Source organism: Styela clava, chromosome 9 (assembly GCF_964204865.1).
Source record: "Styela clava chromosome 9, kaStyClav1.hap1.2, whole genome shotgun sequence".
Classification (NCBI taxonomy): domain Eukaryota; kingdom Metazoa; phylum Chordata; class Ascidiacea; order Stolidobranchia; family Styelidae; genus Styela; species Styela clava.
Genome location: NC_135258.1, coordinates 10,326,199 through 10,440,603, shown reverse-complemented (window position 1 = coordinate 10,440,603; position 114,405 = coordinate 10,326,199). Strand labels below are relative to the sequence as shown.

Here is a 114,405-nt window from a genome sequence, read left to right as displayed (position 1 = left end):
ATTTGTAAAAAAAATTATTAAACTCCCCCAACTAACTCTAAAGCATGATAATTAGACGAAAACAAGAAACAATAAAATAATGGGGAAAAAAGGCACTTCAATAATAATAAGCATGAATATCATATACACTAAAAATAGACGAGAAAAAATAGTGAAATATAACGTACAATAAATAGGCGAAGCAGAAAAGAAAGGCAAGACTATAGACTTTGAAAATGGAAAGAGGTCGGTACTGCCATATTTTCATGATTTCGTAAGACACGATACACGGGTGAAACAATAAAACTGGTATGAAAAGCGGCACTTTGTTTTTGTGCATAAGGGCGACAATGCAAGCACGACAAATAAGCAAGAAAAGAGTACTTCAATATTTCTCGTTTATAATTTCTCGATTACGTAACCTGTCATTCATCAGGTCATAAGTCTTTTGTCGCACGACCAGCAATAATTTTTATTTAACCGCTGTCGCTATCGGACGACAGAGATACAATCTGCACATTTTTGGTCTGGCTTGCTGTGCCCAATTTGGCGGCAGCTGGTGCCATTCCTGGTGCGATTCGTGCCATTAAACTTTTCGCACTTTCATTTAGGCTACTTTCGGCCCCTTTTTGGCTCGGTGCTTTGGGTTGAGCCGTAGTGGGCTGCTCAATGGGACTTCTTGCGCGTGCTTTTTGTTGCGCATTTCCCGATTTGCCTCGCCCATATGCAGGAGCACCTCTTGCTCAGGCTTGGCTACGAGTGACCCGTGGGGTGAAATACGAACGCCCGGGCCCTTCTCTTGAACGATTGCCGTTTCGGTCATCAGAGCGGGTACGGCGATGGATTGGTGATCTTTGACTTTCATGATCTCTAGAATCGCTTGTACGCCTTTCGGAAGTAGATGAATGTTCATCAAGAAGCTTTCTTTTCAATCTTCGACCGGCCAAGCTTTTGACTCCACTACCAGTCCGAGTCAGAGTCTTGCCATATGCAAATACAATAGCCAAGATTAGTCCTATTAAAATTACAGTACTAAGAAACTTATTGCCTATACCACTAAAAAAAGATATCAATATGTTCGTAATATGTTTTGCTAGCATTTTCAAGGGGAGTGCAGGATTTGCACTAGTGGTTTCACTTTCGTCATTAAAAGAATTCGCATAATCAATCAGACTTCTGGTAAATGCAGAATTCTGATTTATAGACATTAACATAGAATCAATATCATTGGTACTGGATAAGTCGTTTTCAAAGAACTTAGATAATGAAGTAAGATAATTTATATCATAAGGAGTTATTTTTTTCGTTGTAAGATACGGATGGATTTTTTTGGGTTTGGAGGTCATGTTTTGCAGGATCCCCTTTTGGTACCTATAATACGTGCTATTTATTTTAAACGTAACAAACTCTAGAAGTTCGGTACTGTAAAAATGAATTCCTGGAATAAGTCTTCCAGAGCCTAAAAGTTGGCCCATCACGGTGTTATTAGATATATCAGTATAATTAACCAGAGGACGTGTAGAATATAGGTTGTTAGGTAATTTTAGGCTGTTTAAAATGGTCGCTTTTATAGGTTGACACCAGAGGGCCCCCATTACGTCTCCTCTGTTTACTGCAAACAAGTTGTTTGTCCCCAGAATTTCATTTAAAACGTCAGAAGGGTATGTTTTCGCCAAGATTTTATAGATTTTAGATAATAGTTGTTCAGCGTTACATTCGAGTTTAAAAATTTGGCTTTATAATTTCATTGACAACTCGGTTTGAGAGTCAGCGACATTTTGTATCATCAATGTCAGAGCTGTCGAAATGTCGGGATGATCTGCAAATTTGCGGATCATGTCGACTTTCTCTAAGAAACTACAATTATTAGCTTGAACCAAAAGTTCGTTTTCTAGACAGAAGATACTGCCAAAGCATCTGGTCGTCAACTCATTACATTTTGAAAATGAATGAAAAGTCATATGTAATTCGTCCAATTCTACAGCAAACACTTGGTTAGTGTTGTTTATATGCAGGGTTAGCGAGGAATTTATTTCTTCCATTTTATTCGGGCACATTTCAAATTTTGAATCGTCAAATAAAAGTGTATAACTGCCAATTTGACAGGCAGATTGATTCACAGAGCAATTTGCGCTGTCAGCTAGTGGAAATATATTTTTCGAATTTAAATGGTCGTACATTACATAGGAGTATATTAGAGCAATGTTTTCGGTTGCTCCCGAAGCAGCCGTAGGCCATTTATAATTTATGACCGGCTTATTCTCTGTTTCCCACAAATTATTAGTTTTCTGAACAAATTTACCAAACTGATTTGATTCGCGGGTTTCAAACCAGTTTCGGCAATTTTGTTTGGCGGTTGGTACGCCAGGTATTATTTTAGTATAATGAGTTTTAGCCCCCAAAAAATAAAAAATGGCTTCGCCATTCCGTTATGCTTGTTTGACAAGCTCGAATTTGAATTTTGGTATGCAATTTTGGTGCATGATAAATTTTAGCTTGACATTTAACCATATGATCGGATATATCGTACTCTTGATTTATTTTGTCGTTCTGGCAATGATACCCAGAAATTTCCATTGTTCGAAGACTTAAACAGGGTAGACTGCAAAAAATTATCAGCAGTAAGAAGAAACAGAAATACCTAAAGTCTGCAATATGTTCTGTTCCAACAACTTCCCCATGTTTCACGTAGACTATAAGTAGTTTTCTGTCATAATTATCGGTCCGGGAGATTACTTTATCATCGTCCTTTACACTTCGGTTTCTTCGATCTGGCACATTGCCGCCTGACCGTACCGGATTGGAGGACGTACTGTCCGGCCATACCTGGTCTTGTTCTGATCCTCTTTGGTTTTCTCTGTCTCCTCTCTCGTCGGATTCGTAACCACTGAAAAATTTGATTCATTATTATAATCTGTAGTAACAATCTTTTTTACCGGTGAATTTTCTATTTTAGAAGGAAAATCATTTTGTTTAGTAGAAGAAAGTTCTTCTGTATCTGTATCAAAAATTCTAATTTCGGCTGGTTTTAATTGATTAATGGAAACTTTTTCAATTCCTCTGTTTTTCTTTATAGTAAAACAAGTTTTATTCCGAAATATAACCTCATATGGCCCTTGATAATTGGGTTGCAAAGATTTCTTTACGTGATCTATTCGTTGAAATACGTGACTACATGTAAATAACTTTGGTGGAATATATACATTACTCATTATTTTCTTCCTCGTTGGAAGAGCTTCAAAAGTTCCAAAAAAACGTTTTAATTTAGAAGCATAACTGTATGTGTCAAGATTCTGACTTATATTAGAACTTTCCACTAAGTCTCCTGGGAGTCTTAGTGTTCTACCATATGCAAGCTCAGCCAATGTCTATCGTCTATTTCGTTTCCAATTAAATTAGGTTCAGAAATGTTCAATTTTTGGAGTCCGAATTGTGGGTCATTTCCTTTGGTCACTTCTGGAGTTAGATGTGTTAACTGATAAGGATTTACACCTAATTTCTCTGTTTTACGAGTTTTACTTCGCGTAAACATTTTTTGTAAATTTGGCATTTATCTTATACGGTACAATATACAATATAAACTGGCCCACACTAAGCAATAACAGGTACAAGGTTCAATAAGTATAATACAAGAAAAATTTTAACAATACAAAATTGCACTACCAAACTATCTATATAATAAATAAAAAGACTTACGATTGTTGGCGATGATCCATGGTAATAAATCCCAAGATTCGGGGTCACGACGTGAAGCGTAAATTTTGTTTCCTGACTACTAATTAACTAGTTATGTATTAATCTGACTCCAAACAGAATATAGTATAGGTTACGTGTTCAGTTGAGTTTGAGATCTCTGTTAATTTGATATAACAGCCAAGGATCAGAAAGGTTTACCTGTACAATTTTATTTCTTTCGACAATATATTACAATAATTTAAATCAGCATAAACAAATTACACTTCTAAACTATTATTAATAATTTAACTATCAGTCTCTTAAGGTTGCTGTTAGCTGTATATTTTGTTTGATGAGATCATATTTGTAAGGTTTCACACTTCAACCAGTCTTTGCTCGATACCTCTAGCAAAATCCATGTAAAATAGGGGTGATTCATCATATCACATGAGAATTATGCACTTGCGTGCAATATTTGGGTCGAATTCTTTTGCTAGAACTCACTAGAATTTATAATATTTTTTCTTGGGATTCTTGTGGTGTCCTGTCTGTGGGTGACACCGTAGAAGCTCAAATTCTTGTCTCGCTTTCTTCGGCAGCCATTTTTAGTCAGTAGCCACGTAATAAACGATCCGGGGCAAATATTTCTTTAGTTTGACTAGGTTTTCCCATGCCTTTCCCAGTTTCTTCTTTAGCTTGTCATAGCAGACGATTTCTCGTCCGCTGAGGCGGGTCCCTTCTATTCCAGGATGCCCATCCACTTGTGTTACGGGGGAATTCCTCAGACTGTTCGCCAGTCGTTCATCATCAACATTCTTAGGAAAGTAAGGGTTCGAGTGTAACGATTCGTCTTCTCGTTCTATGACAAAAGAGGGCACGAACCCCTAATCTGTTGAGTGTATGTTATACACATTCACCGGTGGAGGTTTGATGACATTACAGCATGGGTCGAAGATCTCGAATATCTCCCGCTTCTGCCGGTCGCTTTAACCGCTTGCTGATCCAAAACTCCAAATTCCAGAACTCTTGCAATTCCTTTGCTACATCGCCCCACGCTTGCTGCCTTGCATTATCATCCTGGGGAATTCGGGTAATCTAGCCCGGAGATTACGGAACAGTCTAAGTCTTCCCTTATTTCGTCCTTCAGTTGTTTATCTAGTTGGCGCAGTGCCTATGTATTTCAAACAAGGGTTTCTTTCTCAAACTGTTTGCAAAGTCATTGATCACTTTCTCATTATTCGCGATCCCGAAGGAGTTCGACACAGTCAATAGCTCCATTATGGCGCTGTTGCGAAATCACTTTTTGGCGCTCCGTAACTCGCGTTGCATTTGGGCAAAAAGTTTTTGTTTCTCCAACAAGTCTTGGCGGAGTTTCTATTCCGCCTCGCTGACATTTTTCTTTCTCCTTCGGGTTTGTTTAATTAGGCTCATTCTTTTCCTTCTCCCTGAAAAGACCCGTCCTCCCTTTTTTGAACCAATTTAACACTATTTCTATAAATGTATTTGAAAGTATCACATATAAACATGCGATACGTGGTCTCTTGATTGGAGTCTTCCACGTGAGGACTGGTATTCTGGACTGATTCTTCGGTGACGCGTCAGTAGCCTTATTCATAACTAATACTTATTGAATTAGTTAAGTAGGTTGAGAAACGACTAAGGGCTACTTGAAGTTTGCGTTTCCCCGAAATGCTGCGTTTCCCCGAAATGCTGCCTTTCCATGGCCATCTTCTTGACGTGTGCAGTTTTTGTCCTGTCCCTTTTGCATAGATACAACAACAACCTTCTAATGTTCACCGTCCCGTCGATGAAGGTCTTTGCTATTGTATGTCGATCTTTGCCGACACTAACTCGAGTCTCAGAGCGACCCGAGTCTGCCTATCTTATTTACTTCAAGAACTTTCAAAGAAACTATTGAAGCTAATATTTTTTTCATTCTAGCGTAATATTTTGGATACTGATTTTATTTTTTTGAAAATGCCATTATGTTGTTGAATTTAATTCACGCAATTCTAACAATTTCAATATGGAACTCCGTGCACAAGAAAAACCCGAGCAAAGCCTCATCCCACTGCCAACACTGCCAAATCATCGGCATTTCGTTTTCTACTATAAAAATGTAATCCTATCCCAAACCAAATCTGAGAGGCAATTATATTAGTTGTACAAATACCAAATAGCTCGGTTCAGAGCATGTTAGCGTAAAATTGGATAAGCAAGTATATGTGAACTACATAGGCAGATTAATATGTGCGGGGGTTCAAAAAAGTCCGCGGAGTTATTAAAAGCCGACATGGCCGTACTTTGCGCCCTTTAACATTGCTACAAAAGATTATATATCTCGGCTTCGAACCGTGTTTGGTCTAACAGCGTATTCTTGCTGAACTCACACAGATTTTTATTTTCCACGTAAGATTGAAAGCTTCGGCAAAGCCTCGTTAAGATTGAAGATATGAAGCATTGCCAAAAATGACGGATTTCGGGAAAATTCATCCTTATCACGTTTTTAAAAATTCCACAAATGTACAAACTGAAACCCGTATTCTTTATTTTTACGATTTGGCAGAAATCATTTCGTTAGTTTCTTCACATAGTTGATAGAACAACTTTTCATATTGTTATCATTAATTATACGAAAAAAATTGCTCCATCTTTTTTTTTATCTGACAGTTTGCTATAACAGTTGGAAGAAAGTTAAATTTCACACAGGACGTAGCTCATTAAATCTGCGTAGTTGTAAATGAATTGATTTGGGTTTGTTGAAACCTTCTCAATCTCGATATACATGTTTGTGTAAGCAGAATTTTCATTGACTGGATACCCTCTGTACCATTTAAAACCACGTGGCAATGTCACAGTTTTGTTGCGAAAACGAAGAACCTGATTCTAAAGGAATGAAATTGAACAATATGAAGTGTTTAAATATTTGAACACATTGATTTATTTCAACAATTATGGAATTTGTCATCTTTTTCATCGCTATATTGCCATCTTATGTCACAAAGATAACGAGAAATGTGATTATAAAAAAATGTTAATAAATATTGGGTATTTGAGTATTATAAAATTTGGGAGCTCCAGAAGTATGTGTACCAAGATGGCGCACAACTTGAACATAGTATTGTACCATGTTGGGGTTCGGGTTGTGCGTCATTTTGGTACACATACTTCGGGAGCGCCAAAATTTGTATTTAACAATTTTTATGGATTCTCTCAACTTTCAACTTATTCGCATCATTTTTCGAAGATCTGGGTTAGTGTCATTGTTTACCCGCCTATGCTCACTATCTCAATCAGTATTAGACAAATGAAACAAACAGTCGATCAGGAATGATAACGGATCCACCAATCTCTCTGTACCCGAGTAAAGTCTTATGCAGAGTCTAATCTGGAGCGAAAATCTAAAGAATCCGACAAAAATTACCAACTGCTAGATATTATGACACTACTACATTGTTCTTTTTAAAGTAAGCGATATGTGCAGTTAGGAGCATTACTGACAATACTTTTATATTTAACTTACAATAGGGTCGTATGTCATGCCGAGATGAAATCTTTTCCATGAATACCCGCCCATCTTGTTGTCACGAATGAATGTCATTATCTTGTTCATATGATCTTGGTTGTATATATTCGCCAGTTCCCCTCTTAGTTGCGGACATTTGTAGATCGCTGATGCTTTAAGAACCTGTTCAGACACCAACGGTATGAATATTCTTCCGTCATAGCGCACGATATCTATAATTTAAATAATTAGCAATTGTTGAATCATATGAATTGTTATAAATGTGTCGTCGTGTATTTGCATATCTGATTACAGTTTGCAGTTTAATAAAAATATATCGGTTGTCGATGATGGCTTCTAGATTTTGGCCTTTGTTGGTTGACATCGATATTTGCAAATTTGGTCAAACCTTATGGATTGATTAGGTATTAACAATAAAATGGCGAGGGAACTACGAGCAATTTTGATAGATCCCATTTAGATGTGAAAATGATTTAGAATCATACCATGACCAGCAAATCACACATGGTGTAATAAATTGAGTGGGCAATGCTAAATCGAAAATATTCTTGTACTTCCGAGCAGTGTTATTTCTTTACGTGGCAGTGGAAGCTTTTTTAGATTGGAAAGTGTATAGATACGTTGTATAAAAAAAATATACAGCTTGTTTAATGGGGTCTAGTATAGTTTAGTAACACAAATACTTCCAGTGGGCGTAACATAACGACATTTTGCATATGTTATTCATAACCCCCACCATCCAAAAATTACGTGACTACGACGTAACCATCACGTCATATGGCTTGCCAAAGTATAATAACGATCGCCCGAAATGGCATCTGCGCCGCCGATATCGAAGGCCGGCGATCTCCCTCCTATGGTGATCGTTGTGACGAGAAAACGAGAGAAATAGCTTGCTCGATTTCGGGTGATCGTCTGCGCGTTTTGGACGACCATCCGCATACTTGGGTATTATTACGCCACTGTGACGTCCAAATGACGTAATTTTTCGGTGACGTAGTCAGGTGGGGGTCAGGATTGACATATTCAAAAATTGTTGAGCTAGGCCAACTAGAAGTGCATGTGGTACTAAACTATACCAGACCCGCTTAATGTTCCATATGCATATAAAATATCCATATATATATATATATAAAGTCTGACAAATCGAAACTAAACCTGAAGATTTATTAAACAAAACAGACCTTGTTCAGTAAATCCAGACGGAATCATTTGGACAGCTGGCTCAGATGTAGTTTGGACGGATGGCTCAGATGTAGTTTGCACAGATGGCTCAAATGTAGTTTGCGGAATCACAGCATCTTCGGGAGTTGTCAAAGACAATTTTGCACGACTAGTCGAAGCGGGCACTGTGGAAGACGTAACGCTGTTTGCAGAATAAAAGAACGCTTCGCCAGTTGTCGAAGGATACTTTGCATGGGTAGTTAGAGTGGTGACTGAAAAGGTCTTTATGCTGTCGAATTCTGTGTTAAAATGTATTTTAAAAACGAGGTTGTAAAACTGATATGCACTTCTGAATTTTCGTAAGGAGTCGACAATTTAAAATCTAAAATCCTCTGTTTTACACAATCATTAACGAACGACTTATTCAGCGTCTCTAAATATTATTTCATATTATGACTAAAAAAAATATATTTATAATAATAATCGACTGCTTTAAACAGGGTTGTCCAACAGGTGGCCCGGTTGCATCAGGTGCAACAGTTGGGTATAGAGCACGCGAGGATAAAAATGTTGCACACTCCCAGCCTAGAACAACCAAAAATGAAATAAGAAGAGTTTGTTTACCTTGTGACTTGGTAGTTTTTTCACATCTGTGGCAGAGGTGTATATTGCGTTGTTTTTTGTTGTCCTTGCTGTAGTGGTTTTCAGTTTTCCTTCTAGGAGGGTTATCATGCTGGCCAACTGGTTGATTTACTCTATGAATAAATGAAAATTGTTTAATCATCCAACTATTTACCAGTCCGTTGCTAGTTGATCAACCATTTTTTGGTCGAAATAATTTAGTTCCAAAATATTTTTTAGAAAAATATGATGAACTAAATATATTTTTTCTCAATTTTAGAATTTCATTTAAAAAGATTTTATTGTTAAAGTTTCCGATTCGACAAAACCATATTCAATTATATAGATATATAAAATAAAAATGTTAAGATTTGAAATATTTTGTTACGAAAAGGATAGGGTAACCAAAAGTGGGAGACTGCAATTCTGGGGGATATATTTCTTACGCAACAGTTGTAGTGCCTAGTTTGATAAAACTGGAAACTTAATATGAAGAAATATAAAATAATCAATTTCGATTGGGCTCACAGTTAAATTGTTAACTTGTTCTTTATGTTACGAACCTTCGAAAGCTTTTTTTCTGTTTCTCAATTCTTCATTCTTAAAAAAAGGATTATAAAATGAGAAATAAAAATGACTTATCTGTAACCTCGTGAATTTGTGAAAAAATTAAAATTTATGTGACAACATAAGGCCGTTTTGTGGCGCGCATAATGTTTAGAATATTTTTAAATTAAAAAAAAAGTGTAGTAAATGATCCATATATTATGAATGTCGCCAGTCATAATTTTTTTTTAAAACAAATAAATCTGTGATATGAAGCTGCCATGAATATCTTACCATTTCGCATGCCCGAAATACTTTCCACTCAGGTATATTGTTACAAAGCATTGGTGCCCAACATTTCTCTCCTGTTGAAGAAATATATATAGTTAGATAAAACAACGACACCTCAAGAACATTGTTTGCCTTACAAAGTAACAAGTTATTTAAATACAAATTGTAGTATTTTTTTTTGCTCAATCATCAATACACATTAAACCCCAGAGCAAATCAAGACAGATATAGTTGACGATTTTAATCGATTGATCTTGTATATCCACAAACTAGAGACTAACTTTCACAGCTTGTCCAAAGCTTTGTTCAGAACTTTTGTGTGAATTATTTTACCTGACAAAACTGTCAGTAGCCTATCTAAGGGCCTATAGTACACCTATTAAAGAGCCTGTTTGCGCCAGTGCAAACACAAACTCATTGGCTGCATATCGTAACTTATTCTGCAATGATTACTGGAAGAGATGACAAAGCTAACTTCCTAATATCATGATAAAAGTGAAAACAATTACAAAGAGATAAATAGGAATGGCATGATATCATTCAACGAAATTGCAAGTAGCTTAAAAGATCTTGTTAGATCATAGTCTAACTTTTGCTATTTATACCAGCTTAATTAATTAACAATATGCTATTTCGTTGAAAAAAAAAGATTTTATTTTTATTTAAAACCTTGATACCGATTCGTTAAATCATGTTAGTGGCAACGCCCACTATCAAAAATAAAAGACTTGCAGTACAATACACAATATTCTAGCAATCCAAAATAAAAATCATTCACGTTATAATTGAAATATTACTAACCTTTAATTAATGAAAAAGCTTCGATAATCAGGAGGAGTCTGGATAAAAAAAACTCGAAGAGGAATTTCCATTTTGAATTCTTTGAAGACTATGCCGACCATTCTTTGCTTGAAAGCAGATCCTTATACGGTTTGCAATAGAGTGATAAAAAACACTATTTGCAACGCATCATATTCTACGCGAGCTTACTCACAGCTCATAGCAAGAGAAGAGAATTATGTTTCTCTTTTTTTTTAGAAAAAAAAAATGAAAAAATGCTTTCCGTCACTAATAGGGTGAATTTAGTAGGCGCATCTCTCTTTCTATCCTCATAAAACAGCACGTTGATTGGTGCTTCAATTCCGCACGTACTATGTATCAGGGAAATTATAATATAGGTTTGGCACAATATGTAGAGTATTCTCGCTACCCTGAATAGTTTCGACAATTTGTAACAGCTAGCCCATTGTAATATATTATGAGAAATTGAAGCAATGTAGGCCTACAGGAAAATTAAAATCGAGATGGAAAAACTGTACGGTATATTTAATTTTCTAACTAAATCGCCCTTCCCTCGTTACGAAATGCGCAGGTGTAACAATAACACCGACGAAGTTTAGCACATAGCATGTATACGTTTTAATTTGGTAAGGGTGTTCAAGTCTTAAAAACATAAATTAACACGGATTAAAATAAGTAAACCTGGTTAACACATAAAAGAAATGACTTCATGACAAATTGCAACGAGACCTCATGAACACCCTGTAAGTCCATTAACACGATCCTCTGTAAACCTTAGCAAGATGGGACATAGCGACATAGACCGGTATTCTCGTATAAATTCACCCCAGAGAGGATTTCCACGAAGGAAAGGCAATAGAAGCGAATGCGGCTATTGCTTAGCCTTACAGTAATAAAGGCACCAGGCAAACGGCGGGAGATTTAACGCAGTCACAAGAGCAAAAAACAACCTGTTTTCCCCATGTGAGCGCCTTTTCAAACATAAACTGTCGCTTCGAATTTATGATTGATGGGGAAAAATCTAATTGTTGACATGGGACATACTAAATGGCTTGGCGGGTCGGGTTGTATGACTAGCACTAGAGTTTTATTTGTCGTTTTGAAAGTTTCTAATATATATATTCATGTATATTCAGTGGGTATACATATCCTTGGTTTAAGATTCCATCCTTGCCGCGGAACCCGGGTTGTAAAAATGTGAGAAGTTTATATAATATCAGATATATATATATTGATTTATGCTTGCATAGAGGCACTTTCAGTGCAGATATCCAGAACGTTTTATAAAAAGTGCATCGAGTGTTTGTATGGTTGAAATTTTACATTTTGATAGTACTTATGAAACAAACAGTCATGAGGGCTTCCTCTAAAATTTTAAATCCCTAGTTTCTACGCACACTTCCGTTATATTGTTCACGTATGAAAGCGTGCACGTCGTATTGCATCATTTTTCAAAACTGCGAATTTCCGAAAGACATTTATGATTACTAAACGACTTTACAAAAATTCAAAAAGATTGAACAAAGTTCATAGAGAACAATCACTAGGTCATATCAGGACCGAACATGGCCTCGGTTGTGCACTGATTTCGGACGCTTTGAAATGATTGTTAAAACACGATCATTGATCCAGTGTTTCCAAGACCGGTGGACCCCTCTTGACCTACGACTTTTTTTCCTAATGAGTTATGGATGGAATATGTTTCGTATTGTGTGTGAACGCTCAGCGAACAGTCCAAGTCATCGATTCTATTTTTTCATCAATTTGGGTGTCTATTGCAAAAAAAACTTGATATATATATATTTACATATCTTTAAAGTATTTTACAATTGATTCGATTCAAAAGATATTCGTTTTGATTTTGACATCATCAGCTATTCGGAAATGACAGGCCCTATTTGCAACATATTGGTGACGTGACACGAAAACTTTTGAGAATTTGGCTTTTTCTCGTTTACACAAGACAATATATATGCGAGTGTATGATTCTAGCTCATGTTCAATCAAACGTTAACTCATCAGAGTTTATTACTTCACGGAATAGGAATCGTACTGTCTTGACTCAACAGTTTAAATATAGAATTTGGTATCGAATAAGGCAGTTGTTCCCAACCTTTTACGATTTCTCACTTCGCCTATTTTGCATCCCTCAATTTCTCCCCAACTATATATATATATATTTGTTATTCAATCTTTAATAGATCAATAGCTGACTATATGTGCTACCTCCCACTTTGGTACTTTTTGAGTAGTGTATGTGTGTATTACAACAATACTAGACTATTTTAATAAAACTGCATCGAAAACAAATTATTACGTTTGTAGTTCCGCACTAAAAACGTAATAAAAAAAAATCGAGAATTTTGAACGTGGTCTAACATTGAAGATGGAGGGATATCTGGGTAAAGGGATTTTCACATCGCTGTTTCCTGATTTGATGAAATTCTGAAATCAGCAAGCAAAATTTTGATGTGATCGACGCATAATCGCCAACTATGAAGTATTGAAATTCATTAAGACGGCCTTATCGTATTGCCTATATGGATCTTTGATTTAAAATTCCATCCCCGCCACTAAACCCAGGATGTAAAATGTGAAAAGTCTATACCAAATCAGAGATATATTTATTTCTGCTGGGGTAGAGCCACGTTCGGTGCGAAACAAACATGGAGACTTCCTCTAAAATTCAAACTCCCAATTTGATTAGCACACTTCCGTTATATCATTCATATATATATATATGATTTCATACACGTCGAATTGTGTCATTTTTCAAAACTGCGAATTTCCGAAAGAATTTTATTATCACTAAACGACTTTACAGAATTTCAAAAAATTGATTAAGTTCATGCAAAACAATCACTAGGTCATATCAGGACCAAACATGGCCTTGTTTGTGCACTCATTTCGAACTGTGAAATGACTACCAAACATGATCTTCAATACAGTGTTTCCCAGGCCAGTGGGGCACGTCGTGACATACGACTCTTTTTTCCTAATGAGGTATTGATGAAATAAGTTTCGTATTGTGTGTGAACGCTCAGCGAAGCGTTGTGCGTTTATTTTCAGGACATGGAACCCCCGCTATTTATTCCGGGTATTTTTGCAATTCAAACGTAAAAAATGCATATTATTATTTTTCCGCAGTAAGGATGTCGACGCCCAATTAAATATTTCGAAAGTCCGAGGAAATGATATTCACTTAGGCTACCCACAAAAATTTTGGTGCGTCAATGGTGATAATAAAAGTCAAAATTTCCTACAGAAACCCAAAAAACATTGAATCTACTGCGTTCCTAACAGTTTGTTAAAGAAGGTCTGTATAGTCACAGGTCTTGTTGCCAAAGTTAGGTTTTTCTATGAGTTAAAAGAAATGATTGATTGTCTTAATCTTTTGAAACGCAAAGTCCGGAGTCTAAATTTTTCTCAAGATGTAGTCGCGAGTCGTTTGTGAACTTTTTCGAGTACACAGCCCTGATCAGAATACAAACACAGTTTTGCAAAAATAAATCTATCATTTATTATGAATAAATGGGCAAGCAACTTAAACAGTAGAAAGCGATCTTAAACAGGTAAACGAACAGATACAGTGAAGGAAGCATTACAAACTAAAATCCTAATATATTTCTTATATTCATTGAACAAGAAGGATTGGATCATTACCGCATACAACAAACATAAAACGGCGCTCCTGATTTATGTGCAATAAAATGGCGCAGCCTGACCCCTATGACCCTGGTACATATACTATGTTCAGGTTGTGCGCCATCTTGGTACACATACTTCCGGAGCTCCCAAAAAACTACTAGAAACTACAAGCAAAACGTTTACATGTAATCTCAATGTGCAAATCGATTTATTGATAGTAGTTAATAAATTGCTTATTTCCATTTAAATCCTATAAAGATGAAGTTTTCTTTGAACTTGAAAATGAGGAAGAGTCGCCAGTGAAAGCACGGAATCTATATTCTAATTGCTGATCGCGAGACATCTTTTCCTCTAAGAGTTCCCGTTGTAGTTCTCGGCCCTGGGTACAGGATAAATATATAATCTGAATTATGAATTGTTTATAATTTATAGTCTCGGAATTGGATAGGATTTACATATTTACCCCGAAGAGAGGAAAACCGATGAGTGGCTTAATCATATGACACCTCTCGTCTGGTTACCAGTCCATGTCGGTATGGGATTATAGGGCCAGATACATGAACTCTGATGAGTGGCTTAATCATATGACATCTCTCGTCTGGTTACCAGTCCATGTCGGTATGGGATTATAGGGCCAGATACATGAACTTGATGGTGGAGGAAGCCGTAATCGAACAGTGGTAACGTGAATTACCTTACGACAGCGAGGAGTCCAGCAATACCCTTGCATACAATTGGAACCTGCGGATCCCACACAGGGTAACCAGATATGTGATGGCGAGCGTATTCCTAATGCTTTTCACGCCGCAACAAACCGCCAAACAAACAGTTGTTTCTTGAAAAGTGGGGTAACCTTCCATTAAAACTAAACTCGTTGCATGGAATATTGGGTGCTAGCAATGCCGTCGTCATTACATCACTGATTACTCAACCTGGATTTCCGGAAAAATGGGATTATGAGTGAGGAAATTGCTGTACTCCTTGTAGTGGCTCATACAATTGTAAACCGGTAAATAACAGTTTTTAGAATGAGCCGTTTCAGATAGAGGAGGATATTGGAATATTTGAGTAGGATTCTTACATTTTACATAAATATGGTCAAGTTGGATGTGTGAAGACATTTTTATAGCTAAACATACATCAAATATAATTGAAACAATAAAATCATTAACAGCTACAAATGCACCCAAATCAAGCAAAAACCATATTAGTATCAAGATCATCAAAAAACCATCAGCCACATAAACTAACCGGTTTCAATATATTATCATTCTTTTGATTTCTGGTTCGAAGTTGTGATGTATGTTGTCGTATTCTTGCCTGAACTTCGCTGTCCATTCGTTCCCTTTGTGTAACAAATTATTATCAAAAGAGTTACATGATAAAATGTGACACTAACATGGAAAAATTAATCAATTCTTTTATCTGAAAAATTTGTTCTTGTTTACTGAAATTGTGTTTTTTTTCTCTAGATTTCCTCCCTATGAGTATGATTAAAAACTTAATTTTGTCAACATTTTGTTTTTTGAGCACTTATTTTGGACTTCCTGGAGTATGCACACCAAGATGGCGCACAACCTGAACTCAGGTTGTGTACCAGGTTAGGGTTCAGGTTGTGCGATATCTTGGTGCGCATACTTCAGGAGTACCCTTATTTCATATGCCACTTGTCACATTTAACCTAAATCTATTTGACAAACTAGTGAAACATTCATGTTTTACTTTCCTTCTCAATATAGGATAATGACCAATGTAAATGTTGTCTCCACTCCAACTAGCAGCCAGATTAAGAGTAGAGCTTTCAGATCAGATAAGTTTATTGTCATGTTCTGAGTAAAATTTAACATATATGTTTAAAATTCTGGAAATGCCCAATGATACTCATACCTGACAAAAACTATACAAATGTTTTCTTTTGCTTTTAAAAACACTAAGAAGAGATCTAATGAAATGAGAATGACAGTTTCGTGTGACAGAAGCTACCCAATAGTAAACACTCAGGCTAAGGTGGTAGGCATGAAGTGACAACTAAAACCTAAGATCTCCTGTCTGTGAACCCAACATCAACTGTACACTAAGCACTAGACAAACCACTGTACTTTTCTCAATAAATCAATGAAATCATAGTAAGCCAAAATACGAACTGATTTTGTTTGATGGATGGCTTCACATAAACATTTTTCTTGCTGGTGAAAACTTGCTGCCCTAACTGCACTTCTGATTTATTTGTTTCCTCATTTTTCTTTTCAGTGGAATTGTTGATTTCGAGTATATTATGCGTCATCTTTGTTATCATTTTTATTTCATTGTCAACTTCGTTTTCAGCTATCTCTTTCATTAGTTTTTGCTTGGAAACTTTGCTTGATCTTGCTCAAATCAAAATATAAGAATGTATGAAAATGTAATCTCAAATTACACATTAGATCAGATATAGATATAAAAACTTAATAATGGATAAATTATCATTTTCTGTTTTTTCAGGTGTTGCTCTGCTTTTCCTTCTTCCTTCTTCTAATACTATTTATAGTTAGGTCAAGATAAAACTTCACTCACAAAACCACTCTATTCACTCATTGACGAAACACATAATTCGGCTCGAATTATGCTTCATTACTACACCTTCCTACGGTCTGCGACTTCACAGACCTCACTCACTATGAAATTGTTAAAAGAAATAATATTTATGGAAATTTCTCTTCTTACTTTGGTTTTGCATTTTTTGGTTCAACTCTGTCAACTTTTTCTTCTACAGCATCAAAATGGATTCTTCGTTCTTCCTCAGTAACAGGTCTAGCTTCCATTGGAGGGGTGTCAATTCCATAAGGTGGAACAGCATGACTGATTTCTGAAGAACAAGAGTCACTCGTATATAAATTTAACTATAATGAACCATTTTAATCACACGATATATGATATCAATAATACCACCATTTAAAGTACACATTGGAAAGCTTTTTAGTGGTAATGTTCCAATATTATTTAAGAAATATATGTTTTTGTTATTTTATGATAAGCAATAACTTATCGCGAATCACATGAACATGTGTAGGATAGGATATCAAGTTAGGTCTTCATATTTATATCAGGGGAAACCATATGCTGACAAAACAATATGATTGCTTAATCATACAGGGAACCATGGCATCTCGTCTAGTAATCATTTCATGTCAGGTATGGAAATAATTAACTACCGGGTACCGGTAGGTATTTATTTTATGTTAGGTTGTTAGTGGAGGAAGCCGTAACCGGTGAAGTGGTAGAAATCGCTCTATATTCTACTAAATTTGTCAATGCATAATCAAAAAAATAAACAATAGGAAACTAAACATACCCGTTCTAGATCTTGGTAGCAATATAGTTTGCAATTTTTTGGCTTCTTGTCTCCATTCATCAAGTACCATGCTATTTCTGAATAATATTAATATACAAGTTAATACATTCCTGTCACTAAGAATGCACGGGTATGGAGGATCGATCCACTTTCTGGGCAATAAAAACTGAACATTATTAAAAAAGGTGAAGATTTGTATTTCTAAAAAAATTTTGGCAATTCTATAAATAATGAATGACTCACTTTTTTCTTTGTTGGGACAATGCTAGTTTATTTTGATATTCCATTTTATCCGTTTTTGGAGATGAGCTGGAACCATTGACAAGACTGATGTTGTTCACTCTAACACTGCCACCCCTGTGAATATAGAACAAAGATTCTATTAGACGTTGTCAACGGGTTAGGAAATTATATTTTACAGAACAGAAATTAGTATTTGAAACAAAAACAGATTAAAAGAGAATTGTTCAACCAGAGAAAGAATCAAATAAAATGTTGCATAAATATTGAATTTATCACAGAACATATTTAGGGCTGGATAAAATTTCATTCTTACAATGAGTTATCAAATCTCTTATCTCTCCACGGAGTTCGAGTGTGCTTGTTCCTTGAATTTGGTCGATGAAACATTGCTGGTACTAGTGTCGGACCTTGAAGCATCGCTTCATGCTGAATACACAAAGTATAATATGTTAGTACTTGACTTTGGCAAAGTGTTTCAAGTGGATCTTGATCCACTTGACATAAAAGAAGTGAATTAACTGATGTAGAGTAGTGTTGATTGATATCAAGGGAAATATTTTCTGTTTCGAATAAGAGTTAAATATCAAGTATGCATTTTTTGTAATTATGGTGAATAACAGGGATGTGCAACCTTTAATACAGAAGGGCCAGATACAAATAACCGAGTGAAACTGTGGGCCGCAACTTCATTTAACATAGGCTTTCTAATAGTTGCAGGCACAAAAATAGGTATAGGCTTTGCAACGCAAACCAAACCTAATCAAAAACTCGTCTTGCAAGCCACATATCATTCAAAATTGGCACTTTTCCATGGGCCACACATTTTTTCCTTGTGGACCGCATTTGGCCGGTAGGCCGCAGGTTACACAGCCCTGGTGTATACTATAAAATTTAAATTTGTCTATTGTGTATATATCAACACAATAACAGACACATAGTAAACATTATATCACTACAAAAGACTATTATGCCGGAGTGCTGATACTACAGAAACAATTCTTTAATTCGAACCATCACTAATTACCACAACAGTTGATCAAGTTACTTCTGATAAAGGATTTGTATTGATACAATGACCAACATCGTTACATAACAATAGAAAGAAGCAATTTGAGCAACTGTACCATTATTTGAAGCTGTTTTGATGTTGTGTAGGAAATTGTCTTCAAAACAAAATGCTATACGAATAACCTATAGCAATTTCTTGCACTTCAAAGCGTCATATCTAAATTCTTCACAAAAATACTGTACTGAGAACTGAGAGTCTGAGTGTCATTCTTAAATTTTTAGTTATACCCAATTACCTCTCTTCGTTTTTCTTCCATGTATGGCGAATTAATATTAATCTTTTCATTGCCATCTTCTGGATAGTAATCATTATCATTTTCATAATCCCATTCATTTTCTTCATCCATATCTGTATTGAACATAATGCTGAATTTTGGTACTAGAAATGTGCTACTAGAAATATGCTTTCGAACCAAGACTTGCAAAATTATAACTCTGGTTATGTTTGGTAAAAAAGGACGTTAGCTTTGTAAAATGCACTAAAAAGTTACCACCACAAGACAATATGATGATCTATATAGGAGATATTTTAGCAAAAGCTAATTTAGTCGGTAATTCTGATATAAAGAAAAATGCAATTATTAAATGATAACTAAAGAAATCAAATACTGGAAACCTTTGGTTCAGATTCAAAGTCATAAAAAAATCGTAAAATTATGATTCACTTTACCCTCCATATTTCCAACATTATTCAATTCCTCAAGCAGAAAGGACAATATAACTTGTACACCTTGTTCTACAATTTCAGGTGGAGGCAATATCAGAGGATTTCCACAAAGAGAAAGACCTAAAAATAAGATGATTAATAACTTGAATATTTGGAATACGAAAGTAGGATGTACGAAAAAGGGGTAAAATCTATTTCAAGTACTGTTTATAACATAGCGTAAAAGGCTATTGCTTTTTTTACTACTTTATTACTTTTAATATCCTTCGGCCGCAAGATTTCATCAAAGTTTTTTTTATAAAATTGAGCCATTCTATCAAAAATTTCATGAGGGGATGGGTCGCCTCCAGGCAAATTAATTAGAAGACAGAATTCAACAGTCTTAAATTATAGGGATATGAATTCTCTAATGAATTGTAGGATTCGTTCGGGGTTTCCAGTCCACTTTTGAGCATTATAAACAATTGAGACTCGCTACTCAAAATGAAACTTGGATTGACCTTATTAATACCCTTACCAAATTAGTGATGAATGACTATGCATACCCTACCCTAGTATAGAAGCAAATACATTAAAAATAATTACCTGTGATCGTTTGTACATTTCCAAGTTCAAGTGGTAGATGTGTAATTTGATTTCTTTCAAGCAGAACGTTTTTAAGGTTCCTAAAAATAAAAATTTATAGGGACATTAACTCAATTCTATAGATAAAAATTTATATGATACTGAACATTCCGAATGCCCTGCTCAATAGAATTTATAGGTAGGCAGCATGGTTTCCATTGAGATTTGGAGTCTGTAACCTGATCTTTTTCAAAGTTCCTCTCACCAATTTCTACAATTAAAGATTACAAATATCATCACAAGATTTGATATCACAATGATTTTGCAGAAAAGTAAAAAGATGCAAAATTTCCTCACCGATGGTTTCCAATACTTGATGGTAAATCTGCCAGTTTATTATCTCGTAAATCGAGCCATGTTAATCTAGGTAAACTTTCAAAGAAGTCATCTGGTAGTTCTTCTAGCAGATTACTTTCCAAATAAAGTTGCTGTAAAAGAACAAAACGGTTTATTATAAAAAATTGGAGAAACCAAAAGTCCAATGTCAGAATTCCTCAACGAGGAAGTAAGGTAACTGAATTATACATTTAATATTTTACTGTGTTCTTGCTACGACATCTTTGCTTATTCACACATACCTCCACAAATGCATAAGGATTAAGTCATATGAAAACAATATGTCACGTACATAATTTGATTTTTGAACAAAACATCATTTGTTTTTCAACCTGAATTTATAATTAAGAGCAGAAATACATAGTGCACACTAATCTGGCAGTGTGATTAATTTTCAATGTACAAAATCACACGCAGGATTTTTTACTTTATACGAAATCTGCATAAAACAGTATAAGGCAGTACTGCAGTAAGGAGACGTAAGAATCGACAATGGCATCTTATATGTTTACTAACCTCCGAAACTGTATGAGACACCTCATGATAAAACTTTGAGAAGAGACCTACGGTAAATTATTAGAACTTTCCGACTTGCACACCTACCTGTATGTTGGGAAGCATATACAATTCCTCCGGGACAAACATCATTGAGCGTGCTGCAAGGTCCAGAAATGAATTTGAAGCATTATGATTTCGAATAATTTTTAAAATTTCTTCTTCTTTTTTAAGTTGCGCTTTTTCTGCCTGTGATATTTCCTCTACTTCTTTCATCTTGCAAGTTTAACAATCTAATATCAGATATGATTAGAAAATCTTCAATTCAACAACAATTCAAATGAAAGCAAGTTTTTTTTTAATCAAAATTGAATAATAAATAGACTCGTCTACTTTTTGTTTGGTGAATTTTGATGTTTTAGTTTGTTTCGTGTATCCAATACAATAGTGGGTTACTTATGTGAATCAAGAAATATTTGTAGCTGACAGGTTACTCAATTTGTAATACCATTATAGGCTACGGTACGTACCGTAACGCTACAGTTTTTGTATGGCGGAAGCTAATTCTATTACAGCTGCGAATTCTACAAATTTTCGAATAACTAGATTGGTAAATGGTCATACAGCATTATTTTGAACAAAAATATTAAAACAGTAAAAAGACCTCAAGTAAATCATGAGCATTGCAACATTCTGCCCTCATTGAACAGACTGACTGACAGTAGTGCAGTAGTGACAGAGTGTTCCGCCCTCCTCAAATGACAAAACGTGCCTAAAAAGAAATATATCCCAGGTCTAGTCTATGTTTCCAAAGAACCTAATCAGTATTACAAACTACCGCAAAGACCCATAGGATACGGTACACAATCATCGATCAGAGATTGACGAAGACGGCAGAAAGATAAACATGTCTGCATTGTGCAACGGCTTCACGTTGCTACGGCATCTGATGTTTACATTGTAGGCTCACTCGAGCATGAACGTCTGAACGTAGAAAGTTTGCTGTGGTGCGACAGCATTCATTTTTAGTTTCAGTGTTTCAGAGTAATTGCTAAGCCCCATTCACATCAATGCAGCGATGCAATGTGTTTTAACTTGCGTTAGATCTGTAAGAATGTGTAAACTGAAATACAGTGACATTAACAAATCTCGAAAAACGCAGTGCGTCTGAGCAAAAATTGACAGCTAATTCGGTGCGCTGACGTAGTACGGCAACCAGTAACTTGAATACGGTAGCTAAAAATTAATGCAGTTGCTTGGAGGAAACTTGAATGATCCTTACTGGTTTAAAATTACCCATGGATTTTTCGACGAATGATATCAAACAAATTAAATTATCAGAAAAGTATTAAAGTATTTGCTGACTCATTTTCTGTCTTTATATTTTCTTTTCATAATTTAATATTTTCACAATCCATTATGAAACCTTGATTACAGTGTACACAAAATGATCAGGAGCCTTGGACGTATTGCATACTGACCAACACAATTCAATGTTCAAATTATTCACTGCATTGTATTACTATAAGAATCTGAGATAATGTCTTTTGTTTTCATGTAACATTGTGTTGGGGAAATAAATCTCTCTCTTCATGGCCAATGCAATTTATAAAAATAAAATAAAAAGGAAATATTACCAATACTAATTTTGACTGGATTTTTGTCATTTTTCAAGTGTTTTTCACTATGTTAGATCACCCGAGGCGATCAATATTAATGCAGCTACTTCTGGAATTAGTTAAGCAATCCATGGTATTAGCATTTTGTTTGCAAACAAGTTCGTTTCATAAAAGGAATGGCGTGCGGCTGTTTTCGGTGGATAGTACTCTTTGTTTTATCTGTTAGGTGTTCAACCTCGCTGACAATGTGCAAATCAAAGTAAGTAGTTTCATTTTTGCCTGGAAGTTTTGAAATTTCAATCTGACTATAAGCAAGATTTCAGGCATTGCATTTCCAAATGTCTAAAATGAGATGAAGCCCATTTTCATGAGTTTAGATCATCGACTGCAATAAAATATTATATCTGTACATATCTTGAACTACGCTGTCTCTTCGGGCAGGAATTATATAAACATAACACATGAGTATGCGCGTAGATGAAATATGAAAATTTATTTTTGGAGATAAGGTCATTAATAATCGTTTATTCAAATAAGCCTATTCATCTGACAGCCGGGCAATCATGTTGTTATGTACTCCTCATCTTGTAGTAGCCGATTCCACACAATCGATTCTTCTTTTACCAAAAAATGCATGAGATATTCATGTCAAATTCAGTTGACATTGATCAAGTGTGTAATTTGTCTCGCATGTTATTTTGCTTTCAACACTTATATATGTGTGATTGCCCATTGCGTATATGTAACTAATTTGTTTGTTTGTTTTTCTTTCCATGGAAATTTAATGTTGTTTTTGGACACACCTAAAATTTGTTAAAACATATCTGAAGCATTTTTATTCATGTTTATTAATATTGGGTGGTAACTAACTCCGATGCCCGCATGGTCGGATCGTTGCCACCCAGTCTGTATCGAGAACTATTTTGCTTTCTATTAATTGTGTTTTTGTTATGAATAGGTTTTCTGTTGGACAAAACAAACGAACTTTCTCTCTCTCTCGCATAACGTTCAAATTAAATACACATAAGAACTTCTAGTGTTGTTGTCTTTGGGCTTTTATTTTATAAATTCTTCTTGGTCGAGTGCTATTTTAGCAACAACCTGCAAAATACCATCGGACTCCACAAGATATAAATATCAATAGCTCAAATATAAAATAGCTCCATGATTTCTGTTTTATTTCCTAGAATTTGTGCTGACGGGAAAACAATATTTTTGAGTGGAGTGAATCAAGCTTGGGAAAATTATGGAAAAGATTTCGGAAATAAAAATTTCAAGAAGGCGAAATCTCGATTGACATCTGTGCTTTCAGATATACATAAAGCTGGAGGAAATTCCATTCGTATGTAAAAGTTATATTGATATATATATATGTCAATTTTCATCACTTCGACGCGATTTTGCTAATTTGTTGCTGGAAGCTAAATTTTATTCATAGGGACAACAATGAATTGCAATCTAAATCCTGATATAATGATAGTTTTTTATTCGACATATGCCAGCGATTTTTATCTTTCTTGCATTTCCGTTAGTCTTTATTTCATTGCATACATATGGTGTTACCACTATTTTAGGTATCTTTCTTCACACGGATGCTTCGAGCACTCCTCAATTCACAACAACTGGATTTGTAACTGCCGCGGATTCCAATAACAATCACATAGATAGTGAGATGAAAGAATATTTGGATGAAGCAAAGAAGCATAAAATATATGTGTTTTTTGTTTTGTGGAATTTTGCTGTTTTTAACTCAGTTCATTGTGAGTTTTTTTTTTATGTGTTATTCATCTTCTGATCTTCAATTTCACAAGTTTTAGTCAATTTCACGGGGTTATCATGAGAAATGACCGTCCGTACGCGCCCATAATAACGCTGATTACATAGGGTCGTATCTCAAGGAGAATACGTTTGCGCGAGAGTATTGCTGATCTCATTGTTGTCGACGGGTAGGTAGTTACGTAAACACTGGTTTGTTCCAACTTCCTTCGTTATCTGTGCGGATAAATTTGGGGAAAATAAGTGCTCAATTATTCAAATACCTGGCCTGGTTGGCTGTGGTTCCTCATATTCATATATAGTATATATATATAACGTCTTATAGGCTTTCTCTCCTCCAGATATATATATATACTATTGAACATCCTACTATACGCAGCTGTAGCTAACAGGTGGCGTTTGAATATAAATCAAAATAATATCAGTGAAAATATATGTATATATATTATATATAGAGAGATGGATTTGATATCGAAGCATAACAATATTGAATAGGTATTCTGTTATATTTACAGCCAAAAAGATTTCCGGTCTCGTGACCGACGAAAAGAAACTCAGATCGTATATTGATAAAGCTCTTATTCCAATTGTGAAGGGATTGAAAGGACATGAAGCACTTGGAGGATATGATATTGCTAATGAGCCAGAAGGGGCTATTTTAGTGAGAATGATTTTGTTTTGCACTTTAGCAATAATAATTTTCAATAAATGTTTACGAACTTGGTTGGAGAAAACATTGTTGAAAAGTCACAACAATAAAGGCATTTCATCTTTACAAAATTTTTGTTTGAAAAGAAAGATATATAAAGTTTTCATAATGTTCTATATAACATTCTTTCAGGCAAATCAATATCATAGAAATCCGTGTTTCAACACGAAACGTCTCAAGAATACAGGGGTTGGATGGTGGCAGAAAACGCAAAGACGTGCACCATTGTTTTCGATGCAACAAATGTTACGGTTTTTGAATTGGCAAGCTCATGCGATAAAAACGTAAGTTTGCACAATGCTGTGTTTATAATGTTTTCATTTTGTTTTACTTGGAATAATTTTTTTTAGGCATGATCGGACTGCATTGGTGACAGTTGGTGCTTGGAGTCAGAAAACAGTACATGAGCTAACACCTGATAGCTACAATTATTATTCGGATAAATGTTTAATAGCGTCTGGTGGTTTGTTGAAATATCGGGGAAAACTGGATTTCTACCAAATGCATACTTATACGTCGAAACGCTCTTATGACGATAAATCGCCCATGGAGGTAAGATATGCTGAAAATTTTCATTTTATGCATTTTCCCGATAAACTGCTATATATATATAAAGTAACTGCATCATCGGAGGAAAATAATTACCTTGGAATTCAGCGATTCAAACTTAACATTTGAAAAATGAAAGTTTGAATTTACGTTGATGCATTTAACTTCTTGCGTTTGTGAATAGCTAAAAGCTTAATTGGTAAAGTGTAAATCTATTTACTTGTCGTTGTTTTAATGACTTCACAAAAATTATCATCGATTTCTTGATCAAAACTCTAGGCTAATTACTGTGAAATTATCTGTTTGGATAACTAAACGATCAAATTCCAGATTTGTGCCGCCACACATAATTTGGATAAACCTATTGTGATCGGAGAATTCAGTGAATCCGGGGCTGACGGCAGAAAAATTGAGAAACTTTTTAAACATGCTTATTATGGAGAATATGCTGGTTGCTGGAGTTGGCATGCTAAGGTAACATATAATGGATCCATTAAATAAGCATCGTCGTAAATTATCGCTTTTTACATTTGCTAAACCTTCGATTTAAATTCAATATATATACAAATATTTTATTCTGAAAGGGAATATTCATTTTATGATAAAATACTTGTTATTATAACATGTGTCCATATGAAAGCATAAATTCAAAAATTTATCAATTCAACTTTATTTGCGCGCCTGTATCGTTGCTAAAACTAATATATAAACTCATTTTTTAAATTTGAGTTGGGTTCCGATATTTTCAAATCCGCTTGCACGTTTCCTTCCTTCTGACAACAATACTCATTCATATGTGTGTACAACCTAACCAAATTTGAGCCATTCACTTATGTTTTATTTGAAAGGGAACTGGAAAGCACAGCGACAGTTTCACTGTCCAAAAAAGAGGTCTGATGTCAATCTCTGGTTTATCCTCAAACAAGTACACAACGGGGCTGACATGTAATTTGGGCTGGATTTCAAAGTGGATTGCGAAAATTGGGTGATAAATCCCCTAGAGTTCAATTATATGCTTTATTATCAATAAAGACAATGATAGAATTACTTGGTGATTATATTAATATTCGTGCAGCATTTATCCTCTAAGATTGACTACAAAATTTTATTTGTTGGATCTCCGCTATAGGGGAGACTCTTATTATCGGTCGTTCTGTTGGATCTCCGCTATAGGAAACTCTTATTATCGGTCGTTCTGTTGGATCTCCGCTTCTAGGAGACCCTTATTATCAGTCGTTCTGTCTGTCTGGATGTAGTGTCTTAACGGCTGGACCAATCTGGATGAAATTTTCCATGTCGGTTATTCTGTTACCCTAGTATTATGCGCTTCGTAGAAAGTCCGAATATGGGTTTCGTTTCCATGGTAACAACGAAAAACGCGCCGATCGTTATGAAATTTCAAATTTTTTTTTTCACAATTTATCGCTGTTTTCTCGCTAACCAAGTCGAAAATTTAAATTCCAAGAACGCTACCTTCCGCATAGCAAAATAATCTTTCAAATAAGTTATCTTTGGTCTCGATACTCCCTAAACTGGAGGAGCCTTAGGGATTTTAGTGAAGATTATTTTTTAATTTTCAACCACAATATACCAGACACGCGAGTAAGACTACGAAACGCGCAGCGTTCAAAATAAACTCAGCGGAACGCGCAGCTTTCAAAATGAACTGGCATTTTTAGTAATGTCTCCTATTATTATCACAGAGATATATTTTCAGTTCAGTGATTATTATCCGTTAGTAAACTGAAATGACGCGGGCCTCAAGCAATGTCCTGCCACAGATGCATAAATCCAATGTAAAATATTTCCACTCCAAGTATAGATACGTATGCAATCTAAAAATTGATTATTATTTTGTCATTGGAACACTTTTCTAATCACATTTCCAATGATGTGTTTGCATCAATTAAATCATTATAAAAATTGAACATCATTTAGATCAGTGGTTCCCAAACTTTTTCAAAAAAATTGTCTGACGGACCCCTTGCAATTTTGTTTTTGTTTCGCGGCCCTGTGCACTAATTGACTAAAATAGAACATTATCAAAGAAAGACAGAAAGATATCACATAAAACAAGATCACAACAAAAATAAATGCTCCACACGGTGTAGCGCAAAACATATCTTCACCTGCGTTTATCACGATAAAATTACATACGATTATCTCAATTTTAATTTTAGAAGACATTTTGAAATTGATAATACAGAGTTGAGAACGTAAAAATATATGCCTAGCGTTACCGTGTGTCAAAGACTAAATTTGACATCTAAAAACTAAAACGTAGTGCCTTTCTGACTGCGCTATATTTAACGCTATCCACCTTTCAAAACAAAAGCGTAAATCAGCATTTAGAAACGGAGTGGCATACTTTATCAACTACCTACTGTAATTCTCTCCTATAACAACAAGCATGCAAAAAGGCAGCGCCATCTACACCTCCAAGTGCAGTTTTAAGTATTTAGCGGGATTTCCAAGCATATGTAGCAAGATGTCGTACGACCTGAACCCTAACCGGTACACAATACCATGTTCAGGTTGTGCGCCATCTTGGTGCACATATATTACATCTGGAGCTCCGGGTAAACCACGGCGACTGACTTTTTAGCTGCCCCAAACCGGTACCACGGCAGCAAATTAAAAAATCATGTCGGGTAAAATTTTGATGCCGTAATCAAGGCATGTCGGATGTATTGGCAGGGCTGCCCCTGTTGGTGACAAACAATGAGTAGGTTGGTACTTTTTTTGGTATATTAAACAAAAATACGGCGCATGACTTTGTTAATATGCCGATAATACTGATTACTAAATTATAGCGCCATTAAACCATGGCATGAGACGCCGCGGTTTGTTCGTGGCAGGAGCTGCCATAACTTTGTGACGTCACAATCGGGAAAGCCTAATCGAAACAAAAAGTGAAGAATCAGTGTCCTCAGCAGAGATTGTATGTAAAGCATCATAATGCGATAAATGTGTCTTTCCAAATTTAAGCAGTTAATTTTTGCATTATCAAACTTTGAGCCATCCAACAGATTTCTTTCGCGGACCCTCGAAAAGTACTTCACGGACCCCAAAAGGTCCGCGGACCCTAGTTTGGGAACCACTGATTTAGATTGTAAATCAGCCTGGGCAGATGTGGCATCTTACATCTTGCTACGTTGGATTGAAGTGAGATACAAGTAAAGCATTCATATTTAGCAAGGTTGTATTTCAAGAATGTTAAACTTTTTAAGAAATACGCAGGTAAACAGAAAATATTTAACATAAAATTGTCGACCTGAATTTCATGTGGCGGAGTTGCCTGATCCACTCAACTCAAACTCAACATCAGTAATGCGACACTTTCAAACGTAACGAGAAGTAAAAACGAGAATATCGGTCAGAGACCGAAGATTTATCGATCGAAAGTTAGGGGATCGTCACTAATTAATTGATAACTCGCTAATTAGTGTACACGACATAATTCATCCAAAATCAATAGGCTCGTCCAACCCGTGGCCCGCGGGCCATAAGTGGCCCGCGGAATCATTTCGGGTGGCCCGCGCTGAATTTTCAGAATTGAATAAAAAAATTGGGTAAAACTATTTTTTGAGTGATGTAGTATACAAAGACATGATACAAACAATTTATTTATTTCCCTGAAATGCGCTCTATCGATATATAAAGGTCCCATAGTCGTTTACACAGTTGTTCTTTTACTCCTCTATATGATGTTATCGCAAAATAAACGAAGGCATTCTCAGAAAGTTTGTTAAGGAATGTATAATATGTATAGTTCGGGTTGCCAATGATTTACGACCTGGAAATAAAAGAAGTGCTTGCAAAAATAGCCTGTCAAGACAGACCATAACTCGTCGTGTTGAAGAGCTTGGGAACTCTTTTGCGGAAACTTTAATTGCAAAAGCGGGAAAATTTCCATCGTATTCTTTGGCGCCTGACGAAAGCACTGACATCAAGTTTACTGCTCAGTCGGCGACTTGGCGATCTTCTTGCGGGGAGTTAATGATGATATGAAATTACCGTAGAGCTCGCAGCCAGTGTCCCTGTTAAGGGTACGACTAGTGGCATTGGTTTGTTAAGAACTGTGATAAAAGTGATCAAGCGTCTTGGCTTGTCTTTGGCGAAACTTTCTGGAATAACCACTGATGGCGCCCCATCAATGGTTGGAAAACAACAACTTTTATTGTTCTAATTATTGTGAAAGTTTGATGTGCGGGTATTGTTTGTTTTTTCATTAACCTGTAGTCAGTGTAGCAAAACTAGAACATAACTACCATGTTAAGTGGTCATTGTAGCAAAACTAGAACAACTACCATGTTAAGTGGCCCGCGCAATTATTAGTGAACCACATGTGGCCCTTCGGCCAAAAAGGTCCCTGGCCTAGAATAAGTATACTCGATCAAAACTCGGCAAATTGAACATTTTCGTTTCCTCGAGTTTGGCAGGGTAAGCTTAGTTATTGGAGGTATACCAAATAACGTTTATTTCATTGGGTTAGTTACCTATATAAAGTTCGTGAGTTACCCAGCCTGTCAGTACAAAATCAATTACTTCAATATGCTACCTGTTTGCTTCTAATGGTTTCATCATCGATGCAGGAAACACCCCCATTGAGTAAATCATCAAACTGAAAGACATAATGGCTGTGAATGAAACAATTGTTATTGTGGGCAAAAGGACAACAACGCTATAAGTTTCCTTGCATGTTATTACTTATCGATCTTAAGATCGGTAAGTATGTTGATATTGATATTTGAATCTGCTCCAAATTTTGCATGTGCATTTATCATAGCTCGGACCAGAAGCCTATGAATTTTGGATGAATTATGTCGCATAATTAGCGAGTTATTAATTAATTAGTGATGTGACACGCGGTGTCACTAAGAAGTCATGAATCGAAACCGCAGTTTCGATCGATAAGTAATAACCAAGAATAATGGAAATATCCAACCAATGAATGAATAGTTGTCTTGGGACCTGCAGTAAAGATATAAAGTATTGATATGTCATAACAGAAAACTTATAAATATGCTTATAAAATGTTTGATAACAATCTGGAGCAGTGATTCCCAAAGTGGGCGATTTTTGGACACTGTAATTAAACTGAAACTCTTAGGAGGACAAGGTGATCATTGACTTATTTTGTTTAAATTTCCGAAAAACAACTAAAAACTAACAAATATAATTCTAAATCGCGAAAATGAGGTAATGTTCAGTGTTCACGACCACGCCGGAAAGTCTGTCTGAGTGAGGAATGTGTATGAGTAGATGCGAAAGGGGCATTGTTACGTTTATTTTTGCATCTTGCTGATTGGCCAATGTCACGAAGTAAACATGGACGTCTATGCCAGGGGAAACATCCAAACGGCGGTACTCCTGAAGTATGCGCCCCAAGATGTCGCATAACCTGAACCCTAACCTGGTACACAATCTGAGTTCAGATTGGTGCGCATACTTCAGGAGGTCCACAGAATTTATCGTGAGACACGTTTAGACTAAATTTTATTATATCCTAAGAATTATATTGAACAGCTACTCGTTTAACGAGCCTACAGTTTAATTATAATTAGACAAATGGAAACACGCAAAAAAGTTGATGCTGAGTGCAGGGGTTCAATAGCGCAGTAAATATTCGATTCGTCACCGCTTAATTTTTGTAAGAATGTATCTTCTTTAAAGAAAATCTTTATCAAAATTTCACAAACCATGCGAAAATATTCGATGTTTGGAAGTACATATTTGTGCGAACAATAAATTTCGAAAATGAACATTACGAAGAACTAGGATTAGTGATGCCTATTTAGAAAATGTTCCAATCTTGACGTCGTAAAGCCACATTGAATGTCATTGTAATAATTTTTATTAAGACGACTTAGTTGAGTTCACGAATTGTCGCAGTTTTCGCACGATGTTCCGCTTTTAACTTTCAAAAAATATATGCGATCCGCAAAAGAATAGCAATCCTAAATTTTGTCCCGCGAGCGACGTAAAATTTGCCGACCCCCTGGCCATCCGAGTCCACGAATCCAAAACAAATGGCTAATTAATTCTATGGACTAATGATCGGACTGGAGAACGTGGTAGTATGTGGAATCGGGGATAAATTTTACCGAAGGCCGTTTTATATCATGTATTTTGGTGATGGTCATCAGGCTGTAGGGATAAATGAGATGTCCGAAAATCATTATTATAAGTTTTGGATATTTAATTTTGTTTTGATTATTTTAATCAGAATTGGGGTGAATTTAGGGAGGTAAATTCGAGAGTACACGGCGGTTTTTGAGGAAGTAGAACCCTGAATTCTTTCATTTCCGACCTCTGATATGGCGAAAGAGGCGTTTTCAGACGTGCAGCTATTATTACTAAAACCAAGTAAGTAACGAGGGTAATTTTAGATATAATAAAAAACTCGCTGAAGAACATCAAGCACATCTATCTCATTAAAAAACACCATAAACTATGATTTGTCTCCTTATTTGGTCTGTAATATATTCGTTTCAGACTTTCAATTTTTTGCAGTGCCGGGGGAGATGAAGTTGTATAAACTACTATAGGGAGGGTACAAAAAGTTTGAGAACCACTGATCTAGAGTACTTGTCAAAATTGGAAACGAAGAGTACATGCCGGTCGTTTTACTAAATCGTTGCTGTTGTTATTAGTCTTGCTGTAAGGGAAATTAACAAAGGAAGAAGTCACCAAAAGTCATTTTAAAGTCAACTCTGAGTTTTATGGAACCCAATATTTCACCCAAAATGTTCCTGTTTTATCAAACAAAATATTTACCTGATAACAAAGGTATCTGGGAAAATGGCATTCAAAATAAAGTAATTTCATTACAAATAAGGCTCTCATATAGGTAGTTATTCGATCTTTGTCTCCCTATATTTAAGCATTGCTCTCTTTCTGTGTTGTAATTATTCGAACTTGAAAGCCTAATACTTTTTTCTTCCACAGCGTATATACATAAGAACGTCCAAGCAGTTAATCATTGCAATAGTAGTTGTCACAGTGCACATATATACAAAAAAAGATGCGGTAACAGCGCACATAGCATTCGAATCGCTGAAAGCCACCGCACATAGAATTGCCTCATGTTTCAATCCATGTGATTAAACAGTTTGAACCGACAAACCAGATTCAAGCTTCAGTGAAACGATAGATGCCAGAATTTGAGCGAATATTGTCGCCATTCCCAACGTTCCAGCGAGTGATGCATGTAAGTAAAAGGTTCTAGAAATGTAGAAAGTGGACGATTACTAGATGGAGGTTAAGATGATGCTATATTTCGCTAAACCTTCCTTTAATAGTGCCTTAAAACATCTCAGAATATTCAAACAATAATGTTATTTCTGCTAGATTTTGTTCATAATTATATTTATGACGTGAATGTGGCAACAATACCTGAAAGTACGTTGATCGATAACTCGTTGTGTGTCTTCATCTAATAAATCATGAGTTAGCACTGCAAACGTAGTTAAGTGATCACATATACAAATTGAAACTTCAGGAGTGGACCACACAACATCAAGTCTGCAACCACCTTCATTATACAGCCATCTTCCCTTCCTTTCGTCAAGATATACACAGGTTGGAGTCTTTGCTCGTCTAAAAGATTTAACACATTAATGTAAAGCCGACATTTTTCCAATTAAGTAATACTTTTTATATCATAGTTTATTTTGCAGTACACTAAACGAAAATTCCGATATTGTAGAAACTACTTTTATAACCAAAATTCTCGTTTAGCGTAGGAATGAATTTACAACAAGACCGATGGCTTAGGATTCCGGTTGTAAAAAGCCGTAATACAGTCAAATTCATAGACATAATTCATTCACTATATAGAACAAAAGTACGTTGAAATACCAATGACAATTATTTAAAACTGGCTGTTCGAGGCTGTTGAAGAGCTACGTGTTTGCTTTCCTTAATTAACAGCCAAAATAGATGATTCGTGCTCATTCGTGTTTCTGCATGTAGCTGCAATATATCATCAGCAACAGACAAATGCTTTCCTTTCGTGTCCTCTTCTAATATTTGCAAAATTTCACTGGATATTGCTGAAAAGCCCGTGCTTGTACCGACGTTCGCTTCCTCAATTTTATCAACGATTTTCTAAAATAATGCGCATATAATGTTACTGTGATTTAGGTATGTATGATTTTATGATGAGTTTCATAAAATTTTACGTTGTTTTTTAAGAATTATGGTTATTTACTTTTTGATTTCAATTTACATTTTTCAAGCCACGTTATATTTATTCTTTATTTTAAAATTAACAACTCAATCTTCACTTTAACTTTCTCGGTTGCACATCCAGTCAAGTCTTCGTCTTGCCATATTTGATTCTGGCTGCAAAGATGAAATGCAGTTCCACTTGTACCAGCAGGGCATGATGCGTTCCGGGTAACTCCCGCAAACGTCCATTGCCAGACAACACTACTTTTCTCTGTTTCTGGTTTACAATGTCGTAGGGCGTTGGAGAATTTAAATACCTGAAAATTATTAATATTGATAAACCAATGCTGCACGAATGGGACTTGGATGTGATTTTGTAGCAGCAACTGCGTGTGGTTAATTACTTTATTCTTACGAAATTGCTTGATACTGTCATTAAATTATTAGGAACAGCAATAAGAGGTTGTCAGCATTTCACACGATAATTCAATTCGTTTATTACTCCAGACCGCTGTGGTCCATATAAAAACAACACAACAGATAAACATAAGCAAAACAAAAATAACACAATAAATACATAAAATAACTGATATGATAATCAGATTCACAGTAAGTCTCAAAAAAGAGTTATAATATAGCAATTCAAGAGACCAAAAGTGAGGTATAGAATCTAAGGTAGCCCGTAACAAATAGTATCTGGGAATCAAATAATGATTGTAATAGAATGTTATTGGAGTTCCTGCATCTCGTCATGAACAACCACAGATTTTTTCTATAGAGTGCTTCGAAAGAGGGAATGTTCCCAGATACCATTTTGTGACGGACACTCTCAGATCTAGAGACACAGTGAATTACGCGATAAGCATTGTTATATGAAATTTGAAAAACAGCAATGAAAAACAGCAATAAGAGGTTGTCGGCATTTCACACGATAATAGTATATATTTAAAATACGATATTGAGCGACCTTTGTTGTAAATTTTATCAGTTGAGGCGGATTTTTATGTGAAAGTTGGTACGAAAAGCAGACAAAGTTGTTCTATTTGAGGGGGGGTGAAATTATTTCCTTCAATATTTGCTGGCTATTCTAAATCTCATGGGTGACTGCCATGGACACTGTATGAATTTCACACTGATACAGAATTTATAAATAGACTGCAACGTTTAGTTTGAGGAACCAATAGCGTACCCAGCAGCCCAAAATTTTGCGGGGCCAATTTTTTTTTGTATAATGACTTAAATAATACGTGCCTTTTGATTCGAACAAAGCCAGTGGCCACTGACATTTAAAAATATTTTGAAGAATCGCTCTACAGACGTACTTTGCTGTCGAAATTATCTAAGCTTTAAGCGTCTAAGGCAGGGGTGGCCAACTTATGGCGCATGCGCCAAACGTGGCGCATTGCATGATTAGAGGTGGCGCATTGCATCCTTAACCCTTTTCATGCCAAAATTGTTATTTGCACTTGGCTTCTCCACGCCAAGCCGTTTTTTTGCGATTTACATGGTGACTTTTGATTGTACCTAAAATCTATTCTCCACTTACGGCTTGTTGGAATTAGGAACAACAGGCGATTATTGACGTTAGCTTTTGGACGGACTTTATGACATTCATTCTAGACTTTTAGCAAAAATTAGTAAAATTTACTATTTTTTTCCTACTGAAGTAAAAGTAAATAGAAAATCGTCATTTATCAGCTTGAAACATGGATTTTCCATTGCCCAGACTTCCCAAATATCTCCCAATAACCATTGAACAATCAGTTGAATTGCCCAAGCCTAAAAAATTTCTTATGAATCAACCCACAACATGCTGAAAATGACCCCTAAATTCCACCTTTTTCATCCAAACTTCAAATGACCGTTGTCAACAAAAGCGAAGCGTAAAATCGCTTGCTGTGACGCAAGTACTAATCTCGAAGAAGCCTGGAGTAAAATCACGCGACGCTGGGCCAAACAGCTGATTAGCAAAGGCCAATTAGAATCGAGGGTAGAGTAGAGTAGAGGAGATATTGATACTAAAGAACTGAGAAAATTTGCCCAGGGTTTTATATGTCGTTTCGGAACGACATATAGATGTGAACAAACATTTTCTGCCATGGAACTAATTAGAAGCAAAGCGAGGTCAGGACTTACAGATTTAAATTTGAAGAATGCACTGCTCCTCTCAGTAACAAACTTAACTCCAAGAATAAAAAAACTGGCGAAAGTAAAACAGCAGCAAAAGTCTCATAAAGGCGGTACTTGAATAAAATTGATCAGTTTTATTTATTATACTTCCTTGCTTAATTTCTATTCATGTGAAGTTGTAAATTGTAAAAACTACATATACGTGTGTATATATGTGTGTGTAATATAAATTTATATAATTTCAACAAGAAGCGGACATTAGGCGTGGGAATACAACAGATTTACGGCGCATCTGAAACATTTTGTTTAAAACGTGGCGCATGGTATGTGAAAGGTTGGCCACCCCTGGTCTAAGGCATATAAACGCAAATTTTCATCTATATATTGTTTGGTTCATTTGGTCTGAGGATTATTGATAAAGGGCCAGGAAACGTCCGGTTTTCAGTTAATCGTTCCAGAATAGAGTGAAAGGATGTTGGGAAAGGATGGTTAACCGCCGCGTGACGTTTGACGTAATAATTATAACTTCAGCTTGTTACGTCACAATAGTTATAAAGCACTTTCGCGTGTTCTTATCCCGGTATCGCTCAAAATTATTCACGAATCGAGATAGTTTCATGATTCCTATGCTGCAAAAGATAGGCAGCGTGGTTCGGGCATGTGGAAATATTTTAGAAAACCCGATTCCGTTGTTAAAAGGCATTTATGTGACAAATTTTTAGTGTTCGATGTGCAAATTCTACTTCGAGATATATATCATATAGAAAAACGGCATCAACTGCACACTTGTTGTATGACATTGAATATCCGATTTTGCAATGAATTCGTGAACAATATATTTCGAAATCGACCGAAAACTGATTCTGAATTTATCATTGTAAATTTTCATTATCAGCAACCTTGGTACTTATTTTTCACATTTATTGATTCCTTACCCACACAGTTAGTAATATTTGTTTGAATTAAACGCCGCAAGAGATAAATTTGCGATGACGTAATCATATTTGACGATATTGTACGGTATGAAGATGATTTTTACCTGAGATGTCAGTTAACGGTTAAAATAAATCATAACCGTTAACCATCTGAAATCGGTTAACCGGTTAACTATTCCCAGCCCTACTTATTACAAATGCCGCAAAATCGCATTTAAAAAAATGTTCTATCCAATTAAAGAGTCCAGCTGCACACTAACACAAATGTATTTCTGTAACGTTTCGTCTGACCAGAGTCAGACTTCCTCAGACAAGCAGTTTACAACAATGGCAAGAAATAAATTTGGTAAATGAATTTGAAATATCAAATCAAGTATAACGTAACAATGCATAAACATTTAATTTGAATTTAGCCGTAGAAGTAATGATGGGAAGATTAGAACCACAAATATCAGTGGAGCTAATTTCAGATGTAATTAAAAAAAAAAAAAAGTTTTATTATTGCATTTACGAAAATGATGGGTAACTAAATGTAATTAAAATTATGGGCACTAGGAGAACCACGAGGAAGTAAACCAACATTTAAACATAAATCAAGGCTTAGTTTGGTGAGGACCAATTTCAAAATTAAAAAAGGTTAAAAGTTATTGCTGAATTTTGATCTTAAATAGCGTTAAAATATAATAATAATTCATAATAATAAATGAATGAATTAACCATCTAGCATATTTCGAGTAGGACAAAAAAAAAAAAAAAATTAAAAAACTATCGCAAGCACATAAATCCAAGGTTTTGAATTATAATTAAACTTGGGACACTTGAAAATAATAGTAAAATAAAACGCCAATCAAGGGGCGAGTAATAATATAAACTTAAGAAAAAGGGTGATTGTTAAATTTGAATATTATATGACGTTGAAATGAAAATTATTATTAAATACTAATTCTAAGATGAGTCTACAGTCTATTTCTCCCGTGAATTGAGTCCTTGGGGTTCCAATGTTCCGAATTTGTTGATGTAGTATGCTTCTACTGTTTGGCGATAGCCCTGGTCTCTGAATAGTTTTTTTATTCCAGTTACTGAAAAGTCACTTATTGAATGTCCCAGTTTGTTGAAGTGTTCTACCACTACTAAATCATATTTCCTTTTCGTAATACTTCTCAGATGTTCTGTTATACGATATTTTAACGACCTTCCGGTCTCGCCGATATACTGCATCCCACATTTCTTACAGTTTATTAGATAAATAACATTTTTTGATTTACAACTTATTCTTTCGTTAATGTTTATATGGACTCCCGTCACGTTCCCGGTACTTATTTTTGTTTCTTCGGAATATTTACACGTGGTGCATGCTTTTCTATTACATTTATAAAAACCAGATTGTACTTTCTGTGATATTACTGGTTGTAGTTTAGCTCTAACCAGTCTATCGCGTAATGTAGGGCACTTTCTATATGCAATTTTCGGAGGTTGAGGGAAAATCTCTTTTAGTCGTGCATTGTTGTCAAGAATATATTGGTAGTCCGAAAATATTTTTCTAAAGTGCGGTTGGTTTGGGTGGTAGTTGGTAATAAATGGCAATAGTTGCTGACCTTGTTTTGTACTTTTCGGTGTTAAAAGGTAATCTCTGTTCATTTCTTTTACCAATTTTATTGTTTTGTTAATAGAAGTCTCTTCGTAATTTCGTTGCATGAGATAGCGTTTCATAATTCCTGCATGCTTGTCGAAAAATTCGACATTTGAGCACGATCTTCTTATTCTTATGAAGAGTCCCTTTGGAATGTTTGCAGTAATATGTTTGGGGTGGCATGAGGAGGGTAAAAGATATTGGTGAGAGTCCGTGTCTTTAGTGTAAATTTCCGTTTCCAATTTGTTGTCCATGATATAGACTTTTACGTCTAAAAATGTAATGTTTTCCGTTGAATATTCGAATGTGAACTTGATAGAAGGGTGTATTGAATTCGCATGGTTTATAAAAGATATAAGCTCGGTTTCGCCGTGTGTCCAGATCAGAAAACAGTCATCGATGTATCTATAGTAGTATTGTGGCCTAATCTTGGCTGTTTCTAGAATCTCAGACTCTAAGTCTGCCATAAATATGTTTGCATATTTGGGAGCCATCTTAGTTCCCATCGCTGTCCCATTGATTTGGAGATAATGCTTTCCGTCAAATACAAAATTATTATTATCAAGAACCATATTAACTGCTTCTTTAATATATGGAATTTCCCGTTTTTCTGTGGTATATTTACTGAGATACTTCTCCACCGCTAAGATGCCATCTTTATGTGGAATATTTGTATACAAGGAAGTCACGTCCATGGTTACTAAATAAGATCCTGGCGGAATATTGTCAATTTTTTTCAGAATATTCAGAAAATTCATACTGTCTCTGACATATGATGGTATTACCTCTTTGCACATGAGGTTAGTTAATTTGTAATCTATGAAAGCTGATAATTTTTCCGTTGCAGTTCCGTTTGTTGATATGATTGGCCGACTGGGGTGATTTTTCTTATGCACTTTTGGTTGTAAACGTAAACGACCTGGTTTAGGTCTTTTTGGAGTTATCCCTTTGAATAGTATGTCATCAATAATGTCGGCTTCCCTCATATTATGACGTAATTTGGTTACTTTGTTGCCAATTTGTATAGATATGTCTTTTGGAATGCACTTGTATACCAAGTTATCCGATAGATGCCGCATACCTTCTGTGATGTAGTCAGTTCGGGAGAGTATGCAAGTTCCCCCGCCTTTGTCCGCAGGTACTATGATGATATCCCTTGCTGCTCTTTGTTCTAGTTTCCTCAAGGCCTCGACTTCGTCTTTTTTGAGATTGGAAAATGTACGTTTCTTTGATGTCGTTTTCTGGATTTCCCGTTTTAGAGTGTTAGCGAAGTGATCTAAGTCAGAATTTCTCCCAGTAGGCGGTGTCCATCTACTTGGAACACGTAAGGATTTCGGATATGTTTCAGCTACTTCGCTGATGGTTTGACTGGAGAATGGATCAAAAAAGTATTCTCTCAAGCGGTAGTTGCGAATTGTTTTATTAATGTCTGTTTGCAGTTGAAAGTTATCGAATCTGTCGGGAGTAGGACTGAAGCCAAGGCCTTTTTTTAAGACTTTTCGTTGTGACTCAGTTAGATGGACATTGGACAGATTGTACAAAGTTGAGGTCACTGTCGCGATCTCTCCTTTGTTTCGTCTTTTTCTCTTTCTATTGAAACGTCTATTCCTCTTTCGTTTGGTTTTAGTCAAGTTTGGCTGGGTTGATTCCACTGACTTTATATTTATTTCGTTTGATTTAGTTAGGTTTCCGTTTGTTATGACTGTATTTCTCATTTTTCTCATCCTTGTTCTTTTAAGTTTGGCCGTTAGATTTGTTCTAGAAATATCTATCATAAGTCGGATGGCATTCCAGATATCTGCTTTCATTTTTGCTCTTAGTTTATTTTCTATTTCTAACCTGGTATTAGTTATCTCATTTAAACTTGAACGACATTCCGAGCTTGCTTCGTCAATTGTTTTGAAAATTCTTTATGTAAATTTTGCCATTTGGTCAAGTTTTTCAGCGGGGTGGCACAAGTTTTTGGAGTGAATTCGAGTCCTTTCGGACATTTCCCAGTTACAACAAATTGCTCTAGGTTTAGCTTGTGGTGATGGAGTCGGGCTTCTTTCAGTGTAATTTTTCTCAAGTTGTTGAATTCTTTCTTGTGGTATTTGTATATTTCTTTCTTGCAATCGTTGTCAAGTCCTGAGTTAGAAGGATCCATTAAGGATACAGAAGTCCCACGAATACAATAACATAATTTTGAGTTGGGTTGCGCGAGACTAACTTCCTATCTTTTCTCTATGCCTTTATGCTAGTGGATCCGTATGCGTATACTGCAAGGATACTGTAGCTGGAATAAACATGACTATTCTATCCAATTAAAGAGTCCAGCTGCACACTAACACAAATGTATTTCTGTAACGTTTCGTCTGACCAGAGTCAGACTTCCTCAGACAAGCAGTTTACAACAATGGCAAGAAATAAATTTGGTAAATGAATTTGAAATATCAAATCAAGTATGACGTAACAATGCATAAACATTTAATTTGAATTTAGCCGTAGAAGTAATGATGGGAAGATTAGAACCACAAATATCAGTGGAGCTAATTTCAGATGTAATTAAAAAATAAAAAAAATGTTTTATTATTGCATTTACGAAAATGATGGGTAACTAAATGTAATTAAAATTATGGGCACTAGGAGAACCACGAGGAAGTAAACCAACATTTAAACATAAATCAAGGCTTAGTTTGGTGAGGACCATTTTCAAAATTAAAAAGGTTAAAAGTTATTGCTGAATTTTGATCTTAAATAGCGTTAAAATATAATAATAATTCATAATAATAAATGAATGAATTAACCATCTAGCATATTTCGAGTAGGACAAAAAAAAAAAATTAAAAAACTATCGCAAGCACATAAATCCAAGGTTTTGAATTATAATTAAACTTGGGACACTTGAAAATAATAGTAAAATAAAACGCCAATCAAGGGGCGAGTAATAATATAAACTTAAGAAAAAGGGTGATTGTTAAATTTGAATATTATATGACGTTGAAATGAAAATTATTAATAAATACTAATTCTTAGATGAGTCTACAGTCTATTTCTCCCGTGAATTGAGTCCTTGGGGTTCCAATGTTCCGAATTTGTTGATGTAGTATGCTTCTACTGTTTGGCGATAGCCCTGGTCTCTGAATAGTTTTTTTATTCCAGTTACTGAAAAGTCACTTATTGAATGTCCCAGTTTGTTGAAGTGTTCTCCCACTACTAAATCATATTTCCTTCCTCGTAATACTTCTCAGATGTTCTGTTATACAATATTTTAACGACCTTCCGGTCTCGCCGATATACTGCATCCCACATTTCTTACAGTTTATTAGATAAATAACATTTTTTGATTTACAACTTATTCTTTCGTTAATGTTTATATGGACTCCCGTCACGTTCCCGGTACTTATTTTTGTTTCTTCGGAATATTTACACGTGGTGCATGCTTTTCTATTACATTTATAAAAACCAGATTGTACTTTCTGTGATATTACTGGTTGTAGTTTAGCTCTAACCAGTCTATCGCGTAATGTAGGGCACTTTCTATATGCAATTTTCGGAGGTTGAGGGAAAATCTCTTTTAGTCGTGCATTGTTGTCAAGAATATATTGGTAGTCCGAAAATATTTTTCTATAGTGCGGTTGGTTTGGGTGGTAGTTGGTAATAAATGGCAATAGTTGCTGACCTTGTTTTGTACTTTTCGGTGTTAAAAGGGAGTCTCTGTTCATTTCTTTTACCAATTTTATTGTTTTGTCAATAGAAGTCTCTTCGTAATTTCGTTGCATGAGATAGCGTTTCATAATTCCTGCATGCTTGTCGAAAAATTCGACATTTGAGCACAATCTTCTTATTCTTATGAAGAGTCCCTTTGGAATGTTTGCAGTAATATGTTTGGGGTGGCATGAGGAGGGTAAAAGATATTGGTGAGAGTCCGTGTCTTTAGTGTAAATTTCCGTTTCCAATTTGTTGTCCATGATATGGACTTTTACGTCTAAAAATGTAATGTTTTCCGTTGAATATTCGAATGTGAACTTGATAGAAGGGTGTATTGAATTCGCATGGTTTATAAAAGATATAAGCTCGGTTTCGCCGTGTGTCCAGATCAGAAAACAGTCATCGATGTATCTATAGTAGTATTGTGGCCTAATCTTGGCTGTTTCTAGAATCTCAGACTCTAAGTCTGCCATAAATATGTTTGCATATTTGGGAGCCATCTTAGTTCCCATCGCTGTCCCATTGATTTGGAGATAATGCTTTTCGTCAAATACAAAATTATTATTATCAAGAATAGTCATGTTTATTCCAGCTACAGTATCCTTGCAGTATACGCATACGGATCCACTAGCATAAAGGCATAGAGAAAAGATAGGAAGTTAGTCTCGCGCAACCCAACTCAAATTTAAAAAAATGTTAACTTATTTTTCTGAGCATGAACTCTCAGTGTGAATTATAATAATTATATGACGCAGCACTGTAACTTGCGCGTTCATTTTTTCCGTGATATTCGGTGAACCCTGCTGCTCTGTTTTATCATAATATTGAGCGTCCGATGTTGTCGATTCTTCTCAGTTGAAGCGATTTTTTTTTTTTTTTGCTGGCTATTTTAAATCTCATGGGTGACTTCCATGGGCAATGTATGAAACTTGCACGGATAAAGAATTGATAAATAGAATGCAACCTTTCGTTTGAGAAACGTCGGTATTGTCTGTTGTTATATACTCGTATATATTTATTTACCTGTTACGTGAACCGCATTATAGCAGCCTCCTCACTGTCATGCAAATATAATTATATGACGCAGCGCTGTAACTTCCGCATTCATTTTTCCTGGATGTGTGTTGAACTCTGCTGGTCTGTTATTGTTTTATCAGAATAGTGAGCGTACTTTGTCGAAACTTTTCAGTCGGGGTGGATTTTTATGTGAAAGTTTGTTGAAACGAAAAACGACGAGTTGTTCTATTTTAAGGGTGTTGCATTTATTTTTCCCATTATAAATCTCATTGACTTCCATGGACTCTGTATGAATCTTACATTGATAACGAATATATATATAGGATGCGACCTTTCGTTTGAGGAATCAAGAGCGTACCTATTCCCAAATTTTTAGAAAGCAAATTTTGTTTATTGACGCTCACTCGTGCCGTTTGCTCCGAACAAATCCAGATAGAAGTAGCCACTGATATCTAACAATAGCTTGAAGAATCGCTCTATAAAGGTACCCTCTGTCTAAGTTATCTGAGGCATATGAATGCGCATTTTTATCTATCTCGTATGGTTCATTTGATGAAAAGATTATTCATAGCATGCAAGGAAACGTCCGGTTTTTAGTAAATTGTTCAAGGATAAAGCAAAGTGATGTTGGAAAAGACGTATGAATTTATGTCCTACTGCAAATGCCGCAAAATTGCATTTAAAAAAGTGTGAAAAGCGTAGCCTCCCCTGTCTACGCCTATGTGAGGAACGGCTGTATTGTCTGTTGTTATATATTTAATGTCTGTTACGTGAATGGCATTATAGCTGCCTATTCGCTGTTATTCAAATATAATTGTATGACGCAGCACTGTAGCTTTCGCGTTATATGGGAACCATAATGTTCTGTTTTATCAAAAGCCTAATATCCAAATAAATGTTATGTAGATACCTTCCACTTGGGCATTTTTGCCTCACATATTCGTTTATTTCTATGTGACATCCAGTTTTGCTTCCTTCGCAATCTTTTCCACCAAAGGCAGGTTTTGCATTATTGCCCCACTGAAAACCATATTATTTGGCAAAATACCACACAATTAATGCATACTTATATTATGAACTACAGGATGAATGCTGCATATTGGTGCAATCTTAACAACATAATTTCAAATGATTTTATCAGAAAATGTTACTAAATGACGAAATAGATGAGTTGCGAAAGTAATTGTATTTCGTTAGATTGGGATAGTTCTTTTTAGAGTTCCTCTTATTCAATCTAATTTCAGCGAGAATTTAAAAAAATCGCAGTAAAATTACGATTTAAAAACAAGCGATGCAGCATAATTCTACATATTCAATTTTTCCAGCGTGAACCATCGCCTACTGGACCTATTTCGGGTTTCAAGTAACAATTTTAAGTAGTTTTTTCATTTATAATATCAATATATCATCTATGGGGCAATCTCTTGCCCCACACGTATCGCTTTTTGGTAAACGTCATCGTTCCAGATACATGTTCTAACTCTTTCCCGCATTGTCGTAGTTCCACAAGTCTTGCTACAGGCAGTGAAGCGACCCCAGGGTCCCCAATGAAAGTCGTCCTCGCGTGGATCTGACGCAATACATAGTTTATTTTTCGTCTTCTATGATAAATGTGTTATGTTTAATATAACATTGTACATGCATTAATAAGGTTTACATAGATTTTTCGACTTGCGCGCGACGAATTAATTATACGAATAGGCCTTTTTGGAAATTTACTTCAAGTACAGAATATGTTTCAATTGGAAAGAGTTTTGTCATTTTTTTCCTAGGGAGGGAAATGGCTATGACGGTACATATAGAGAGGTATCGTTTACCGGGCGGTGTACTAAATTTATTTATGAGTTGGTCAATACTGGAATTGAAAACAACCGAAACCGCACGGTAAAGTTCGAATTTAGACAATAAATGACCATAAGCTATCCCAATTGTGATTCTCGCCCAGGTTAATTTAATAGCTTAAAAACACAAACTCAAGGATGTAACCGTCCGTAATGAAACCCCATACCATAACCCTGAAACCATGCAGAGCTATTAGCGGTAGGAAGCGTAATCCAAACATTTACAATCAAGAATAAACATAAAAAACACCTGGCAAGCGAAGTGCGTGTTAGTGTGTCAAGCTTAAAAAAAGGGAATAATATTTGTCAGCCCGAAGGTTAAATATGACGTTCATTGTTTCTGTATACAGTATAACAAAGGAACACTGTATTCACGAAGAAAGCAAATATATAAGGATATGAATAATTATAGAAGCACATTGCCACGTAGGCATGAGGCCTATGATATCATATGCGCACGTATTTGCTTCTTTCGTAATATTTCTTTGTTATTTGGGTTTGCGATCAGCGTTGTCACTTTATTAAACGGACACAATAAAAGTTGACATTCATCGTTTAGACATGTGAGAACCATTCGGATTGAGCAACACGCAACAACTGTGTCCGCTTATTGAAGTTGACAGAATGCAAGAGCAAAGGCTGCTGTATTGAAAAGTATGGGAACTGGAAGCTGTCATCCGATACCTGGTTTCACTACGATCAAATCTTACACTGCTTTAGTAGCGCTCGAGCAGAAATATTTTTCGTGTATATCATTTATCAATTAAATAATACATTTAAATTACCTAATTAAACTGCCACACTTTGAAATATTTGTGAAGCAAGTTAACAAGATTATCAGAATAAACAAGAATATTATTTCTAGATTATTGATATAAAGGCTCTTGTTACTTTGTGACGAAATAGACGTAACTTAGAATGAATGAGACAGTATTTAACGACCCAGTTCATGGTACAATATCTCTTCGTCCTGAATTGGTGAAAATCATCAACACTCCGCAGTTCCAAAGACTGCGAAATATCAAAGAGTTGAGTGGAAAATACTTCGTTTATCCCGGTGCATCACACAGTCGTTTTGAGCACAGCATTGGTACCGCATATTTAGCGGGAAAATTGGTTCGTCATCTCAAGGAGAATCAAGATCTTGAAATTGACGACAGAGATGTTCTGTGTGTTGAAATAGCTGGACTCTGCCATGATCTTGGTCACGGTCCTTTTTCACACTTGTTCGATGGAATGTTCATGAAAAAGTTGAAAAAAAGAGAATCAGAAGAGGAAAGAGTAGAGAATGAGAAATATCTTCCCCACAAAGATATTTCTTGCAAAATGTTGAATCTTTTGCTCGATGGAATAGAAGAGAAAATTGTGTCAGAGGAAGAGCGCCAATTTATCAAAGAAATGATTGCGGGGAGTGGCAAAGGGTGTACTTCCGATCGTTGCTTCCTCTACGAAATTATATCAAATAAGACCAACGGAGTCGATGTTGATAAGTGGGATTATTTTGCAAGAGATTGTCATCACTTGGGTATTCCGAATGGATTCAACCACAATCGTTTTTTACAGTTTATGCGAGTGTTACCAGTTGAAAAGGATGACCAATATAAAGAAGAAGGAAAGCATATTTGTGTACATGAGGAGGAATGTTTCAATTTGTATGAAATGTTTCGCACACGATGTTCTCTACACCGAAGAGCATATCAGCACAAAACTGGGAATGCAATTGACCATATGATCAGTGATGCCCTGGTAGAAGCCGACAAACACATCTTGATTCGCGGCGGCAAAGTCAAAGACTCGAAGTTATCGGGACCAAATGCTACATTTCTGAAAGTCGATGAAGATGGTTTTTATCTTCGCACTATATCCCAATGTGTTAATGATCCTGTAGCATATACAAAGCTAGATAGAATTTTTCAGCAAATTCTACAATCAGACCGTGATGATCTAAAAAAAGCTCGTGAAATTTTCGAAAGAATATCCAGGGGAGATCTATATAGATGTATTGGAGACGAACAACTTAAAGAAGGGCAAATTGACACTGATGAAATCAAGAAAAAAATAGTCGGTTACAGCAAGGACATAGAGATGGATGATTTAGAAGTTAGTTTGGTTAAACTTAACTACGGCGATGGTGCAAATAATCCAGTAGACAAGTATCGATTTTATTTAGAAAAGGAACAGTCAAAGGCGAAGAAAATTGAGCGCGACGAGTTTTCTAACATGTCGCCGGCTAAATTTGAAGAAAAAAGAGTTCAGGTTTTCTGCAAGGATCCGAACAAAGTAGACGAAGCCGAAAAATGCTTTGAGAGATGGAAGAATGGACTCACGATGGATGAGACGGTATTTAACGACCCAGTTCATGGTACAATATCTCTTCGTCCTGAATTGGTGAAAATCATCAACACTCCGCAGTTCCAAAGACTGCGAAATATCAAACAGTTGAGTGGAAAATACTTCGTTTATCCCGGTGCATCACACAATCGTTTTGAGCACAGCATTGGTACTGCATATTTAGCGGGGAAATTGGTCCGTCATCTCCGAAATAAACAGAAATATCTTAGAATTACCGACAGAGATGTTCTGTGTGTTGAAATAGCTGGACTCTGCCATGATCTTGGTCACGGTCCTTTTTCACACTTGTTCGATAGAATGTTCATGAAAAAGTTGAAAAAAAGAAAATTGGATGATAAAAGAGTAGAGAATGGGAAATATCTTTCCCACGAAGATATTTCTTGCAAAATGTTGGATCTTTTGCTCGATGGAATAGAAGAGAAAATTGTGTCAAAGGAAGAGCGTCAATTTATCAAAAAAATGATTATGGGAAGTGGCGAAGGTTGTCCTTCCGACCGTGGGTTCCTCTACGAAATTATTTCAAACAAAATCAATGGAGTCGATGTTGATAAGTGGGATTATTTTGCCAGAGATTGTCATCACTTGGGTATTCCGAATGGATTCGACCACAAGCGTTTTTTACAGTTTATGCGAGTGTTACCAGTTGGTCAGGATGAAGAAAAGCATATTTGTGTACATGAAAAAGAATGTTTCAATTTGTATGAAATGTTTCACACACGATGTTCTCTACACCGAAGAGCATATCAGCACAAATCCGGGAATGCAATTGACCATATGATCAGTGATGCCCTGGTAGAAGCCGACAGACACATCCTATTTCGTGGAAAAAAAGCTGACCCACAAAACGTTGATTGGAATGAGGCGCATAAACTTGAGAATGGATGCCTTAAATTACCAGACCCCGATTCCCCAAACAGAAATTTTCTGAAGGACGGGAATGATGTGTTTCATCTTCGCACTATATCTCAATGCGTTGAGGATCCTGTAGCATATACGAAGCTAGATGATGGAATTTTTCAACAAATTCTACATTCTGACGGTGAACATCTAAAAAAAGCTCGGGAAATTCTCGAAAGAATATTCAGGAGAGATATATATAAATGTATTGGAGACGAGCAACTTAAAGAAGGGCAAGATGTCAGGGTGAAAGAGCATGAAATCAAGAAACAAATAGTCGGTGACAGCAACATCATAGGGGTGGATGATTTAGAAGTTAGTTTGGTTGTACTGAACTACGGCGATGATGATAATAATCCAGTAGCAAAGTATCGGTTCTATTCGAAAAGTGAACCGTCGAAGGCGAAGGAAATTAAGCCCTGCGAGTTTTCTAACATGCTGCCGGCGAAATTTGAGGAAAGAAGAATCCAGGTTTTCTGCAAGAATCCAGGTTTTAAGGGAGAAAAAGCAATTGAAGCCAAAAAACGCTTTGAGGCTTGGAAAAAAAAAAATTTTTAAATCCTCTCAAGTCTTACAGCAATTCGTGTGTGTATGAGACCAAACCAATTTTTATACTGACCTTAATTGACAACTGTGAATCGTTACAGTGAATGTTTATAAAGATTGCACTTATGAATTAGATTTACATTAGATTTTTAAGATATAAATACGTTTGAATTTCTTTTCAATGATAAGAAATTGATTTACTCCCGTATAGAATATTAGCTACAGATTTCCATTGTATATATATTGTTTTAGTTTTTGATGCTCTTAGTATTATTATTGATTAATTTTCGTGCAAGATTGACATCTACTCAAGTTCTTATGTTACAATATTAACAAGCTTAAATGTTATATTACATGCTATATCAATTAAATATATGTATATTATATTAAATCAAATAAATATATATCATAGCAAATTTATGTAAATCATGCGTATTTTGAGATGGTGTTATTTATACTGGGACAATCAGTATGACAGGAAAGCTAGCGTATTCATTGTTGATGTGTGTAGCAATTAACATAATGATATCAAATATGCTCGAAATCAAATAAATAGGCTTTTATGTCTTATCGAGGGTTATCTTCAATTCCATAGAGTGGGCTTCATACAAAACGCATGAATGTTATGTGAAGGCTGGTCCATAAAATTTTTTTGAGCGTTCGTTTGTCCGACTTGACACGATTTTGACCTGCCAATTTATTAGTTATGCTTGGAAATGTGTTTCCAAAGTAGGCAGTGTGGTAAAATAGACTTTAAAAGATTCTCAAACAAAATATTTGCCACGTCTTCAGTAAGATAGCTTCCAACAATGGCATGCCTACAAATCATTGAAGGCGGAAACTGTTGAAATTGTTTTGTTTGATGCAGACAATGTAGGCTTGTTTATCATAGCAGACTGATAAATTTTGTAAATCAGGATAACAACTACGATACAAGATATTTGTGATACAGATATTTGAACTGATATTCCTTCCTACCAAAATCAAATGACTTTTTTAATGATGGACGTTTGAATTGCTTCGTGAGTTATGGTGATCGGATCGGATACTATACGATATGAATTTGATTTGTACGGTTTCTAGATAGCTTTTGTTTTGCTGTTATGAGGATATCGAAAAAAATATTGCTACATCACAAAAACATTGTATCTTTTGGAGTATAAATATATAATATATATGGCTCATATTTCATATGTCATTTTTAATAACAATGACGCTCAACTAGAATGCTCGTTTTATGTTTCACGCGTATTCTGGTAAACACTAGTCATTGTGATGTCACACACCTGTCTGTCACGAATACCTTGATTTTTGTATGCCAGCATGTCATTTTTAATAACAATGACGCTCAACTAGAATGCTCGTTTTATGTTTCACGCGTATTCTTAATAACAATGACGCTCAACTAGAATGCTCGTTTTATGTTTCACGCGTATTCTGGTAAACACTAGTCATTGTGATGTCACACACCTGTCTGTCACGAATACCTTGATTTTTGTATGCCAGCGTGGGTCGGTTTTTAATATTTTCATTGTTATTGTTCGTAGTGTAATCAAACAGATGAAGATATGGGAAAATTTAGAATTTTAATAGGTATCAAATGTTGCAAAGCTGGTGCCCATTGTTTGTTACAGGAAATTTGTTGGTTGCTCGTAACCGTATGGTTAGGCTAAACCGTAAATATATGGCTAAACTAGTTAGAATTTGAAGAAGGGCTGAGTTTAAGCGAGTGCTTGCACTGTTGGCTCCTATATCTCTAGATTGGTACACACGTGGCCATGAGCTTATACTGAATGATACCGATGTTATATAGCGATGTTGTGAGTATGTTTCACCAGAAATTTCTAAAAAAAAGTTTTAAGCGTTTTCATATTCAGCATATTAACCAAAACCAATAATATACTAGTTTTCTTTATCTGACGTTTGTGTGTGAAATGTCTATTCAGGGAAGTAAAGCTAAAAATAAGAAAATCCTTTTTAAAGTGGAATGGCTAAATACAACAGTGAAGTGTTCGACACTAATTTGCAACCTTGATACCGGTATGCATAAGCTAAAACAACTGCTAAACTTTGCGAAATTTATTGCTATTCCACGTCAAGGAATGTGATAATCCACAAAGTTTGTCGGGAAGTGGCACCTGTTAGTGATTTGGAAAAAGAAAATCATGGGAGGGAATAAGAAGATGATTATTTAAAACGCCATTTGAATAATAAAAAGCACATTGACGCACTAGATGCATTAACGATTAAGCGAAACGTGGAAGCAAGAGGAGGTTGTTCGAACTTTTTTTTTTTTCGAACCGCAATACCGCCCGCTGAAGAAAGTGAAGTTTTGAAAACCCCATCAAGTGAAATGAAGCCTCACATAGATAGTGTTCCACCACGTTTTAAGCTGAATTCATCAATATTGTCCCGCAAATTAATAAATAGTCGCATATCAACATACACTAAATTGCCACATTCAAGCAAAAATTATGGCTTCGAATTTTTGATAAGCATAGACTTTGTCGCCAGGGAAAAAAAACATTCGGAGCATAAGACAAGCAAAATTTCATACTCTGATTTTGATAAAAAAGCAATGATATTTCAACAACAAAAATGTCGAGATTGTACATCAAATATTGTACTTTGGATGATTGTCGCTTGATTCAGCAATAAACACAACAAACACGGACAAAATGTATAAACCTTGGAAAGGCACGAAAACAAAAAAAGCTATTTGAGTTAAACGTGTGCTTTGTTCGCATTCCGATGATATATAATAGGCTACTATTACTACATTTCACAAAGTTTGCAAATAATTTAGGATTCTGCTCAGCCCTAAAATAGTCTTGCTCAGTAAAAACAATATTTGCGCAGTGTGAAATTTTCTTAGAGGGAACACTGCAGGCGCGCCAACGATTTTTGATGACAAAGAATTAATAACAGGCGAAAGTCACTGGATCCTTGTTACAGGGTATTGTATCACTCTCATCACCAACACAATCTATTCCGCCATATTGTGGGACAGGATTTCTACATAACCTCATTCTCTTCTGTTTAACGGTTCCACAGGCTACATCACAAGGAAACAGTTTTAACCCAGGCCGTCCAATTACCGATGATAGAGCATGGTTGGTGTCCGCATTGTCTAATCTAGGTCTGTAACAGACGGAATGTAAAAATATCGCACATGGTGTTTGTCGCGATTTTTTTCCGGAAAATATTCATCTTGACCACAATTTGGGTTTACATTGCATATAGCAGTGTAGTAGTAGTAGTATGAAATGAGGAAGGATGTTTGCTGTGGACTACAATATTTTCCCGACTATTGAATGCTATAGTGTTCCTTCATTAACCTGCTTAGAACAAGGTCAAATAACAGGCGATTTCCTTTTAGGAACCCCATGCTTGCGTGGGGTTTGACCACATACAAAATTGACAAGATGATTTCCTGGCTTGCGACTCTGGCTAATGTACTCAAAAATCAAATTCTTTTTGCGATTGCTCAGTATTTTGTATGTATGTGATAAAGTTGTAAATTGTATCCTCATTTAGCTCTTATGAGAAAAAATTCAATCACTTATGAATACTTGAAATATGCAAAAATTGGGGAACACGATAATGAGTGCTAAATATTGACTTAAGGAATATAAGAACCATAAGTACGTACAATAGTCTACAAAAATGAAACATGTGGACGTTAGGAATTTTTTTCGTAAACGTTTACCAACTAACTGATCCCAACCGGGAAATAGTTTATTATTCGTTGGCGATTGACCCGAAAGCATGAAATTCCTACGTTACCACTTAATTGCAGTGTAAGACCTAAAGCACACAACAATAGATGCCAAATTTCATAATGTGCATTGTACCTTCCATAAATTTTCTTCCATAAGCTGGCAAAGGGTTGCTGCATGTTCCCTTGTAAGTCTGAAATCCGCCTCCACCACAAGATTTATCACACTGTTGTAAAAGTGAACAACAGTAATGAAAGTCATTAGGTCATAAAGGAAACAATAAATATGGTTTAGAATTTATTAGCCAAATATTTGTATTATTTTGTACCAATTCCATGAGCTTCTAAACCTAATAATGTACAAGCTAATTTATTCAGTAAAGTAGTCTCAGATTTCAGATACATATATGGCTGCTACTATGTGACAAAAGGGATTTTGTCGGTATATTTCGATTTTCAAGGGTAATTGTGATTATGGCTATGGCTACCTACAGAAATGGTGTATATTTCACCGGACCATAAGATGACCATTCTGACCACTGTCCGTCGATAGCACAACTTTCCAATTTACAGAATCTTGTTTCCGTTTCTTTATCTCTCATTTTTATGTCATCAACGGGACAAACATAATCAGCATCTGAGTCAGGGTTCTGGCAGTGTCTTTGCCTCGTCTGAGTTACATTTTCACCACATGTCTTCGGACACTGAATGAAAACATTTACGAAAATAGGCATTACAGCGATGGAAAGGGACGATGTAATCGGCACCAAAGTAACAAAATTCGCTCAACCTGTAAATATGACGTCCAATCTGATGTTTGGTCCATACTATTATTGATGCTGATTCGTTGGCAATCTTCTTTTTCCTCGCTGACGTGACATAGATAACATATCTGGTCGCTTCTTTTAGATTGGTAATAGTTGCCCGGGGCTCAGAAAAAACTGCCCACTTTTCTTGTATCCATGGTGTTTTAGCAAGTGATACCGTTATCTTGTAATATAATAAAAGATTAAATTGCAAGATAAAACAACAATTCAGGCTATTTTCTCAAAATATATTTGGTAAACTTCATTTAAAACTTATAAATATAAATATGGTTAAATTATGAGGCTTTTCTGGTAATTTTCCGCTGCTGTTTTGTTTTAGTTGAACACATTTTTCTGAATTAAGCTAATGATAGTCTTATCAGGATTTTTATATCTAAGGTGATTATAATAATTTTGATTAACGTAATAATTTTAATTAACCTAATAATTTTGGTCTGATGGTTGTTGAGATATTGAAGTAAAAATGAGTATTACCTGAAACAAATCAACTTCTTCTAATCTACTTGGAATTTCCCAGGAGAACTGTAACGCGTTCTCAGTAGCAGCAACTAAACGAAAATTATTGACCGTTGTTAGATCCGCGGGATTGCTGAAATTTGTAGTAAGCGTGTATTCAATGTCGCCATTTTGATTGATGTGCTGGATTATTGCTTCATAGATACAACCTACACAATAAAAGAGAATAAAAAACACTCAAATTCAAATCATCGTTGTTAAGTTGTAAAATGAAAAACAGAGTTCACAGATATTAGTGATCATATGTACGGTAAATAAAATTTAATATCAATCAACTAATTTACCTGTTTTTAACTTATCAATCGTTTGAGTAAGTGTTTTATCGAAACAGCGTATTGAATCTGTGCATCGTATAACATTCGCTATTTGGAGAAATATTGAAGTTGTAAAATAACAGTTCGATTGTAAAATAGGAACGTTATCTAGAGCAGAAAAAGCTTTCATTTCCACTTGATATTTGTAACAAAGTATGTCCACATCCCAATCCAAGGCAACAGATGATGAAGAAATTCTAAGAATATTTTAATATATATATTAATTTTAAATGCATCATGTAAATCAAGATGCCGAAAAGGAAAAAAAAACGTCGCAGCAAAATATGTAGAGAATTCGTAAAATAAGAGGCATTTCAAAGAGATGACTGGGTAACAACTATGTGAAACGTATAGGCAAAGATGATCAACTGTGGATTATATTATTTCTAAGCTTAGATATAGTATATGTCGTAGATATAGTATATTGCTTTTTTAAATAGTATCTATTGTTGGCGCACGCGTGTATTTATATATAATGATGTATAGGAGTGTCTTCCATGAAAGCAATATTTTTTCTGTTCATTCACTTTCTTGGGGCTTTCTATTATTTTACACCGAATCTTGAAGCTTTCAAAAAACTACGCTAAGTCACGAATTTTTCGTAGATCGCCTTTTTCGTAACAGCGTAACGTTACTGTCTTCGTGCCAATGTATTGTTATGAGGAATATGAAATGATTTGTTTTCTTATTGTGCACTTACGTTACGTTTGTAACAGGGCCTGATGTTGTCGTAAACTGGATATTGAGATGATGTTCTAGATTTGATTCCGCCCATAGATTGACATGAGAATAAACATAGCAAGTGTAGTTTTCGACCGAAAATAAATTTTTCATATTTATGATTTTCGTTCCGTTGTTTTCCAGTTGCATAAGTGGAAATTCGGGAGTGGCTGATTTTACTGGCGATTCTTGACAACAAAAATTACTTAAAATACTTCTTGTAAAACGATATTCATTCTTATAAATTAGTTTACTGCAAGTTCGTCAAAAAAACGTGACCTTTGCTATTAAATAATAAAATATTTTAAGACATAGAAATTGAATGGAGTATATTTAATCATGTGGGATTCAGTATTTCGTATAGAGATTTATATGGAATGGATTTCGAATTTCTGACTGATTAAACAGCAAGGGAAAATAACAAATTAACAGAAGAAAATATTAGTATTGCACGCAGAACACAAAACTTTATGAAGTATTACAAACTAGTGCTCTCTATGTGAACCCCAGGTAGGTATGTGCAAACTGAAATGTGACAAAAGTGACGGTAACAAATCTCGAAAAACGTGGTTTGTTTAGGCAAAAAATTGACCGCTACTTCGTTGCGCTGAAGCAGTAGGGCAACATATTACGATAACTTGAATATCTAAAGAATAATGCAGTGGCCTGAAGAAAACTTGAATGATCCCTACTTGTTTAAAATTACCCAACATTTATGGATCCTGCGACATATTATATCAAACAAATAAATCCATTATGAAACTTTGATCACAGTGTAATGTAAACAAAATGGTCAGGAATCTCGAAGGTCTTTCATACTGACCAACACAATTGAATGTTTAAATTATTCACTACATTGTATTTCTAAAGTCTGTGATATTGCCTTTTTTTACCATTGTTTTGTAGAAATAAACATCTCTCTAGTCATGGTCACTTCACTTTTTGAATTTAGCTAATTTGTTGCTGGAAGCTAAATTTTGTTCACAGGACAAACAAAGGATTGCAATATAAATCCTGATTATGATATGGGACAGTTTATTCGACATATGCAATTTTCATCTATCCCGCATTTCCGTTAGTCGGTTTTTAAACTCTTTATTTTACTGCATACATATGGTGTTACCACTATTTTAGGTATCTTTTTTCATACGGATGCATTGAGCACTCCTCAATTCACAACAACTGGATTTGTAACTACCGCGGATTCCAATAACAATCACATAGTTAGTGAGATGAAAGAGTATTTGGATGAAGCATAAAATATATGTGTTTTGTGGAATTTTGCTGTTTTAACTCAGTTCATTGTGAAATTTTTGATGTGTTAATTCAATTGCATCAGTTTTAGTTAAGTTCACGGGGTTATAATGAGAAATTACCGTCCGTACGCTTCCTACCCACCATAATAACGCTGATTACCTTGGGTCTAATCTCAAGAAGAGTGAGTTTGTGCGAGATTATTGCTCATCTTATTCCTGTCGAAGGGTAGTTTGCCTAAACACTGCCTTGTCCGACTTTCTACGTTATCTGCGCCGATACATCTGGGAAAAGTAAGTACTCAATTATTCCAATACCAGACCTGGTTGGCAACTGTACGAGTGGACGTGGTTCGCCCCATTCACATATCAACTTTTTCTCTCCATATACTACTAAACATCTTAATATAAGTAGCTGTAGCTAAAATGTGGCGTTTAAATATAGATTCGAAATAATATTGGTAAAAATTTATGTATATTATATATAGAATGAGATGGATTTGATATCGAAGCATTACAATATTAAATAGGTATATATTCTGTTATACTTATAGCCAAAAGGATTTTCGGACTCGTGACCGACGAAAAGAAACTCAGATCGTACATTGATAAAGCTTTTATTCCAAGTGTGAATGGATTGAAAGGACATGTAGCCCTCGGAAGATCTGATATTGCTAATGAACCACAAGGGTGAGAATGTCAAATGATATAGTTTTTGTTTTGTAGTTTAGCCGTAAATTTATACTGCTACGTATTAGCAATATTATTTATTTAAAAAATCTTACGAACTTGGTTTAAGAAATCTTTCTTGAAAGGTCACAACAAAATTTGTGTTTAAAAAGGAAGATTGATTCCGAGAACCCTGCGATTTCACATCTCAAGGATTCGCTATATATATATACAAGGTATACGTTTGACTAGACCAAATCCAACAACGTCTTCTTACACAGCTTCGTATGGCAAGTTGCGATACATTATATATAAAGGTTTCATAATGTCATATATAACGTTCATTCAGGCAAATCAATTTAATAGAAATCCGTGTTTTAATACAAAACGTCTCAAAAATACAGGGGTTGGATGGAAAACGCGAATACGTGCACCATTGTTTTCTATGCAACAAATATTGCGATTTTTGAATTGGCAAGCTCATACAATAGAAACGTAAGTTAATAATGTTTTTAATCCACTTTTCATGGAATAATTTTATGTAGGCATGATGGGACTGCATTGGTGACAGTTGGTGCTTGGAGCCAGAAAACGTTACACAACCCAACACCGGATAGCTACAATTATTATTCAGATAAATGTTAAATAGCGACTGGTGGTTTGTTGAAATATCGTAGTAAATGGATTTCTACCAAATGAATACTTATACGTCGAAACGCTCTTATGACGATAAATCGCCCATGGAGGTAAGATATATTGGAAATTTTCATTTAAGCATCTCCCCGATGAACTGATATTTATAAATAAAGCAACTGCATCACTGTAAGAAAATATTTACCATGGAATTGAGCGATACAAACTCACCATTTTAAAAATCAAAAGTAGTATGAATTTACAATGTTGTATTTAACTTCTTGATAAAGTGTAAATCTGGATCTGATGTAATTGCTGGAGTTGGCATGTTAATGTAACAAATAATGGATCCATCAAATAAGCATCGTCGTAAATGATCGCTTTTTACATTTGCAAAACCTCCATTTTGAATTCAATATATAAATATTTTATTCTGAACGGGAATATTTATATTATAATAAAATACTTGTACTTTTAACATGTGTCTAAATGGATGCCTATTTTCGCCTAAATTCAAATATTAATTAATCAATTCAACTTCACTTGCGCGCCTGTATCGTTGCTAAAACTAATATATTAACTCATTTTTTAAATCCGATATTTCCAAATCCGCTTTCACGTTTCCTTCCTTCTGACGACAATACTCTTTATTCATATGTGTGTACAACCTAACTAAATTTGAGCCATTCACTTGTGTTTTATTTGAAAGGGAACTGGGAAGCACAGCGACAGTTTCACTGTCCAAAAGAGAGGTCTGATGTCAATCACTGGTTTATCCTCAAACAAGTACGCAAAAGAACATGTAATTTGGGCTGGGTTTCAAAAATAATTGCGAAATTGGGTGATATATCGCCTAGAGTTCAATTATATGCTTGTATCAATAAAAACAATGATAGAATTACTTGGTGATTAAATTAATATTCGTGCAGCATTTATCCTGTAAGATTGACTTCAAACTTTATAAGATGTTGCTGTTTTATTAGTTTTGTATACAATTGTATGTGTATGTATGTGAACGATTTTATCAAAAAGAAACACGCCTCTAAATAATTGTATATAAAACTCATATACAAGTATATATTCATGTTTGAGTGTTCAAATGAAATATTACTACTACAACGAGTGATGAGTTTTGCTTATATACATGATAACAATTCTTTCGATATAACAAAATCTAAATAGGTCAGTCATCATGGAATATACTTTGGAGGTTGCGCCATCACTTTTTCTTTCACTGGTTTAGCACCAAACTTCTTGTAATAGTATGTCCTGAATTCCAAATCCATCCATAGATGCATAAATCCAATGTAAAATATTTCCACTCCAAGTATGGATACGTATGCAATCTAAAAATTGATTATTATTTTGTCGTTGAAACGCTTTTCTAAATCACATTTTCAATGATGTGTTTGCATCAATTAAATCATTATCAAAATTAAACATCATTTAGATTGTAAATCAGCCTGGGCAGATGTGGCACCTTACATCTTGCTACGTTGGATTGTGGTGAAATACAAGTGAAGACACACATTCATATTTAGCAAGGTTGTACTTCAAGAATGTTAAACTTTTTAATAATTACGCAGTTAAACAGAAAATATTAAACATAAAATTGTCGACCTGAATTTCCTGTGGCGGAGTTGCCTGATCCACAAAACTCCACATCAGTAATGCGACACTTGCAAAGGTAACGAGAAGTAAAAACACTATACTCCAAAGTCTACGTTCAATTCTAAAAAAAGAGCGTCCGTTCAATATTTGGACAAAGATAAAATCGCCCGAAACTTTTACCAGTATCAACTGAATTCCCTTTTTAATATAACTTTTTTTTGTGTGTGTTTGTGTTCATGAATATGAGCTAATTTGTTTCAAACAAGCAAATAAATAAAACCCGATTGAGTATGGGATAGAATTATTATTCTCGATCGAAACTTAGCAAATTGAATATTTTCGTCTCCTCGAGTTTGGCGGGGTAAACTTAGTCATTGGAAGTATACCAATATAACGGTTATTTCATTTACGTAGTTACCCAGCCCGTCGGTGCAAAATAAATTATCTTAATATTAATACCTGTTTGCTTCTAATGGTTTTATCATCGATGCAGAAAACACCCTCGTTGAGTAAATCAATAAACTCAATGACATAATGGCTGTGAATGAAACAATTGTTATTGCGGGCAAAAGGACAACAACACTATAAGTTTCCTTGCATGTTATTGTTGCATCTTGTGAGGAAGATATTCCATACGTGACAAGTATCATAATAACCAAGAATAAAGGGAAGATCCAACCAATGAACGAATAGTTGTCTTGGGACCTGCAGTAAAGATATAAAGTATTGATATGTCATAACAGGAAGCTTATGAATATGCTAGTATCTAATGTAGAGTACTTATCAAAATTGGAAACGAAGAGTACCTGCCAGTCGTTTTACTAAATCGTTGCTGTTGTTTGTAAGGGATATTAACAAAGGAAGAAGTCATCAAAAGTCTATTAATTTTAAAGTCAACTCTGGGTTTAATGGAACCCAATATTTCACCCAAAATGTTTCTGTTTTATCAAACAAAATATTTGGCTGATAACAAAGGTATCTGGGATAATGGCATTTAAAATAAGGTAATTTCATTACAAATAAGGCTCTCATATAAGTAGTTATTTGATCTTTGTGTTCATATATTCAAGCATTGCTCTGTTTTTGTGTTGTGATCATTCAAACTTGAAAGCCTAATACCTTTTTCTTCCACAGCGTATATCCATAAGAACGTCCAGGCAGTTAATCATTGCAATAGTAGTTGTCACAGTGCACATATATACAAAAAAAGATGCGGTAACAGCGCACATAGCATTCGAATCGCTGAAAGTCACCGCACATAGAATTGCCCCATGTTTCAATCCATGTGATAAAACAGTATGAACCGGCAATCCAGATTCAAGTTTCAGTGAAACGATAGCTGCCAAAATAAGAGCGAATATTGCCGCCATTCCCATCGTTCCAGCAAGCGATGCATGTAAGTAAAAGGTTCTATAAATGTAGAAAGGTTAACGATTATTAGATGAAGGTTAGAAGGTTTTTAGGAGGTCATTTTGGTAAACCTCTTCTTAACAGATCATTGAAAACTATGATGTTATTTCTAACGTATTTTGTATAATCCGGCATAATCATATTATCGTATCATTTGTTGAAAATGAATAAATGAACGTCGATGAGGTACCAATACCTGAAGTTACGTTGATCGATAGCTCGTTGTGTGTCTTCATCTAATAAATCATGAGTTAGCACTGCAAACGTAGTTAAGTGATCACATATACAAATTGAAAGTTCAGGAGTGGACCACACTACATCAAGTCTGCAACCACCTTCATTATACAGCCATCTTCCCTTCCTTTCGTCAAGATATACACAGATCGGATTCTTTGCTCGCCTGGAAGATTTAACACATTATTGTAAAGCCTTCATTATTCCAATGTTCTTTTTAGGTAAGATTTGGAAAATACTTTTTATATCATTTTTTTTTGCAGAACACTAAACGAAATTCCCGATATTGTAAGCACTACTTGAATAACAAATATTCTCGTTCAATTTCAGAGTAGGAATGAATTTACAACTGAACCGATGGCTTATCAGTCGAGTTGTAAAATGCCGAAATACAGTCAAATTCATTCACTACATAGAACAAAAGTACGTTAAAATTCCGATGATAATTTTTTAAAACTGGCTGTTCGTAGCCGTTGAAGGGTTACGTGTTTGCCTTTCCTAATTCACAGCCAAAATAGAGGATTCGTGCTGATCTATACAAGCTCATATTAATTGATTACACCAGTGTTCCGCAAAACACCGGTTGAAAATCACCGATGTTAAGCATACATATTCCATTTACTATTTATAAACAAATTTGTCATAGATTTCAGCAACCTATATCCAGATCTATAGCGGTAGCTAAAACCAATAAATCTAGTCCCAAAACATTGTATAGTTGCTTATATGATAATAATGACATCAATCGAACAAATTTTAAATCATTATTAATTGAATATTTAGTTTTTTCTTCTTGCCGTGCATTAATATGCTAACCATATCAAGCTCTAACATAAAAGAAATCAGTGACAATTACAATGCTTTTTACCTGTTATGCACAAACTCAATTCGGACTTGTATCTTTTGTTCCGTTATATTTTCCATTCCTTTGTATCTGACCATTGCGCCAATAAGGGGCCCATTTATATTTCTACGGCCAAATGCCCTTCCTGTTACTTGAGTGATATTTTCATTAAGATTATGTATAAACTTTGACATTGTATTGTATTTAACAAACATTAGCTTCGCGAGTGAAAATTCTCCATTGAGTTGCCAAACTCTTGAGTCGAGCACTACACTGATTGTGCTCTTTTCCATTCTAAAAAGAGATGAAATCGCAATGGTAAGTAACATAATATTATGCCCGCAAATGGCATCTTGTATTTAATACTTTCCTTAACAACCAACCCTTTAGACACAAGAAATAGGGTTTCAATTGATTATACTTGAATGATGAAAAAGTAGAAACCTATTCTTACTCATATTCGGGTGTATTTTCCAGTGGAAATGTAAACAACCTTGCTTCGTTATTTGGCCGGACGGTTTTGAGGAATAGATTGAAATCCTGATTCAAATTATTTTTGTAAATTACAGAAGTATCTGATTCAATAACATCTTGTCCATATAAACTCGTGTTTTCGATTAAAGTCAGAAAGTTCTGTAACATGTAGAAGAAAATGTTTCGAGTTTAAGATATGACGAACTTCATTTGAGAATTACTTTCTGTTCTGGTTTATCTTGTGTGAAATGAAAAATCTATGTGCAATCACAGTAGAATGTTAAATAAGTGGCTCATGAGATTTTATTTTGTACAAGCTTTAGGTAAAATATTATTTACAATATTAGTCGGGACTAGGGGAATCATTCAACGAGTGAACGCCATATATATAATACACACATTGAATCACATAGGATCATTGACGAAAACAAGTCATCAAATGTAGTCAACAATGCATACATTGAGGAAAGTGTAAATAAAAATACCATCATTGCATTAATTGCAATCAAGTATGCATTTAGCAGTTTGAAAGTGAAATATTTATCAAAATTATAAACCCAATGTAATCATTCATCGACATACTAACTGAACACTTTTTAAAAAACATTTTTGTAATTGCAATCCTTTACAAACATTTAATAAATCTAATGCCGTTGATCCATTCAAGCTCATCCAGATATTCTGATATTTTAGATTTGTTATCTTTTCCACCGATGTTGTTATTGTGTCAACATATTCTAATTTTGCAGCTCTCGATAAGTCGGAGAATGTTGAAGGTTTCCAATCTAACAGTTTGTTAAGCATACCTAATAATATGTGATTATAGGGTTATGAGGATACAATAAATTACAAATTACTCCAATTACAAATATAACACATCAAATAGAAGTAATTTCAAAAAAAAAAATTCACCATGTAGCTGCAATATATCACCAGCAACAGACAAATGCTTTCCTTTAGTATCCCCTTCTAATATTTGCAAAATTTCAGTGGATATTGCTGAAAAGCCCGTGCTTGTACCGACGTTCGCTTCCTCAATTTTATCAACGATTTTCTAAAATATTGCGCTCATAATGTTACTGTGGTTTTGGTATGATTTTATGATGAGTTTCATAAAATTCTACGCTTTTTTAGGAATAATCGTTATTTACTTCTTGATTTCAATTTCCATTTTTTAAGTCACGTTATATTTATTCTTTAATTTAAAATTAACAACACAATTTCTACTTTAACTTTCTCGCTTGTACATGCAGTCAAGTCTTCCTCTTGCCATATTTGATTCTGGCTGCAAAGACGAAATGCAGTTCCACTTGTACCAGCAGGGCATGATGCGTTCTGGGTAACTCCCGCAAACGTCCATGGCCAGACAACACTACTTTTCCCTGTTTCTGGTTTACAATGTCGTAAGGTCGTTGGAGAATTCAGATACCTGAAAACATTAATATTCTAAGACCAATGCTGCACGAAAGGGACTCAGATGTATTTTTTAGCAGTAACTGCCTGTGGTTAATTACTTTCTTTTGACGAAATTGCATTTCCACTAATGCCTTTTGCTTGGAACAAAGCCAGATAAATATGGCCATTGATCAATATCTTAAAGAATCGCTCTACAGACGTACTTTGCTGTCGAAGTTATCCATGGCATATAAACGCAAATTTTCATTTTCTCGTTTGGTTATTTAATCTAAGTAGCAGAAGGGTGATGGAAAAGGCTGTGAATTTATGTCTTACTACAAATGCCGCAAAATTGCATATGAAAATATGTTAATTTTTTTTTAAGCATGGCCTCTCAGTGTGAATTATAATAATTATATGACGCAGCACTGTAGCTTCCGCATTCATTTTTCCGGGTTGTTCGGTTTGGATCAGAAAATTGAGCGTCTGATGTTATCGATTCTTCTCAGTTGGGTCGGATTTTTTTCTTGTGAAAGTTAGTAGGAAGAAACGACAAGTTGATCTATTTGAGGGGGGGGGGATAACCTTCCCCAATATTTGCTGAATATTTCAAATCTCATGGGTGACTTCCATGGGCGCTGTATGAATCTTGCACTGATAAAGAATTGATAAATAGAATGCAAACTTTTGTTTGAGGAAGGCCGGTATTGTCTGTTGTTATATATTTATTTACCTGTTACGTGAACCGCATTATAGCAGTCCCTTCACTGTCATTTAAAAAATATAATTATATGACACAGCGCTGTAACTTCCGCGTTTCCGGGTTGGGTGTTGAATTCTGCTGGTCTGGTTTATCAGAATATTGAGCGTCCGATGTTGTCGATTCTACTCAGTTGGGACGGATATTTTTCTTGTGAAAGTCCGTATAAAAAAACGACAAGTTGTTCTATTTTAAGGGTGTTGAATTTATCTTCTCCGTTTCAAATCCTATTGGTGACTTCCATGGGCTCTAGAACGGCTGTATTGTCTCTTGATATATATTTAATGTCTGTTACGTGAACTGCATTATAGCTGCCTATTCGCTGTTATTCAAATATAATTATACGACACAGCACTGTAGCCTTCGCGTTATTTCCGGGTTGTATGGTGAAGCCTACTGGTCTGGCCTCATATCCAAATAAAGGTACGCCCGAAGTATGTGAACCAAGATGGCGGACACCGGAACGTAGTATGTGTACAAGGTTAGGATTAGGCCATAATTTTATTCCACTTTCCCTTTTTTCAGTTCTATTACGAGTTCGGGTGCTAGTGAACTCCGTAATATTTGTACCTGACATTATGGCCTAACCCTAACCTGGTACACATACTACGTTCCGGTGTCCGGCATCTTGGTTCACATACTTCAGGAGTTCCCAACAATTAAATGTTATATAGATACCTTCCACTTGGACAGCCTTGCCTCACACATTCTTTTTTTTCCATCTGAGATCCAGTTTTGCTTCCTTCGCAATCTTTTCCACCAAAAGCAGGTTTTGGATTATTGCATAAACGCATTCGGAGTTGAACGCCTTTTTCACAACTGACAGAACATGGTCCCCAAGTAGACCATTCCCCCCAAGATCCTGAAAATCATATTATTTGGCAAACTACTACACAAATATTACATTTGATTTGGTTAAATCATGCATACTTATATTATGAACTACTGGATGAAGGCTGTATATAGGCACAATTCTAACAATATAAGTTCAAATGATTTTATCAATGAATCCCACAAAATAGATGAACTGGTAAAGTAATTTTATTCTCGTTAGATTGAGATAGTTCTTTTTAAAGTTCTTTTTATTAAATCTGATTTTACCAAAAAAATAAAAAGACCTTAGAAAAAGTACGATTTAAAAACAAACAGCATAATTCTACATATTTAATTTGTCTTGCGTGAACCATCGCCTCCTTGACCTACTTCAGGTTTCAAGTAACAATTGTTGAGTTTTTATATTCTGTGTTCAAAATAACTTTTAAATTTATATTATCAATATATATACCATCTATGGGGCATTCTCTTGCCCCACACATTAATTTTTGAATCTTCTGATCATTACACGGTCTTGCTTTTTGGTAAACGTCGTCGTTCCAGACACATGTTCTAACTCTTTCCCGCATTGTTGTAGTTCCACAAGTCTTGCTACAGGCAGTGAAGTGACCCCAAGGTCCCCAATGAAAGTCGTCCTCGCATGGATCTGACGCTATACATAGCTTATTCTCTGTCTCCTGTGATAAATGTATTATGTTAGATTGAATATTGCACATGCATTAGGGTTTACATAGATTTTCCGATTTGCGCGCGGCCAATTAATTATACGAATGGACTTTTTGGTAATTTACGTCAGTCGTCAAGTACACGTTTTGTCCCTGGGAAGGTAACGGCTATAACAAGGACATATTATAGAGAGGTATAGTTTACCACGCCGAGTAGTAAAATTAATTTATCAGTTAGTCAATACTGCACTTGGATGGGGAAGAAAACCGAAACGGACGGCCAGATCCGACAATAAAGGGCCCTAGGCTATCCCAATTGTGACCTCACCTAAGTACATTGAATAATGACTTGAATTTGAATACACTTCAAAAAACTCAAGGCCGTGATGGGAAACGCCATGCTACCAAAGGTGAACATTTGGGTTAAGTATTATTTCCTGATTACAAAAATTACCAAACATCAGTTTTATAAAACCTTTAAACGACATTCTGAAACAATGCTTTACAATAAAAAAAAATCAGGAATATTTCAAAATGAATTATAGGCTTTAGTATACCTTGCCCATTGCGTAACCTGAAACCCACGCCGAGAAATTAGCGGTGTGTAATCCAAACATTTACATTTAGGAATGACACGTAGGCATTATGCCTATGTAATCATATATGCGCACATATTTACTTTTCTCGTAAAATTTCTCTGTTCTTTGGGATCGCGATCAGCGTTGTCACTTTAAACAGATATAATAAAAGTTGACATTCTTTGTTTAGACATGTCAGAACCATTTGGATTGAGCAACAGGTAACAACTGTGTCCGCTTATTGAAGTTGACAGAATGCAAGAGCATAGACTGCTGTATTGAAAAGTATGGGAACTGGGAGCTGTCATCCGATACCTGGTTTCAGTCCACAATGATCAAATCTTACACTGCTTTAGTAGCGCTCGAGCAGAAATATTTTTCGTGTATATCATTTATCAATTAAATAATACATTTAAATTACCTAATTAAACTGCCACACTTTGAAATATTTGTGAAGCAAGTTAACAAGATTATCAGAATAAACAAAAATATTATTTCTAGATTATTAATACAAAGGCTCTTGTTAATTGTTCAAATTACTTTGTGACGAAATAGACGTAACTTAGAATGAATGTGACAGTATTTAACGACCCAGTACATGGTACAATATCACTTCGTCCTGAATTGGTGAAAATCATCAACACTCCGCAGTTCCAAAGACTGCGAAATATCAAACAGTTGAGTGGAAAATACTTCGTTTATCCCGGTGCATCACACAATCGTTTTGAGCACAGCATTGGTACCGCATATTTAGCGGGAAAATTGGTCCGTCATCTCAAGGAGAATCAAGATCTTGGAATTGACGACAGAGATGTTCTGTGTGTTGAAATAGCTGGACTCTGCCATGATCTTGGTCACGGTCCTTTTTCACACTTGTTCGATGGAATGTTCATGAAAAAGTTGAAAAAAAGAGAATCAGAAGAGGAAAGGGTAGAGAATGAGAAATATCTTCCCCACGAAGATATTTCTTGCAAAATGTTGGATCTTTTGCTCGATGGAATAGAAGAGAAAATTGTGTCAGAGGAAGAGCGCCAATTTATCAAAGAAATGATTGCGGGGAGTGGCAAAGGGTGTACTTCCGATCGTTGGTTCCTCTACGAAATTATATCAAATAAAAGCAACGGTGTCGATGTTGATAAGTGGGATTATTTTGCCAGAGATTGTTATCACTTGGGTATTCCGAATGGATTCGACCACAAGCGTTTTTTACAGTTTATGCGAGTGTTACCAGTTGGTCAAGATGAAGAAAAGCATATTTGTGTACATGAAAAGGAATGTTTCAATTTGTATGAAATGTTCCACACACGATGTTCTCTACACCGAAGAGCATATCAGCACAAAGCCGGGAATGCAATTGACCATATGATCAGTGATGCCCTGGTAGAAGCCGACAGACAAATCTTGATTCGTGGCAGCAAAGTGAAAGACTCGGAGTTATCGAAACCAAATGCCACATTTCTGAAGGTCGATGAAGAAGGATTTTATCTTTGCAGTATATCTCAATGTGTTATTGATCCGGTAGCATATACAAAGCTAGATGATGGGACTTTTCAGCAAATTCTACATTCAGATTGTGAAAATCTGAAAAAAGCTCGTGAAATTCTCGAAAGAATATTCAGGAGAGATCTATATAGATGTATTGGAGACGAACAACTAAAAGAAGGGCAAATTGACACTGATGAAATCAGGAAAAAAATAGTCGGTTACAGCAAGGACATAGAGATAAATGATTTAGAAGTTAGTTTGGTTAAACTTAACTATGGCGATGGTAAAAATAATCCAGTAGAGAAGTATCGGTTTTATTCAAAAACAGAACCGTCGAAGGCGAAGAAAATTAAGCGCGACGAGTTTTCTAACATGTTGCCGGCGAAATTTGAGGAAAAAAGAATTCAGGTTTTCTGCAAGGATCCAAACAAAGTAGACGAAGCCAAAAAATGCTTTGAGGCATGGAACAATGAATGTAATAAAATATAAAGATTTCACTTGTAAATTGGATTTACATTAGAGTTTTAGAATGAAATATAGTTATATTTCTTTACTATCATCTGCAACAAATTTGAAGATTATTTATATGCAAAATTGACATCGACTTAATTTCCTGTTCTACAGTATTAACTATTAACAATTTCAAATGTTGTATTACATGCTAAATTAATTGAATATATTGTATTATTATAACATATATTACATTAAATAAATATATATCATAGCAAATTTGGGTTAATCGTTCATTTTTGAGATGATGTTACACTGGGCCAATTTGTACAGGATGATCAAACCAGTTGTAGACGAATGTTTATTAAAATTTTTAAAATATAAATGTAAATAAATAACTTGTCTTGCAGAATATAGCAGTATAAAGATAAATAACAGAATTCATTGTTATTTTTCGATATATCCCCCCTTTGCCTCCACCACATGCCTCGATCTGATTGGAACTTGACTGTATGAAGTACGTAGGGTTTCTTCTGAAATTTTGTCCCAACAAATCATTAATTTATGCCTTAGAGCAGTGGTTCCCAAACTTTTTAGAGTTGGGACCCACTATTTATTACCACAGCTTATGGCGACCCATTTAACCTTTATGACATAACACTGAACACAGCAATGGCTAATCATCGTAAAACTACCGTGTTTCCTCGAAAATAAGACCTGGTCTGAAAATAAGACCTAAACCCGCTAAACGGTGTTTATGGCGCTACCAGTTCTTGTCTTTTAGTGGTCGCTCTTGCCCGTTACTGTCCACCTAAAACGAGATGGGCATGTTTTTGCCATTTTGCGCGTTACTTCGCAATACATCTTATCATAACCACTAATTTATCCGAAACCTCGGACGAATAAACTTTGATAAGTTCTAGTCGCTATCACGAACGCTCACTTATTTCCCGATTTATTAACGCAGACACATTGTGACGTAACACGCAAAACGGCGAGAACATGACGGTTCCGATTTTGGAGGGGCGAGAGCGATCTTTAAAAAAAAGGATTGGTAGCGCTATAAACGCTGTTCAGCGAATATAAAAGATAATTTCGCAATAATTCAAAGCTGCTTGCGTACCACTAGTAGTACGCGTACCTCAGGTTGAGACCAACTGCTTTAAAAGCATAGATTGATGACTTGTTTGTACAAAATTCCAGAAGAAATCATACGTGCCTCGTGCAGTCAAGTTCCAAACAGATTGAGTCGTGTAGTATGGTTGGATTATCCCGATAACGGTTATCCGGTTAACGGGGAGTTATTTTACTATCTGATATCCGGACATTATTGTGACGGTTAACCGGATAATAGAGCAGTATTAATATTGCATATGCGCATTAGTGATTTTTATATTTTTTGTTAAGTGGTGACTGACATCTTCCAGAGCATACAATAGTAACTTTTATTCACACTACTCTGCCTATATTTAAAGTTTAAACCATCTGCGGAATGCTGGAGTTACCTTCACTATTACATCACAAAACACGCAGAACAAATGTGATTATTGTGTTTGGGTTAAAGAAGAGCTCATTCACTTTATAAGTTAGATTGAAAACTGGGGGTTCAGTATAAGCAAGGCTAACTTAAACAAATTCAGTTGAAAAGCACTGAATGCGTCGTTGTGAGTTTGTTGCTTTTTGGTCGGGTGTGGCTTTTAGTTGTTGCGTGTATTGAAGGCATTTTGTGTTGGAATAAGCCAGTTTGAATTTCGAGGACTTATTTCACAATTCTTCGGATTCCATGTAATCTGTGTAGCATTACAAAATTTTTGGTACTCGAACGCATGTAACATACATGTTTTCAAATTTTTCTATTGCGCAAAATATTCAATTTGTGGCCGATTAGAGCATTTTAAAATTTCTTTCCATAATAACCGTGTTCAACGTATCTCGCGATTGTGTCGACTTACGTTAAAATGAAAGTACTTCTACTTTAAAATGCGCATTTTGCAGATATGAAAATACGTGGTAAGCTGCACGAATAAATCCAGTTTTAATTCGTATTTTTGAAATCTTGCAAATTTGAGCTATTCATAATAGAACTGTGCGGTGGTTTTTGGTCAATTCACCGCAAAAATCTTGTGAAATCGGTTTTCTAAAGTCAGCAGTAACTATCCGGTCAACCGGACTGTTAAAATACGGAATACCCGGATATATCCGTTATCCGGATAGTGAATATTATAGGTATCCGAACTAACCCTATCGTGTTGTGAAGGCAAAGGGAGGATAGATCGAGAAAAAAAATATGAATGCTATTATGCATTTTATTTCTGCATAATAATTTTTTTCATATATATTGTAGACATTTTAATAAACATTTGTATGCATTTGGTCTGATCAGCCTGTACAAGTTGCAGGTAACTCCGGAAAGCTAGCGTATTCATTATTATGTGTGTAGCAATTAACAAAACAGTATCAAATATGCTCCGATTCACAGGCCTATATGCTTTTTGCGGAAGTTGTTGAATCTGGTATAAGTCTTTGCAAAGACTGTGCTTATTACGAAACGCAAGGATGTTATGTGAACGCTGGTCAATAAATTTTTCTAAGCGTTCGTTGGTCTAACTTGGCACGATCTGTTAATTTATTATTTTTATGCTTGAAAATAAATGTGTTTTCTGAGTAGGCAATGCGATAAAAGAGCCTTTTTAAAGATTCTTGAACGAAATATTTGTCGCGTATTCCGAGCGATGGCTTTCAACAATGACAGGTATTCAAATTATTAACGATGGAAACCGTTTAATTAGTTTCATACAATGTATACTTATTTATCATAGTGGACTGGTATATTTTGTAAAGCAGAATTACGCTTTCATTGAAAAGAACTGCAATGAGTGATATTTTATATATTCCACTAAAATCAAATGGCATTTTTAATAATGGATGTTTGACTCGTTTCGTGAGTTATGGTTATCAGATTTGTGTACTGCACGATATAATTTTGATCAAATTTGATTTGTAGGGATAGCTAGATAGTTTTTGTTTTTCTATTATGAGAATATCGAAAAAAGTTATTCCTACATGACAAAACCATTGTACCGTTTGGAGTATAAATATATAGTACATATATTTTTTTTTAATTTGCATAAAAAAGCATTACTTCCATGTCTTCAGATCCTGCGCAATTATGCCCTGTAGATGAAATTTTGCATTCCCTTGTTCTGCTTGAGTTTGACAATCCACAAAAGTTTAAACAAATACTCCAGCTACTCCATGACTGCCATTCGCCCGGTACTGGACACTGTAAATAGGTAAAATAACAAGTATCATATCATGCTTTATAACGGCATTTGATTAAATTGATTCCTGGAAAGCCCACAAACATTTAAAAATATATATTTTTCAACTGTTTAAATTAAATTGGAAGATTATATTACAGCGAATGTTATGATTTTTATATGACGTATTAATAAGTCTCCCGCTACAAACAATGTGCTGCACAAGCAGCCACTGCTGGGAATATTGTTTTTCATGAACGGAATCTTCCCAGTTTGACACAGTTTATTACATCCTGAAAGGCCTTTAGCTTGAACCCTAACTTTTAACCTGCGATGCCACCACAGTTACCCTCAACGTTTTAACTACTAGGAGGTCACGCCAACGAATTTTGATGACAAAGAATTAATAACAGGCGAAACTCACTGGATCCGTGTTACAGGGTATTGTATCACTCTCATCACCAACACAATCCATTCCGCCATATTGTGGGACAGGATTTCTACATAACCTCATTCTCTTCTGTTTACCGGTTCCACAGGTCACATCACAAGAAAATATTTTCACCCAGGCCGTCCAATTACCGTTGATAGGGCATGGTTGGTGTCCGCATTGTCTAATCTCGGTCTGCAATAGACGGAATGTGAAAATATCGCACACAATGTTTGTAGCGCCTTTGTTTTTTTGAAATATTCATTTTGATCAAGGTTTGGCTTAAAGATCCATATAGCAGTGACTTTGCAGAGTAGCATGAAATGAGGAAGGACGGTTTCTGTGAACTACAGTATTTTCCCGACTTCCCGTGTTCCTTAATTAAACTGCTTATAGAACAAGGTCAAATAACAGGCGATTTCGTTTTATGAACCCCGCGCTTGCGAGCGGGTTTGACCACATACAAAATTGACAAGATGATTTCCTGGCTTGCGACTCTGGCTAATGTACTCAAAAATAAAATTCATTTTGCAATTGAGTTATTCATTATGAATTGCATCCCCATTTAGCTGGTACAAGATCAAATTCAATCTATTGTGCATACTTAAAATATGCGGAAATTGGCAACACGATATTGAGTGTTACATATTGACTTAAGAAAGGGTTAGATTAGAACTCTTCCTATAAGTAAGATAAATATTGCAAAAAATAAAACATGCGGACGATAGGAATTGTTTTCGTGAACATTTATTTTTACCAACTAATGTTACTTGACTTGACCATAAATATGAAATTCCTACGTTAGAACATAATTGCAGCGTTAGACCTAAAGTACACAAGAGTAAATGCAAAATTTTATAATGTGCCTTGTACCTTCCATAAACTTCCGCAATTACAATATTTTCCTTCACGAGCTGGCGCAGGATTGCTGCATGTTCTGTTACGACTCTAAAATCCGCCCCCACCACAAGATTTATCACACTGTTGTAAAAGTGTACATCACTACTAACGTTTATATCATACAGTAATGAAAGTCATTAAGACCTAAAGCAGGGGTGGCCAACCTATGGCGCATGCGCCAAACGTGGCGCATTGCATGATTAGAGGTGGCGCATTGCATCTTTAACCCTTTTCATGCCAAAATTGTTAATTGCACTTGGCTTCTCCACGCCAAGCCGTTTTTTTTTGCGATTTACATGGTGACTTTTGATTGTACCTAAAACCTATTCTTCTTACTCCACTTCGCCCACTTACGGCTTGTTGGAATTAGAAACAACAGGCGATTATCGACGTTAGCTTTTGGATGGACTTTATGACATTCATTCTAGACTTTTAGCAAAAATTAGTAAAATTTACTATTTTTTCCCTACTGAAGTAAAAAGTTCAGAACTTCTGGAAAAATAGAAAATCGTCATTTATCAGCTTGAAACATGGATTTTCCATTGCCCAGACTTCCCAAATATCTCCCAGTAACCATTGAACAACCTTTTTTCAACCAACCAACAAATTTCTTATAAATCAACCCACAACATGCTGAAAATGACCCCTAAATACCACCTTTTCCATCCAAATTTCAAATGACCGTTGTCAACAAAAGCGAAGCGTAAAATCGCTTGCTGTGACGCAAGTACTAATCTCGAAGAAGCCCCTGGAGTAAAATCACGCTACGCTAGGCCAAACAGCTGATTAGCAAGGGCCAATTAGAATCGAGGGTAGAGTGGAGTAGAGATTGATACTAAGGGCCTGTTGTCACAATATTACGCCTAACTTTACTTCTTAATCGTACCTCACATAAAAGAACACCGTGAATGTGCTGCTGGTAATGGCAATTTGGCAATATACAAAGAAAAAATCAAGTTATTGCAAGAGTTATTTGAAAGTCGTTTTCATGATATTTCAAAAGAAGAAGACTCTATACTTGCTTTTATAAACCCATTTTCACTTAGTGAACTAACCATAATGAAGTTGCCAAGCAATATACAATTGGAACTAATTGACTTGAAAACTCATCCATTATTGAAAATTCAATTTGATGAGCTTTCTTCAGTCCCAAGTGCATCTGACATGATCAAGTTCTGGCAATCGTTACCCCGTGAAAATTTTCCAGAACTGAGAAAATTTGTCCAGGGTTTTATATGTCGTTTCGGAACGACATATACTGTACTGTAGATGTGAACAAACATTTTCTGCCATGAAACTAATTAAAAGCAAAGCGAGGTCAAGACTTACAGATTTAAATTTGAAGAATGCACTGCTCCTCTCAGTAACAAACTTAACTCCAAGAATAAAAAAACTGGCGAAAGTAAAACAGCAGCAAAAGTCTCATAAAGGCGGTACTTGAAATTGATCAGTTTTATTCATTATACTTCCTTGCTTAATTTCTATTCATGTGAAGTTGTAAATTGTAAAAACTACATATACGTGTGTATATATGTGTGTGTATCATAGATTTATATAATTTCAACAAGAAGCGGACATTAGGCGTGGGAATACAAGAGATTTACGGCGCATCTGAAACATTATGTTTAAAACGTGGCGCATGGTATGTGAAAGGTTGGCCACCCCTGATTAAAGTAAACAATAATTATGGTATTAAAATTTATTACCCAAATATTTGTATTCATTCCATGAGCTTCCAAACCTAATAATGTACAACCTAATTTAGGCAATAGAGTACTCGCAAATTTTAGTTACATATCATATGGCTGGTACTATGTGGCTAAAAGGTTCTTGTCGGTATATTTTGATTTCAAGGGTATTTGTGATTAATTTTCATTCGTAAATTATTTGCTTATCATGATATTGTATGTATGGCTATCTACAGAAATGGTGTATATTTTACCGGACCATAAGATGACCATTCTGACCACTGTCCATCAATAGCACAACTTTCCAATTTACAGAATCTTGTTTCCGTTTCTTTATCTCTCATTTCTATGTCGTCAACGGGACAAAAATCATCAGTATCTAAGTCAGGATTCTGGCAGTGTCTTTGCCTCGTCTGAGTTACATTTTCACCACATGTCGTCGGACACTGAAGAAAAACATTTAGGAAAATAGGTATTACAGCGATGGAAAGGGACGATGTAATCGGCACCAAAGTGACACTTTCGCTCAAGCTGTAAATATGACGTCCAATCTGACCAGGTAACTAACGAAGACACGTTTCGTCGTTTGGTCCATACTATTATTGATGCTGATTCGTTGGCAATCTGCCTTTTCCTCGCTGACGTGACATTGATAACATATCAGGTCGCTTATTTTAGATCGGTAATAGTTGCCCGGAGCTCAGAAAAATCTGCCAACTTTTTTTGTACCCATGGTGTTTTGGCAAGGGATACCGTTATCTTGCAATATAATTAAAGATTAAATTGCAAAATAAAATAAAAATTTAGGCTATTTTCTCAAAATATATTTAGTAAACCTAATTTAAAACTTATAAATATGGCTAAATTATGAGGCTTTTCTGGTGTTTTCATCTCGCTTTATATATGGAATAATTTTATGTAGGCATGATGGGACTGCATTGGTGACGGTTGGTGCTTGGAGTCAGAAAACGGTACACAACCTAAAACCGGATAGCTACAATTATTATTCAGATAAATGTTAAATAGCGACTGGTGGTTTGTTGAAATATCGTGGAAAATGGATTTCTACCAAATGAATACTTATACGTCGAAACGCTCTTATGACGATGATTCGCCCATGGAGGTAAGATATGCTGGAAATTTTCATTTAAGCATCTCCCCGATGAACTCATATGTATAAATAAAGCAACTGCATCACTGTAAGGAAACAATTATCATGGAATTGAACGATACAAACTCAACATTTGAAAAATAAAAGTACTATGAAATTAACTTCTTGATAAAGTGTAAAATCTGGATCTGCTGGAGTTGGCATGTTAAGGTAACAAATAATGGATCCATCAAATGAGCATCGTCGTAAATTATCGCTTTTTACATTTGCAAAACCTCCAGTTTGAATTCAAGATATAAATATTTTATTCTGGAAGGGAATATTTATTTTATGATAAAATACTTGTACTTTTAACATGTGTCCAGATGAATGCCAATTTCCGCCTAAATTCAAAAATTAATTAATCAATTCACCTTCACTTGCGCACCTGCATCGTTGCTAAAACTAATCTATATATAAACCCATTTTTTAAATCCGATATTTTTAAATCCGCTTTCACGTTTCTTCCTTCTGACGACAATACTCTTTATTCATATGTATGTACAACCTAACCAAATTTGAGCCATTCACTTATGTTTTATTTGAAAGGGAACTGGAAGCACAGCGACAGTTTCACTATCCAAAAGAGAGGTCTGATTTCAATCACTGGTTAATCCTCAAAGAAGTACGCAAAAGGACATGTAATTTGGACTGGATTTCAAAGTGAATTGCGATATTTGGGTGATATATCGCCTAGAGTTCAATTAAAAACAATGATAGAATTACTTGGTGATTATATTAATATTCGTGCAGCATTTATTCTGTAAGATTGACTACAAACTTTATAAGATGTTGCTGTTTTATTAGTTTTGTATACAATTGTATGTGCATTGTGTATGTATATGAACAATTTTATCAAAAAGAAACACGCCTCTAAATGATTGTATATAACACTCATATACAAGTATTCATATTTGAGTGTTCAAATGAAAAACTACCTCACGCAGTGATGAGTTTTGCTTATATACATGATAACAATTCTTTCGATATAACAAAATATAAATAGTTCAGTCATCATGGAATATACATTGGAGGTTGCGCCATCACTTTTTCTTTCACTGGTTTAGCACCAATCTTCTTGTAATAGTATGTTCTGAATTCTGAATCCATCCACAGATGCATAAATCCAATGTAAAATATTTCGATTGCAAGAATGGATACGTATGCAATCTAAAAATTGATTATTATTTTGTCATTGAAACGCTTTTCTAAATCACATTTTCAATGATGTGCATCAATTAAATCATTATCAAAATTAAACATCATTTAGATTGTAAATCAGCCTGGGCAGATGTGGCACCTTACATCTTGCTACGTTGGATTGTGGTGAAATACAAGTGAAGACACACATTCATATTTAGCAAGGTTGTACTTCAAGAATGTTAAACTTTTTAATAATTACGCAGTTAAACAGAAAATATTAAACATAAAATTGTCGACCTGAATTTCCTGTGGCGGAGTTGCCTGATCCACAAAACTCCACATCAGTAATGCGACACTTGCAAAGGTAACGAGAAGTAAAAACACTATACTCCAAAGTCTACGTTCAATTCTAAAAAAAGAGCGTCCGTTCAATATTTGGACAAAGATAAAATCGCCCGAAACTTTTACCAGTATCAACTGAATTCCCTTTTTAATATAACTTTTTTTTGTGTGTGTTTGTGTTCATGAATATGAGCTAATTTGTTTCAAACAAGCAAATAAATAAAACCCGATTGAGTATGGGATAGAATTATTATTCTCGATCGAAACTTAGCAAATTGAATATTTTCGTCTCCTCGAGTTTGGCGGGGTAAACTTAGTCATTGGAAGTATACCAATATAACGGTTATTTCATTTACGTAGTTACCCAGCCCGTCGGTGCAAAATAAATTATCTTAATATTAATACCTGTTTGCTTCTAATGGTTTTATCATCGATGCAGAAAACACCCTCGTTGAGTAAATCAATAAACTCAATGACATAATGGCTGTGAATGAAACAATTGTTATTGCGGGCAAAAGGACAACAACACTATAAGTTTCCTTGCATGTTATTGTTGCATCTTGTGAGGAAGATATTCCATACGTGACAAGTATCATAATAACCAAGAATAAAGGGAAGATCCAACCAATGAACGAATAGTTGTCTTGGGACCTGCAGTAAAGATATAAAGTATTGATATGTCATAACAGGAAGCTTATGAATATGCTAGTATCTAATGTAGAGTACTTATCAAAATTGGAAACGAAGAGTACCTGCCAGTCGTTTTACTAAATCGTTGCTGTTGTTTGTAAGGGATATTAACAAAGGAAGAAGTCATCAAAGTCTATTAATTTTAAAGTCAACTCTGGGTTTAATGGAACCCAATATTTCACCCAAAATGTTTCTGTTTTATCAAACAAAATATTTGGCTGATAACAAAGGTATCTGGGATAATGGCATTTAAAATAAGGTAATTTCATTACAAATAAGGCTCTCATATAAGTAGTTATTTGATCTTTGTGTTCATATATTCAAGCATTGCTCTGTTTTTGTGTTGTGATCATTCAAACTTGAAAGCCTAATACCTTTTTCTTCCACAGCGTATATCCATAAGAACGTCCAGGCAGTTAATCATTGCAATAGTAGTTGTCACAGTGCACATATATACAAAAAAAGATGCGGTAACAGCGCACATAGCATTCGAATCGCTGAAAGTCACCGCACATAGAATTGCCCCATGTTTCAATCCATGTGATAAAACAGTATGAACCGGCAATCCAGATTCAAGTTTCAGTGAAACGATAGCTGCCAAAATAAGAGCGAATATTGCCGCCATTCCCATCGTTCCAGCAAGCGATGCATGTAAGTAAAAGGTTCTAGAAATGTAGAAAGGTTAACGATTATTAGATGAAGGTTAGAAGGTTTTTAGGAGGTCATTTTGGTAAACCTCTTCTTAACAGATCATTGAAAACTATGATGTTATTTCTAACGTATTTTGTATAATCCGGCATAATCATATTATCGTATCATTTGTTGAAAATGAATAAATGAACGTCGATGAGGTACCAATACCTGAAGTTACGTTGATCGATAGCTCGTTGTGTGTCTTCATCTAATAAATCATGAGTTAGCACTGCAAACGTAGTTAAGTGATCACATATACAAATTGAAAGTTCAGGAGTGGACCACACTACATCAAGTCTGCAACCACCTTCATTATACAGCCATCTTCCCTTCCTTTCGTCAAGATATACACAGATCGGATTCTTTACTCGCCTGGAAGATTTAACACATTATTGTAAAGCCTTCATTATTCCAATGTTCTTTTTAGGTAAGATTTGGAAAATTCTTTTTATATCATTTTTTTTTGCAGAACACTAAACGAAATTCCCGATATTGTAAGAACTACTTGAATAACAAATATTCTCGTTCAATTTTAGCGTAGGAATGAATTTACAACTGAACCGATGGCTTATGAGTCGAGTTGTAAAATGCCGTAATACAGTCAAATTCCTCCACTACATAGAACAAAAGTACGTTAAAATTCCGATGATAATTTTTTAAAACTGGCTGTTCGTAGCCGTTGAAGGGTTACGTGTTTGCCTTTCCTAATTCACAGCCAAAATAGAGGATTCGTGCTGATCTATACAAGCTCATATTAATTGATTACACCAGTGTTCCGCAAAACACCGGTTGAAAATCACCGATGTTAAGCATACATATTCCATTTACTATTTATAAACAAATTTGTCATAGATTTCAGCAACCTATATCCAGATCTATAGCGTAGCTAAAACCAATAAATCTAGTCCCAAAACATTGTATAGTTGCTTATATGATAATAATGACATCAATCGAACAAATTTTAAATCATTATTAATTGAATATTTAGTTTTTTCTTCTTGCCGTGCATTAATATGCTAACCATATCAAGCTCTAACATAAAAGAAATCAATGACAATTACAATGCTTTTTACCTGTTATGCACAAACTCAATTCGGACTTGTATCTTTTGTTCCGTTATATTTTCCATTCCTTTGTATCTGACCATTGCGCCAATAAGGGGCCCATTTATATTTCTACCGCCAAATGCCCTTCCTGTTACTTGAGTGATATTTTCATTAAGATTATGTATAAACTTTGACATTGTATTGTATTTAACAAACATTAGCTTCGCGAGTGAAAATTCTCCATTAAGTTGCCAAACTCTTGAGTCGAGCACTACACTGATTGTGCTCTTTTCCATTCTAAAAAGAGATGAAATCGCAATGGTAAGTAACATAATATTATGCCCGCAAATGGCATCTTGTATTTAATACTTTCCTTAACAACCAACCCTTTAGACACAAGAAATAGGGTTTCAATTGATTATACTTGAATGATGAAAAAGTAGAAACCTATTCTTACTCATATTCGGGTGTATTTTCCAGTGGAAATGTAAACAACCTTGCTTCGTTATTTGGCCGGACGGTTTTGAGGAATAGATTGAAATCCTGATTCAAATTATTTTTGTAAATTACAGAAGTATCTGATTCAATAACATCTTGTCCATATAAACTCGTGTTTTCGATTAAAGTCAGAAAGTTCTGTAACATGTAGAAGAAAATGTTTCGAGTTTAAGATATGACGAACTTCATTTGAGAATTACTTTCTGTTCTGGTTTATCTTGTGTGAAATGAAAAATCTATGTGCAATCACAGTAGAATGTTAAATAAGTGGCTCATGAGATTTTATTTTGTACAAGCTTTAGGTAAAATATTATTTACAATATTAGTCGGGACTAGGGGAATCATTCAACGAGTGAACGCCATATATATAATACACACATTGAATCACATAGGATCATTGACGAAAACAAGTCATCAAATGTAGTCAACAATGCATACATTGAGGAAAGTGTAAATAAAAATACCATCATTGCATTAATTGCAATCAAGTATGCATTTAGCAGTTTGAAAGTGAAATATTTATCAAAATTATAAACCCAATGTAATCATTCATCGACATACTAACTGAACACTTTTTAAAAAACATTTTTGTAATTGTAATCCTTTACAAACTTTTAATAAATCTAATGCCGTTGATCCATTCAAGCTCATCCAGATATTCTGATATTTTAGATTTGTTATCTTTTCCACCGATGTTGTTATTGTGTCAACATATTCTAATTTTGCAGCTCTCGATAAGTCGGAGAATGTTGAAGGTTTCCAATCTAACAGTTTGTTAAGCATACCTAATAATATGTGATTATAGGGTTATGAGGATACAATAAATTACAAATTACTCCAATTACAAATATAACACATCAAATAGAAGTAATTTCAAAAAAAAAAATTCACCATGTAGCTGCAATATATCACCAGCAACAGACAAATGCTTTCCTTTAGTATCCCCTTCTAATATTTGCAAAATTTCAGTGGATATTGCTGAAAAGCCCGTGCTTGTACCGACGTTCGCTTCCTCAATTTTATCAACGATTTTCTAAAATATTGCGCTCATAATGTTACTGTGGTTTAGGTATGATTTTATGATGAGTTTCATAAAATTCTACGCTTTTTTAGGAATAATCGTTATTTACTTCTTGATTTCAATTTCCATTTTTTAAGTCACGTTATATTTATTCTTTAATTTAAAATTAACAACACAATTTCTACTTTAACTTTCTCGCTTGTACATGCAGTCAAGTCTTCCTCTTGCCATATTTGATTCTGGCTGCAAAGACGAAATGCAGTTCCACTTGTACCAGCAGGGCATGATGCGTTCTGGGTAACTCCCGCAAACGTCCATGGCCAGACAACCCTACTTTTCCCTGTTTCTGGTTTACAATGTCGTAAGGTCGTTGGAGAATTCAGATACCTGAAAACATTAATATTCTAAGACCAATGCTGCACGAAAGGGACTCAGATGTATTTTTTAGCAGTAACTGCCTGTGGTTAATTACTTTCTTTTGACGAAATTGCATTTCCACTAATGCCTTTTGCTTGGAACAAAGCCAGATAAATATGGCCATTGATCAATATCTTAAAGAATCGCTCTACAGACGTACTTTGCTGTCGAAGTTATCCATGGCATATAAACGCAAATTTTCATTTTCTCGTTTGGTTATTTAATCTAAGTAGCAGAAGGGTGATGGAAAAGGCTGTGAATTTATGTCTTACTACAAATGCCGCAAAATTGCATATGAAAATATGTTAATTTTTTTTAAGCATGGCCTCTCAGTGTGAATTATAATAATTATATGACGCAGCACTGTAGCTTCCGCATTCATTTTTCCGGGTTGCTCGGTTTGGATCAGAAAATTGAGCGTCTGATGTTATCGATTCTTCTCAGTTGGGTCGGATTTTTTTCTTGTGAAAGTTAGTAGGAAGAAACGACAAGTTGATCTATTTGAGGGGGGGGGGGATAACCTTCCCCAATATTTGCTGGATATTTCAAATCTCATGGGTGACTTCCATGGGCGCTGTATGAATCTTGCACTGATAAAGAATTGATAAATAGAATGCAAACTTTTGTTTGAGGAAGGCCGGTATTGTCTGTTGTTATATATTTATTTACCTGTTACGTGAACCGCATTATAGCAGTCCCTTCACTGTCATTTAAAAAATATAATTATATGACACAGCGCTGTAACTTCCGCGTTTCCGGGTTGGGTGTTGAATTCTGCTGGTCTGGTTTATCAGAATATTGAGCGTCCGATGTTGTCGATTCTACTCAGTTGGGACGGATATTTTTCTTGTGAAAGTCCGTATAAAAAAACGACAAGTTGTTCTATTTTAAGGGTGTTGAATTTATTTTCTCCGTTTCAAATCCTATTGGTGACTTCCATGGGCTCTAGAACGGCTGTATTGTCTCTTGATATATATTTAATGTCTGTTACGTGAACTGCATTATAGCTGCCTATTCGCTGTTATTCAAATATAATTATACGACACAGCACTGTAGCCTCCGCGTTATTTCCGGGTTGTATGGTGAAGCCTACTGGTCTGGCCTCATATCCAAATAAAGGTACGCCCGAAGTATGTGAACCAAGATGGCGGACACCGGAACGTAGTATGTGTACCAGGTTAGGATTAGGCCATAATTTTATTCCACTTTCCCTTTTTTCAGTTCTATTACGAGTTCGGGTGCTAGTGAACTCCGTAATATTTGTACCTGACATTATGGCCTAACCCTAACCTGGTACACATACTACGTTCCGGTGTCCGGCATCTTGGTTCACATACTTCAGGAGTTCCCAACAATTAAATGTTATATAGATACCTTCCACTTGGACAGCCTTGCCTCACACATTCTTTTTTTTCCATCTGAGATCCAGTTTTGCTTCCTTCGCAATCTTTTCCACCAAAAGCAGGTTTTGGATTATTGCATAAACGCATTCGGAGTTGAACGCCTTTTTCACAACTGACAGAACATGGTCCCCAAGTAGACCATTCCCCCCAAGATCCTGAAAATCATATTATTTGGCAAACTACTACACAAATATTACATTTGATTTGGTTAAATAATGCATACTTATATTATGAACTACTGGATGAAGGCTGTATATAGGCACAATTCTAACAATATAAGTTCAAATGATTTTATCAATGAATCCCACAAAATAGATGAACTGGTAAAGTAATTTTATTCTCGTTAGATTGAGATAGTTCTTTTTAAAGTTCTTTTTATTAAATCTGATTTTACCAAAAAAATAAAAAGACCTTAGAAAAAGTACGATTTAAAAACAAACAGCATAATTCTACATATTTAATTTGTCTTGCGTGAACCATCGCCTCCTTGACCTACTTCGGGTTTCAAGTAACAATTGTTGAGTTTTTATATTCTGTGTTCAAAATAACTTTTCAATTTATATTATCAATATATATACCATCTATGGGGCATTCTCTTGCCCCACACATTAATTTTTGAATCTTCTGATCATTACACGGTCTTGCTTTTTGGTAAACGTCGTCGTTCCAGACACATGTTCTAACTCTTTCCCGCATTGTTGTAGTTCCACAAGTCTTGCTACAGGCAGTGAAGTGACCCCAAGGTCCCCAATGAAAGTCGTCCTCGCATGGATCTGACGCTATACATAGCTTATTCTCTGTCTCCTGTGATAAATGTATTATGTTAGATTGAATATTGCACATGCATTAGGGTTTACATAGATTTTCCGATTTGCGCGCGGCCAATTAATTATACGAATGGACTTTTTGGTAATTTACGTCAGTCGTCAAGTACACGTTTTGTCCCTGGGAAGGTAACGGCTATAACAAGGACATATTATAGAGAGGTATAGTTTACCACGCCGAGTAGTAAAATTAATTTATCAGTTAGTCAATACTGCACTTGGATGGGGAAGAAAACCGAAACGGACGGCCAGATCCGACAATAAAGGGCCCTAGGCTATCCCAATTGTGACCTCACCTAAGTACATTGAATAATGACTTGAATTTGAATACACTTCAAAAAACTCAAGGCCGTGATGGGAAACGCCATGCTACCAAAGGTGAACATTTGGGTTAAGTATTATTTCCTGATTACAAAAATTACCAAACATCAGTTTTATAAAACCTTTAAACGACATTCTGAAACAATGCTTTACAATAAAAAAAAATCAGGAATATTTCAAAATGAATTATAGGCTTTAGTATACCTTGCCCATTGCGTAACCTGAAACCCACGCCGAGAAATTAGCGGTGTGTAATCCAAACATTTACATTTAGGAATGACACGTAGGCATTATGCCTATGTAATCATATATGCGCACATATTTACTTTTCTCGTAAAATTTCTCTGTTCTTTGGGATCGCGATCAGCGTTGTCACTTTAAACAGATATAATAAAAGTTGACATTCTTTGTTTAGACATGTCAGAACCATTTGGATTGAGCAACAGGTAACAACTGTGTCTGCTTATTGAAGTTGACAGAATGCAAGAGCATAGACTGCTGTATTGAAAAGTATGGGAACTGGGAGCTGTCATCCGATACCTGGTTTCAGTCCACAATGATCAAATCTTACACTGCTTTAGTAGCGCTCGAGCAGAAATATTTTTCGTGTATATCATTTATCAATTAAATAATACATTTAAATTACCTAATTAAACTGCCACACTTTGAAATATTTGTGAAGCAAGTTAACAAGATTATCAGAATAAACAAAAATATTATTTCTAGATTATTAATACAAAGGCTCTTGTTAATTGTTCAAATTACTTTGTGACGAAATAGACGTAACTTAGAATGAATGTGACAGTATTTAACGACCCAGTACATGGTACAATATCACTTCGTCCTGAATTGGTGAAAATCATCAACACTCCGCAGTTCCAAAGACTGCGAAATATCAAACAGTTGAGTGGAAAATACTTCGTTTATCCCGGTGCATCACACAATCGTTTTGAGCACAGCATTGGTACCGCATATTTAGCGGGAAAATTGGTCCGTCATCTCAAGGAGAATCAAGATCTTGGAATTGACGACAGAGATGTTCTGTGTGTTGAAATAGCTGGACTGTGCCATGATCTTGGTCACGGTCCTTTTTCACACTTGTTCGATGGAATGTTCATGAAAAAGTTGAAAAAAAGAGAATCAGAAGAGGAAAGGGTAGAGAATGAGAAATATCTTCCCCACGAAGATATTTCTTGCAAAATGTTGGATCTTTTGCTCGATGGAATAGAAGAGAAAATTGTGTCAGAGGAAGAGCGCCAATTTATCAAAGAAATGATTGCGGGGAGTGGCAAAGGGTGTACTTCCGATCGTTGGTTCCTCTACGAAATTATATCAAATAAAAGCAACGGTGTCGATGTTGATAAGTGGGATTATTTTGCCAGAGATTGTTATCACTTGGGTATTCCGAATGGATTCGACCACAAGCGTTTTTTACAGTTTATGCGAGTGTTACCAGTTGGTCAAGATGAAGAAAAGCATATTTGTGTACATGAAAAGGAATGTTTCAATTTGTATGAAATGTTCCACACACGATGTTCTCTACACCGAAGAGCATATCAGCACAAAGCCGGGAATGCAATTGACCATATGATCAGTGATGCCCTGGTAGAAGCCGACAGACAAATCTTGATTCGTGGCAGCAAAGTGAAAGACTCGGAGTTATCGAAACCAAATGCCACATTTCTGAAGGTCGATGAAGAAGGATTTTATCTTTGCACTATATCTCAATGTGTTATTGATCCGGTAGCATATACAAAGCTAGATGATGGGACTTTTCAGCAAATTCTACATTCAGATTGTGAAAATCTGAAAAAAGCTCGTGAAATTCTCGAAAGAATATTCAGGAGAGATCTATATAGATGTATTGGAGACGAACAACTTAAAGAAGGGCAAATTGACACTGATGAAATCAAGAAAAAAATAGTCGGTTACAGCAAGGACATAGAGATAAATGATTTAGAAGTTAGTTTGGTTAAGCTTAACTATGGCGATGGTGAAAATAATCCAGTAGAGAAGTATCGGTTTTATTCAAAAACAGAACCGTCGAAGGCGAAGAAAATTAAGCGCGACGAGTTTTCTAACATGTTGCCGGCGAAATTTGAGGAAAAAAGAATTCAGGTTTTCTGCAAGGATCCAAACAAAGTAGACGAAGCCAAAAAATGCTTTGAGGCATGGAACAATGAATGTAATAAAATATAAAGATTTCACTTGTAAATTGGATTTACATTAGAGTTTTAGAATGAAATATAGTCATATTTTTTTACTATCATCTGCAACAAATTTGAAGATTATTTATATGCAAGATTGACATCGACTCAATTTCCTGTTCTACAGTATTAATATTAACAATTTTAAATGTTGTATTACATGCTAAATTAATTAAATATATTGTATTATTATAACATATATTACATTAAATAAATATATATCATAGCAAATTTAGGTTAATCGTTCATTTTTGAGATGATGTTACACTGGGACAATCTGTACAGGATGATCAAACCAGTTGTAGACGAATGTTTATTAAAATTTTTAAAATATAAATGTAAATAAATAACTTGTCTTGCAGAAAATAGCAGTATAAAGATAAATAACAGATTCATTGTTATTTTTCGATATATCCCCCCTTTGCCTTCACCACATGCCTCGATCTTTTTTTTTGTCTCAACTTTTGTCCCAGCAAATCATTATTCTATACCTTAGAGCAGTGGTTCCCAAACTTTTTAGAGTTGGGACCCACTATTTATTACCACAGCTTATGCGACCCATTTAACCTTTATGACATAACACTGAACACAGCAATGGCTAATCATCGTAAAACTACCGTGTTTCCTCGAAAATAAGACCTGGTCTGAAAATAAGACCTAAACCCGCTAAACGGTGTTTATGGCGCTACCAGTTCTTGTCTTTTAGTGGTCGCTCTTGCCCGTTACTGTCCACCTAAAACGAGATGGGCATGTTTTTGCCATTTTGCGCGTTACTTCGCAATACATCTTATCATAACCACTAATTTATCCGAAACCTCGGACGAATAAACTTTGATCAGTTCAATGAGCATATATACTTATTTGTATATATGCTCATTGATCAGTCCTAGTCGCTATCACGAACGCTCACTTATTTCCCGATTTATTAACGCAGACACATTGTGACGTAACACGCAAAACGGAGAGAACATGACTGTTCCGATTTTGGAGGGGCGAGAGCGATCTTTATAAAAAAGGATTGGTAGCGCTATAAACGCTGTTCAGCGAATATAAAAGATAATTTCGCAATAATTCAAAGCGGCTTGCGTACCACTAGTGGTACGCGTACCTCAGGTTGAGACCAACTGCTTTAAAAGCATAGATTGATGACTTGTTTGTACAAAATTCCAGAAGAAATCATACGTGCCTCGTGCAGTCAAGTTCCAAACAGATTGAGTCGTGTAGTATGGTTGGATTATCCCGATAACGGTTATCCGGTTAACGGAGAGTTATTTTACTATCTGATATCCGGACATTATTGTGACGGTTAACCGGATAATAGAGCAGTATTAATATTGCATATGCGCATTAGTGATTTTTATATTTTTTGTTAAGTGGTGACTGACATCTTCCAGAGCATACAATAGTAACTTTTATTCACACCACTCTGCCTATATTTAAAGTTCAAACCATCTGCGGAATGCTAGAGTTACCTTCACTATTACATCACAAAACACGCAGAACAAATGTGATTATTGTGTTTGGGTTAAAGAAGACCTCATTCACTTTATAAGTTAGATTGAAAACTGGGGGTTCAGTATTAGCAAGACTAACTTAAACAAATTCAGTTGAAAAGCACTGAATGCGTCGTTGTGAGGTTGTTGCTTTTTGGTCGGGTGTGGCTTTTAGTTGTTGCGTGTATTGAAGGCATTTTGTGTTGGAATAAGCCAGTTTGAATTTCGAGGACTTATTTCACAATTCTTCGGATTCCATGTAATCTGTGTAGCATTACAAAATTTTTAGTACTCGAACGCATGTAATATACATGTTTTCAAATTTTTCTATTGCGCAAAATATTCAATTTGTGGCCGATTAGAGCATTTTAAAATTTCTTTCCATAATAACCGTGTTCAACGTATCTCGCGATTGCGTCGACTTACGTTAAAATGAAAGTACTTCTACTTTAAAATGCGCATTTTGCAGATATGAAAATACGTGGTAAGCTGCTCGAATAAATCCAGTTTTAATTCGTATTTTTGAAATCTTTCAAATTTGAGCTATTCATAATAGAACTGTGCGGTGGTTTTTGGTCAATTCACCGCAAAAATCGGTTCTCTAAAGTCAGCAGTAACTATCCGGTCAACCGGACTGTTAAAATACGGAATACCCGGATATATCCGTTATCCGGATAGTGAAATTTATAGGTATCCGAACTAACCCTATCGTGTTGTGAAGGCAAAGGGAGGATATATCGAGAAAAAAAATATGAATGCTATTATGCATTTTATTTCTGCATAATAATTTTTTTCATATATATTGTAGACATTTTAATAAACATTTGTCTGCATTTGGTCTGATCAGCCTGTACAAGTTGCAGGTAACTCCGGAAAGCTAGCGTATTCGTTATTATGTGTGTAGCAATTAACAAAGCAGTATCAAATATGCTTCGATCCACAGGCCTATATGCTTTTTGCGGAAGTTGTTGAATCTGGTATATCTCTGCAAACACTGTGCTTAATACGAAACGCAAGGATGTTATGTGAACGCTGGTCAAGAAAATTTCTCTAAGTCTAAGGGTTCGTTGGTCCAACTTGGCACGATCTGTTAATTTATTATTTTTATGCTTGAAAATAAATGTGTTTACTGAGTAGGCAATGCGATAAAAGAGCCTTTTTAAAGATTCTTAAACGAAATATTTGTCGCGTATTCCGAGCGATGGCTTTCAACAATGACAGGTATTCAAATTATTAACGATGGAAACCGTTTAATTAGTTTCATACAATGTATACTTATTTATCATGGTAGACTGGTACATTTTGTAAAGCAGAATTACGCTTTCATTGAAAAGAACTGCGATGAGTGATATTTTATACTGATATTATTCCACTAAAACCAAATGACATTTTTAATAATGGATGTTTGACTCGATTCATGAGTTATGGTGATCAGATTTGTGTACTGCACGATATAATTTTGATCAAATTTGATTTGTAGGGATAGCTAGATAGCTTTTGTTTTTCTGTTATGAGAATATCGAAAAAAGTTATTCCTACATGACAAAACCATTGTACCGTTTGGAGTATAAATATATAGTACATATATATATTTTTAATTTAAATAAAAAAGCATTACTTTCATGTCTTCAGATCCTGCGCAATTATGCCCTGTAGATGAAATTTTGCATTCCCTTGTTCTGCTTGAGTTTGACAATCCACAAAAATTTAAACAAATACTCCAGCTACTCCATGACTGCCATTCGCCCGGTACTGGACACTGTAAATGGGTAAAATAGGAAGTTTCATATTATGCTTATATAACATGTCGGCATTTGGTTAAATTGATTCCTGGAAAGCCCACAGATAATTACAAATATATATGCTCTGCACAAGCGGCCACTGCTGGGAATAGAGCTACTATAGTTTTTGCATGAACGGAATCTTTTCAGTTTGGCATTGTCCCAATTTATTATATCCTAGAAGGTTTATTACATACTTGAATCTGAACCTGAACTTTTGATCCTAAAAGGTGTTGAACTTTTAACCCGCGATGTCATCATAGTTAGACCCAACACTTTAACTTCTAGGAAGCCACGCCAACGATTTTTGATGACAAAGAATTAATAACAGGCGAAACTCACTGGATCCGTGTTACAGGGTATTGTATCACTCTCATCACCAACACAATCCATTCCGCCATATTGTGGGACAGGATTTCTACATAACCTCATTCTCTTCTGTTTACCGGTTCCACAGGTCACATCACAAGAAAATATTTTCACCCAGGCCGTCCAATTACCGTTGATAGGGCATGGTTGGTGTCCGCATTGTCTAATCTCGGTCTGCAATAGACGGAATGTGAAAATATCGCACACAATGTTTGTAGCGCCTTTGTTTTTTAAAAATATTCATTTTGATCAAGGTTTGGCTTAAAGATCCATATAGCAGTGACTTTGTAGAGTAGCATGAAATGAGGAAGGACGGTTGCTGTGGACTACAGTGTTTTCCCGTGTTCCTTAATTAAACTGCTTATAGAACAAGGACAAATAACAGGCGATTTCCTTTTATGAACCCCGCGCTTGCGAGCGGGTTTGGCCACATACAAAATTGACAAGATGATTTCCTGGCTTGCGACTCTAGCTAATGTACTCAAAAATAAAATTCATTTTGCAATTGAATTATTCATTATGAATTGCATCCCCATTTAGCTGCTACAAGAATAAATTCAATCTATTGTGCATACTTAAAATATGCGGAAATTGGCAACACGATATTGAGTGTTACATATTGACCTAAGACAGGGTTAAATTAAAACCGTTCTCATAAGTAAGATAAATATTTCCAAAAATAAAACATGCGGACGATAGGAATTGTTTTCGTAAACATTTATCTTTACCAACTAATGTTACTTGACTTGGCCATAAATATGAAATTCCTATACGTTAGAACATAATTGCAGCGTTAGACCTAAAGTACACAAGAGTAAATGAAAAATTTTATGTGCCTTGTACCTTCCATAAACTTCCGCCATTACAATATTTTCCGTCATGAGCTGGCGCAGGATTGCTGCATGTTCTGTTACGAGTCTGAAATCCGCCCTCACCACAAGATTTATCACACTGTTGTAAAAATGGACAACTCTGCCAACGTTTATATCATACAGTAATGAAAGTCATTAAGACTTAAAGTAAACAATAATTATGGTATTAAAATTTATTACCCTAATATTTGTATTCATTCCATGAGCTTCCAAACCTAATAATGTACAACCTAATTTTGGCAATAGAGTACTCGCAAATTTTAGTTACATATTATATGGCTGGTACTATGTGACTAAAAGGTTCTTGTCGGTATATTTTGATTTCAAGGGTATTTGTGATTAATTTTCATCCGTAAATTATTTGCTTATCATGATATTGTATGTATGGCTATCTACAGAAATGGTGTATATTTTACCGGACCATAATATGACCATTCTGACCACTGTCCATCAATAGCACAACTTTCCAATTTACAGAATCTTGTTTCCGTTTCTTTATCTCTCATTTCTATGTCGTCAACGGGACAAAAATCATCAGTATCTAAGTCAGGATTCTGGCAGTATCGTTGCCTCGTCTGAGTTACATTTTCACCACAGGTCTTTGGACACTGAAGAAAAACATTTCGGAAAATAGGTATTACAGCGATGGATAGGGATAATGGATTCGGCACCAAAGTGACAAAATTTGCTCAACCTGTGAATATGACGTCCAGTCTGACCAGGTAAATAACGACGACACGTTTCGTCGTTTGGTCCATACTATTAATGATGCCGATTCATTGGCAATCTCCTTTTTCCTCGCCGATGTGACATTGATAACATATCTGGTCGCTTCTTTTAGATCGGTAATAGTTGCCCGGGGCTCAGAAAAAACTGCCCACTTTTCTTGTATCCATGGTGTTTTAGCAAGTGATACCGTTATCTTGTGATATAATTAAAGAATATAGAATTGAAAAAAAAAAAAATACGGTACTCCTGAAGTATGCGCACCAAGATGTCGCATAATCTGAACCCTAACCTGGTACACAACCTTAGTTCAGGTTGTGCGCCATCTTGGTGCGCATACTTTAGTGGTTCCAAAAATACTATATAAAAAATAAACTATATTCAATGAAGTTAATTTAAAACTAATAACTATGAATATGGCGAAATTATAAGGATTTACTGGTAATTTTCAGCGGCTATTTTGATTTGGTCGACCACATAAGCTAATTTAGCCTTACCAAGATGTTTATATTGTCTAACTCTAATAGGTGAATAAAAAAGTTTTAATTAATGTAATAATTTTGGTCAGATTGTTGTTTGGATATTGAAGTAAAAATAAGCAATATCTACCTGAAACAAATCAACTTCTTCTAATCTACTTGGATTTTCCCACGAGAACTGTAACGCGTTCTCAGTAGCAGCAACTAAACGAAAATTATTGACCGTTGTTAGATCCGCGGGATTGCTGAAATTTGTAGTGAGCGTGTATTCAATGTCGCCATTTTCATTGATGTGCTGGATTAGTGCTTCGTAGATACAACCTACAAAACAAAACAAAAACTTTCAAATCATCGTTGTTAAGTTGTAAAATTGAGAATGAAGTGTGCAGGTATATTGATGAGCAGATGTAATTAAAATCTAATATTAATCTATCTATTTACCTTTTTTCAATTTATCAACCGTTTGGGTAAGTGTTTTATCGAAACGGCGTATTGAATCTGTGCATCGTATAACATTCACTATTTGAAGAAATATTGAAGTTGTAAAATAACAGTTTGATTTTGAAATAGGAACGTTATCTAGAGCAGAAATAGCTTTCATTTCCACCTGATATTTGTAACAAAGTATGTCAACATCCCAATCCAATGCAACAGATGATGAAGAAATTCTAGAAAATAAAATTAATCTTAAATGCATAATGTAAATCAAGATGCCCAAAAGATGAAAAATTGTCGCAGCAGATAAAATATGTAGGGACAGGGTAGAATAAGAGGCATTTCAAATAGGAACACTGAGTAACAACCAAGTAAAACGTAAAAGCAAAAATGATCAATTATAGAATTTATTATTTCTAAGCTTTTCTATAACCAATAAAATAATTTTGGAGGACGTGCATGTAGTTTCGAATTCAGACTTGGTTCAGTCTACAAAACATGAGTTTACAACTCTGGATGGGCAGTACAATGAAGTAGTGGAGTTACTGACCTGCTCATTTCGAATCGGTAATTTCCCGCTGTTCCAGTAGTAATGTTCATTTCTGACGGACTACTTGTTTTCAGCCCTGCCAAACTCTGCAATCTTATACTATATTCAGTTAAACTCTTTAGACCTAATAATTGGTGAGATGTTCTCAGCGGAGGAATGTTAACAACTGTCCATTTCAGGTCGGCAATAGCTAAAATAAATGTTAAAAATGAGCTTCACCACTCTTTGCAGTGCTTATCGCAGTTTTTGGTATATTAAATATATTGTTTAAACTTAAACTACCGTGTCTTCGATATATTTAGGTTCCTCTATTGTTTAGGATTTAGTCGTGTTGCAGCGATGAATAATTGATATGTGTTAAATTGTTGCCTAAATAATTTGACTAAATTCTCACCCTTGTAATGCATAACATATCCATCGACATATTCCTGGTACAAATCTTCCCATTTTAAAACGAGGTTTACTGTATCCCCTTGGCCCACACTTCTTCCACTTGAAAATATTGGTGCTGCAGGCTGTAAGCGATCGCTGAAAATTTTCACGTCACCTTCGGAATTCGCCGTTATCGGTGATATATATACGTTATACCAAGAACCTGGAATAGCGCCTGCGCTCCCTTCCTCTTTCATCACGGTGTAGTTATGAAAATCATCGCTTTTTATTATTTCATTTTTTATTTGTATGAACGTATTGTTGGTGAGTTTGGTGTATGCAATTACTTTATACTGTGTGATTTCACCGCGATCAGGTGGTTGCCACCACAATTTGTCCGTTCCGGGTTCTAGGATTTCGTATGAGTTTATCATCTTATTCAAATAAACCAATGATCTGAAAGATTGTTAAGTATTAAAACTAATAAAAAATAAATCACTTGAAACAGACAGCAGGGGAAATAGATGTATTGTTATCGTTCAAACCCCATTGTAATATTGGGTAGGCAATGTTGAACCAGATGGATTCCGTTCCTTCCAAACTGTGGATCGAAAAGCGTATAAATATTTAGATAAAAGGAAAAAGGTAAAGCCAAAGCGGCGTATATATATATATATATATATATATATATATTATATTGCTGTTCTGAATAGTTTCTATTGTTGGCGTACTCAAGTTTTTATTAATGCTGTATAGGTGTGTCTCCAATAAAGGCAGCTCACAGCTATCAAAAAACTGCGGTAGGAAAGTAGATCGATTTCGGAAAGATATAGCGCTCCATGAACTGCCTGGCGTGACAGGACTTCTGCTAAGAGAAATAAAAAGTGGTTTGTTTCCTTACGTTACGTTTGTAACAGGCCCTGTTGTTGTCGTGAACCTGATTTTGAGATGATTTTCTTGGTTTGATTTCGTCCATAGGTTAACATGTGAATAAATATAGCAAGTGTAGTCTTCGACCGAGAGTAAATTGTTTATATTTATGATTTTCGTTGCGTTTTTTTCCATTTGGATAAGTGGAAATTCGGAAATCGCTGATATTAGAGGTGATTCTTGAGAACTAAAATGATTTAAAATACTTCCTTTAAAACAATATTTATTTTTAAAAAGTAGTTCGCAAAAAAACTTCACCTTTGCAATTAAATAATATATAAAATATTTCAAGACATGGGAATTGAAAGAAGGATATTCAAATTGACTCTATCACGTGCGATTAAAGATTTCGCAGAAATATTTATAGAAAATGGATTTTAAACTTCTAAATGAGTAAAACAGTGAGGGAATAATATTAAATGAACAGATAATATTATTGGAGGTAATAAAAACTAGTGCTCATCAGGTGGATCACAGTTTTATTTTAGAGAATTTCGTCGGGTTTATTCTCTTAAATTCGGTGACTTTAGTTGTGAACAAAATAGATATTCCGCACGTCGTATGTATCGCTAGGACACGAGTATTGCGCAACTTGTTGCGTTTGCATATATTCAAAGTACTCAATGTCTTTACCTTGATTCCCGGTTGCATTTTATCGAAACATAATATTTATCAACCATCATATTTTTCAAAAGTTCATAATTAGACGCATGTACATCCACAGTAATAGTAACGTTAGTAGACGAGGTCTCAACAGAATTTTCATAGGTGAATAGTTTATAAAAATCGATATCCTAAAACAAAAATAAGTCAGATATTCATTAACACACATTTCTTTTACGCCCTCGGGTAAATGGTGTTTATTGGACACGAAGAGTAGGCTACCTATGGATAGTTTTGTTATTAGCCTATGTTGTTATTATGAAAAAAAATAGCTTTTCTCCTTCTCTACTGGGCCCATTGTTTAGAAATTCCAGTGGTAAAAGATTGTTGTTGTCGCTAGAAGGCTATTACTATTACTTATTGTAGAGCTTGTGGGATTATTTTGAAGTTTTGTACAATGACGTGATCTCACGTTTTGTTATTTTTAAGGGTCTTAAAATTTCGAAACAAAAAGCCCATGTAACTCACCTCGGAGCAAGGTTTGCTTCCGGTGTATGTTTTGATCTCTCCGTATATTCTTGTACCTGCGTAGATATCGGACCCTTTTAAGTATTTATATTCTTGCGATAGTGCGAGAGTTGGAATGCCCATATACCAATCAGTTTCGAAACAAGCAAAGCGAAGACGGCGTAAAGCTTCAGTGGACAAAGGATTTTCGTAACATGCGATGTCACCAATTACTCCTTCAAAAGGCGATTGCAATACAATTCGTTCATTTTCACTCAGAAACGAATTGTCTGTAATTAGAATATCAGGATCTGATAGAATTACTGGGTTAAAAACATCCATTCCTCTTCCCAATGACAAGTGACCATATGGATAAAGCATTCCTTTATTGCACGTGACCCATTCATTTGTTTCAGCGGTCAGAATGCTGTCAATATAAAGTGCACACGTGGAAGATGAATCATTGGTAGAACCGAAGGTAAGACACATTTTGTGCCAGTAATTATCCATCAATACTGTCGGGTCAAATTTTATTTTTTCGCCATTTGGTGCAATGAACAATCCACTTTCAGTTTGACTCCCACCTGCCACAGCCAGAACAGGATATGTATGTGTCCTGGTAAGGTATAGTATTGTTCCCACGTATTTTGAAGCAGTTTTTATCCAGAAGCACAATGTTCCTATGTCATCATAGGGAAACACATAGAAGGCTGCATTAGTATTTTTCCAGCGTGGTTCTTTTATTGCGGGGAAAATTATGCTGCGATCTGTATATCGTAATCGATTTGATACATGCACTGTAACAATTTGTGAGATGCTTGTCATTAAACATATTGCTGTCGTCTCGCAATCTTCTCCCGTACAATCTCTAGAAGTACATACATCTATGGTATTTGCAATTGGGGTTCGAAGTGCCTGTCCAAGAGTTACCCTGGTTGAATAAAGGCAAAATTAGTGTTGCTGCAGTTTTACTTTACACTAAAAGTGTCATTTAACAATCGTATCAACAACTTCGTCATGAACACCACATGCACGTATCACACGTGCAGTGAGTATCACAATGTACGGCTTGGGCTGTATATGCTGTCTACGAACTGCATGTATGGTGCACATTCGGAACACTTTGCAACAATTCCACTTACTTGTTCGGATATTCACTCAGTCCGCTATCGAAGCTGTTACACGAAGCTAATTTCATACGGGGTGGACATGATATGTTAACGGCACTACCAGGTTTTGTTATAATTGACCTTGTTAGGAAATAGTTGTTTATTGATAAGCACCGGATTTTACCTGTTAATGGCACAAATGGAGTGCGATTAGATTAGATGATTAGTTATTTTTAATAGAACTTTTGAACGTTTGGTTGTACTTGGCAAATGTTTACTGAAATAACAGGATCAACAGTTTCTGAGTTTGATGTAACATGGGACGCCTCTCATGTTCTATGTTAATGAGTGAAATGATCATTTTATGTGTTCATATGTACTCGAGGGTGAAACTTTGATAGATAGTATTTCAATCGGTAGTTTTTCATCTTAAAATATTTTGTATGCAAGGCGCAGTTATTCATGAGGCGACCGATTATTTTTTCTTGCAAAAGCTATATACTCAAATATAAATGTACAAAGTCATAAATACTTACTTCTTGTCATAAATAGCAATTTCATTGGTTTTGCGACTAATAGACACTGAGAGTCAAGGAAACCCGAGAATCTATCTTCGAGGGCAGTTTTTTCAATGACTTTGACGCCTAAGCAATGTTCGTTAGTGCATTCACAGTCCAACAAAACTTCATCGTCTCTGCACTCGAGAGTAACATTAGAGTACTCGATAGCCGGAATGAAGTCAGAATATTTTTCTTTCGTGATAATGTTGGATGGGTAACGCACCAAGTTTGAATTACAACCAGTGATATCACACAGTTCATGTCTGAAAAATAAATATTATTAAAGATTTAAATCCAAAGCTAGAACGAGTTACCTAGAAAATAGGTCATATACCTCATAAAATGAGACGTTGTGTAACACCAAGGGCCAGCATATTGACCATCATCTCTACAGTAGTTTTCTTTCCAGATTTCAGGATTCTGCTCAACAGACACATTATGCCAATGAGGCGATTGCGACGCCCAGGCCTGGCATTGGAATCCGTTACGGGTGATATTCATCTGAAAATAAGATTTTTGTTGAGAACGACACAAATGTACAAATACATTGCAAATAAAAGTCCTGATTAAAAAGATCAGTTGAAAAATGAAGACAGAGCATGGTAAATCAGTATTTATCACAGGGGTTCTCGAACCAGGGGTTGCGACACCAAATTGGGTCTGAGTGATAATTAGGTGGGGTCGCACACAGGTTATAGGCCTAGGATCGTCGAGGTTTACATTGATTTGTTTGTACCAATGCTTACTGTGAAAAGGCATACGAGCATTGCTTTAAATTTGTGCTTTTGAACGTATAGGTGGTTAATGTGGCATCACTATTTGATTGTTAACAATGAAATCGCTTGTAGTAGATTTGCAATTTGAATTGTTTGTGTTCACAGACAATATTTAAGTACATTAGTACACCCGTATTTAATTCAAAGTTCAAATAGCAGTGAAAAGCTATATTAGGCTTTTCCGCGTTTTCGATAAAAATAGCGTATAATGGCAATTATATTGTTATGAAAATTTAAGCATAAGAAAAATTTGAAGATTCTTATTCATTGTGGTTATTAAAAATTATTATCACAGCCCTACAACAAACGTTAACTTGGAAAATTCTTTGGTTCCTGACATCCTAATCCGCAAATACAGGAAATTTATCGAGCAAAGATCATTTTTAATTGAAGAATTTTTATAATCTTCCAAACTAAAATTTTGTTTTGTCATTTCGTTATTTTTAAATAAAACAGAAAGTTTAAATTTTCTCTTTTAATTTACTAAATTCCAGCACATGGACAAAATCTGAAATTCAGTGAAATATATATATTAGTCGTACTGGGCACTTAAACATACTTGTCTGTGGGTCGTCCTGAGAAAAAACTTGGGAAACCCCGTTTAACACATAGTGCTGTCGTCACACTACACTCCGGGAATGCAATGACACATAAAGAACGACTAGAAATCTTATAAGCTCAAGTTGTGTCAGGAATAGACAAGGAAAAATATTTAAAAACAATTTATTTAAAGAATCTCGAATGTCTCATTAAGTCATCATAATAATTCTTTTTGTATAAGCCATGTATACATATACGATAATTCGCTGTGCAACATAAATACATACAGTTCCTGAATAACTTGATGGATGATTCCGGAAACATTGCTTTGATTGGCAGAAGTACCACCTTGATTGTTTAGAAGACAGCTTTTCCCATTTATCAGGAATTTTTAATACTACATATCCATTATCCTTCCAATCATCATTTTCCCAGTGATTTATTGGACTCGGTTCAAACAAGTCAGTGTGAATAAAATTTTCACTGTACGATGGACGCAAGCTTATCCAATACCTGTATTGAAATAAAAAGAAAAAAATTAAATATTAACATTTTTCTATTTTGAAGACAATCATTCAAGAATTCGCCAGATAGTGTCTAAAAACCAGGCCGGAATTATATTCCTTTTAAGCAACAGGACTTTCGACACTAACATATGTCTGAACAAAACTAATAAATAATATTTATTAAATCAACTTCAATATCTAATTCACTTTTTCTGAATTGCTTCCAAAATCCTCAGTCTTGAAAATCGAATTTTCCTCTGTAAGTGTATAAGTGGTTTTTGCAGTCTGTGCAATTTAGATTGTTTTCAGCACACATGCATAAAATATTTTATCGCCTATTTGCCTCACAGTTGCAGTTTGCCAACTCAAGAACTGCTTTGAGGGCTGGAAGTAGATCCATCAATTGAACTCGCAAAACACCATCACCAAGAACCCATCCATGGCCATACGCGGGGGAATACTTGGCCTTGGTTCTTTCTAGGCAATAGTGACGAAGCCCTGCCTGGTAATTTACCCTCAGAACATGCTTCTCTAGTGAATCATCGTTGGGCGAAAGAGTATAATCCATATGTTTGCCAGTTTTGAAAAGACGTGCCCTGGTATCATTTACATTCTTCATATCCTCTTCATACAGTGAACAAACAAATTCTTCAGATTTATTTATTAATGCCTCGTTAACTTCAAAATATCTTCATAGTTGAGAAAAAACTCAATGAATTTCGAGTCCTCCAACATCAGTTTTACGAGATGAGCGGTTTCAAGTGCAGAAGAAAGCCAAAGTATTTCAATATGAATAGCCCATCTAAGCTGTTTACAACTGTTGTCATCTCATATACCTTTACACTTTTCTTTAAGACTTCTTGTTTGATCCATTTTATTCTTACAGGTATAGCGCTGATAGCAGCAGGGATTATAGCCTGTGTTAGGTTGGATTGGTGGAACATTGTCGTTTTCTTTCGTAGTAAAGTATCTAAAATGAGGAAGAAAAACATATTTAGAACAGCATGAGTGTAAAAATACCACTAAATACTGACTAATACTCCTCATACATACGACATTTTATCTGATGTACTACAGTCCTGAATACCAGACTATATCTACACTGAATCTCTGTATATCACAATCTGAAATGCCCTATGGCTACTTTCTTTCAACTTCGGCATAACTTATCATTGCTTCCCAGGTTCTTGTCGACTCTATGAATTTAGACCAACTAACATCAGTAAAATTGATTATTCTCCCATCTTTCACACAAATGTGCATTACAGAAACAGCCATTGTTTTCTGAATCAAATACGCCATCTGATATTCATTCGACCACGGGGGATCCACCTACAGCTGACCAGTTGTAATTGTTACATCATGCAGAAGTCTGTGTTCATTGGCCCATGATACCGGAAAAGCAGAGAATACAGGACAGATCGTGGCGCATATTTTTTGTAGTAAAAGCAGCTTTTCCGTAAAACGCGCAACTTTCGGAAATGGGAACAAGTCATTATTTGCTACTGAATTTCTAAGGAACATTTTAAAATCATTTTCAGGTAGTTCCCTTATGTGCGCTACGAAACTGAAAGATAAACGGCCTCGTCTCGCGGCCTATTCCCTTCGTTACTTATGTTCAGCATTTGCATAGGTTACGGGGAAATTGATATTTCAGAGGCCGCTCAAAGAAATTTTTCACTCAAGCAAATTTCATGCATGGTTGGGAAAATTACAGTATTTCTGTGATTTAGCTAGTCGTGATTCCGAAATTTAGGTATAAATCAAACAACTTAATGGTGATATTATTTTCCGAAATGTTTAAGTGCAGTGATCATGACCTAGTCCTAAGTCCTAGGTGCTATTTAGGTTTGGTGACGGTTTGGAAAACAACCAATTGTAAGTGAAAAGTTGTGTCATTTGTATATGTGTAATGAGTAATTGTATTTATGTACATATATAGAAATAAAGTTATACGTTTCAGCAACAGTGAAGTTCAATGCATGTGCCAGCTTGGACATGACTGAATGCTTGATTTCCGAATCGTCAACAGCAATAGACGAAGGATGACTGCTGTCGTAACACCAATTTTGAGCTTCTTCGAATGTGACTTTAGTAGGATTTGGAAATTTCAGGCAATGATCTCCAAAACTCATGTATGACTCTGGACAGAACTCAACATCTCCAAAAAATGCTTTCATTTCATATAAATGAGATTCTTCCGTTAAGTTCAATGTATTGTATTCCGATATCTTTATTTCATGAAAAAAAAACGAAATGAAGATATATCAAACAATAATTACATATTAAGACATTAGAAACAACACGCCTCTTGTCGGGGTATTGTAGCTTTTGTAAATCATATTCACATGCTATATTATTAAAACCAACATAAATGTTTTATTGTTTGACATTAAAAAAACCTGATCGTACGAATTATGTCAACTTTTTAAACGATTGTCAGTCAGCCTGCTGGGTCTGGGTGTGATAGAACACTGAAATTTGCTTCAAATATGGTTTTGTATATTCAGATTGGCTCGTCCATAACTTGTAACGTTACTATATTTACAAGGATCAATACAAATGTTCTGCTGTTTTGTGCCATTAACGTCAGCAAGTTTCCAGAGAAATTATTTCACCTAATATTACTGTAAACTTTAAAATGTCAAAAGAACGTCATTTTGTCTTTTTCTGTTTGGGCCTGAGTCAGTGGGATGCTAGACACCTTATAAATGTAAATTGATATCTGCAATGATATGGCGGACATTTTTTAAATTTTTGTCAAACAGCAAAACACATTCCGAGGTCCGAGAAGAACAATAGGCCTACAACATCCACCAGAATCTTCGGACTGTTTCAAAAAGCGTATTTCCGAACTGCAAGCGAATGTACATTAAGTACAACTCTAGTTTAAAAAAACGATGGAATTGAAAACACCAAAAAACATATACCATAATAGCTTCCTGCTGGCACACGAAACCGAAATTATACAACCTCCACAACGTGTTGTATTTATTGATATCTGCATTCAGCGGACTCACGGCAAGGCACTCTCCTTTAATTGCATAGTATGGTGTCGTTATATCGTCGGATGTCGCGTTTTTTGATGTCCAAAATAGGTATGTCCCTCTGCTTTCTGACCCTTCAAAGTTAGTGCATAAAAAGCAGTTCAAGTAAATTTTAATTGGCGTTATTATGCGATAAAACATAGGATAAACTAGATAAACATAGATACTTATACTGACCACACATGCCAACCCAAAATTGTTCATCAGCCGTATTTGCTTGTGATTTCATGAAATATAACACGGGGATAGATTGAGGATGATTGTGTTGAAATTTTACTAAGGATCCACGTTGCTCGGTATCTGCTTCACATACTGTCTTCGCTACATGCCATTCCACTGTTTCGTGATATGCCCGCAAACATGTGCTTTCCTCTGCTCTCATAAAACCAGGAGGACAAAGACTCTGGTCTTCATCGGGAATTACTTCTTTGTATTCTATAACATAAAGGGATTTTCAAGATGTCATTGAATGAATTATTTATAAGATCATATATATATATATTGATATTTTAATAAAAAAAAACTACTCTTTCTGATAAAATGATAGATTTTAGTAAAACGGACAACACGTATACATGCAGGTATCAAAACGAATTATCAATTTCAATAAGAGATACTGAAAGTTTAGAAAATCAGTTTACCTTTCCTGCACAAATAATGATGTATTGTATTACAATTTTTCCATTCAAATGTTGGGATATGAAGCGTTCGAAACGTAGGGCACATGTCATTTGGTCGGTTATCATTTGCAACAACCATGCCGTTTTGAATATTATATCCGCCGGCTAACATCAACCAAAACGTCTGTCATGAAATAACAGTTAAGTGTAAGTTCAGTAAAATACATTTTATCATCAACATTGAAAGCTTAATGTAAAATTGGATAGAGATATGGATGGGACTCTCATAAACCTAAGAAGACTAAATTCTGACACGCACTTGACTTTTTGTCCGACTCTCAGCTGAGCTAATCAGCTAAGCGAAACGTTGCATAGGTCAAAATGAACATTATAATGAACATTGTAATGCAACACATGTATGACTCTGCACTCTCTAACCTTATTTGTGGCATAATCTGTTGCATATGTTGATACCAACGTCATGATTTGCCACAATTGTGATGCCTCAGCAAGACTTCCTCCTTCATCACTTTCGCACTTGGTACTAGCAACAGATTGAAATGTAGTATCATTATGCCAGTAATATCGCTTGTTGTCAACGACGGCGACAAAATTATCTTCTGTAATAATAAATATATAGTATTTTATATTTATGTATAAAAGGCTTCGAAACACAACGTTGCAAAACATCCTGAACAATAAGTCATTGACACATAAGAAGAATGTGCTACTGTACTATGTTTTTGAGAAGACCAGCTTATCTCCAGTTTGGCATAGACCATTTACCACACTGAGGATATGCAGTTTAAAGTAAGGGCCCTTCTACCATGTTTTTATTTTGATAGTTGATCAAAATTTTCACCCATTTCACTCTTATATTTTAGTACTAGGTATATTATTTGTGTAGACGCTACTTCCGAAGGAAGAGATACAATCAATTAAGTCATTCAAGGGCGCCAAAATCGAATAACTGACTTTTGGACCAGTTTAGGCAAGCATACTATTCAATTACCCAAACAAAATCACATTTGTTAGCGTGTTAAAAGATCTTTTCGTTTATTTTATGAAGAAACATTTATCATCAATTTGGACGTACATCAGCATATGGGAGGCTGGTCACAGACAATGATACAGCGGGCCCCATGTGACCCGCGGTTTTGGGTTTGGGCCACTTTAATAATCTATAGGTTGTTTGTTTAAAACACAGATGTTTTATAGCCAAGCAGCCAAATTAAATTAAAGATGTGAAGCAAAACATTATTTAAATTAAGAAAACGGTGATAGAAAAGGTATATTGGCTTACTTATATGCTTGTATTCACAAATGAATTGTGCATTATAACCATCATCACAGTCGAATGATAATAACTTTCCATTTACATTCATAACAACACAGTGAAGTGAAGTGTTTGGTTGTCCTGGTGCCCACATTTCTTCAAGAATAACATCTCCTTGAGTGGATTCATAAACTTCTGTTTCCATATTGTATAGGGCATCTATTGGTTCATAAAATATTAATATATTATTATATATACATTCATATAACTATTTGTCCGTACTTTTTTAGGATGTAGGAACAAATTATGAATAACCGTACTTCTTTATCTACTCTCCTACAAACATTGAAAACTTACAATGTATAGATGTACCTGTTATCTTTTGATAATTATATGTTTGAAGTACAAAATATAACATAGCAACAATCGACATAATAACATAACAATGTCGAAGTATATACACAATACGTGGATGATCGATCCCCTTTGTCAAAAAAATGTCGAAATTTAATAACATCTATAATAAAGCATAATGTTGCTAGCATAGTCTACTCGAGATGATAAATATATGTTTGCTAAGTATTCAATGCAGAAAATATTCACAGATATTCAGATGAATGCCAGAGCAATTTCGTACAGTGTAGTGATTATAACCTGAACAAATTTTAATCAACGATAAAAATGTAATTCAATCAATGAGGGAAATCATCACAGTATTCATCTCTTATTCTTACATTTTCTCATTAAGTCTTTATAGTTCTATAGGACAGTTATATTGACTTATATAATAGTATTACCTATCAAGAATAGTCCAGAATGCTGATAAAATTTGATTATGCTCGATAGCCATTTCAGTTTTTTGGCGGAGTCCGGTCTCACGAGAAACTCATAGGCATCAGTGCAAACTTTTGAAGCTTCTGTGTAATTTCGGTATTTCTCATAAACTACCATCATTGTGTGTCCGTATCTCAGATGTTCGTCTGAAAAGATTTAGCTGATAACAGGTCATGAAACTTGTAACTTCACACCTCTCATCTTTCCATTTCAAGAACGGTTCTTAATACTCACGTATTCTGCAGACTACAGACAATTTTTTGCTGCAACTTTCGCTTGACCATTTCATACTTCCCATTGAAATTAGCATGCAACTTCCATCTCCCCCGGGAGCAAGTACATTGCTTTTGATGAATTCTGCCTCATTGAACCAAATACCTTTGCCTTGTCCGACGTGATACATCCATGTTTCATTAATATATTTGATACCTTAATGTAATATTTATTATTTGAATATTGTTTTATTTTGTCTCTAATATACCTTCGTTGCTAAATTATTTTGTTTGAGTATTTTGGATGAAATACAGTTATTTTTACTTGCTTTTGAGTTGGCGTTTATTATGATGAACAGCAAGAATCAACGAGAGCTCCCAGACGTCATATCTAAATAACTTACTAATCCTTTTCCTGTTGCATACCTGACCACATTGATCCCGAAACTTTGCCATTGATCCACTGATTCAAAGGACCGTGTTTCGGGACAACGAGATATCCGTCCAGACCCTCACAATATCTTTGCGCATCTATGTGGCTCATTTTGACATTGGAGAAATGATAATATGAATCAATGTACCACATTGGGCTGTAATCTGAAATAAATATTTCAAGTAGTTACTGAAACTGATTGAAGATAAACTTTGGTAGTTGACATAATAAGCCAACCAAAAAACCTGTACTATGTGTGTGATTCCAAAAGCAGGAAGGCAGATGCGACAACGTCGTTGCATGCCATATTGGATATCTCACTCACAAAAATAGCAAAGAAACGAACAATAGACAAAATAATCAAGTGTGTGAGCAAATTATTATGTAGGATTTAAACTATGCGCTTAGGTTACAACCCGGAACAATCAAATCAGAATAAAAAACATTGGGACAATATTGGGCATGTCTTCTTAATTTGACGCAACGTTCCACATGAATGTTAAAATAAGTCATGGATAGAAAATTGAAATGAAGAAGATTGGATATAAACAGAATGTTTACCCATTACAAGAAGTTTGGGCTAAAATTCCCGGTGTGTTTTGACCCCCGCGACAATGAGAGAGAGAGATTTTATTTCCACAAAACAAAGTTAAATAAAAAGAACAGATATTAATTTTTATCGAAAATACAATGCAGTGAATTATTTAAACATTGAGTTGTGTATGCAAGACCTTTGTAGGTCATTGAGACTTCGGAATTGCGACCCCGCCTAGTGCGGACGTTTCAAGGACTAAGAAGGCTAATAGCCGCCCAGTCATTCATTATTCCTTAGTCATATATATATATACGTAAGTCAAATCAACACCGGCGTTAAAATTTATTGTTATTTTATTAGAATTGTAAGTAGGAATTGAATTTCTCACCTTCAAAAGTGTAGGTCATATCGCCAACTTCAATCTGTTTTTTGTTGACATCAAGAAGTATCCAAGGATAGCCTGAATATTGCTGTCAAATTGGGTATTTGCATATTACTCACAAAAATTGTCATTAACTACAATAAATAATCATTGTTACATCATTTAGGAGAGAGATGTTGGAAACAGCATGTGAAGTATTACAGTGACAGCGTATCTTCAAATAAACTGGATTAATGACGATTGCTGGATTGTAATTTTTTTGTTATAGAGGTGGTAAGATATCATAGTCATAGTCAATTTTATTTTTTCCAACCGGCAAAAAAATAACATACAAAATCAAAAGATAAACAAAATTTAACACATAATTCTACTGGGGAAGGGAAGCCGCGGGGAACCAAATTTGGTTATCGAGCAGCGACACCCAAGATTCGTCTTCTAATTTAATTTGGAAACTCGGAAGTTATGTTTTAAGAATAAAATGCACCGGTACAGGTTTGAAAATCCCATCCTACCGGATAACTCGTAGGGTATTCCCTAATTAATCAGGTAGATAAAGGTCTGAAATGCTGATACGTGTTGTATACATTGGCTAGAGATAGCCTGATTGCGAACACTCAGTAATAAGTAGTTTTTTATATAACCATAGTTTAAATAGGCGCAAACATGCAAATGGCAATGAATTATAAATAGGCCATATTACAGGATGAAAAGGACGCGGGAAATCAGTGGTGGTTATCGAGCAGCGGCACCTATAAAATAACTCTGGACACTATATTATAAGGGAGAAAAAGTCGAATCAAGTGTAAGTAAATTGGAAAATAAAATGCATACAATATCTCGAGGCAATCTGCTATAATCAACAGTCGCTCACTTCAATAAAACACGACTCTGAACACCATTAACTTGGTAACCATGGAGATGGCATTAATGGACTGTGTCACAACAATACTATTGTGATGCGCATTGTCTAACAGTCGGCAACAAACGTCAGATTCTGAAGGCGTAACACTGGCATTCAATTAGACGCGGTGGATATTGAAAGCGAAGAAAACAGGTAATAAAATCTTGTAGCATTAAATAGGAAGACGGAATATCTGTGACGCTAAAATTAAATTAAACGAGATACGGTAACGTGGTAGGTACCGGTAACGGTACTCAGTGCTGCAGTGATATACTGTATATCAATGCAGACGTGGTCCATTAAAAGAATAATTTGCACTGGACAACAGTTTGAACATATAAGGACAGCGTAATGAGAAAATCAGTAATGCAATAATTACGTCAATTATCACAGCTAAGCCATATTTACAGTACTTGGTCATTAGGAATAGTTCAATAACATTATTTACTCTGTTTTAGGTGAGGTATCACATCGCTCAAAGGCTTACCAAAGCTATGGTGTTGGGCCATTCATCAGGATAATATATCGACTTCGCCGCAGATCGTAAAGGTGAATACGTGATGTTTCCTCGAATAGGTAATATATGGCAATAATCCATTTGATCACTGCATGGTTTATATGCTCCAAAAACATTGTGATCAAATTCTCCATCTGGATATTTTCCATAAAATATGTAGGCTGCAAATAACATAAATATCAACATACATTCACACAATAAAACATTTTGAATGTCTCACATCCTGCACATAAAAGCTATATATATATATATCAGTTTGCATATTTTCCGATATTTTGACATTTTTCAAATTCTTGTGCAGTACTACGACATATCGAGATATAACTATATTAGCAAACGTATCTCCAATTCAATACTGTTGTTTTGAAGATTGTTTTGTACTGAATGTTCAAAGTTTTAAATATGAAGAAATAGATTGCAACTTACCGTAGGTATGGGTGCATCGCCCTTTCATGATCAGAGAAAACCCCAAAATAATTGACTGAAAATAAATCAGGATAAATAACTTGATAGGCACAAATCAGTCGAGATAACATAGCCGAGGGGTGCGCCCTCGCATTTACAAAATATGTACTGCACTCTATTACTTGTAATATTTAATGAGATGTTATCTGGCGCAGTGGTTCGCAATCTTTTTATCAGGCGACCCAAATTTTATATAGAATAAATTTAGTATAATCTCGCGACTCAATGATATACTCTCACACAAAATGCCACGTATTGCTTTTATACCCGCAAAATTAAATGAAATATTTCAACAGAAATTTGATTCAAAGTTGCACTACTGAGAAAGCTGCGCTTGTTTCCCATCAGTGGGTTGGGTTTATTTAGTTAATCAAATTAGCTGCTGCTGCCGAAATATAACATTGAACTGTGATATTTCCCAGGTACGCAATTACTACTAAGAAACACTACAATACGAAATATAGCTTAAACAATAAAATTCACCCGAAAGATAAGCAGATTTTCAGACGACTGAGTTTTGAATCGTGACCCATAGATTGAAAATACTGAATTCTAGCAAATGCGATCTTATCGAGCATTCACTAAGGCGTAGAGGAGTATACAATGACATACAGAGTGGTTACCTACTTTCACTCTTTTTTTTGTTGATGGAGACATTAATTGTTATGAGAAAAAGGGTTATCTGTTTGTAGATTCTACCAACGAAACTAACCTTGAAACTCTTTCCTAATTAAATTTGGAACATGTACATTTACAAGTATAAAAATCACGAACCCTCCAGTAAAACCAGAAAGACTACCGATAGAAAAGATGCGAGCATTTCGACTTTAGACTGAGCTATATAGAGACTTTTGCTTGTAATATATATGTCAGTAGATAATAGACGCTGACTTCGAATTTGAGTGCGTCTACGAAGTGGAAGTTCATGTGGGAACCTAGAGATTTCGTTGACAGACGAGAACGTCTTTATTGTGTTGACGGAATCACTGATTTGTACCAATGAGCTATGCAGTGAGTCTTTAAATTGAGGCACCCAATCATATTATCAGATATAATACGCTTACTATATTAATGAACGTGATAGGCAAATTGGCTGAAATGAAAAAACTACTCAAAAATATTGATAGTTTGACTTCTTAGTGGATTTTGGTCTTTCAAATTTTAATCTAGACAAAGCTATCAAGTTTTACTAAATTTTCAATCCTATATATTATAATACATGACAATAAATTCCGTAAGTTGGGTGTTGAATATTTTTGTCAAAAGCCATCAGATAATAGATAATTGGCATCGGCGAATATTAAATGGCTTAGGTGTAACATACTTGTTTGCGAAGTGTTTATGAGTAATAACAAATAATATACAAATAATTTATCAGATAGCGAAATTAATTTCTTATACTCAATCAAATCAACTAACAAAAACTTAAATTCGAAATACACAAATACGTTTAAATTTTCAGCAGGAACAAAAACCTACTTACCAAATAAAATGATGTTTTATAATCCATATCTTGAATCTTATTGTCCAGCTGGAATAGCAGGCTGGCTGTGCCGTGTGTTGACAGATCCAGACACTTTTATAACATTACATGTAGTTAATGACCACTTCGAGTATATATATATATATAACAGGCGATTTTCAGAAAAAAATGAATGAAAAATAACACAAAAGATGTATCTATAATTCATGGAAATCGTTAATGTAATTTCTCCCGAACATAGCTTATGGACAATGGGCCTTTGTTTCTTTGTCTTCATTTTTCCAACTTCCGTCATCATAATAAAGGATACAAATGGTCAGGTCTCTAGCTTCCAGTCAATTTTCTATGTTACAAGTGGTACCTATTTATTTATTGGACTGTGTTAAAAATTGTCAAAATCTCACACAATAATTTTGAGAATATTGCTATTGTCCCTAATTAATACTAATCGTTGCCTGCTTAAGATATATTTCCAAGCGCTCTGAGGTGCAAAAAAAGGTATTGTGGGGGTTTCGTTCCAACCATTCATATATATGTGTGGATGAAAATGTACACAGGTATACGAAGGTGCTACAACTTTCAGGGTTACTAACGAATTACGTTGTTTCTGAGGGATTGCGTAAATGCATAGTTCCTTTATATCGCATATTTATGTTGTAGGGTAATACCACACTAAGTCAATTCTACTCATATACCGTGACGTTTCTTGTATACCGTGCAAAATATAAAGATATATCTAAACCAATGTGTTAGATAACAAGATTGTGAAATGTGTTTCTGTTTTATAGCTAATATATGACATAATAAACAATGGGTGCAAAGAATTTTCACAGAGAGAAATCCTTGGTCGATATGCCTTCAAAATATTTATGATTTTTGTTATATATATCGTGTGCCAGAGAATTTGCCGAAGAGAGAGAGAGAGAGAGGGTTATTTCATTTTGTCAAACCAAGAAAACAATATATACATACATACATATATATATATACAAAATAAATAAACAGATGTTTCCGGTACATGACTGGGAATCAACGATACGACCTTTGGAGGTCATCAGAGTCAGTTGCCACCCAATTCAATTAAATAAGCATAAAAAATAAATACTAGGTTCGGTGTCAATCTATTAATACCTCTCATGTTTGTTTACTATATACAATATTTACATATTTTCACCATTTTTCTTATCAAAGCGAAACTATGGTACACGGTTCTTTCAACTAACCGAATTCGCCAGTCGGATTTTTCAGTCGGTATTGAATTTTAATTTCAAAAAATATAAACTGCTCAGTGGAGCCCAGGTACTCTAGTCTAAGATACGATTTATCTGGGTAACTTGTATACTTATGAGTGAAGGTAAGTTAATACAGAATGTTCATGTTAATGCATGAACATGAATTTGAACAAGGGTAGAGTTCCATTATAACATACACATTCTAGTGCTATATAATCAGAAGCACGGGTTGGATCATCAAAACAATACAGCTTTTTGGTGTATACAAAATGCATTTATTTGGACAAGGCCATTCATGCAAATATTTTGGTAAATTGTCGACTTAGTATAAATAAAAGAAGAAGACCTATACCATTCTCGTCGTGGAATTATATATCACATTTCCGACATGATAACGTTGGGGCCAGCCATAATCATAGCAAGCAAGTCTCTTTATCGTCTGCTCCGAACTGAAAGACAATGACCAATGATAGTGCGAAGGCTGACTCGTCCATGTCTCCAAGACATACATGCGAGATCACCCGGGCTGGTGTTTTTTTTTATACAATATAAAACTGTTATAGGCAGGCTTGATAGCGATATGCTACTAAGCAACAACAACTATTATGCAACGACGGTTGAGCAAAATGATCCATATGAATACTTTGTATTTGCTTAGCCTAAAACAATGAAAAATAAAACAAGAGAGCTATGCTCAAATATATGGACACGTTTGAAATGAATGAAAGTAATAGCCTTTTGAAGAATAATTTTATTTTCAACCACTGAGAATTTCAGAGCAATTGGTCCAGTAATCAAAGAGAAAAGCGACTTTTTAAAAGCGTGTCAAAGAACAAGAACAACAAAGAGAAGAAGAGTGCCAGCATAAAATGCAAAACGATCGTTATGTCCACTGACGTGTCCAACAAGAACACTCTTCACTTCTTCGGTTCAGATTTCCATACGGGAATTTTTCAATTCTGGGCAGAAGTTCTACATAAACCGCCGCGAGTTGTCACCCGACGGCCGCATCGGCATTTTTCAGACAAAGCGAACGTGTAATAATTGAAAGATAAAAAAAGAAGTGACAACGCCCCCGCTATGAACAGCTCCCTCTTTCTCTTTATCACACCCTCGGGCACGATGTCCTCTTTACGCTACTGGTAATCGAGGTTGTGCGATTTTACTTTTACTGTTTCCGGCGGCTTTTCCGTCGTAGTGGCGTCGCGGTTGGTCGTACAATCTTATGTGTGCGTGATTAAATGAATTTATTTTACAGTTTCAGGGCGAGTGTAAAACACGAATTATCTATTAGCAAGTGTTGACGTTAACTTGAAAAATGAATTTAGGTACGGTAGGCTACGGTATTGCAAATGCAAGAACGAAGTCCGCAACCACTCTTAGTTCTTGTGGAAAGAAAGGTGAATAAGCAGTTTGGCCAGAGTGCCAATAGACATTACAGCATTCAGGCATTAGGAGACATTTTATGGCTTTTTTCATACCACAGGCAACATTCAAACATCATCTGTAACTCAGTCTGTTAGTGTAGTCTGGTAGTAGACCAGTTTATACAGATTCAGTAATATATTTAATTTTTAGGTTTGTAGATCCTTGTGAATTCTGAAATTAGTGACTCTTTTCACCAGACTGCCCAAAATTACCATTACAGTGTTAGCCATTTTTAGTGATAACTATTGCGGTATTTGCTCCATAATACTGTAATATCAGAATATGAAATAGCCTAAACAGTTACAGTTTTATGGCTATCATTTATCCTGTTATCACTCAGAACATGCAGAAATTCTATGCGAACCATCGAAATGCAGCATTTTTATGAGTTTCAATGACCAGAATGTAACAAATGCCTTACTCCGCTACCATAGAAGCATAGGCTACTGGCATAGGCAATCAAAGTCATTACACGGTCCCAAGGGGAATATTTGCTTACACGCAAATATTTAACATTTTGTAACACTATGTCAGTATGTTCTGATGTTATCACAGTATCATACATGGGGTTTCATACCTAACGTACTTCTAGTGGGCGTAGCCTAACAATTTTTTGATATGTCAATCCTAACCCCCATCTGATTACGCAATCCAAAAATTAAATCACTACGACATCACAATCACGTCATAGAGCTTGCCAAATATACGCACGATCGACCGAAATGGCATTGGCGCCGACGATAAAGAACTGACTGACGTTATCGGTCTCTCTCCTATTGGAATCGTTGCGACGAGAAAATGAGAGAAATAACTGTTCGATTTCGGGTGCTCGTTTGCGCGTCTTGGATGGCAGTTCGTATAGTTTGAAGAGCTCTGTTACGTCTCTGTGACGTCGTAATGACGTAATTTTTGGATGGTGTAGTCAGGTGGGGGTTAGGATTGATACGTGAAAAAATTATCATGCTACGCCCACTAGAAGTATGTTAGGTACGAAACTACATGAGACCCCATACATGCACTATGCTTGTGTCACGGACCTAATTTCAATCCTTTTAAACTAGTTGAGTCTGTGAGTAGGCATTAGACACAAATTCTGAAATTGTTTATCAATCAAATATTTTTTGGTAAATCTGTATATACTTATTTACTATTACTGCCTAGTCTAATCATCAAACATTATTAGGTTTACAACCGAGAAATGATACCAGATCATGCTGTTTCAGATAATCTTCTAGTATTACATTATTATATGACATCTTGTAAATTTGCCTTTACGTTACAATGATGTTATCAAAAACATTAATTTTAATAAGTGAATAATTACAACCATAATAAATATTAAAAAATATGTAACTTCAATTTGCCATTATTGCTGTGTCGATTGCTAGACCGAAAAAAACTCTCTAGATTTCAGTTGTTTAATATTATATTTTTGTGTACTCTCCTGATGTGCTAATAAAACCTAAACCACATAATCTATGCCTTGAGGCGCTTAAATCAATAAACTATGTGTTTTCCAATACATTTGTTTATTTTAGTTAGTGTTGCAATGAATAATTATTTCTTCATTCCTCACCAAGAAAATTTCGAAGAGATTAGTATAAGACTTATTAGAAAGAAGTTCAACCCAAGAGCGCAGTTTTACTAGAAACAAATTAATCCCAGACTCAAAAAGAAAAAAAATTCAAATGAGTGGCTTCAATTTTTTATGTGAACTATTAAACTGCTAGTAGCTGCGCGACATTGAATAAACTATCAACTCTTTATCATGTGGACAAGTAGATATTGTGACTATACGTCTGAAATTTTCTGTAATCATGTAGTCATATCGTAAACTAAATTATATTTTTCAACTGCACAGTTCCGTAATGTTGGTTATGTTACAATACTGTGTTAGAATATACTCAAAATTAATTGGAGTCTGTTGTCAAGAGAGCAACCTTACAACCAAGGTGGCATTGTTTATGTATTACGACCAAAAATCTATGACTCTATGAGCTGGACATAAGCAATTAGGCACTAATTTTCATTGCTATTGGGAACTATTTGAAAATTGTAAACTACTCTGTATTAAACTGTAACTTTTAAATTGTTGTGCTCCAACTGTTTTATATTTATACTGACTATA

General features: G+C 35.3%; 8 protein-coding genes and 1 pseudogene across 10 annotated transcripts; 4 read left to right on the top strand and 5 right to left on the bottom strand.

The window, feature by feature from the left end:
- Positions 1-6,348: 6,348 nt before the first annotated feature.
- On the bottom strand, positions 6,349-9,869 carry LOC144427271 (uncharacterized). The gene is made up of 6 exons (XM_078116166.1): positions 9,850-9,869; positions 9,529-9,558; positions 8,969-9,099; positions 8,365-8,643; positions 7,178-7,392; positions 6,349-6,540 (listed from the first exon to the last, which is right to left on the bottom strand). The coding sequence occupies exons 1-6, from the start codon at positions 9,867-9,869 to the stop codon at positions 6,349-6,351; spliced, it is 867 nt and encodes a 288-aa protein (XP_077972292.1).
- Positions 9,870-14,098: 4,229 nt separating this feature from the next.
- On the bottom strand, positions 14,099-21,353 carry LOC120339240 (uncharacterized). 2 transcript variants are annotated; one of them, XM_039407330.2, is made up of 12 exons: positions 21,124-21,353; positions 20,482-20,612; positions 20,146-20,225; positions 19,564-19,680; positions 19,130-19,242; positions 18,139-18,251; positions 17,826-17,939; positions 17,583-17,659; positions 16,955-17,096; positions 16,396-16,617; positions 15,503-15,596; positions 14,099-14,630 (listed from the first exon to the last, which is right to left on the bottom strand). In XM_039407330.2, exons 1-12 carry the CDS (start codon positions 21,289-21,291, stop codon positions 14,502-14,504), a joined length of 1,500 nt encoding a protein of 499 aa, XP_039263264.2. In that variant the 5' UTR covers positions 21,292-21,353; the 3' UTR covers positions 14,099-14,501. The 2 variants fall into 2 exon arrangements, with proteins under 2 accessions (XP_039263264.2, XP_039263265.2); XM_039407331.2 differs by lacking the exon at positions 16,396-16,617.
- A 1,406-nt stretch (positions 21,354-22,759) lies between these two features.
- On the top strand, positions 22,760-58,406 carry LOC120339712 (mannan endo-1,4-beta-mannosidase-like). Of its 2 annotated transcripts, none has more exons than XM_078116328.1 (8): positions 22,760-22,893; positions 23,822-23,976; positions 24,209-24,394; positions 24,926-25,071; positions 25,252-25,403; positions 25,470-25,671; positions 25,999-26,142; positions 58,241-58,406. In XM_078116328.1, the coding sequence occupies exons 1-8, from the start codon at positions 22,811-22,813 to the stop codon at positions 58,358-58,360; spliced, it is 1,188 nt and encodes a 395-aa protein (XP_077972454.1). In that variant the 5' UTR covers positions 22,760-22,810; the 3' UTR covers positions 58,361-58,406. The 2 variants fall into 2 exon arrangements, with proteins under 2 accessions (XP_077972454.1, XP_039263834.2); XM_039407900.2 differs by lacking the exon at positions 58,241-58,406 and adding an exon at positions 26,517-26,680.
- LOC120339982 (uncharacterized) lies at positions 45,932-49,297 on the top strand. Its single transcript, XM_039408234.2, has one exon. The coding sequence runs from the start codon at positions 46,005-46,007 to the stop codon at positions 48,891-48,893; it is 2,889 nt and encodes a 962-aa protein (XP_039264168.2). The 5' UTR covers positions 45,932-46,004; the 3' UTR covers positions 48,894-49,297.
- A 307-nt stretch (positions 58,407-58,713) lies between the features above and the next one.
- Positions 58,714-72,408, bottom strand: LOC144427270 (adhesion G protein-coupled receptor B1-like). The gene is made up of 14 exons (XM_078116165.1): positions 71,956-72,408; positions 71,414-71,554; positions 65,545-65,770; positions 64,938-65,121; positions 63,332-63,533; positions 63,017-63,158; positions 62,738-62,910; positions 62,085-62,263; positions 61,655-61,924; positions 60,749-60,952; positions 60,262-60,552; positions 59,602-59,847; positions 59,152-59,263; positions 58,714-58,877 (listed from the first exon to the last, which is right to left on the bottom strand). Exons 1-14 carry the CDS (start codon positions 72,043-72,045, stop codon positions 58,722-58,724), a joined length of 2,616 nt encoding a protein of 871 aa, XP_077972291.1. The 5' UTR covers positions 72,046-72,408; the 3' UTR covers positions 58,714-58,721.
- On the top strand, positions 66,781-69,108 carry LOC120338821 (deoxynucleoside triphosphate triphosphohydrolase SAMHD1 pseudogene; annotated as a pseudogene).
- A 4,305-nt stretch (positions 72,409-76,713) lies between the features above and the next one.
- LOC120338817 (uncharacterized) lies at positions 76,714-99,428 on the bottom strand. The gene is made up of 28 exons (XM_039406776.2): positions 98,694-99,428; positions 97,425-97,591; positions 97,067-97,353; positions 96,564-96,714; positions 95,443-96,352; positions 94,945-95,105; positions 94,283-94,498; positions 93,404-93,837; positions 93,010-93,199; positions 92,466-92,692; positions 92,155-92,345; positions 91,514-91,741; positions 91,236-91,427; positions 90,791-90,898; positions 89,921-90,121; positions 89,416-89,556; positions 83,531-83,756; positions 82,924-83,107; positions 81,318-81,519; positions 81,003-81,144; positions 80,724-80,896; positions 80,071-80,249; positions 79,641-79,910; positions 78,736-78,939; positions 78,249-78,539; positions 77,590-77,835; positions 77,140-77,251; positions 76,714-76,869 (listed from the first exon to the last, which is right to left on the bottom strand). Exons 2-28 carry the CDS (start codon positions 97,589-97,591, stop codon positions 76,714-76,716), a joined length of 6,189 nt encoding a protein of 2,062 aa, XP_039262710.2. The 5' UTR covers positions 98,694-99,428.
- LOC120338820 (deoxynucleoside triphosphate triphosphohydrolase SAMHD1-like) lies at positions 84,667-86,512 on the top strand. The gene has a single exon (XM_039406780.2). The coding sequence runs from the start codon at positions 84,890-84,892 to the stop codon at positions 86,294-86,296; it is 1,407 nt and encodes a 468-aa protein (XP_039262714.1). The 5' UTR covers positions 84,667-84,889; the 3' UTR covers positions 86,297-86,512.
- A 107-nt stretch (positions 99,429-99,535) lies between the features above and the next one.
- Positions 99,536-109,686, bottom strand: LOC144427327 (uncharacterized). The gene is made up of 13 exons (XM_078116380.1): positions 109,618-109,686; positions 108,096-108,150; positions 107,640-107,830; positions 106,258-106,339; positions 105,328-105,498; positions 104,924-105,118; positions 104,653-104,835; positions 103,883-104,074; positions 103,018-103,199; positions 102,601-102,763; positions 102,137-102,394; positions 101,843-102,033; positions 99,536-101,143 (listed from the first exon to the last, which is right to left on the bottom strand). Exons 1-13 carry the CDS (start codon positions 109,642-109,644, stop codon positions 100,808-100,810), a joined length of 2,226 nt encoding a protein of 741 aa, XP_077972506.1. The 5' UTR covers positions 109,645-109,686; the 3' UTR covers positions 99,536-100,807.
- Between the last annotated feature and the right edge of the window lie 4,719 nt (positions 109,687-114,405).

Bases quoted from the DNA above. Each gene is read 5' to 3' on its own strand.
- LOC120339712 (XM_039407900.2), top strand. From the start codon at position 22,811: ATGGCGTGCGGCTGTTTTCGGTGGATAGTACTCTTTGTTTTATCTGTT. The intron at 22,894-23,821 runs GTAAGTAGTTTC...TTTATTTCCTAG, and splicing joins CTGACAATGTGCAAATCAAA to AATTTGTGCTGACGGGAAAA. The intron at 23,977-24,208 runs GTATGTAAAAGT...CCACTATTTTAG, and splicing joins AGCTGGAGGAAATTCCATTC to GTATCTTTCTTCACACGGAT.
- LOC120338820 (XM_039406780.2), top strand. From the start codon at position 84,890: ATGAATGTGACAGTATTTAACGACCCAGTACATGGTACAATATCACTT.
- LOC120339982 (XM_039408234.2), top strand. From the start codon at position 46,005: ATGAATGAGACAGTATTTAACGACCCAGTTCATGGTACAATATCTCTT.
- LOC144427327 (XM_078116380.1), bottom strand. From the start codon at position 109,644: ATGGATTATAAAACATCATTTTATTTG. The intron at 108,151-109,617 runs GTAAGTAGGTTT...ATTTATTTTCAG, and splicing joins ATAAAACATCATTTTATTTG to TCAATTATTTTGGGGTTTTC. The intron at 105,119-105,327 runs GTATGCAACAGG...TATTACATTAAG, and splicing joins TTCGGGATCAATGTGGTCAG to GTATCAAATATATTAATGAA.
- LOC144427271 (XM_078116166.1), bottom strand. From the start codon at position 9,869: ATGTTGGGCACCAATGCTTT. The intron at 9,559-9,849 runs GTAACAATATAC...TTAAGAATGAAG, and splicing joins ATGTTGGGCACCAATGCTTT to AATTGAGAAACAGAAAAAAA. The intron at 8,644-8,968 runs GTAAACAAACTC...ATTTTAACACAG, and splicing joins AAAAACTACCAAGTCACAAG to AATTCGACAGCATAAAGACC.
- LOC144427270 (XM_078116165.1), bottom strand. From the start codon at position 72,045: ATGAGGTTATGTAGAAATCCTGTCCCACAATATGGCGGAATGGATTGT. The intron at 62,264-62,737 runs GTTTGTAAAGGA...TACATGTTACAG, and splicing joins CGGCATTAGATTTATTAAAT to AACTTTCTGACTTTAATCGA. The intron at 58,878-59,151 runs GTCGACAATTTT...ATCAATTTTTAG, and splicing joins CTCCGCCACAGGAAATTCAG to ATTGCATACGTATCCATACT.
- LOC120339240 (XM_039407330.2), bottom strand. From the start codon at position 21,291: ATGAAAGAAGTAGAGGAAATATCACAGGCAGAAAAAGCGCAACTTAAA. The intron at 20,226-20,481 runs GTGAGGAAATTT...TTTTATTTTTAG, and splicing joins TCAAGTATTGGAAACCATCG to GAACCTTAAAAACGTTCTGC. The intron at 18,252-19,129 runs GTAATTGGGTAT...TTGTGTATTCAG, and splicing joins TGGAAGAAAAACGAAGAGAG to CATGAAGCGATGCTTCAAGG.
- LOC120338817 (XM_039406776.2), bottom strand. From the start codon at position 97,591: ATGAATATCACCCGTAACGGATTCCAATGCCAGGCCTGGGCGTCGCAA. The intron at 81,145-81,317 runs GTAGAAATTGTG...GCAATATTTTAG, and splicing joins GTACAAGCGAGAAAGTTAAA to AAAATCGTTGATAAAATTGA. The intron at 77,836-78,248 runs GTATTAGGCTTT...TCTTTACTGCAG, and splicing joins ATACGCTGTGGAAGAAAAAG to GTCCCAAGACAACTATTCGT.